We start from the raw sequence: 144179 nt of genomic DNA on the forward strand, positions 1-144179 counted from the left end.
CGCTCTTCCTCTTTGTGCGTTTGTTGCCTTTTGAGGGATCAGGTGCGCTTGGTTCCATCCCACCTGCATGCTGAGCTCTCTGTGCTCTCGGCTGGCTTTGATTGATGTGCGGCTCACATCCAGTCATGTCTGGACCCGCAGGCTGCATTTCTTCCACTGTTTACGCTGCACACACACACACACACACACACACACACGCACGCACGCACGCACGCACGCGCGCTTAGCTTGAGGAAATTACTCTGGGCTGAAAGGCTCAAATGGAGATCAAGGTGTTGTTCAGTACAAAAGAACAAAGATGCATTGCATACATCATTATATATTGAGGATTAAATAATGAGATGCAGATCTTTTGGGCTTTTTTAAAATACACTTAAACCGTTTAAGTAATTTTTTTATTATAAAATGGACGTAAAAGTCCTTTAAATCTCCCAGCAGGGGATTTACCGCTGAAATGTTCAAAGACCAATTAAAACCACAACAACCACAGGGCAGGGACATCTGAGAGAACGTCTGTGGGTTTCATGAATGGAGCTGACAGTGGTTCCTCCCCGCAGACATCGAGCCCTGCATGGACACCGAGCTCGGCGAGTTCCCCCTGCGCATGAGGGACTGGCTGAAGAACGTCCTGGTGACTCTGTACGAGCGCGACGAGGACAACAACCTGCTCAACGAGAAGCAGAAGCTCAGGGTGAGTCCAGAAAGATCATGGTGGAATGTGGCTGGAACAACACACAGCAGTGTTCTGCTTTATTCCAGATTTATAACAGTTAAACATGTGATTTTTGAACAAAAGGATGAAACGCAAGCAGAATATACGGTAAAGGGCAATAAAGGGAAAATATTAATCTTACAAGAGAAATAAATCCAATCATGTCACATATTGAGAGAGCATACCAGAGAGAAGTTATGGATCCCCTGATGGTGCAAAGTACACACTTCATTTAACTTCTGTGGATTAGAAACATTTACAAACATATGAAGACAAGCTTCAAGGTGCAGCTTTCAAAAAGCAATAGTTAAAACTGTAATTAATTAAGATAAATATATTTATATACTCCAAAGCAGCCAAAGCTTCATGTTATAAAGCTGCATTCTCTCTAGTGACCACTAGGGGCGACTGAAAATGACTCTACTTCTCACTTGATCTATTCCCTCAATAAACATTTTAAACATTATGGTCTCAACCTCTAGTTTACGCTCTTCATCAATACAGCATGATGTTCATTTAGTAAACTGTGGTCCATTTAGAGTTCAATAGATTATAGAGCAGGGTGGGCTTTAGGGCGGGGCTACACACAGACGTCACTCCTCATATAAAAAAGAACATGGCAAAGACCGTAATCCAAGATGGCGACGGTGACCTCCACTTCTTACAAACAGACTGTGCTCCATAGCCCACAGTCGATGTCTGATTCCGGGTCACTAACAGTCCTTCTCCATGTGGGTTGCGTCTGCTCGGCGGGTTCAGGTGAAGAAGATCTTCGAGAACGAGAAGAGGCTGCAGGCCGGCGCACACTCCCTGGACCTGCTGGCCCACGACTTCGAGAAGAACTACAACATGTACATCTTCCCCGTGCACTGGCAGTTCGGCCAGCTGGACCAGCACCCCGTCGACGGGTACGTACCGCGCAATGAGCCAATAGTACAACACAGAAGGCGTTTTATAATAGTGCTTGAAGTATTCCCGGCCTGATAAAACTGCTTTTCGTCAGAACTAAATAGCGGAAAACCAAAAAACAGGAAAGTCGTTGATTATTGTTTCACGTCTCTCTTTGTGGGTGCTGTGCTGTCTGCAGGTACCTGACCCACACGGAGCTCTCCCCCCTGCGCGCCCCCCTCATTCCCATGGAGCATTGCACCACCCGCTTCTTCGAGCAGTGCGACGCCGACAACGACAAGTACATCGGCCTGGAGGAGTGGGCCGCCTGCTTCGGCATCAAGGAGCGTGAGTACCGAGCTAATGGACCTCTTTTTAAAAATGTTTTAGTCCCATTTTATTTTGCACAATCAGGGAAGAAGTTTTAATAGTGTAAAACAGTAGATGTGACTTTGATGTGTTTCATCCTTCTGAGGGCGTTTTGAATTATTTCCAGTAGTTTGAGAAGTTAAGTTCAGCTCCGGGTGATTTTTGATCTGCATTATTCTGTTCATGTCGTAAAATAATGGCCGGGATGTGACATCTTCAGAGTTTTATCTATGAACAAAATAGATTTCACGTGAAAGAAATTGAAACAAAAAGCAGATTTTGCTCCCTTAAGAAAGTGTTAATAAAAACTAACTCTGTTAAATGCCCTGTTCCTTATTTTCACCCAACGGGAAACCAATGTGGAATTATTTGAAAATGTGATATCCCTAATGAGCCATTGTGCTGACGGGTGGCGTTTGTGTGTTTGCAGAGGACGTGGACAACGACCTCATCGTCTAAGCGGACAACGGACTCGTAGTCGCTGCTAACGGGACGAGGTGCTGATCCATAAGTTAAAAAAATAAAGAAATCACAGTCGCGGTGCTAATTGCAAATTCCTCATTTCGTTTTTTTTTTATAATTTCTTGCCTATACCACTAAAAAAACAAAAGAAGAAAAAAAGCTAGAAAGGAGACGTGTGCACAGCCTGTACTTCATCGCTGAATTCCCAGTAAAGAAAACTAAAGACCTCTGATGTAAACGTATGTTGTTGACAATAGTTTACGTGTGTTATGGATTTGTTCAGGAGATCAATTTGAGACGAAATGTAACGGCGAAAATAAAGTTTCTAAATAAATGCTCCCTCTGCTTGCTTTCTACCAACAACCCGCTAGTTTCTGCACTCTTTGTCTCTCGCTGTCGTTGCGTTTGCTTTTGTGGTTATTGGATCTTTTGACTGCTGCTTTAAGAGTTGTTCATTTTTATTCTCCACACAGATTCCGTGTCCCAGACGAGGACACGCGTGTACTGACATTTGAACCAATAAAGAGGATATATTGTTTGGAACCTTTCCACAAGGGGAAAAGTCTCGCAGGCTGAGTTCTTTCCCCCCCCCTCAGAATCCACATGTTTCTCCTTCTGAGACGGCCGAACTCTTCACCAGAATAAAAGACTATGAAAAGATCTACGCAGGCATTCACGTCTTTCTCCTCCGAGCTTCAGTCCACGTTTCCGCCTCTCTGTGAGAAGTTTCAGTTCAGTCGGCAGAATTTCGGCTAAATCTGAAAACTGAATTCTTGTTAATGATTAGTTTAGTTTGCTTCAGGCCGTACGCGACGTGAAGCGCGGTGCTGTGGCTCGGCCGTGTTTCTTGTGTTTCTTTACAACAATAAAGTGTGCAATCGGGCAGTGAGTGGAAGCATGTGTGTGTGAGAACGAAGGGCCCTTAAAATAAACCCTGAACACAAGACTAATTAGTCTGTGACTGAAATAAGCCGTTATAATGCTGCTCGTTGATTTGGATGTGCTTCCACGGATGCTGGAACACAGTTCGAGGTTAAACATGAAGTACACACGTGTATTTATACACTTAAGTATTGCACTTTGTGGCTTCACAAAACAAGGTTTAGATGGTAAAAATGTGCTTTTCTTCCTGACCAACCACAGGCCATGAAACAAAAAGAGGCGGCAAGAACATTTTGTTCTGAAGCTGCACTGTAAACCGTCGATTTTACAACATAACACGGCTGTGTGTGTGTGTGTGTTGAAGCCACCGGCCCCCGGCTGTGCATGGAGCCGCTCGCGGTCCCCCGGGAGACGGAGCACCCTGCTACCATCCCCACCCGGTCATCCAGACCCCGGTGTCAAGAATGTGAAACAGCAGGCCGCCGCCGCCCCCCTCTGTGGCTCCGGAGCTGTAACAGGATGCTCTTCTTCTATTGGATGTCTCTGCTGAGTTAAACCTGCTTTCATCTGCACATTTAGGCTCAAGCCAGCAGGGGGACTTTGTTTGAGCTTGTTGCACGTGTTCTAGTGGATGTCCATCGAAAAAGCATATAATTATATTTATATATATTCAATTATAAAAATAAAATAATATATATTCAATTATAAAATATATATTCAGTTATAAAAAAGCCTTGTTTTCCTGATTAGATTAAGGAGCAGTTTTCCACACAAGATTCATACAACATGTGGAACGATCTAAGATTTAAAATAATATCTCAGATTGTCTTGATAAAGCACAATTTCTGAGCTACCTAGCGAGAGAGAGAGAGAGAGAGAGAGAGAGAGAGAGAGAGAGAGAGAGAGAGAGAGAGAGAGAGAGAGAGAGAGACCACCCGTAACAACGGCCTTTTTTTAAATCAAACTCCACACAAAACACTAAATATGTTTAAAAAAAAACCTATTAACTGTTTTACCATCCAAAGAATAACATCCACTGCAGCATCTTTGAACCCCGATGCAGTGTGTCTATTCTCAATACTCATGACAGAATCAGTCATGAGGACTTAAACGTGATAAAAGTTCTATACTCATTACGAAGCTAATACAAATGGCGCAGGGCCCCAGACCATGTAAGGTTATTTTCATCTCAACCAGAGGGTTTAGGGGCATTTGGGGGGGAAATTCAATGCTTAATTTAATCACAGTATCTGTGCACCTGCAATGATGTGAGAGTTTAAGGATAGTTTTGCAACAGCACCTGTTTTCCAGAGAGCGTAATAGCGAAACCCAAACGCCACATTTTCTTCTTCTTCTTCTAAAAAAAAAAGACATTCAGGTGAGCAGTCAGCTCAGGTAGACACATCCAGAACAGAACAAGCCAATATTAAACTGTGGATTAGTTAGACGCAAACTAGACGAAACACAACTGTGATGGGGTGTAGTGCAGTACTAATCAGGGAGATGGGGGGCAGGTGAGCAGGGGAGGGGGGCTGCAGTGACGGGGAGAGATCGCGTGTGACACAGAAAACAGAGCAGGTAGCTGGATGCGTTGCATCTTTAGGGGAAATTATGACCATGAGAGCAGGCGATGCGGACTTTGCGTCCCTTTGACGCCAGTAATCCACCGAATCTAAATGTACGTCAGTTGATGAGTCATCCGCTGTGATTGATCAGTTGAAATGCCGAATGTTTTGTCGCCACTATGCGGAGAAGATGGGCCGGTGCACCGCTGGCTGCGAAGCTCCAACGACAACCGGCACGCACCGGCCAATTAAACAATCTCACCTCTGCCTGTTACTGGGATGCCATTGGCCCAATAGATACATCCCTCTCCGACCGTAGCGGCAAAGCAATTGGCTGAGTCACTTTGCTTCCATCTGATTGGTCGGGCCGCTCGTAAGAGGCGGGGTGTCAAGTTCGATTGCCGGGCTGAAACCGGTAACCGAGCACTCCAGCACGTTGTGAAGCCGCTAGCGTTTCTGGCTGCCGCCGAGGTGATCTAAATAAATCACTTGTTTCTAGATTGAGGATTTTTTTGATAGTTGACCCACAGGTAAGTTGTTTTTTGGACAAACTGTCGTTCGTCTTCCGTTAGAAAAAATGCGCAAATAAGATACTCGGATTACCGGGGTCGCTTTTCGCGGCCGCGTCTACATCCTGGTGAAGACATGGTCGCTGCTAGCATTCTAGTAGCATTAGCATGGGGATCGTGCTTCAATTAAACATCACGCGTGACTGTAACCGAGTGGAAAGCACAAACCAATGCTATTGTAATTGTCGCTGTGCTGAAACGTTGGAATATAAACCCCCGTCAGCACCGTTGGTATTTTGACTTTGAATGTCCGGGGTATACCCACCGCCCATGTGTTAGCTTACTACGATCCAGTCGTGACTCCGCTCTTCGTGTCTTTACTAAGTTAACTAATGTACGTGTGTTTGCTTTTAAAACCACAGCCTATGTCTCGCGGGTTTTGCCTCCCAGTTTAATCCACTTAACCCACCCTCGCAGGACTGGGGCAGAGTACCCGGGGCACCGGCCGGAACACGTGTTGGCGAGGGGGGGGGGGCGCTTCTACTGGAACCAGGCTACACCGCGTTAGCCGGTTTCTTCCCCAGTTATTGCGGGCCGCGCGTTACCTGCCGAGCTCTTCGGAGGATTCACGTTATATCCGCAAACTGCGCACCGTCTTGTGGAGCCGCCGGCTGGAGGCGGAGGAGGAGGGTGCTGCCGCGTGCCTACAGGCCGGTAAAGTGCACCGGGACCGCGGGCACGGCGCGGCCTTTGTCTGCCTGCCATGCGCTGCTTTTTTTTTGTGTCCTCCCACCAGCTGCTGTGATGTGGCTGCTGCGGTGTAGGCATGTTTTCATATGCACTTCATATCTTCAAATAAACATTCTAGCTTCTAACCCCCCCCCCCCCCCCCCCCCGGCACGCCGTTAGCCGGTAGCATTAGCACCGAGGACCCAGCACACCGTCTGCTACTCGTAATTGGCTCAGGCCGGTGGATCATTGATGCCCGGACAACAGATGGACGGGTGTGGGAGAAAGACCCACCAAAGATGGCACTGGTACCAGTGGGTGTGCTGGTTTTAGACTCCTTGAGAGCTGCTATTTAAACCTGAGGCACTAGATGTCCAGCTGTAGATGATCCATTAAATCATCTGTTTAACCAAGACACTTATCCTCTAAACTTGCAGTAGATCCCGTAGACCTGCTTGAACGGCCAGGCTCTTTTTTGTGGTTACTTTGGGTTGTTGACGGCAACAAACATAGAACATTGCTGCCTTTAAAAAAAAAAAAACTTTATTCCACATACCAGGCAGCCACCGCTTTAATTTCCTGCTATAAGATCAACCAGCAGAGACTTGCAGAGACCATGTGGGTGACTGCACCACAAAAACAAGCTCGCTGGACTGAAGAATGTGAAGGTGTGTTGAAGCACGCATCAGCTTTTCATGCCGCCCCCCCCACCTGGCATCACAGTGGTGAATCTGAGACATGAATCTGTTTGAAGAGCGTAAACACACACACACACATGGGGGGGCAGTGAAGGGAACAAAATGTCCTCCTTAAAGATGTGACTTCTGGGACACGTTAGGTCAGGACCGTGTGCCCAATTCCTCCGGCAGATTTAGCAACCGAGACAGACGCACAATATTGTTGCTCGTCAATCCTGCTCGCGCACAAATCGCCGTGTCCGCACGCGCAACGTCTTTGGGAACTGGGTGAAACTGCACCGCATCTTTCCGCCGGTTTCCCTCTCGCCGGTCCAGTTCTGGCGTTTTCCGTTTTCATGGACGCCGCTGACCTCGGACCACCAAAGCCAGCGTTGGTTTGTGGAGGCGTTCCGCTCCCTGTAGGGGACTTGGGGTCATCGGAGTTGAAGAAATAAAAAAATCGCCGTTTTGAAGGTCAAATGGTGACTCTTGTAGCCTCTGCAATGTGAGGCTCTATGAAGTCATTTTGTATCCACTCCGTGTGAAAACAACCTGCTGATTGTAAAAGGGGACGTCTCCTTGTGTTGTGAGCCAAAACGAGCGTGATGATGTAGGAGTCATTATTTCGTGCCTGTTGTGAAATCGACGGTCACGTTTACCTGATCCCCCTCGGAATCACTTTCTCGGACATGTTATTGGCCGCTGAGTGACGTCTGGGAACAAAGACCCCTCTTAAAAGGCCAGCCATTGTTGCTGCAGTTTCTCAAAATGGTTGCTAATGGCAACCCTGATGGTTGAGCCCTTCTCTCTCTTCCTCAGATTTCCAGCTGACCAAAGAAATGGTGATGGAGAAGCCAAGTGCCCAGCTGGTCGGGCGAGAGTTTGTCCGACAGTATTACACACTGCTGAACCAGGCCCCCGACTACCTGCACAGGTACGACCTGGACACCCGGCTTGTTGTCAGTGACCTTTAAACGGTCCTCTGGGGGGTTGACCTAACGCGTCCTTTTCTTTCCACGTCCGTCTGCGCAGGTTCTATGGAAAGAACTCGTCCTACGTGCATGGCGGCCTGGACAACAACGGCAAACCCGTGGAGGCCGTGTACGGCCAGTCGGTGAGTCATTCGCCGCAGGATGCTGGCGGTGTGGCACAGTACGAACTGCTGACCCCTGCAACTGTTTACTGCAGTCTGTGTGTAGTGGAAAGTTATTTCATCGTCAGGTTTGTCTGGTATGAACCCGATGCTAGAGAACAGGCGGTAAACCATTCTAGTGAGAGCGTCCTGATTGACCCCCCCCCCCCCTCTCGCTCTGCAGGAGATCCACAAGCGGGTGATGGCTCTGAGTTTCCGCGAATGTCACACAAAGATCCGGCACGTGGACGCCCACGCCACGCTGAACGAGGGCGTGGTGGTGCAGGTGATGGGCGAGCTGTCCAACAACATGCAGCCCATGAGGAAGTTCATGCAGACCTTCGTGCTGGCGCCTGAGGTCCGTCCGCCCGTCCCCCCCCCCACGCCCCCCCCCCCCCCATGTGTGGTTTCTTGCAGCTAACGTTATTTTATTCTTCTCCAGGGAACCGTCGCAAACAAATTCTACGTCCATAACGACGTGTTCCGCTACCAGGACGAGGTGTTCAGCGACTCTGATTCCGAGGCCCCAGAAGGTGAGACCACGTCCAGTCTCTCCTCTTCGTCCTTTGCACTGCTGCCTCTTATTGAGGAGTTAAAGATCCCTGCTGTTTGTCTAGAACGTACGAGGACATTTTAGCATGCTGTTTTTCCTCTTCAGAATCTGAGGACGAGGTGGAGGACATCGAGGAGAGGGTCCCCTCCCCCGACATCGCTCATGAGGAGTCGGCCTCCTTCTACGCCCCCACAGCCTGGTACGTAAAGCTTTAAGTGGTTCCAATGGAAACTGCACAGCCACGAGTAGAAGTGGAGGAAAAGTAACCGTATCTTCAGTTCTAAGAAGAATCAGGAGTTTCTTCTACCAGCGTTTGGGAAAACCTTTCAATCTATAAACCTGGTTGCCAATATTCCCGTCACAGGAGGCAGGTTGTTGCATAACCATCTCGTACCCCTAGTTCAGAGCCGGCGATCCCCGGGGATGACGAGGAGGAAGAGGAAGAGGAAGAAGAGGGGGAGGCGGCAGCGGCGAGTCCAGAACCCGAGCCGGAGAAGGCGCCCGCTGTCGTGGAGCTGAAACCGGAGACGCAGGCGGAGACAAACGCCTCCGACGACCAGAAGCAGAAAGGCACCACGCCCGCCGCCGCCACGCCTGCCCCTGCGTCCGCAGAGCCCGCCCCCGCCGCCCCAGAGGAAAACCGGGTAGGTCCCAACGACTGCCCTCTGACATCACTTTGTCCTTTGTAGCGTTGTCCACCGGCACTGAGTGTCTCCGCTGTCGTGTGTCTCCTCACAGCCGTTCTCCTGGGCCTCCGTCACCAGTAAGAACCTCCCTCCCAGCGGGGCGGTCCCAGTCTCAGGAATCCCCCCACACGTCGTCAAAGCCCCGCCCACAGCACCGGTAGGTTTACTGAAGGCTGATGATGGTGATTTGGGAGAGGAAGGCAGCGGGACACCAGCTTGAATCGCAGCCGCTCACATGCGTCCTCATCAAAGCGCGTTGCCTCTTTCAGCCCAGAGCCGAGGTGAAGTCAGAGTCGCAGACGGCAGCACAGAGACCCCAGAGGGACCAGAGGCCGAGGGAGCCGAGGCCCGGGGGCCCCCCGCCGGTACACAGAGGACCCCGACCAGGTACACGCCGGCTCAGCATCATCACTGGCATTACCTCACTGGCGGATGTGTGGCCTCTGAGCTGAATTGTTGTCGTTTCAGTCCGGGAAGGCGAGCAGGGGGAGCAGGAGAGTCGCCGGGCCGTCCGGTACCCCGACGCCCAGCAGCTCTTCGTGGGGAACGTCCCTCACGACGTGGACAAGACTGAGCTCAAGGAGTTCTTTGAGCGTGAGTCTGAACTTTGGCGCTTAAGAAGGCGAGGTTTTCTCTGACCATCGGAACCATGGTGCTGAACGTGTGTGTGTTCCTCAGAGTACGGCACCGTCCTGGAGCTGAGGATCAACAGTGGGGGGAAGCTGCCCAACTTTGGCTTTGTGGTGTTTGACGACTCTGAACCGGTGCAGAAGATCCTCAGCAACCGGGTGAGGATGGATGTGGCTCTTTGTTCTCTACTCGGTCAGAATTGGTTTTTAAACGCTTTCTGAAGCCGTAACGTGTTCTAATGCTTTTTTTTTTTTTTTTAATCCCTCAGCCCATTAAGTTCCGAGGCGACGTGCGGCTCAATGTGGAGGAGAAAAAGACCCGGTCGGCCCGTGAGGGCGACAGGCGGGACATCCGGCCCCGTGGCCCAGGAGGCCCCGGTGGCCCCCGGGAGCGGATCGGAGGCAGCGGTGGAGGAGGACCCCGAGGACCCCCCACCCGTGGCGGCATGGCACAGAAGCCCAGCTTTGGCTCTGGGCGGGGAGCCGGGCCCGGCGAGGGCCGCTACCCGGCCCAGCGCCAGTGAGGAGAACCAACCCAACCCCCCCCCCCTCAGAGTTAGATTAACGATCCGGATTAAACTGATGGTTTTTGGTATTTTTTTTTTAACTGCAGCAGGAACCAATTAGACAAACGTGTAATATAAGAAACCTCCTTCACGCTGCAGCTTAGGAGCAGAAACAAGTGTCAGTTTCAAGTCAGTTTGGGACGCCGCTGCTTTCTGCCCCCCCTCGGTCTCTCTTAACGTGAGCACACAAGTCTTTTAACGGGGTTTCTGTTGGTGTGAAGCAGGTTTGGTCGAGCGCACAGTCTACATGACTCCTCCTCTTCCTCACCTGCTGCTCGTTTCCCTCTGAGGAATCCAGGCTGTCACTCCTCACATTTTAATGTTTTATTTGTTTTGTTTTTAATTATCTGGTCTCCATTGAATTTTTTTGTTTTTTTTTTCTTCATGCTGAACTTGAATTTATTAAACAAAAGTCAAAGCACGCAAACGCCTGAAACAAGAAAGAAAAGGGTAAATACTACTTGAATTGGGGATTAAAACACCCAGAGGTTAGGTTTTTTTTTTTCGCGTTCTCTCCCTGTTTCTTAAAGGAACGTGTACTTTACTGCTCGGGCAATCCTGTGTATTGCTGCCACCGTTGTATCTAGCGATGGATCGGTCTTTATCTTTTTACTCTATCAGGTCAAGAGCTGAACTGTAGTTTTTATTTGAGTAATGTTTGCTTGTAACGTGCAGATTCACGGGCGCGTCTTGTACATCCAATCCTAGTCGGGCTTCTGCTACCAATGCACTTCATTCGTCATGTTTAAAAACAAATGAGCTCACCTGCCGATGAACTAAATTAAAAGTGATTTACTGTTTTAAACCTTCTGGTCTGCTTCATGTTTTTAGCGGTGTTTGTTCTGTGCTTTGTGTCTTATTGGGAACAAAAAGTCAGAACACACACAAACCATGTGACACTACAGAATTATTCAAATGTACACGAGTTCAGATTAGATTCTAGCATTTTTATTAAATTGTGAGGAACTAACTCAAGCCTTTATTCTGGTGTAAGATGTATTTCTTTACATGTTTAAATGTTTTGATACTTTTCCCACATCTCAATAGACTTCAAAGATTTTATTAAAATGCTATTTAATATTTGCTATTTAACTAATTTAAGTTTTCATGAACATATAGGAGTAAAAATGTATTTAAGGACATCAACCGTGTTCTAAATAATGCTGTAACTGAACGCATTCTAAATGCTATTTATATAATTCTCATGCAGCTCTTTCTATGTGATCACCTGAGCCGTAAAGCCACCGGCTGACCGGCGTGCGTTTGACCAGAAGAGTCTCCGGTGAGCTTGATGACCTCATGAACCACCGCGACTTCTCCAAGAAAACACTGCCGAAGTTCCATTCGGCTGCTCCCGCTTCCTGCTTTACTGGAACGCTTTAATTCATCTCAGTGCCTCGTGCCTGGTTATCATTTTTGATTCAAACGCTGGTTCACGTTGCCGTAGCAACCCCTGCTGGCACAGGTCCACATGTGACATCCAGACCTCAAAGACGTAGAACGCAGCAGTACAGGAAAATACTTGAGTTAAGTACAATTACTCAACTTTTCAGATACTGCTCAGACCTCCAGGTTTCCTACGGCGGAGCTGAACCTTCTACTCCACCCCTCCAGATTAGATCTCATCGGCCGACCTTTGACCTCTGTGTAGGCAAGTCGAGCGAATGGCGCCATTCCTCTGCAGAGGATCGACGCAGAAGAGACCGTGCCGTCCATAAATCACATAGGCCATGTTTAATGTTCCTGCTCAGGAGCGCACACACGTTCCTCCCATAAGACTCACCTGTGTGTTAACGCTGCATTCTCTTTGTTGACCAGCAGGGGGCGATTCCTCTGGTCCGAGGAGGAGGAGGAGGGAAGGAGGGAAGGCTGGAGGTGTGATGATGATTACGCTCATTACTGTGGCAGCCACCACATCTAACGACCCCAACGGACTCATCGACGCTGCCGGGCCCGTCGCGTGTCAACATATGGCCGCCCCCACCCTGTGTCGTCTGGTCTGTGAGCTGCCCCCCCCCCCCTGCTGGGAACAGACACGTTATTAGTATTTGTGGCTGCCACCATGTTGTGGTCCAGCTGGCAGCCGGACCCCCGAGTGCACACGCAGAACTTCAGGGACTCACCTGTCGACAGGAACACGCGTGTACGAGGTCACACTACATTGTTAAAATTTGTTCCTCTAGATGTAAACTAGCTCGTCAGATCAACATTGTTTGCTCATGGACATTTACATCCTGAATCCTGCCTGTTGTATTAAACAGACCAAAAATAAAGCATATTTGCAAAGCAACAGAAGCAGGAGCAGGCGGTTTGGGGGGGAGGCGGTGGGAGTTCTGTGCAGGAAGGAGTGTCGTTAAGAAGAGAGCCTCAGGCCCAATCCCAACCTCCCCCCCGAGACCCTCAAGGACTTAACTGACATCACCCGCTGAGTGGTTCAGCGTGAGGGTCTGTGAGGCCTTTGAATGGTTTAAATATGAATGGGACAGCACTTTGTTGCAACACGTCACCGTGACAACGTCAAAAAATCAGATTTATGTGGGGTATTTATTTATGTGTTATGTTTTACTCTCTGATTTGAATGTTATTCAGGCTCTTTCCTCATTTTTTTCCCGTTAAAATTGCCTCCGTGACTAAATCTTATTTTACATTACATTACAGGTAATTTAGCTGACGCTTTTTTATCCAAAGCGACCTACAGTACACTTTAAACCCATGGCTTTTACATTTTGCCCGGGGAGCAGTTAGGGGTCAGGTGTCTTGCTCAAGGACACTTCGACTTGAGACTTGGATTAGATGAATAAATATCGTCTGATTTGATGTGTATTTTTCTCCATCGTCAATCCTTGATGTTATAAATGTATACATGTTATTATGGCAGTCTGAACACACATATTTTACCTCTCCGTGGGTTCACCGGTTGTCCCGTTTTTAACGTCACATTGCAATGACTTGTGGGTAATTCACTTGGGCTGAGTCAGCATGCAATGGGTTCACGAAGGGCCCAAATGTGAGCCTGAGAGCCCTGGCGGTGAACTGTGACACGCATGTCATCCTCCAATAAACTTAACTGTGGTCTGCAGGATGTCAATCGGATAAGGACACGCAAATCGGACAGAACAAAGACATCACGGTTTTAAACGCTGAACTTCTGCACCGAGCAGACGCAGAACGAATGCTGCCTTGGACGTGTTTGTTAACAACGCAAGAAGGCAGTTAACTTATGAGGTGAAAGTCTGACGGACAGCATGAGATGTTCCTGTTGTCACCCACAGGCAATAAAGACAGCCAGGACATATTTGCAATTTTTAATACTTTTTCTTGAATGATCACACAGATCCTTGAGTCGAGTAACAGAGAGCAGAAGATTCAAGTCCAACAACCTTGACAATGTTCAAAAACAGGTAGAGAGATTTTTGTTCAGAAAACCTTTAATCGTTAATAGAATTAGTAGTAGGACATATTTCAATAAATATTTAGATATATACAGATACAGCAGAAATGGTACATTCTTTTTTTTTTCTCTTCAAATTGCTTCACTTTTTTTTTGTACAAGCCAAATATCTGCCATTGTATTTATATTCATGCAAAATATTGTTTCTCAGATTAATGAAAAATAAAAAGGATTTGCTGAACTTTTCTTTTTTTTTCTTTTTTTTGTTTCATCTTGCTTTCAGATTATAAGCATCGCAATGAGCTTCGTAAATTTTTCGCAAATGAAACGGGGTGCACTTTGTGCCAATTCACAATAGAAGCAAGTAAAGCAAAATTAAGGCCATTCCAACTTGTGCAAAATAAATAAATAAATATAATAACCGTAATAATAATAACTGTTTCCTTTAGTTCACAGCAGTTCAGAAGTCACTGTATTTTTCCTCCTCCCTCAGGGCATCGGATTGTACAATACATACAATAAAATACAAGAGAATCAAACAACCCCCCCCAAAAAACAATAGAGTCATTAATCATCGACAAATCAAACCATGCTACTTTAAAATCCAGTTCAGAAACATATATATATATATATATATATATATATATATATATATATGTCTCTCTCTCTCTCATGTTATGAACCGCTCCCTCCCTTAACCCATACAGTATAAGAATGTTTAATACAATGGTGTGAGTGCTATGACGAGGCGCTAACATGACTATGGTACACACACACAACACCCACGCCTGAGGAAAAAGGGCACCGATCATGTAGAAATGGTGGTTCGATAAATGGATGATATGCTCGCAGGTCCGCGTTCCTGTTTTTCCAGTTGCATATTGGCCCCCTCCCCTATATGGCACGAGATAAACTGTGAGCGAGAGCTCTGCTGCCGCCCGACGGGCCGCTGCACCGAAGGGATTTCGTCCCATGGCACGGAAGGAAACACCGAGTTCAGGCCGTGATCAGAGAGGAGGCTTCCGCTGGATTACGTCTGCTATTTAAATGTCAACTCAATCTAAATCTGTTTTCTTCTTCTGCGGCCATTGATTTAGGCTTTTCTCTTATATTTGTTGTTGTTTACGCAGCCCACAAAGTCTGAAATTTGTTATTTTCTTTAATCTTTTACTTGCGCATTAAAAAACAGACTAAATCACCTTTCGGGATTCTGTTGCTTTGCAGGTTCATGTATCATGAATACTGAATGAAGAACATGTTTAGTGCTACATGTAAGAAGTAAAATGTTCTTGCTTTCAAGTAAAGCAGCATGAATAAATTAAGACCAAGCTAATGCTGCTTCCCAGACTACTCAAAGGTCAGAATTCTACCAGTTGCATTTAAATTATTTTTTTTTAAACGTCTATTGCACTTTTTCTTACTGGTTGTCTGCATTAGCAGCATTAGCAGAATTAGCAGCACTAGCCGCATTAGCAGCATTAGCAGAATTAGCAGCACCAGCCGCATTAGCAGGATTAGCAGCATGTTTTTTCGGTTTCCCGCCCTCCTCACGTTAAAATCCGTTGCTTATAGGTCAGCTAGCTTCAGCGTTGCTCTCAAGATAGCAATAACATCCGTCGTTTGTTTGGAACAACAGAATACTTTTGTTGAAAGCAACATGGCGGTTGCACACAAATAACCTGTCAATGAGCTACGGAACGCATTGGCTCAATTTTCTTCCCAACTACATTTATTTTGTCGCGGAGCTTGTTTTTGTGCCGTTCAGCATGCAAACGTTGAAGTAAAGTAATTTAGGATCATTTTCAGAAGCGAATAAATGTGCCGCGAGAAGTTAAAGATTCCTCGAGAGGATCAGTCCTTTCGATAAAGACGCCGATGCTGTAAAACACACTACTGTTAAATACACACATGTCACTCGGATGGTTTGCACTCTAAATACTGAATACAGACAAATCTGCTCAGACCAAATCGTTAATAACTACAAAATATAATATTACTATAAGATAAAGCGTCCTTGGTGATCATGGCCTTCACAGCTTTTACATCTGTGTATCTGGGAATGATTTACTGGATCAAATGCACATTTATTGCATTAATCTATGGCACTTCCCCTTTAAAGTTCAAACATGTTGGAATGAGAAGAGAAGGAGGTACCTGCGTGGCATAGCCCTTCGGTTTAGTCTAACGCACTGAAGCAACTGTACTCATGAGGAGAAGTCTCCCATTTATGATTTCTTCTCTTTTAAACAGAAAGTAATCCGTCCCTCCAGAAAGTCGCAATGGGAGGTTTTACTGGTAAAAATGTTGGAAGTACTGGTAATAGGGATGAATTATCCAATAAAAGTAACCTTCCTTCCTTAAAAAATAAAAACAGGGAATTACAAGGATGTAGAGGGAAAATGTTTCATATCAAAATATGACTTTATGTATTATATATATATATATATATGTATATATATATATATATATATATATATTACAATAATAATTGTATTTATATAGCTGACGATAATCTGGCAAACCCAATAATGCATCTGGCATCACATTAAAATAGACAAACTGAATATACCACATCCTGCAACACATCTGGAACATTTGCCCCACAACAGCAGCAAAAGGCAACAATAAGAACACAAAAAAGAACATCGAAACAAAAATCTTTGGTTTTTCTTCAAAACCAAGTTGGACCAGAGCTTAAATAATTTGAAGAGGAATCCTCCTAACAAGTCAAACATTAAACACATTGATTGTAAAGTTAAATATGTAATAATCAGCCTTCGTCTTTTTTTCCACAAACATGAAACATTTTCTGAATGTCAACATAAGACATAAGACTCATGAGGTGACTCTGTACTGACAAAGCTGCTGCAGTGAAGTGGCTCATTACATCCTGCGTGAGGAGGGGAAAGGTCAACATTCTGGGAAATGTAATTATTCACTTACTCTCAGGACCTTAGCAGCGCCGAGTTATGACAACAGGGGCTGCAGCCGATTAGCTATCACCCAATTCAAAAGTTTCAAAAGTTTTGCCAAAAATTTGAAAAAAAGTGTCTCTTTTTGACCGCTTGCATTAAAACCTCTGTATATTTTATGTAAATAATACATTTACACACTTTTCTTTCACAGTTCTGACTCAGACTTTTGGCTCAATCCGTCTGCTGCTCGTCTAATACTCCATAAAGTTCCCCACACTTTTCCCCACTTCATCCTTACATCCCGTCCGTATGCCCCAAAGACTGTTTAGCAGTTAGCAGTGGGATGAGCGAGCCAGAAAAGAACTCGACTTTTGAGATGGAGTTGCTTGAGGAAAGAAAAATAAAATCATAATTGCATATACTAATTATTGCATAGAGAAGCCTGGCGCAAAGTTAAAAAGAGAACAAAAAAACATCAATCAACCCTCGTGATCAGATCCCGTCCAATGTGGCAAAAATGAATCCAGATTTACACTCCATGTGCCCGAAGATGACGCTTTTCACAAATGGCGACAGTTGGTGAGCGCGTGAATGAGATGGAAGAAGTCAATTAAGGTACAACAGGTGCTATAATCTGTATAGTTTACTACATATGTCCTCTCAGCTGGGGGCGGGTGGGGTGTCACGTTAAGGCGGGGACCAAAGCAAGGAAGCACTAATAAGATGTAAACATATCTGTGGTTCAGTCCCCTCCAGTCGACTGACACCTCGGAGGGGGGGGGAAGAACGACCCCTTAGGAGACGTCCGGCCCCCCCCTCCATCCGGACGGAGGGGGCTTGGGGGCCACAAGCGACATGTTTACTTGGCACGTAAAGTCAAGGTAGAAACCCCCCCCCCCAAAAAACAAACAACAGAGTGCGATATGGAATAAAAGCGGGGGGGGGTCTCACTGTCCTCCTCCAGTGCTTCTCGTTGGATTTTTTGTATTTTTTTTCTTCTTCTTCTTCTTCTTCTTCATCCAGTCCAGTACGATCGTCCCTCGAGTGTCTCTGCAGTTCGAGGTCTTCTGGTGGCGGGAAGGAGGAGGAGGGGGGGGTTGTTGGGGGGGTCTTGGGGTGGCGGTGAAGCGTTGAGGAGTGCTCGCGATACGTGTTTGAAGCAAATCTCGATATATAGAATGCATGATCCTTGCATCGCTTTATTTAATGGAAGCACCGATCCGCCTTCCTTTCCTTTTTTCTGGGGAGGGAGAGAAAAATCCCTCATTGTAAGATGGCCGTCCTTCTAACAAACCCCCCCCCCCCCCCCCCCCCCCTGAATGATAGATATATGACTATATTACACTGCTGTATGCTTCTCACCCCCCCCACCCGACGCTGCCCCATCCCGTCACTATATAATTAGATATCTGTCTCCACGGCAAAAACTAAAAGAAGAAGAAGGAAACCCTAAAATCGCCTCTTCTTCCCGCTCACAGTCCGCCGGGCGTCCTCGACAAAGTCTGCCTTTACTTTTGGCGATTTTCATCTTTTCATTAATATATTGCCACATTCATATATCATGCATTTTACTGCATTGCTATTGCACTGGTCCGGATTATTCGGGAGGTGTAAAGAGCCAGAATCAGTTGGGGATTTCATTTGGGGGGAGGGCGAGAGGGGGGAGAAGAGAATTAAGGGAGCAAGAAAGCAATAAATATCTCATAAACTGTCTAGTAGGGGAGAAGGGGGGAGGAGGGACTTAACCTCGACTTGTGGAGGACGAGGAAAGGAGGCCGAGGGGGGGGGCAATCATTTCTCTTGTTTTGTTTGCGCTGTGTCCCCTGGTCGCAGTGTTCCAGCCCCCCTCGTCCTCGTCCTCGTCGTCCTCCGCTCCCCCTCGACTACTGCTTGTGGACGTCCTCGCTGCGGATGATCTTGTAAATGATCCAGTAGAAAATGTTAAAAATGAGGAAGACGAGGGGGAAGGCCACGCGGGACACCGTGTCGATGCGCTTGGCCCGGCCGATGAAGAGCTTCTTCATCTCCTCGATGGTCTTCTCGGGCGCGGCCGAGGCCGGGGCGTTGTTGTTGTTGCCCTTGATGGCCATGCCGTCTTTGGCCTGCAGGCAGGCGGGGCCCATGCCGTAGCCGGGGAAGCTGAAGCGCCCCTCGCCTGTCTCGTCCTCCTGCAGCCCGGGACCAGAGAGAGAGAGAGAGAGAGAGACGTTAGAGCTGTGTGTGTGTGTGTCAGAGGTCAGGTTAGAACTGATGGCCATGCGCTGCACACAAGGCCTTTCCCTGCGTGTGTGCACAGTGTTTTTAGTTAATATTTTTCAGGCGTGTGCAGAGATATTGGAAGTCCCATCTGCACCGTCCCCCCGCCTTTTCATTACGGGAGACACAATGACTTTCTTATCTGCTTCAGAGACTCCAGCACAAACACAGCAACTGGCTGAGAGATACCGACGGTGAGTGTGTGTGTGTGTGTGTGTGTGGGAACTAACCGGAGCGCAAAGTGCCCCCCACCTCAAAACAACACCCATGAAATGAACAAATTAGCAGACGAAGGAAGACAAAGTCCGATCAGCCACCTTTTTGAAAAGATTTGATAAAAGATGATGTCATGAAATCCATGCATGAGCTTGACTTGTGTCCCCCTGTGGGGATGTCTATCAGCGGGAGGCATCTTTCCAGTGCATTGTGGGAAAGGAAAAAGGAGCTTTTATTGAAAACCACATCCCAGAAGGAGAAGGAAGTTGGAGCAGGAAGAGTGATCGGCAGCAGAAGAACTTCACGACTGAACCTCTGCAACAAATGAACTACAATTAAAACCCAAATGTCATAAAGGAGAGGGCATGTGCCCATGTGTGTGTCTGTGTGTGTGTGTGAGATAGAGCAGCAGGTAGCGATTCATTTTTAGTGCCCTGTGTCCCCGTTCTGTCCTTGCATCCACACCAAGCCATCTATTACTGTTAACACACACACACACACACACACACACACACACACACACACACACACACACACACACACACACACACACACACACACATTAGCCGCAATGCTAGCCAACCTCTGCTCGTCCTTCAGCGACGCTGCTAAACTATTACAGATGCTGAGCTTTATTCTCCCTGCCATGTGATTAATGTGGAGGGAGCGGGAGGTGACGTGAGGAGGAGGCGCAATGAGGAAGGGGGGAGAGGAGCAGAAGGGGGGAGGAGAAAAGATACATCCATGCAGCCATTCTGAAGAAACCTGATCCAGATAGTTCTGATTGATTCATGAATAATTAGTTATAGTGAATAGATGGATGGATGGATGATGAATGAATGGATGGTTGGATGGATGATGGGTGATGGATAAACAATGCGTGGATAGATGGATGGATGGATGAAAGGATCCATTCATGAAAGGGTGGACAATGAATGAATCGATGATGTATTGATGGATAAAAAATGTATGGATCGATGAATGCATGGATGGATGAAAGGATGGACAATGAATGAATGATGAATGGCTGGATTATGAATTGATGGATAAAGAATGCCTGGATGGATGGATGGACAATGAATGAATGGATGATGAGTTGATGTATAAAATGCATGGATGGATGAAAGGATGCACAATGAATGAATGGATGATGAATGGCTGGATAATGAATTGATGGATAAAGAATGCCTGGATGGATGGATGCACAATGAATGAATGGATCATGAATTGATGGATAAAGAATTCATGGATGGATGGATGCACAATGAATGGCTGGATAATGAATTGATGGATAAAGAATGCATGGTTGGATGGGTGGATGGATGAAAGGATGGATAATGAATTGATGGATAAAGAATGCATGGTTGGATGGGTGGATGGATGAATGGATGATTGCGGCTCTCTCCTCTTCTCCTTTCCTTCACTGTAGTTCCTCATCCCTCCATGATGGTCCTCCTCACTCCCACCCCCCCTCCCCCAACAACCACCCCCTTCCCCCCCAACAACCACCCTCCCCTTATTGATAAAACCTCTCAGACCTTTCCTTGGAGCACGGAAAGGGATATTTCTGCTCACGGGTCTTTTAATAAAACCAACCCGCACTCATTAATTCCGTCCCGATCGACCTGAAGAACCGTGCACACCTCATCATTTAAGGCTGGGGAGCTTTTTAGAGGCAATTAGCGATATATTGTTTTACTCAGGGTTCAGATAAAAGAGCAAATTCAATAAAAAGCTGAATTATGAAATCAAATAATGACAAAAAATGTGACATCCACGTATGAATACGCTGTTAAAAATGACCTCTGAGAACTTATTTTTAAATAGACTGCATGCGTGCAACGAGCGGAAACGGACCGGCTGGCTTTTGTAAGGAAAAGCATGAAAAAGGAGGAGTACCTTATGGTAAGATATCACATGACCGCCAAATGGGGAAACCTCGCAGGAAACCAGCTACCTCGCTAATCAACCGTTGGAGCGTTTGTAACAGAGTTCAGTCAACTGAAAAAAAGAAATTGCAGCAGAAAATCCTGCAAATAATCTGAGTAATAACGTGAGACGAGCTCATATGTCATACGTTTGGTGCCATTTGAATGAAATGTTTTCTCTGATGCCTGTGCAGTGATCCTCCCTGGTTTCATTAAAACATGGTGTGTAAATGTCTCTCGCTCATCAAGCTGCTGACCTGGAATGATTATTCACATGATCTGCTGCGGCGTCTCTGGCTCTGCTCTAGCATTTAATCTGAATAACATTTCGTGGAAGCCACGGCACCTTTAGTTTCATGCATGAAACGTGATATTTAAATCAGGTCAGTCAGGGTTAATTTCATCCTGATGTGGGGTTAGATTTAACCTTTGATGTCAGATGTCACATGATGACACAAACACACCGGTCCATGTCCATTATCAATAGTGCATCATTTAACTTATTGTATAAAACCTGTATAAAATTCCAACCTGGTGATGATATCTGGCCGTGAATGATCAGTTGTATTGAGTTAAACTAACCTAATGATGTAAAGTCAACGTGATCTTTTGTCTCACACGGGACACAAACAGCCGTCTGCATGGGGAAAGTCTTCTCTCGTGTATATGTTAACATGTTAACACAACCTTTTTGACACCTTTTTTTTAAAATTTCAAAATCCGGTTTAGGTGCTTAGAAATGTACATTTGGTCCTTGGGCCCAAAAGGTCGTTTCAATCGAGTCTTGAGAACACGGAGAGCCTGAATTCCTGTTTAAACTAATCCACCCGCTTTAAAGCGCATAATAAGGCCAGAAGGTCCAACAGGCCTAAATATGGACGTCAACTTGAAGGAAATACAGCAGTCCGTCTCCCATGAAACAGGAAGTTGTGCTTCCCGCTCGTCTGTGAGACGTCTTCTTCTTCTTCTTCTTCTTCTTCTAATCAGGACGCAGGAGGTGTGATCACTTCACAGCCGACCCGTCAATCAGGAGGCTCAGCTCAGCCGGGGAGAGATCGCTGATCGCCTCCTAATCACCTTGCTCTCTTTTCTGCTTCCTTCTCAAAGCTGCCGAACAGCGTGCGAGATCAAGACGTTTGGAGCGTACTGTCAGTTGCCCCCGCCGGAAAAACGCCAAATCACAGCTTACAGCCGATCAATCATCAGATCGGTCGGCCTAATAGGCCGCCGTCATTCCTGTGGGAGGTCCCTCGAGGCCACTCCTCCCAAAAAGAAAGATGTGCGTCCCTGTGTTTGTTTCCCCTGAGTGGTCGGGGTGAAGGAGAAGAGGTCCCCCCCCCCGGCCCCCCCGGCCCCCCACGGGCTGAATAACACTGGGACCCCGGTTGGGATTTCTGATGCATCCGACAGACGCGTCGCACCGCAGAGAATTCCCCCCCGATAATTTATTCAAATGAAACCTTTCTTGCTCGACAAAATGCAGACTCTGCATCCGGCGCCGTGGGCGCCAGTCGGCCGCTGACTGAAGTGGAGGCGAAAGGCGGCCATGTTCCCCTTTGATTCCTAAAAAGGGGGGAGAGAGAGAGGTGGAGGAGGGGGCGGGGGGGGGGTTCTCTGTCTGTCCTCTCCGGCCTGGAGAGCTCGTCTGTGTTGAACAAGCGAGCTGCTGCCAGGCGGCCCGTCCTTCAGGGATGAGTGCCGCGATTGATCTCATCGCTCCCCTGCAGTCTTCTCTCCCCCCCAGCAGGGGGAGGTGTCACTCCGCCAGGGAGCGTGGCTCCCCCTCCCTCTCACAAGGTTGCGGGTATTCGTCCATTCCATCCGTCCTTCCTAATTATAACCCCCCTCCGACCTTCTCCCTGCTTCTCCCCCGGTGTCACTGATCGATGAGGCATCGGGGCAGAAACCCCAGAAAACCTCTCATCACAAAGCCTCCACGCATTAAACGGATGCAAATTTGTCATTATTACATAAATTAAGGTTTCCTGCAGTGGTTCCTCTACCATCATATCAGCCCCCCCCCCCATAACGATGCATGACTATTTCTCCATCCCATTAAGGTCAACGGAAGGCGTCCCGGTTCTGCTATTTCCTACGGGAGCAGCAGGAGATACAACAGGAAGGAACGACGATAAAAAAAACACCAAAGATCCGTTTTGGTCTCTTATTCCGTCTCCACGTCCCCCGAAATGGATTTAAGTCACATCAAGCTCTCACAACATACAAAGCATGTTATGTGTGGGGAACGCTCAATGTGGTGAGGGGACACGGTCTCTCCTGAATGGAAATTCTGCCAATAAGACTAAAAATGCAAACGTTTGTTTCACTGGACAGTAAATCCTCCGTTGGTGGGGGGTGAACCTGACTGATGGCCCCCTGAGAGCCGTAATGGAGGTCCGTGGATCACATTAGAGTCACATTAGGACGGGCCAGAGAGCTTAATTAAGAGTCTCTCCCTCTCTCCTTCTTATTGAGGGAGGGGGGGCATTTAGGTTTATTCATTGTTGAATAAAAGTCCAGAGGTGCTGAATTCAAAACTGTTTTAGGCTTTTGAATAATCCCTACATTTGGAGCACATTATACAAACCTCTCGGCAAAATTTAAATAGCTCAAATATTCGCCTGTGTTTCCTCAGAAGTCCTCTTTCGAGAGGAAAACACCTGTTGCTCTCAAGGTCGGGAAGAGTTGAGGTTGCACGGCGAGTTTATTTGTTAAGAACGCTGTTGGGGTTGAATTCAGTTTTTCTTTACATGCCTGACCGTTTCTATCATGGATTGAACCACAGTCCAATGAGGAAGACACAAAGTCAAACATTGTAAAATCTTAAACTGCGCCAAATGTTACTTTTATTACTCTCTACATTTCATGCACATAGATAGTTCGGCTCCGCGTCGATGACGTCAAAGTGGTTTTTAATTCAAATCTAGAAGGTGTCCCACTGAAGGTTGGTTTCAATCTGACATTAATAAACAAAGTGTTCTGTGGGTCACGTTTGTTTCTGCTGCTACAGGTTGATGAGGCAGCGTATTGGTGAAAAGCCTGGAGATGTTTGTCCTCTCCGTATCTGCATCCTGTGGCGCCGCGTCCGTTTTCTCATAAAATCTTCATCTTCGGTCTTTAATTTGCACGTTTCCCGCCGTGCAGAGGGGCAGAAGTAAGTGCTTAAGTGTGAGCTCGCACACCACCGCCTCCCCGCCGCATGTTCAGGGAGAAGAACCCCTGGTGGATAAATCACACAGACAGCGGTCACCCGGACTCACCTCGGGCCTGGAAAAGCCCGTCGGTCACGTGGCGCGACCGACACTAAAACAAAAAGCTTAGCTCCTGCCCTCAATTCACGGCAGCGAAGGAAAGGAGGCAAAAAAAAAAAAGAAGCTCTCAGGTGTAAAAAAAACAACCAAAACGCTGACGTCGGCGGACCAAACGAGCTCCCTTTGACGAAACCCAGATGACGTAACGGAGCGCCGGCCTAATTTCACCTCCCAGCCTCCGTCGTGTGTAACAGGGGAAGAGAGAATAAACCGTGCAGAAGCTTGTTGGGATGTGGGTCGATCCGGAGCCCGGCGCCATCTCTGCACATTCACCTGGAAGTGCAGCGGCAGCCGGACGGCTAATCCGCCTCTTCAGCCCCATCGCGGCTCAGGGGATTACAACAACAGGATTTACGGTTTAGACTTTTTTTCATATATATATATATTTGTCTTTTTTTTTTTTTTGTGCCTCTCCCCCTCCAGGATTTTTGATCAAACCCGGCGCCACCGTCGTCTACGATTATGTCTGACGTGTCTTCTCCCAACCTAGGGGGCGGGGTCCTCTCAGGTGGTCACGAGATGAATCACAGCGGTCGCCAGGGGAAATGACAGTTTTGTTGTAGTTGCTGAGCAGGATATGCCAATAAAAACAGCAGCTATAATCAGTTTAAGCCTGCAGCTTTTCAATCACACATGTTGTTGTTTCTTTACCTTTGATCGGATGCCGTATTGTCCTTTATTATGTGGACATTTTTTAAGGAACAAAATAAATTACTGCTACTACTCTAAATTCTTATAATTACTACACGGTCTGTTTAGTGACAATTCAGAAGTTTTTGATCATGAAACATGATACTCATAAGCATAAATAGTTATGCATAATATAGTCTTTACTTATTCATTGATTTTAAATATATTTAAGGACATCCCCCCTAGTATTTGTAGACATTTCATAGAGAAGAATATAGCCACACTAAGTCAAACATACCCAGGATCCTCTCTCCATCCTTCACCCTAAACGTCCTCCCTCCACAGCAGCGCCGTCACTTTCCCGGACTTGCGAGGACACTCGATCTTCGCGATTCCAGAAACTCTCCAACGTGCTCACACGCGCTAAAACGTGTCGAATGCAATCAAGCAGCTGCAGCCGCGGCAGCACGAACACATGCCCTACAACGGCGAAATGCACGACAGCACTCACGGAGGCACTCATGCATCCTCACCGGCTGTAAGGATACGGTCTCTCCATTTCACATGCACGCACACACACACACACACACACACACACACACACACACACACACACACACACACACATACACACACACACACACACACACACACACACACACTCACACACACACACACACACACACACACACACACACACACACACACACACACACAGGACTGTACGTACTGTTCACTGCAGGCTCATTGTTACATTTCTTGTGGGTGTTTTTCTTGTCCTCTACCTTCGCACACACACAGACACACACACACACACAATCAACCATCTCTTCAACATTCCTTGCAGGCCTGACAGCTTTACTCCTTATTCAATGCAGCAGCTTCGGGCTGATGAATCCAACCAGACAAGTAGAATTGATTGATTAAATGCTTTAAAGGCAAAACAAACCAGAGAAAGCGGAGGAAGAGAGAAGAGAAGCCCTGATGCATCTCAGCGCTGCGTCTTGACGTTGTGCTTTGTCATTTTTACTAAATATATCCAAGTCAGTTTAAGGGGGAATTAAATAAACGGACATATTTCCAGGTCTCCACTTTGTCTTTGTTACATAAAAAGCGCGCTTCTCAGTGAGGAGGATGGTAAATGTGTTTTGGATCTCAAAGAGACAGAGACAGGTTGTTGGTCATCACCAAGTTTACGAGCATCAGTGCTGGATGAAGCTTTGTTTACACATTCGTACAAACAAGCATAAAGAGTGTCAATCATTTGGCATTTGCAGCTGCTGTCTTAGAGGCAGAGGCGCTCACCTTCTCGTGTCGTCGCCTCCGTCTGAAGCGCAGCAGCTCCTTGTGTTGGCGGGCGATGAAGTTGACGGCGGCGTACTCCAGCAGGGCGGAGAAGACGAACAGCAGACACACGGCCATCCAGATGTCGATGGCTTTGACGTAGGACACCTGTGAAGGAGGGAGGAGCAGGTGTGAAACAGGAAGTGACATCACAGTGACGCAGAAGTAGGGTTGCCTTCAAGTTAAAAACCATTTTTCCGACTGTCTTGATAATGATATAATAATAATAATTTATGTGAATGATTCTAAAGCCTTTATGAGGAGATTTTCATCTCCATTTTTCTCTCAACGTGTTATTACATATTATTGTTTATTACTTAGAAAAGTGACCCGAGAGGGCGGAGTTAAGTCAACCGCTAATGACATGTAATGTAACTGAACAACAAATTCTTAGGCAGGGTGGTAGAGACCTGTCAATCAGTGTGTAGCCCCGCCCCAAAGCATCCCCTGATTCATGGTATAGTAGGGACCTGTCAATCAGCGTGTAGCCCCGCCCTGAAAAATCCCTTTTGAAGAATTTACTTTACTAAATGCACATCATGCTGTATTGAAGAAGACTTGAAACTATAGATTGAGACCATAATGTAATGTTTGCAATGTTTACTGAGGGAATAAATAAGGAGAGACGCAGAGTCACTTCTTCATAGACTTCTATAGGACCCGATGACATCCCCCTGGTGGCCACTAGAGAGAATGCTGCTCTGTCATTTGAAGGCCAGTGGTTAAAACACTGTTAGAGTGGGAATGATTTACTACATGAACATGTTTTTTTCTCCATCTGTCTGCTTAACTATAGTGCGTATAGTTAAGCAGACAGATGGAGAAAAGGCAACGAATCAGCACATAAACCCGGTGGAGTGTCAGCAGCTTCCGCACACACACACACACACACACACACACACACACACACACACACACAGTGAAGTGTGGGGCTGTGCGGACAGCACGCGCTAAACGGAGTCTGCTCGGATCATCGTCTGATCGCTATCTGCCCGCCAAGTGCCATCATTCAAGTGGATTCAGCCCCGGCCTGTCACAGCAACTCGCCGCCTCCGCACGGCGTAGCACGGCGCCGCCAGAGAGGGAGGATCCCCGCTGCGATGCACGGGGAGGAGAAAGCCCACCATTGGCCGCCTCAGATCCAATTAAACTCTGACTCTGGACGTCTTTCACCGTATACGAAGCCTCTTCCCGATCCCGCCTCATCGGAGGCCTACGCGGTCGGCTGGTTCACTCGGGTTCATGGTCATCCCGCCGGAGAGAGAGTTTCCATGAAGCTATTTTATATTTTTTGTGAAAAATCCCTTTAAATTTCCCTTTTTCCTGCCTGAAAAACCATCATTCCATGAAGAAATTACTTCCTTCTCTGAAAAGCGGCTGAAAGGCATTCTGGGAAGTAAACCACTGAGTGCAGTAAACGGAGCAGGTGTGGGGAGAGCGCTACGACCAATCGTGTCTCTCATCAGTTTGGGTCCGGCTGTCCTTTCAGTTTTACAGTCAATGATTAACTGGAGAACTTCTCCCCGTTTCAGTCGGTATTGCTCCTCTTTACGATTTGGATTTGATGCTTGAAAATATCATCAAAGTGAAAACCGAATAAAAAAAATACTTTGTACCAACAGAAGTTGGTCGATCTTTGATCTGCGAGTGTGGGCGGGACTTGAAAGTGGGATTAATAGATGAAGATTTAAATGATATTGGTGCCGGTTTGAGATTAAGAGCAAAAAACGCAGCGGCGCCCCCAGCGGTGCTTTTACTTTGAGGGACGCTCATCTGGAGGATCAGAAGCTGTTTTCAGGCTGATGTTGTGTAATTCAGTCTTTCAGAGCTTTTCGTGTGGCAGCTCTCCTGCTGCGCTAAAACACATCACACTCCTCTCCTCTCCTTCCTCACCTCCTTTCCTCATTGCCTTTGGCCTGACGTGGTTCATCCTTCCTTTGAGAGGCGTGAGAGACGAGCCGTGTTTCTGTGTGTGCGTCTTCTATCAATCACACACACTCGGATGTACTTGTGTGTGTGTGTGTTTGCAGTATGCCCACCTAAGCTCAGCTGTGCTGTGTGATCATTATTGTGACAGCTGAACTGCGGAGGAATCACGGTTCACTTGTTCAATTTTTGGAGCGCATGAAACACCTAATGTCAACAAATACAGTGTGTGTGTGTGTGTGTGTGTGTGTGTATGTGTGTGTGTGTGTGTGTGTGTTGGGGATTACAGCTTCCCTCGACATAATTATACAATCCCTGCTCACGCGAGGTCTGGCCATTTTTTTTTCTTTTTTCTTCCTTTAATCTGAAAATCCCTCAGGGGAAAAGATTTCTCTTAGTTTTTTCCCCTGAATTTCCTCTCTTTTTTCATCCTTTCCCTAAATTATTTTATTCTTTTGTTTTTAAACCACCGAGAAAAGAAACCGGAAACTTTGTTTATTTACATGTAGGAATTATTCTCCTGCCTCACTTTATTCTCTCTTTATTCTTTTGCCTTCCATTCACAAAAATACATTTAATCTGAAAAGCGATTTTTATTCAAAAACTGATTTCAAGGACACTTCATTTTTTTAAAGTTACGGGACCTGGACCTGGGAGACGATTAGCCTAGCTTAGCATAAAGACAGGGCGCGGGGGGGGGGGGGGGGTAACGGCTGGTCTGGCTCTGTGCGAAACACAACAAACATCCTACAACACCTTCAACAATTAACAAGTTTGTTTAAACTGGGAAAGCAGTGATTACAATAATGAAATCCAGGCTGTAACTGTTACAGGACAAGCGGGAGCAGCGAGTCACGTCGGACACAGCGAACAGGGAAAGGTGCGTTTGATTCGTCCTCACCTTGGGCAGCGAGGCTCTGGAGCCGGAGCTCTGCGTGGTCATGGTCAGCACGGTGGTGATGCCCAGGCCCACCCGGGCGGGCGCGGCGTCCATGTTGATCCAGAAGGAAACCCAGGACAGGATGACGATGAGCAGCGAGGGGATGTACATCTGGATCAGGTAGTAGCCCATCTGACGCTCCAGGTGGAAACGGGCCTCGATGCAGGTGAATTTACCTGGGGGGGGGTTGGGGTAACTAAATTAAACAAGTATGACCACGTATCCTTCTAAAGCGGTTTGTATGATATCTTACTAGAGGTAACTCCTCATTTATGATGTTCATTTCACCCAGTGCATTGATGTATAGAGGTTATATACAGGAAACAACTTAAAAGTTTGGTTTACACAATAAATCAATTTGATTAGTTAAGACTGTAAAACGACTTAAGTTAGATTTAGATAATAAAACTACTTAGTCAGGTTTTGGAAAATATTCTGGTTTGAGAATATGAGAAAAAGGAAAGTAAAAATCCATAAACTCTTCGCATGGTGAACACACTTTGGTTGACACTGGTTAACATCCTCAATCCTCTCTGAGGACTAAGAACAAACATCCTCAGATACCACACACACACTCCCCCACACACACACACACACACCCACACACACACAAACTACACAACCAATTTAGTGACTTCCCTCCAGGCCGCAGACAGAGGTCATTTCTATTCAAGACCAAGCGGCCATGTTAAGCTTTAATGCTCCATCTATCAGACTCGTTAATGCCCGAGTTAACGTGGACGCTTGACCCTTTCTCATTATTTATTAATGGACGTTTTTTTAAACACACCAAACCCCGTTGGTGAACATTTTTGAACATCAAATGTGTGAAATAGGCCAAAAAGAAGAGTATACTTTAGGGCGGGGGGGGGGGGGCTTACAGTGATTGACATCTTACAGCGTTGTTCCTTTCACAGTGATTTCTTGCGCCATGAGAGTTAATCGTTAACGTTTCGTCACCTATATATCTGTACCTTGCTTCACCCTCTCGTGTGACTGCTGGTTGCAAACAGCCAGACAATGAGGAGGTGATGTGATGATCAGATATCCCAGTGCCTCAGCCGGCTCATGGCCGTGCTTGCAAATGAGACGTTTTTTGGCAATTTGCATCGAAAAGGTCTAATTTTGGACCAAATGTCTGCTCATTACCCAATTTGAATACGTAGCTCCGAAGCCCTTTGAGGCGCTTTGAGAATTACACGGATTCCTCATGTCTCGTGATTGCCGGTTTAGCGACTTCAGAATCCCTTTGTGACGCCGCTCTGTTGCAACGTGACCCGCGGGCACTTTACATTCTACGAGCGTACGCGGAGATTCACGTCGACGAGACTCAAGAAACATGAAGAAAACATTTGGTGCTAAAAGCACGTCACAGTACTGACCCATTCACACGCACTCGGCTCCCTCAGGAGGCCTCAGATTCAGATCCACACGACCCCCACGCCCCCTTTTCAGAAGACTCACACAAATCCCTAAGAGCCGGATTGGTCATAATTTGATTGGAACCGCCCCCCCCTCTCAGTGAGCCACTTTCCACAGCACGGCGGCCCCTCGGCGGCCCCTCGGCGGCCGTTCGGCTGCCTGTCGTGTTCCGCCAGAAGCGGCGTTCGTCCTTGTGTGGCCGCGGCGGGGAAAGCAACAGAGGCTGTTTACGCTCGCAGCGCCGGCGCAGATTAGGAGGAATGTGCTCCTCTAATCCCTCCGCGCAGGTGAAAACGGTTTTGTGATTTTTACGTCCATCTGTGCCGCTTTGCCGTCATTCGCTCTGTGTTTCTGGACCTCGCGGCCGTCAGTTTTAACCCCAAACGGCAACATGAGAGAAAAAGAAGGGTCAACGTGCTTTGTGTATTAAGCTGTTTAACATGTTTATAACCTCACATGTTCACACATTAAGTCGATCACAGCTTCTCTAGCTGCTCTGAGGAGTTTTTATCTTTTTTTTCGACAGAATCCGGTCAAAGCGACGATGTCGACGATCCGACATGCAGAGTAAAATGTTTCCGACGAAAGGCTGCTTCTGGTGATCTGAGCGTCTGTCGAGTATTGAGCCACAATAAGTGGCATGGTCTGTACAAAAATCTGCCACACGGATAATTAAATCAACACACTGCAGAGGTTTTATTTACATTGCAGATGTGCCTCTCTGTCTTGCTGTAATGTAATGAGCGCGCCGCCGCCCGTAACAAACCGCGAAGAGAGCTGGAGAGCAAGATGGCCGACGATCCATTTAATCAAGGAGATCGATGGAAGGCGGCCTCATCAATTATAGTTAACCCTAAACGACTGGGGAGGAGAGGAGGAGGAAGAAAGGGGAGTGGGGAAAGCCGCAGAGAGGAGTCAATGTGACGTTGGGGGACTTGATTCATAGCTGTGATACACTTCAGAGCTTTTAAGTGCTGTCCATATTTTCCACCTGAAATGAAGATTGAATTTATTCTCTCGGGGTTCTATCTCACTGTGGAGTGTGTGTGTGTGTGTGTGTTCAGTGCTGCACACTTTGTCATGTACAGAATGGATTCCAGTTGTGTGTGTGTGTGTGTTACTAGTAGGCACACGTTAGCTAACTAGGTGTTCACCTTATAGCCGCCGGTTCCTGCTAACCATCGGTATGACGTCATCGTCACAGCGTTCACACCGGCGTTAGCGCGTAGCTAACGGCCCCGCTGTTTAACGGGCCCTTTGATTGACAGGAGATGTTTTTTTTCACGCCTCGTTGTGTCGTTTCAGATAATAAAATATAATCTAGGAAGTCTTGAGTTAAATTCATTTAAAAACAAACCCAATAGAAATAGCTTCCACCCGTTTTCTCTCTGTAGCGGGGCGTTAGCTTTAACAAATGTTAGCTTTAACAAACGTTAGCTTTAATAGCTCCATAGTGGACCTGAGCCACGGGACCGTAAATCATTGCGTCACCATGGAGACGCTGACACTGCATTAAGAAATAGACCCGACTGAGAGTCGAATTTAATACGAACATTTTCTTTTTTTATGTGTTGAAAATGCCTCAAGAACCCAAACATACTTAAAAACGTACATCACTATAAGAGGCCTGCAATGCAGCAGAAACAGTCATTAGTATTTCCAACGGAGCTCTTTCTTTCAGTCTGTGTGTGTGTGTGTGTGTGTGTGTGTGTGTGTGTGTGTGGATGAAGGGATGGAAAGAAATAAATAAAGACAGCAGTCAGTGGGAGGGAGGGAGGAGGATGAGGATGAGGAAGAGGAAAGAGAGAGAGAGAGAGAGAGAGAGCAGGTAAATGCTCCCTTTCTCCCTCTCAGAGTCACAATCGACTGCAGCTAATAAATCTGAGTAGAAACGACACCTTAATTCTCTCTTAATGCTTGATTGGGAAGCAGCGAGGCGTGTGCACACGCTAACACGCGCACACACACACACACACACACACACACACACACACACACACACAGACCAGCAAGAGATGTAAAGGAGAACTGATGTGATGAAGAGAAAGAGAAGATCCGGTTTAACTTGATGAAGTGGGATGGTAGAAGTCAAAGGTTTTTTCCTCACGGTAAATTTACGGTTCAGCCCCGTCTTTTAAAAATAAAACTTTAAAATGAAAAGCTTTTATACGTATTTGATGAGTCCCTCGTTGTGATGTAACTGTGGGACGAGGAATCACACGTGTCGACTGGGAGAAAACAGACTTTATGTAACAAAGGAGAGGATTATCAGCCAATTGTCTCTACCATGTGTGTGTGTGTGTGTGTGTGTGTGTGTGTGTGTGTGTGTGCGCGTGCTGCCTCGGGTCAAGGCCTTTGTCTGGATGTAGATCGTTCGTCTCCTCAGCGGCGACAGCAGACGTCAACCTCTGTGTGAGTGATGGCTCGGAATCTGAACTAATCTGTCCGCTGTGCACACGCACACACACACACACACACACACGCACACACACACACACACACACACACACACACACGCACACACACACACACACGCACACACACACACACACGCACACGCGCACACACACGCACACACCCACTGAGGAGGGAGTTTTGGAGATGGTCTTCACCACGACCTGTCAGTATTGTATTTTTGTGAGATGAAGAATTATTTTTTCTCTGGTTTTATATTTGAGGTTTGTTGATCGGAAAAATTGTTTCACAGTTAAATAGAGAATAATAACTGTTTTTGTTTATTCTGTAAATATCAGATATAATTCTGATTGCTTTAATCCCTAATAAGCAATGTGCAAATGATTTTTGAACATTTTTCATGAACCGGATTGACATATGTTGAAATGTTAGACATGACACATTATTTTGTGGCTTCGGGGGCCCAGATCACACACAACATGGTGGTTTCCCACCGTGTCTTTATGCAGAAACACATTTAATGATGTTCTACTATCCCTCCCAAATGTCCTCCGTCTGCTCTGGTCCAACTACATCTCAAACATCTCGTACATCTCGTTCATGCTGTTCTTTCTCTGGAGGGAAAGGACTGTGGACGGAGGTGGACTGGACAGATGCTTTTCTACCACACCTGTAGCACCTGGGTGGAGACTCCCCCCCGCCCCCCCCGCCCCTCCCCCCCGTCCTCCATAGTGAAATTTAGCTGGTTCTAAAATATTAAATTTGAATGTTTAATGTTTGATATAAAAAAGTAAACTTGTAAAACTTTGAAAGTTAAAATAATTATTACAGTTATATTTGGAGATTGTGGCTTAAACAAACTTTCCTCTCTGAGTCACACTCAAACTAAAAAGAAGAGAAGATTGAAATATTTGGGGGAATAACGTTCAGTATTCTTCCGTTAATTCCAAACTACAAATAAAAAACGACATTCTGCCTGTGATTCATGCAGCATCTCAGTGCTCAGTCCTGTCAGCATTTCAAAGGTGTGATTCTGAATTTAGATCTTCTCTCATTCGTTAGACAGAACCTTCTGCTTCACTCTTCCTCTGCTCCTCTACACACATCTTCTCTCTCTCTCCTTCTCATCTTTGCTTCCACAAAGTCAATCCTGCAAATAGAAAGCAAAGAGAACGAAGGGAGGGAAACGTGTCGACTGGGAGGAGAGAGAGCGATGAAGAGGAAGTTGGAGGAGCGTTGGTCCTTTTCATCCCAGACAAACTCTCACGTCGACAACGTTCACACTCGCCTCCTTTTCGACGGATAAAACGAGCCGACGTGTTCCGCCGAAAGCGGAGCAGTCAAGACAAGGCGCGCTCCTCTCCCTGCCGCGTATGTATATCAAGCGCACCCTTTTTGGTTTGGGCTGCCGATGCTGGGGGGGGGGGGGGGTTGTGGCGGCGTGAGGAGGAGGACGGGCACCACCCACCTGTGTTGTAGTGCTTGGTGCAGTAGCGCAGGTCCTTCTCCTCCTTGAGGATGAACTGAGGTAGCGTCAGGCCGTCGTGCACCTGCACGGCTCCCTTCTCATCCCACTCGAATATGAGGTCGTTCATGGTGTAGCCGACTGGAGGAGAGAGAGCGAGGAGCACGAGGTGAGACTGCTGTGTGGGTCACTTGTGATGTGCCCCCCCCGAGGAGGAAGATGATCTTTCTGACCAGTTCAACACAAGCTGATGTGATGCTAAGAGCGCTCTAACCTTTCAGCGCATCATTCACATGAGTGAAGTGTGTTTGAGTATCCAAGGCGCTTTATGGATTTATGTTTTTGTCAATCTTGTTGTATTTGCCTCAAAGTGCTTTTTACAATCTGTAATGACGTCCACTGTCCTTGGACCCTTGAAATAAACAGGAATAAATATAAATACGAAGGAGATAAGAAATGGAGAATTGAATAAGTAAAAGAAGATGGATGGAGACAAAAAACTCAAATAAGTGAGTAAAGAAATTAGGAGGTTAAGACAGTTTGAAATACAGGAAGGAAGAAAATAAATGAAACATGAAACATGAAACAGGAAATGAAACAAAACGCAATATAGACTTCATTGTCGGACTTTACTACAGTTTCAAATGTACTTATTTTAGATTATAAATATACTTTTTTATAAGAAAATCCCACCGTCTCTTTCTCCATCTCAGTTGGTTTGTGCAGCGGCGACCTGATGAAAAAACGCCGCAGCCGGTGGTGCTTAAGTGAGGTGCTGCACTAAGTGATGCAGAGTGTGTGTGAGTGTGTGTGTGTGTGTGTGTGTGTGTGTGTGTGTGTGTGTGTGTGCGTGTGCGTGTGATGACTCACAGCTCTCCAGCTGCATGATGCAGGTCTGGACGTCCATCGGGAAGTTCTTCAGATCCATGGGACAGGCCAGGATCAGGGTTATTCTGCAAACACACACACACACACACTCAGCATCAGTCGGAGCTGAGAGGATTATCCGGAGCGGTATCGGTGTCGCTCATCCGGGCCGCCTCGCTGAGCAGCGACGGATCAGCACCTGTTTGAAATTGATAGGAATTAAACGTGTGTTTTTGGGGGATTAAAAAAAAACAAAAAAACAATGAGGTGTTGCCTTTGCCGTTTTTAAGACAACAATAACTGAAATGAAAATGTCACTAGCAGCCATTTATGAACATATAATTCTATGCTGAGGCATAGAGGCATTTCAGAAGATAAATGAGTGTAAATACATTACTCAGAAAAAAATGATCACACATCACAGATTTGAGGGATGAATTAAATCCCGATGACAACTTGATGAAAGCAGAAACCTTTTTCTCATTAAAAAACCCCAATTAAATCGCATCGAAACAGTCATTGATTAAATAATTCAACAATAGAAATACATTATTTTTAAGTTGTTAGCGAGTGAGGACACGGAAAGACACAAGCAGCGAGTACAAACGCACACACACAGACACACACACACAGCAGTTCTGCTGACACTCCCCAGAGCACCACATGTGGAGGGATTCGAGTTTCCGGAGCGAATCCCTAAACGCCGTTTGATCCCAACAGGAAGCAGCTTCTTCTTCTCTGGTGGAGGACCAACGGGATCAGAACCTGCACACGTGGGAATGACTCTTGTTTCACGCGGCGCTGATCCGTGAAACTCTGAAAAAAAGAAAATAAAAAACGTTCCCGAGCCGGCCGGTCACGCGTCGTCGCCGTGGCAACTCGTTACGCTTCTGAGTCTCAGGCGGAGAAATTAATTACTGCTGTCACGTGGATGGAATGTGTCAAAAAAAGTCAACTCATCCCAGAAACTAATGGGAAAAAAAACGTGATAACCGATTCGTTGCATTGGCGGAATTAAAGGCTTTCATTTTGAAACGAGATATCTGCACATTGGAAACTGTGAGACAGTATTTCTGCTCGTCTGCACCCAACAGGCGCAGTATTTGATTCTTTCTAAATTAGGAATGTAATCATCTGTGTTTTTAAGTTAAATTAAACCAATTAGAGTACCAAAACATGTTTGAATAAAGGAATAAGTTATTTTTAATTTAATCCATAAATTGGAAAGTCGCTAAATTTAAATAATGATATTATAAAAAAGCTAAGTTGGTTTTAACGCAGCTAATTTATTCAACTGAAAATAATTGATAGTTACACTATATTATAATTAATTCAGCAATAATATCCGTAACAGCTTTGCATTTCAGTTTGATTTCCCCAAAACTTACAACAAAACTAAATTAGAGAAAATAAGAACCATTTAGTAGCTTTCAATCACTACACTGGTCTTAAAGCTGTGGAAAGAAATGATGAAATTCGGCTTATAAGTCAACGTGATTGACTAATGACACTTCAAGCATTCAAACATAAAAATACTTATTACATAATTTCATTCAATAAACTTGTATTCGTATTTTTACTGTTAATTCTTATAGTTATATATGCAATATGTGTGTAATTCCAATTGTTTAGATGTCATGACAAATGCAGCCGTTACGCATAATCAAATACAAAGAAATGGTAGAATAAGCTGCTTTTACCGTCCTTTCATTGCTAAAAACCCGTGTTGCGATCCTGTATTCTACAACACGTACGTCAAAAAGCAATTTTAAATTCAATATAAAGAAAACAATAAAAATCGAGATCTTACTGGACATTTGCGCAACTGACGTCACTACGCCAGCTATGTTGTAAGCGGAATCCCCGTCAAAATAACGTCTGTGTTCGCCGATATTACGGATCTGAGACGAGTTTACAACGCCGTGATCGGCGTGTTCATGAGGAAAGAGCAGGCGGATGGATTTTATGTACAAATAATCGACCAATCGGTGAGTCAGAAACTATTTCGGGCGTAATATTGAATTGATAAGTGTGGTGGAAGCCATTTGCCTTCATATTCAGCACTGCGTGTTTTCGTTGATGCTGACTGACATAATTGGCCGCTGTGCAATAATTAAGCAAAAAGGTCAGAGAGGCCGGACTTTGTCATCAATAATGTTACAATGCTTGTGAAAGCAAATGTTAGCACTGCCCCAAACGGACCCAGTTCTGGTCTTTTTTTTCCGGCTCATTGGAAATTTCTTGATATTGATCGCTCGCATGCGCGAGCGTGTGTGTGTGTGTGTGTGTGTGTGTAACATTTACCGTTTTGACGTGTTAGCCTAACGACAAACAGACAGTGCCCGCCCTCTTACTGACATCACAGCACGTCACTGATCGCTTGATTATTATCGTTCTTATATTCACCCTTTTGTAACAGGTCATTTATAATTGGATGAATCAGGTTCCCATGATGCATTGCTTTGCCTCCTTTGTGATGTGTTGGTTTAATCAGGCAGCTCGTTATCTGTCAAATCACTTTGTGGCTGAATCTAAAATTTAACAAGTTATTTAACGTCGGCCATCATCCATCGTCCATCATCCATCATCCATCATCCATCGCGATCTCTGCGTCACTAAATATTAAGAAAGAAGCTAAATGTAATAATAACAAAAAAAGGCAGCTCCCGGTTTCCGCAGTCGCCAGCAGGTTGTCATGACGAGCAGGAGGTGATGTGACCGCACACACTCTGCTCCAACAGGACACCCGCTGCTACCGCGCGCGCACACACACACACACACACACACACGGATCCAGTCGGCCTGATGTGCGATACTCTGCCACGTCTGCACATTGTTGGTCCCTGACAGGATGCTGAATATGTATCACACACACACACACACACACACACACACACACACACACACACACACACACACACACACACAGCTGTCCCACTGCTCTGTGGTTTCCATTTCCTCCGCATTAAGACACAATGCTGCCCCCCCTCACCCCTAAAGAAGTGTCACGCTTTGGAGTCCAGCTGGATCCCATTTGTCAGCTAAACTAAATAATCTTTAATGAAAGAATCTGTCAGTCAGTCTTTAGACCTTTTACATTCGGTCAAATTGAATAAAAGTACGAAATTAGCCGGCAGCACCTTCTGTTTGCAGCGGCATCAAAGAGGTGCCGACAATTATCACTTCAACACTTTGACACGAGTGAAGTTGAGGGACTTCAGGGACGTAATGTGAATCCCAGGGAATTTAAGAAGATCTGACAACACAAACAGTTATGAATTGTGATGCAAATTGTGTCCAAAAAATCAATTACCTCTGTTTGCTGAGCTGCGTGTCAAAGCTGAACCAACTTCCCATCCTCAAATACTGACATTATACTACAGGACACATTCCAAATGGATTAGAAGCAAAAATCTGCAGAAAGACGTCACGATTTATCACCATGTTATGTTGCTTTTGTCTGTTTTTGCCGAGAAAAGATACTTTTTTTCTGTCCTGACGTACAGAACCCCCCCCCCCCTCCCCATCCCCATCCCCATCCCCCCGCCCAGCGACAAACAAACAAAGTAAAGTAAAACCAATTCCTCCATCTTCCCTCCGGACGTATTAACATCACCTTTTCTCTCTGACAATATCTACAAAGCGACAAACCCGCCCGCCTCCTGCCGGACGCCGAGGAGGGAGACGAGGCCGCTAACGGATTGGACTCGCCGCTGGAATACTAACAGGCCGAGTAGATTACCATGGCTGCTGCGTCTCTTTCTCATTCGCCCCTGAGCGGAGGCAATAAAAGCGAGGACGAGGAGGAGGAGGAGGAGGAGGAAGAGCAGCCACCGGAGGACTAAAAGGTTTTGTCGGCTGAAGGCGGCTATAACTCTGAGAGCCTTGAATGGGATGTCTCGGAGATGGAAAGAGAGAAGGAGGGAGGGAGGAAGTGGAGCTCCGGAGGAAATAAAAACCTCCAACTTCGACGCAGCCGAGGACCAAGGTCTCTGCAATGCAACAAACAGGAAGTCGCGGCAGTCGCCTTCCTTCTTCCGTCATAGTTGCATAACGGATTGTTTCAATACAACCTCCAGACTCATAACCTTTCTCCGTCCTCCTCTCCTGTTAAATCTCTTTTTAAATGATCATTGCACAGTTACAGCCGGGTTTCCCCCGGGGTCCCTGAGCGCTTCACAGTTAACGGAGCGGCCCGCCTGACGGTCCCGCCTCTTCCCTCCACTCACCGTATGCTGTACAGCACGTTGCCGTTTTTGGAGATGCGCAGCAGCTTGTTGTCGGTGGTCACCTCGTGGAAGTTGGCCCCCTTTTCGTTGGCGAAAAACAAATCGGGCTTCCAGATGGAGTCCAGCATAGAGGGGTCCAGGTCCAGCGAGTCGTCGGGGTACTCGCTGTAGGCCAGGCGGGGGTCGTTCCACTGCTGCCTCAGGAAGATGTTCACCCGGTAGTCCTGAGGAGGAGACAGAGAGGACGGAGCAGCCGTGAGAATCAGACATGTCACTGTTGCAGAGAAAGGGAGAAACCGGAACGGGAATCACATGCGCGCCGAGTCGTGGGGCGAGTGAAAGGCTGACACGGTAATGTGGATTTACCTGTGATGTCACTCCACATCGTCTTAGTTAGAATATCCTACTTTCTCCAGCTACACACTGTTTGCTGAACGCTGGGTGTGAAGAGAGGACTTGGTGACTCATATTCAATATGAATCAGAATCTTTTGATCCCAACACGCTTTGCAAGGCCACACTGACTTCTGCTCGTTATTTTAAACTCGTCCGCCCTTCGGTTTGATCGTGGCTCTAAACTACGACAAACCAGCAGCAAGTCACAGAAACACCTGGAACGCCAGCGGGGAGATGCTGCTTTTAAAACGGAGGAGGGATGTTGGAGGGTCACTGCACCGCTGACTCGAGATGCTGCAGCTCCTCGCGGTGGGGTCGGAGGGTCGGGCGGGACGGATGAGCAGCTGGTTCCTGTGTCTTCCTCCATATGTCACTTTCTCAGACTTTACCGATCAGGCCGAGTTGTGGCCGTGAGCCACTTCTTATTTTCTTATGATCCTCCTCGGCCTTTCATTCCTCTGATCTCACGTCTGAACTCCGTCCCGGCGGCTCGTGTCCGCTGCGGTTTGATCGGATGAAGCGCTTTTTAAGGTTGGGTTATTTTTACGGTAAAAAGCAGAGGCAAAAAAAAAAGGTGGTGGTGGACACGTGGACGGATGCGAGGAGAGTCTGGAGGGCGGCTGAAGGTCATCGGGCCGCTGCTCCCTCTTTAGTCTTAACAAGGCGGGATGGAGAGACACGGTGGGAGGGGGAAGATAAACAGGGGGAAGGTTTTCAAAGACGCTCGCAGAGCCTTCAGTTGTTTTTGCAATAAAGTGGGCGGATTTCTGGGAACAAAAGATGTATTTTTTTGAGCAACCCACAGTCGGCTGTGTCTGTCTATTTCATGTGCTTCCTCATTGATAAACACAATTTTACTTCTAGCAACCCGTGGTTTAATATACCACATACAGTATATACAGAGTATATTTCTAAGGCCGTAAATATCACCAGAAGACGTTTTTATTGAAGTTTAGTTAGTAAATCTTTTCATGGTTTCTTTTTTCAAACCCTACACAGCGTTAAATTCACAACCAACAGAATGTCCTGTTCAAATAAGACGCCCGTCGAATGTTTGACTTTAATGATCCAGAGGCCCAGAGTTCAGTGTGGGATTTACAAGGTTTCATCCAGCAGGAATGTGAGTCGATGGAGGTTAAATCCAAACTGCAGCGCGCTTCTAAAAGTTCCTGCCTCTGCTGTTTAACTGGAAGATCAATATGTCCGCTGCAATCTGATGAGTAGCAGGTTGCTGGTGGACTCGTCCCCCCTGCAGGAGTCATGTGTTTCTGGGGAGGGGCTCAGGAGGAAGGCCTGAAGGAGAAGGGCTGGGATTCATTCGGTTGGATACTATCGATGGATACTACGATAAATCTCCACCCAAAGACTTGGATGTGTCCGGTACATTTCAATTGCTGACAGTTTTTCAATGTAATTTTACAGTAAAAGGTGTTAAAAGTGGTCAAAGTTGCATACAAAGGTTGCTTTAAGGGTCAAAGTTTCATCACATATAGAAAATATGACCTACCGCTCACTTTTGAGCTTTGTTGTAAAAAATCTGCAGCCCGACCCCTATTGCCCCGCTCCACAACCTGAGTGTCTTTATTTGGCAAAGGAGGTGGCTATTAGCTCGCCCATCCGCCCCCGTACTTGTCAATTATTCTCAGAATATGGAGCTCGGACACTCCGGCCAGGCCGGAGCATCATTAACCCGCATGGCGTAACAGAAGAGCATCGCCAGGACGACCCACGGCCGCGCCGGCAGCCCCAGCGGGTGGCATTTAGACGAGCCATCAGCCACAGGGCTGCACGTGTGTGTGTGAAACACTGTCACATGTCACGTGTTCGTCCGAATACCTTACAGGAAACAAATAAGCTCGACCGTTTTGGGGATCAACATGAGGGAGAAACTGAAACGGAGGGGCGGACCATCCGTCGATAGCAGAGAAATACGGACAATCAGAGGAGAGGAGAGGAACGCCATCTAATGCCATCGCCGGTCACGCGTGGTGTTGACATGATTCCAAAGTCAGACAAGCTAATTAATGTGGCATTACTGAAGTCTTCAGCGGTTCTTTATGTTGAAGAGACTTCTAGTTGAAGAGCTACACCTGACTAAGGTCACGACGTAGCTCCACGGCGTAGCTCCACGGCGTAGCTCCACGGCGTAGCGTAATATGCGTCTTGGTTCCAGGCGGTACACTAACAGCGGCCTCCTGGGAAGCCCAGTTTGTTTGACATATAAGTCCCAGCTACTCTTTCGTGCTCGTCATAACACGGGTAAAAAGGTAAAAACATGTCCTAGTTTGTTTTTAAATGACATCACGAAGGTCGTGAATCAACAGATTGTTTCAAGGAAAAAACTGCTCATCTGGCGGATGTCATCCGGCCTGTCGAATGTCAGCTTCATGGGTCGATGGCTCCTCGTGGCTGCAGACGGCTGCACATCCAGAGCAATAAAGTGAGAGGGCCGCCGGACGGGGCACTCAGATTCAAATGAGGGGAGAGTAATCTGCGGGTGCAGATGAATGATATCAGGAGAGATGTAGGGTCGCGAATGGACGGACATATTGACGACGAGGCGGCTGCGGGCCGAACATTTGCTGCGTCGGGGCGTCGAGTTTAAAAGGGAAATATCTGGAGGTTCACGCCAGCGGTTTAATATCCTGACATCAGGCCGTTGGACCGTGAGACACTGCCCTGGAATTTTCCCGACCCACCACCGCCACGCTGCTACGAAACCATTAACAGAGGAAACGCTGTACTTACACAACGCCGCACTCATTTCGCCGTGCATTAAACTCGGGCAGTAAACCGCGCATGGGAGACTGCAATCTCACTCCCCCTTCTTCCTCTTGGTCGTCTTCCCCCCCCAAAAACAACAACAACAACAACAAGCAAAACCACATGAGCAGCAGCGGCCGCGTTCCGGTCTCAGGCCCGTCACGACATCCCGCCGGCTCCCAGGGCGCCGCTCAGGTGGGGAGGAGATGGTGGGAGGTTACGGAGGCGTGCGCATTATGGCGCCACATCTGCTCAGCTCAGACAAACACTCGAGGGGGAGAGAAAGGTGTCTCCTTCCCGCCGCGTGGCCTCGGAATGAGGCACCGCGGGACGTCACATCGATTCACAAAAAAACAGCCAAAGATTAAAAAGTGGCTTGAGCTATTTGATGCTTAGGCCAGAATTGTGAGACTGAAGCAGTTTGCAGATATAATAGAGCCCGTGCTTACTTTCAAATAAAGGTCACATTATAGAATTATCCACACTGACCTTGTAAAACATTTTCAATTTCTTTTCCTTCTGTCAGATTTCTTTTTGACTTGAACGACCACTAAAGCTGCAAACATACAGCTGTTGTTATTGATTCGGGTGACATTAACGCAAGGTTTATATAAAGAAGAAGGTCAGGAAGGTTTTAGTGAGTTTTAGCCCGATGAAAACAACCTGCATGAGGTCAGATTGAGCTGACTGATCACTTCATTTTTCATACAAACAAGGGCTGACGTCTTTGCAACGTCTGATTGGAGGTGAATACGCTACAAAGTCAGATCAGGATTTACAGGCTATTGTCAATATACACATTGGGCTGGTGGGTCCAACTGCGCTAGATCTCAATCTTTTCCAGGGGGTCTTCAGCATATCAATAACAATAAATATGAACATCAAATCAATCCAAAGATCTAAGTGGGATGAGAACTATTACATTTTCTTCCTTCTTTTTCTTATTATTAATCTTTGATGTCTTTCGTATTCCGTATGAATAATGCTACACCGGGTGTAAATGTCTTGGTACTGTCACTTTGATCCACAAGTGATACTTGATGTGTGCGTGTGTGTGTGTGTGTGTGTGTGTGTGTGTGTGTGTGTGTGTGTGTGCGTGAGTGAAGAAAGTGAAGCAGAATTCTGCGTTTCATGTTCAAGTGTGGGATTAACAGCCGATGTGAGGACAAGCTCGTTCCTACAAGGAGAGGATGAGGGGGGAGAAAACGAGTGGAGGAGAGGGATGAAGAAGCAGAGGAAGGGGTTGCGTGAGTGTGTGTGTCTGTGTGCGTCTGTATGTGTGTGTGTGTGTGAGGAAGGGAGAGAAAGAGGGAGCGAGCGAGGGGACAGGGAGAGCGCTGAAACAGGAATAAAGCCGGGTACCGCCGGGACTTGAACGCGCACTGCGCCATTCTACCGACTCCATCTATCACTGGGCTCCAGCAGCACTGTGTGCGAGTGTGTGTGTGTGCGTGTGTGTGCGAGTGTGTGTGTGAGGATGGAGGGATGCTGTAGTCCGAGTGTGAAGCGAGAGCCACATACTGCACGGACAAATGGCGCTCTCGGCCTCCGGAGCTTTAAAATGGATTTTCCGGTTTGATGAAAACGCGATGAATCCAATTACGTCGGAACTTTCTAATCCGCCGTTTGAGAGATCGGAGCCGTCTCCAGCCTCGGCATCACCGAGGGGTTCAACGTCAGCGATGTGTCGCCGTGTCTGACAGACGGCGAGGCCTCGTGGACGCGTAGGATGCCCGAGCCATCCGAGTTGTGACAGCTTCTCTTTGCTCTTCCCCCGGAGGTGAAGGGTCGGTGCGTCGGAAATAAATCCTCTAAGATCAGGACGAGGGAAGTTCCAGAGAGAAATGAGAACATTCCTTTAGGGCAAAATGAAAGGGGCACTAATGGTAAGACAATAGAAGTCCCCCAACAAAAGACAGCCCTCCGTAAGAGGCCCCCTAGTGGTCACAAAGGGGCCGAGGGACGGGGAACCGCGAATATCTGCCCTGGGTTGAGAGAGAAGTTTGGATCCGGAGTTTGTGCTGCGTGACGAGGATCTGCAGCAGGCAGCACTTTCAGTGTGTGTGCGTGTGTGTGTGTGTGTGTGTGTGTGCACTGGGGTGGTTGAGCTCAGGATATTCCTCCCTTCCTCTGGATGTTTCTATATTATTTTTATTATTTACGATAACGGACGAGATCACGTAGATGTGAAGGGACATTTCAATAACTAAATTTACCGTAAACCCTTTATTATAAAATCTACCTGGTGTGTTATTCTGTGTATAACATGAGATCCCAACTGCAGAAGGTTTAAACAGATCCCAATTAACATGTTGTATGTAAACTAGAGTGTTTAGCGTGTTCGCATTATGGCAACATTAATGGACGCAATGGCTGATGAGATCACCTGCTGACACACACGCACGCACACACACACACACACACACACACACACACACGGACACACACACCATAGTTCAGTGCCACCATGTCTGCTCTGTGAGGCTGATGGTTCAGTTATATTAAACACTAATGGCTTTTCTGTGTAATGAATGAGCGTAAATTTCCCCTGGTTGCTCGCAAAGGAGCACGACTGCAGCAGCGTTGTTATGCAAATGGCCGCCGCAGTGACGCTCTTCTTCAAATGAAGTGTTCGAAATGGGAGACGAGCTCAATGAGGCGAAGGCAATTCCAAACACTCAGCGGGCAGAAGGCTTTTCATTTTTTTCCCATGGAAATGAAAAATTAAAGTGCGTGGCGTGTAAATAACATCCAAAATCTACACGTGTAGATGTATGACGAGGTCATTTTAACGATGATTGAGCTTACCATTGTCGTTTCAGCGATGGACCCAAAACTGTTGATAAAAATGTTGCAGGTTACGTTCACCGGCGGACCTGCAGAGAGGGAAAAGAGCGGGAAAGAGAGGGAGAAGAGCGGGAAAGAGAGGGAGAAGAGCGGGAAAGAGGGAAAGAGACGGACGAGTGAGACTTCAGCAGAAAGTATTTTTTGTGTGCTGGCAAACAGTTGCCTGATTACACGTCCATTTCCACGGAGCAACATTAGAGACAGATGTTCACCCATTTGCCTGCAAATTACAGTCTAATACAACTAAATAAAATATTGTGGTCACATCGTGGAGCGGAGGGACGCACGTTGGAAGTAGAAAGATGTCTTATTTTTCGTAGCTGAGCGGAGAGGAAGAATTCATCTCTGGCTCCTTTCATATCACATCATGTTCGGCTGATATGAAGATACTGATTAGTGCGGCTCTGAGATTTATTGCTTCATCAATCTCATCCATGCCCTTTGCCTTGACATTTGTTTTCAGGCTTTAACATCATTTTACAAAACTTTGATATCCTTGAAAAAAGGCGTCTTCAACCCACGGTGCTGCTTGAATCGCTGAAAAAAACAAGAAAACCAGCTTCTAGAAATCCTTCTTTCTTGTGTGACGTGAAGTAGTTTTTGTTTTTTTATGTGAGTAACCAAGTGAAGGAAAGTGACTCGGAGCTGGACTTGAGCACCAGCCGGTCGTTGTGAACGTCTCGTTAACACTTGAGAAAACGAGAGAGAAGAAACTAAAGTCAGTTTCGAAACTTGAAGCGATTTAAATAGAGAGTTTAATTTCAAAAGGAATTCACAATGTCAAACAAACAGTCCCCGTCTCACTCAGCGTGTCAGAGATGACGCGTCCGCCTCCAAGGTGGTTTCTCAGACGAGTCACAGTGGAAGTAAATAGCGTTCGGGACCTTTTGCGGCCGCTCTATCGATTCACCGCATTACCACGTTGTACAAACACAAATGCGATTACTTGGCGGCGGCGGAGGAGAGGCCTCCGTCAGCCAGCGGACATCGTATTGACTTTAAATTCAATCGAGTTACACCTTAGCGCCTCTCATCCAGGTGGTTAGATGATGACAGAGACCACCGATACTCCGGGCTCACTTCTCTTACAGCGTTAACGAGGAGCTCAGAGGAGAACCTCAGAGCAGAACCTCAGAGGGGAACCTCAGAGGAGAACCTCAGAGGAGAACCTCAGAGGAGAACCTCAGAGCAGAACCTCAGAGCGGGGAGAGAACTGAAGACAAACGTCTTTTGAGAACGCCTTTTTTGCTAAATTAGTCCAAAGGTTTTAAAGCTAAAGGCATTAGAAATGTCCCCATAATATGTATATATATATATATATATAAATAACTGTCAGGACTTGTGGGTGTTGCTTTCCGTCCTTTTCACCACTTATCTGGATGTAAAAGCGGCACAATGAGGTCTCAGAAAGCGCTTTTCTCATCCACGTAAACACACTTAATCCCGTTTGCAAAGATCCCTTATTGCTTCACCATAATAACTCACATACAAACAGGGCAGTCCTGAAATGCAAGTCTGCACTTTCTTGTATGTAAAATGAAATAGCGATGTGCAACCATCGGGTCGCTGCTTGACGTTGTTTGCTAACTTTCTGCGGCGTGATCCTCGTTTAACGCAATCAGACACATCGTGTTACCAAACGCTATTTTCAGCTGGATCACAGAGTGTACTGCTTGAAAGGTGAAGAGGCCGCATCGCTGTCGTATTCTCATACGTGTTCGCGTAAGTTAAGGTCCAACACACGCACGCACACAACTTGGACACAGAGGTTGCGTTTAATGTCCCTGGTTGAATTCAGTGTCTAATTCGGCTCGCCGGCGGCGAGCAAGGGAATGAAGAAAGGGGTCTGGATTACTTTGATGGCCAATTACTCTCCCTGTCACTGTCTGAGGACGGCCGGAGGCCACTGGGGAGGAATATTATCTGAGAGTAATTCTCACACACACACACACACACACTCACGAGCACGCAGCTGTGGTTAAGCCATAGAGGAGAATCATAGGGTTGAAGATGCTCGGCCGAGAGGGAAAAATCATTAAAAGTAGCCGGAGGCGGGCGCTCCGCCTACGTGACTTACATCTACAGCTTCTAATTAAAAAACAAACAAATTAGATTACTCACAGGACTCGCTCAGGAAATTAAGATAGAAGCGGAGAACAAAAGTTCAGATATTCAATCGGCCAGGTTTGCTTACAGATGAGAGAGAGAGAGCAGTACTTTGTTTCCTGTGGCCTGATGAACAGAGAGAGACCGTTAAACTGCCAGGAAACATAACTGATGCTTTAACCGAACAATGGAACCCTGATAGACATTATGAAGAGAACGCGTAGATCTTTCATGTCCTATAACTGCCAGCGTCGACAATGGCTGCCGAACGCAGCGAACGAAGCCCTGAAAAGTCCGTCTGAAAGAGTCTTAATACCGGTGAAGTGTTTCAGAGGGAGACAAAAGTTCTAACTAAAAGGCTTTGTTTAACGTACATGCGCTTATTTTTCTTTAAAAGGGCTCATGTTCTCTGAGGGAATAAGTCATTTTCTCACAGACTTCAGTAGGACCGGAGGAGTCGCCCCCTGGTGGTCACTAGAGGGACAGCGGCTTCGAGGCCCTGCGGCTTCAGCTTCACTTCCCAGATGGACGTTGTCTCCCGGTGGAGAAACACCAGAAGACGAAGGTGCTGTGGAAGCTTCTTGGAAAAATGATCGCTTCACAAAACCTACTGCGTCGGCCCGATGTACACGGGCCCTGATGTGTCGTCAGAGGGTTTATCCATAAACCAGCCGGCGCTACATTACCACCGCGTTGCCCCCCCCCCCCTTCATTCCTCTCAGAACGGCTTTTGGGGCCTAACTCAAGTCCTCTGACACATTTCTCCTGCATACTCGCTTTGTTCGGAATCCTCCCTTCAGAGTGTCTCTGGCTGGAGGGAGGCGAGCGGAGGGATATCATCATTCGTCTTCGTCTGACGTCTCGCGCGGCACGTGATGCGAAGAAAAAAGACTTAGGAGGAGGAGGTATTACTCCCCCCCCGCCCTCCCCCCCTCCTCCATGTAAACCTCCCTCTGCTCTGCCACAGCGGTTCGTTTAATAACCACCCAGAGAAGGACAGAGACGGTCTCGCTTTATAGCTTTCCAATAAAGACGGAGACGGGGGTGAAGCAGGAAAAGACGGAACGGAGGACGAGGGGACAGCTCATTAACTGTCGTAGAGGACAGGCTGGCAGTGTGACTCGCGGGCTACTGAAACTACACACTGATGTTTGTCTGAACAGACACACAGACGCACGCACACCGCTGTACTTCTATACAGTCCTTTAAGGACACTCGGTGACATAATGCATTCCTTAGCCGGTCGGACAATGAGGGACACTCACCAAAACCCTGTTTGCAATGACGGAGGTTTAGTTTTCATGATGTAATTACGCACACACTATTCACATGCGCACAAAGGAGTCCTCGAACAACACACACAGAGGAGGAAGTGACAAACACGCAGCGTCTAACTATGTCACACAGACAGGCCTTGTGGCCGCTGAGCGCCGTGCACGGAGTCCCCGCGGAGGGACACCGGACATCAAACTGGACCGGACTGTGAGTTCCAGACTGCTAACTCAAATCTGATCACCTTTCATCCTCGCAAAGAGGCGAGGGTTTCAAATGTGACGTGCAGAATGAGCGTGAATTATTTAGGCCACTGTGAGAATGTTCTGGTGAGATTAATTCCTTCCCTGCAGCCCTTTGGCGTGCGGACTTAAAAAGTTACATTTACTGAACAAACACACGCTATCCAACAAAAACACACACACACACACACACAGAGGCGGCCTGCTGAGGTGCCCCCCCCCCCCCCCCCTTCTTCTGCTCCACTTTCATTAAAAACAAGTGACAACAGCGATAAAGCAGGATGGAAGGACCGGCCGGGCTCGGCCTCTCAGCACTTCTGCTAACTGCAGCCTCTTACTGGAGGAAAGCTCTAAACACTCCCTGAGCTCCGTGCGTTTGATTTCCGCGCCAGATAGCGCCCAAAACATCAGCTTCAGGGACAAATTGTACCAGTCGGTTTCATTAAAATACACAGAGGGGCCCCCGAAACTGGCTGCATTTCAGAATAAAACGTCCTCTGTGGGAGGCTCAACCACTCTGTATTCTGCACGTACCAGGGCCCTTCCTTTGGTATATTTACGCACTGTAGCCCTTTAAAAACGTTTTCTTTAATTGTGATCATTTTTCATGAAAGGGATGAACGAAATATAGTTTTCATATCACAGGGACATAACTGGGTCTCATTGAAGCAGTCTAAACAGAGAGAAATACTTACTGATTAATCCGGGACACAAACAGCGTTCTCCTGTGTGTGAAACAGAATGTTTCACTGCAATAGAAACGGCCCAATCCAAGCATAGTATATTTGGTGTGATGTAATAAAATACTGCACCGGTCCTCATCATCTGCTTATTGTTCAGCTGAGAGTTGGTAGTTATCTGGTCAGTAGATGTGTCTGAATAGATCAAACGCTTTTATTCTCCGTTCGATCTCCAGTCGACAGTGATGTCTAATAAACAAACCCCAAAAGAGCCGACTCTTCATTCATTATTAAGTCGGGAGAAGAGCACCGTCTCCTCCAGTTTTAATAAAAATGACATCACACCAAAGGGACCAATCACATCCAGACGTACGACGGTCAAGGAGTCACGGTGACGCTCTCAACCAATTGTAGCTTCCTCCAAAGCAGTATCCCTTCCTGTCTTTCAAAATCCTCTGGACCCCACTTTGGTTTAGACTTCTGCCAGTAGATCAATGACGCAACGTGTCACTCGAATGCAGCGAAACGAAAGAAGATCCAGCATTCGGGCCTCCCCAGCGACCCCCGGTGAGGCTCAGAGAGGCTCACAGGTCTCATCAGCATCAATCCGGAGCTTCGCCGCGGCCTTCGCCCGGCCTGTGGTGGAGCCTGGATCTGCATCTCCCAACAATGACTCAGCCGACAATAGCCGGCGGACTTCCTCGCCAACAGAGCTCGCCCGAGCCTCCGTCCGCAGCAGGAAGCGAGCTGTGCGTGTCTGAGGAGCAGATTTAACTTTTGATGAGCTCAGGAAGCCAGGCTGCCAGATGTCGTTAGTGGAGGAAAAATCGTTTGGACAAGTTCATTCTGGACTCTTTGAATGAATTTATGTTTTAATAAGAACAGCAGGCAAATTTCACCGGCAAAGTTTTAGCAACATCTGCAATATTACAGTATTTAGCAGCTTTGATGAGATGAATAACTGATGAGGGGAGGACGGGATGAACTAACACCCATAGCTTATGTGATGTCACAATCATAGTCAGTGGAAGCCAAACCACCAAATTCCCGACCGAGTCAATTTGTAGCCTGAACCTCAACAGTAACCAACGTCAACCAACATGGTGGTCGAATGAACTCAGTCACCTAGAAACCAGAAGAGCGCTCCATACTTCTACAGACAAAATGCCATATTTCTGTTTTCCGAACCATAATCATTAGTATTAGTAGTAAAAAAAAACAGCACATAAGCAGACATTTGTTCGTCATTGTCACTGGTCGTTGGGCTCAGCTAACACAAGAAGAAAGCGGGTGGGTGATCCGCCTCAGAGCGGCTGCAGAACGCAGGTATCTGGGGGACCACACGGGATTCACACAACTCTCAGCGGTGGGGCCTAATTCATCAACAAATGGCACACAGCTAAACAGAGAAAAGAGAGCAAAGGGGCTACAAATGACAAGAATTGTAATGTGAATTATACGCAGGACGGCCTCCTTTTGCAATACAGCTGGCTTCAGCCAAAAACCCTGGAATGGCCGCGACGCATTAAATATTTATAGTGCGTCATCTGCAGGCTATACGGTCAGAGGAAAGCAGTTTTATTTTTTATTGCACTAATATATATCACCCACACATGCTCATTTTACAAGCAGGATGGGCGAGCGAGTTTGACAGATAAAGAGAAAAGAGAGAGAGCGAAGTGGAGGTTTTTTTTCTGTTCCCGATTGCTGTTTTTCCTCCATTATGTCCGGACACGACAGCCGATGAGGTGTTCATTCTATCCTCCGCGCATAAACATCAGAGCCCAAATGCCAGCAAGAGAAAAGAGAAAAATAAAAAAAAGTCCCCCTGGGAACTTTAAAGCATCATAAATCTCCGGCCCGGATGGTGAAACAGTGAAATAATGAACATTTTATCAAACGCTGAGAGGTTTATTTTCCATGAAGTTGCTCTGCTCGACTTTGGCGAAAAGTTTGCTGAAAGTCATAAAACCAATTCTCCACCATACTGCTGAAAAAGCAAGTGTGCTGCTTGTTTTGGTGGAATATGAACTCTTTACTCGCGTCGTTTGAACATTCTGGTTGGGTGGTCAGGTCACTTCATCTCGTCAAGGGGGACGGGCAAGACCAGTCCAGCCCATTACTGGTTAGGTATGTTAGTGGTGGTAAGAAATACAACCACTTGAAGACGTTACTGCAAACCTCGTGTAAGTTGAATGTTAAAAGTTTCTGGACCGAAACTATCAAAAAGGTCCACGGATAATCCAAGCTCGAAGGACATTAAAGCGCCGTCCTTCTATCGACTCGACGATGAAGCACTACGGAAACAAGGCGGCCTTCATTTCTTTAAACCTCTTTCTTAATACCTTCGCTCCCTTTACCTTCTGCCTTTATTCCCATTAGTTTCTGTCCTGGTTCTTGTTAGTTTCGGCCTTCATTCCTGTTACTTTGTCTTAATTTCTGTTAGTTTCAGCCTTCGCTCCCTTGTGTCTCAAAGAGACGGCTCTCATCATGCTCACGCGTGTGCAGACTTTACCTGGCTCCTCCTATAGAGGCTTAAAGCAAGGAGGTAAACAGTGTTGTTGATCAGCGGCCGGGTGGGGGGAGGGGACGGGGACTGGAGGGGGGGGGGGGGTACTTCCTGTCACATTTTAATTGGAGCAGCGAGATGAGGAATAGCAGTTTCTCCCGCCGACATGTTCAGCCATCCATCATCGCCTCCTCGTGGGGGGGAACTTTAGAAAGAGAAAAAAGTTTTCCCAGCCAGGGAGGAGAAATGTCATTATGACAAGTCTTACTCCTCCTCCTCCTCCTCCTCTTCCATGAATCCATTTATATCTCTTCGGCTTATTTATTCTGCCTCATCGTCACTCTGCCGCTTCTTCCCCTTTCTCTCATTCGTATTCTCTCCTTCAGCCACAGGGTGCTCAAGTTTCATTATGAGATGAAATGTATTCAAAGTGGGAGGCAGGAGAGGATGGCGAGACGGATGGATGCACGCCAGCCTGGTCAGAAATCACCTGAGGCTGTGTGCACGCGTGTGCACGCGTGTGCACGTGTGTGTATCTTTGCATATTTGTTTAAAATTGCCATTCGTGCCCGGGAGCTTTTTTTTTGACGTTGTGTGTTTGCGTGTGTGTTTGTCTGTCAACATGTGGTTCCATGTGTGCGTTTCCTCTCTCACATTTTCCCTCTGTTCATACATGTTATGTTATCTGGCACGCACACGATGAGACTACACACACTAACACACACACACAGTCTAATCACGTGTCAGCCTGTCCGCCCTCATCTAACCTGCTCTCTCAATTTAAAACAGAGTGTATATATATACATATATATTTACATATATTTATGTAAATGAATACATAACAAACAAAAACGCAACTAAAAAGCCTGGATTTGAGAGAAACAAAAATCTTTCCACCCTTTTAGTCACATTCACATCAGATGATGTGAAATGTGTCTTTTCACACGTGACGTTCGGTCACGTCAGCTGGTGTCGACACTTTCAGGCCCCTTAAATCCAACACGGGTCCCTTCGCTTACCCAACACATCGACGTGACGGCTGCCTGACAGAAATCAATAGGCGGAGACTCTGTTCTCTGTGGATTACTGAGGTAGTGATGCTCTGTGTGTGTGTGTGTGTGTGTGTGTGTGTGTGTGTGTGTGTGTGTGTGTGTGATAAAGATCAACAGAATAAAGGGAAAATGAGAGCTGTGTAGTGTTTGCATTGTCGCTGTAGTCCTGTGTGTGTGTGTGTGTGTGTGTGAACATGTGTTTGCTTGAGCGTTGAGCGTTAGCCTGTTCCGATAGTGTTTGCGCAGATGGACTGTGTGTGTGTGTGTGTGTGTGTGTGTGTGTGTGTGTGTGTGTGAGAGAGAGAATTTACGATGATCTACGTGCTTTAATCGTTTTGCGAGGAGGGTGGATAGTCCCTGATTTTAGCGCAGTCCACCTCCTCACCTCGTGCGCTGCGTCTCTCAGCCCTGCACTCCCTGCACTCTTGTAATACATTAAAATCCTCTTAATACGAGTGATGAGCTGTTAAGTTTAAAATTTATATCTTCTCATTTTTTCCCCCTCTTCCCCTGCAGTGTCTTCAACATGTCGGCCATGGGACCAAACATCTCCTTCAGGAGCTCTTACGAATGTAAGAGTTCCTGAAGGAGATGTTTGGTCTCTCTGGATTCTGGAGGATCTACAGAGGGGTTTGTTCGCGCCTCGTTACCCGAATCAGTTACACTGGAAGTGTACGGAAATTAGAACTTATTCAATACTTTGGATATTTGAACGTTTGTCCCGTGTGTGTCTCCGTGAACAGGACATGAATTCCTTTAGCCGCAGGCGTGTGGTGCACTAACTAGGCATCAGGGATCCTTCATATCCGCCGGGCGTGACGGAGGACCCGTTGCGTCGCGTTAATACGAGCGCGTGTTTATCTCTCCCCCGGCGGAGGGAAGCCCCGCCATCGCGCCCGAGCGGCTCCTTCCGCCAGCGGCGAGCCGCCATGTTGGATGGGCATTTCAGGAGAGGAGGGGGGGGGGGGGGATATCCTGCTTTACATTCTCCAGAAGCACACTCGGTGCTCCAGCCCGCAGTCATCATTTTGCAGTGTTAGCTTTCTGCACCGCCGTGCAATCACATTGCAAAAGGTGCTCTACACGAGACAGCCCACTTGGATAAGCACGGGACGAGACGGACGGAATCCTCGCGGCCTCTTGCGAGGTGGGGGAGGGGGGCGGGAACTGTTGGCGGACAAATATCCGGTGGCCTAACAGTAATCTGCATAAGGCGGCGGCGGCGTAAGAAGGTGAGTTGTGTGTAATGTGTGCTTAACATCCCACAACAGAAGGAGCCTCCTCATCAGGGAGGAGGGCAGCGCTCGGGGCGCCGACCCGCCGACTGGATTCAGCTGAACATGCTGTGAAGAGAGAGAGAGAGAGAGAGAGATCCTTCCTCCCACGTCTCCCCCTCGCTGATGGCTTCCTCTGCCTGTCGAGTGTGTGTTGTGTGCTCCGCTCCTGGTTTCTTTGACTCATCCATTCATTATCTGCTCTGCGGTTGCTCTCTTTGTCTTTTCCCTTCACTCCTTATTGGTATTGTTGTTTTTATGTTCTATCCATCTCATTTCCTCTGCTCTTACGTGTTCCTTCTTTCACTGTCCTTTCTTTAACATTACTCTCTCTTATTTCCCTTTTATGTTCCCATCTGTCCCTTGATGCACAAGTTCATTTATCGATTATTCTGTTCCCTTTTGTTTCTCTCTACATAATTACCTTTTCTCTCATTTCTCCTTCTCCATCAAGCCTTTTCTTTGGTAGATTCTTTGTCCTTTTCTTTCCTTTGCACTCGCCTTCTTGCATATGACGCATTACCTCCCTCCCTGCTACTTTGACCTAATCCTCATCCCGTCCCCTCGGCCGTCCTCCCCTCTCCTAAAATTGACATTTTCACCAAAGTTATCCAAAGCCGACCGGTTCTGCAGATTTAGGAGAATAATGATCGTTACCGTGTGCGGCCGTGAAACTACTTTAAACACCATCACAGGTAAAAGGTTCTCGCTGAGGATTGTGAAGGGAAATAAGATGCCTTTTTATTGCTTGCTGTGCAAAGTGAGAAGCGGGATCAGAACAAATCGCTGAGCTTTAATCTGCGTCATGCCGACTTCTTCCGGATAAGTTGAGACAAGAGAGAACTACCAGGTGATTTAGCTCCGCACCGGAGGGACGTGTCGGAGCTCAAGTTCTGTTTGTTACTAACAGAGATGGAGGGTTCCTGAAAGTAACCATGGTCCTGAACCAGCCTCAGTTTAGTCCTGATCCTCTACGTGAACCAGCCTCAGTTTAGTCCTGATCCTCTACGTGAACCAGCCTCAGTTTAGTCCTGATCCTCTACGTGAACAAGCCTCAGTTTAGTCCTGATCCTCTACGTGAACAAGCCTCAGTTTAGTCCTGATCCTCTACGTGAACAAGCCTCAGTTTAGTCCTGATCCTCTACGTGAACAAGCCTCAGTTTAGTCCATATCCTCTATCGGAACCAGTCTTAGTTTAGTCCCGATGCGCAACTAGACCTCTATCTGTAAAAAAGACCGTCAGAGAGAGGATTGTTCAGAGACCAGTTGGCCCTCCAGCAATGACCAGTCCACCAGGGACAGACCCAGATCCTCCAGCAGGGACTAGTCCACCAGGGACAGGCCCGGATCCTCCAGCAGGGACTAGTCCATCAGGGACAGACCCGGATCCTCCAGCAGGGACTAGTCCACCAGGGACAGGCCCGGATCCTCCAGCAGGGACTAGTCCACCAGGGACAGACCTGGATCCTCCAGCAGGGACTAGTCCACCAGGGACAGACTCGGATCCTCCAGCAGGGACTAGGCCATCAGGGACAGACCTGGATCCTCCAGCAGGGACTAGTAGGACTAGTCCATCAGGGACAGACCCGGATCCTCCAGCAATGACCGGTCCACCAGGGACAGACCCGGATCCTCCAGCAGGGACTAGTCCACCAGGGACAGGCCCAGATCCTCCAGCAGGGACTAGTCCACCAGGGACAGGCCCGGATCCTCCAGCAGGGACTAGTCCATCAGGGACAGACCCGGATCCTCCAGCAGGGACTAGTCCACCAGGGACAGGCCCGGATCCTCCAGCAGGGACTAGTCCACCAGGGACAGACTCGGATCCTCCAGCAGGGACTAGTCCATCAGGGACAGACCCGGATCCTCCAGCAGGGACTAGTCCACCAGGGACAGACCCAGATCCTCCAGCAATGACCGGTCCACCAGGGACAGACCCGGATCCTCCAGCAGGGACTAGTCCACCAGGGACAGGCCCAGATCCTCCAGCAGGGACCAGTTGACCAGGGACAGACCCGGATCCTCCAGCCACTGCTGGAAGATCCAGTCCACCAGAGACAGGCCCAGATCCTCCAGCAGGGACTAGTCCACCAGGGACAGGCCCAGATCCTCCAGCAGCAACATTTATTGCAGAGTGGAATGTCCTGCAGACCTTCAAATCTGCTACAGAATGAGGTTCTTCATCTGCACATTATATTTCCGCTTGTTATTACAATCAGCAAACCAACACATTTTATTCCATGGTGGTGATTTAAATATTTGTATTCTGATGCCGTTTTCTCCAGGAAGCCTCAAGCCACCACTTCAAATATTGTCTCACGAAATGAAGAAGAACATCGTCTCCCTCACAAAGCACATCACTGAACTCCTCACGATTCTCCCCATGCTATTTGAACGTTAAAATGAGAAATTATTTCTTATTAGCTCATCCATTTTTTTCATCTTTTCCTCCCCCTCGAGCGCCGGCGGGTAAGTTATGCGTCGCAGCAGCCTGCAGGCAGACGGGCCGCTAATATAAAACGCTGCCTCCTGTGAAGCCGACAGCATCGGCCAGTGGAATAAGCTGAGGAGGTAATTGGGATCTTTAGTCTGCAGACCGACGGAGTCTCTCTCAATAGCATTAGTCACCCAAAGTAATCAGACACAATAGGATCATATCTGCGATGCTGCGCATAAAGACGCTGCTGAAGTTGAATTTTTTTGTTTTAATCTTCTTAAGCCGGCGCGGCCTCCAGTTCCCTTTGTGAGCGCTGGGACCTCCAGAGTTTCCTCAGCGTTCATTGTTGCTGTAATTACAGAAAGGAGCAGAAATGAGCTCGTCTGGCTGCAGCGCCTATAAAGATCGACCCGAGCGTCACCTCCGCTTTTCACTCCATCACCAGCAGTAATTGTCTGGAAAGTCCTGCAGCACCAAATGCAGAATGCAGAATAACGCGGATATGTGTGTGTGTGTAAATGGCGGTGGGGGGGGATTCCTCTCTGTGCATGTGAATTAGGGCCACATATACATTAGTCACGAGTCACTGGAGCCACTGTTGAACGGGCTCGCTGTGCTACCAGCATTAGCATGTTAAGCTAACGAGCCAAATGGGCCGAAAGAGGTTCTTCAACACGGAACATTACTGTACTGTACCATGTACTCTACTGTACCATGTACCCTATTAAACTACACTATACCATACTGTCCTACAACAATATAAAACGTGTATAAATACACTGTATGATGTAAAGTACTTCTACTATCCTTTACATATTACACGGAAGTGTTTTATGTAATACTTTTCTCCCCTATGATATGCATACAGTTCTACTGTACTACACTGTACTTGAATAATACTGCTATCATCATACTTTATACTGGTTCTAATGAAGTGCCTCCCGAGAGTCTGAAGATGTTCTCCACAAGCTCTGTGGAACATAACAATGACTTTAACACAGGTTGGGCTAATTTGGGCTAATACATTTGAACGTATCAAGCAAAAAAAGAGTACAATACCACACACACACACACACACACACACACTTATATTATTATTATTATTATATTTCACTAGAGCTCACCAGCAGTCGACAAGTATGCTGCAATCGTTACTGAGATGTGTCTTTCAGACCCTCGTTTGGCCGGACTCCGTTTCAGCTCGGCATCGAAGGGAGCACTCGCATGTAACAGCTGTGAGACTATGCACAGATGTTGCCAGGTGTCATACATGCACACAGTACAATAACGGGCTTGTTGCAAAAGCCCAAAGTCTTCTGACCAGCAGAACTACGCGTGGTGAGGATACAAAAAATAAAGTTGTGCGTCCATATCTGTTCATTTGCCAGAGAGAACTGAATGTCTTATGGAAACCGCGCTGAATTCTTTCATACTGAGCACGTTCTGCCATTAAACAATTGTGCGCGGCATTAATGCTCATGATTGTCACACCTTTCAAACCTACACAATATAGACTGTATATTTGGACCATGTCAACAAACATGGCTACAACATTACATTTTTTTGCTGAAAAAACAAAAAGGCATTTTAGTTTTCTCCACAAAATGCCTCTTCATCGCATGGGCGGTTGTTCACAAACACACAACCTTGGTCAGGGAAGAAGAGAAGAAGAAAAAAGGGCGGGAAAAAAGAAAAGGAAAGTACCTTTCTTGTGAGTAGCTTCACTTTTGGAGCCTTTGGGGTCTAATAAAAAAAAGATCAGAATTAAACACAGCATATTCTAACAACACGTCAGCAACTGTATCGTTGTTTGTCCTCGTTAAGGAAAACAACCGCTTACTCTATCAAGGAGCCAACAAGACAGCAAGGCTGGATTATCTAAGGCGTCGCACTGCTGCCAACACTCAGCGGGGGAGGTGGAGGGTGGGAGGGGGGGCAGTGTGTGGCAGTGGGGGGAGACTCGGGGGGGGGGAGAGGGGTCAGGGGTGGAGAAGAGGCGGGGAGGCAACATACTGTGAAGGCAATAGCGGGAAGGAGGGATGCACGCGTCTGCGTAGAGGAACAGTCGTACTGCCATACTGCAGGAGAGGAGCGGCGATGCACTGAGATGAGGAGGAGGGTTGCAATGCAGTTCCCGGTCGAGAGGAGCTTAAGTCAGTACTAGCAAAATGCACTACAGGAGATGCAAGAGGCCAGAGGAAGAGAGAGGAGGAAGAGGAGGGCGAGGAGAACGCAAAGACTACATGTCAAACTGGCTTCGTTTGGAAATTCTTTGCCTCATTTCGTCCCTTAAGGAAATTACACTTTATTTGTCTTTTTGGGCAACAAGTTGTTGGAGGTGAGTTGTTTGTTTCAGAACGACTCAACTGACTGAATGAAATCGATTCCTCCTCCCAAGTGACCCCCGGATGCTGAAACCCCCCTCCAACCGTAGGAATGACTGAACTATCTCCAAGGCCGAAAAAGTAAATGATAGCCTACTTCTCTCTTCAAATGGGCACCATTACTTTTGAAAGTAAGAATCGAAACGACAAAATATTCCAAGACCCCCTCTGAAATGTAAAACTACAACAACGTCTGCATGGGCTTCATAATACAACGCATGTTGACCCAAACAAACTTCTAATATCAAGGAACTGAAAGTCAAAGACTTTTGAGGAGAAGTTGTTTGTGGGATTATTCTAGAAAGAAAGGACATGTTTAACTGTCCACTGATTGGCAGATACTCGACCAACCCTACAACACTCACACTGTGTTTATAACAAAGCATCTCAGACACTTAGAATTAAAAGTCCTATCTGGGCTCCTGTAAGAACCTCTGGTGCTGCAAAGGTCGGCCGGTGTTCAGCTCATTCTGACCTTCAAATGTTAATAATGATCACATCTCTGTGTTTAACTGCTAATGTATTTCCCTGTAATCAATTCTCAGCAGAAGTAAGAAATGTCAGCAGGCGGCCTTTTGATCCCCATCCAAAGGTACATCAAAAGGTACAGCTTCATCGTCCGCCCATTACCCTCGACTCTGATGCGAGGCCAAACAAATGTCCTGCCACTACATACGGGGGACTTTTTTTTTGCCTCCGCACCGCCTTGAACTGAGTGAACCGTGCCCGGCCTGCTTTGCTGTACTTGACATCTGCCATTGTGAGGGATGGCGACTACGCCGCGTGGAAGTCTGGGAGCGATATTGTAATCTGTCATTGTCAGCCGGGGGGTGGGGGGGGAGAAAAGAAGGTTGCAAACGGCTCCTAAGATAGATGGAAAGTATTCGTCGTGAGCATGAACTGTTGTAGACAGGTGACTTAAACTCTATAATCTCTCTGAATCCATGAAAGGCAATTTTTCCTCCCCCTTCCCCCTCTCTCCGCGTCGAGGCTAAGCCCGGGCTTAGCCTGGTGCCCGGGCGGCCTGTCGAACATCTGAGCACCTGACTCCGCCATTAAAACACGCACACACAGTCTCGAACACACACCTTTGGTGGGGGAGCTTCGCCTTTGTGTCGTTGGATTGGTGATTTTCTCAGATTTTTGTTTGGCGCCAGCAAACAAGACGCTTTACACGGGTTCTCCCGTGTGGAGCGTGACAACAGCGGCTCACCGTCTTCGCGTCGGTGTCACCAACAACTACACGTCGACCTCCCCCCGGCCGGCCCTTCACTCTCACAAGGAGGGTTTACGCCCTTTTGCTCTCCTCGAGCTGGTTACTACCGGGGAAATGCGGCGGGTAAGAGGGAGTAATGTAGCCGTCAACAATCCCCAGATCGGCTGTGCATCAGAAGAGATTCAGCGCTTTATGGCAGCTGCCTGTCGATCAAGGAGGAGCGATACTGACGTGATGTATTTGGCTCGGGAAAGCTCCTTGTTTCCTGCCCCCCCCCCCCCCCCGTCTCTTTTTGAGGGCCCTCGTACATTCGTCTGCATTTAAAAGCCACTCTTCAATATTCCTCTCCCCGCTGCCCTTGCCGTGGCACCTCCTCCCGCTAGATGCCGGAGAGTGATCAATATTTTTTATCATAACTCAGGAGAGAGTCACCTCTGCAGTGACATTAAAGTTCCTCGCTCTGTGCAATATACCCCCCCCCCCCCCCTCCTCCCCCCTCCCATCTGAATTTCCTGGCTTGGAAAGGAGAGGGCCATTACCTAGAATACTAAAAAGCGCTACCGGGCCGTCCTTTGGGTGAGGATGTCCCCTCGCTCCAGCAGATCTCCGTGTTCGCAATCTCAGCAGAGAGTAGCTCTCGAAAAGAAATTAAAAAAAGAATATGAGGAGGGAGGGGGTGGATATTACAGTTTGTATCTCAGAGCTGCTTATTCATGCTGCAAGTGTTATACATAACGGAGCGATACTGCAGCCCACTGGGAACTGTGTTAGCATCAATATCCCGCCGCTAAGCTAGTGGAAACATATTCTGTGCTTGCAGTGTGAGAGCCTGGATTGCACTTTTGCCATCTGCAGCCCCCTTCCCCCCCCAATCTCCTGTCGTGAGCAAATCCCTTCGAGTCGGTTCGCCATTTGCAATTTCTTTTGCACCTTCCCTTCATTCCTTGCTGCACCTCTCCCATTTCTCTCTCTCTCTCTCTCTCTCTCTCTCTCCCCCTCCACGACCCATCCGCTTTCTATTCCTTCCTGCCTGCAGCCATTCCTCCAACCCACGCTCATTACCGTATGCACATTAATCCCATTAAGTAGCCATTAAACAAGTGCTGATAACACCAAATGAACGCCGGGCTCCGACAGCTAATAACCGCGTTCCCCCCCCACGGCACGCTCGACCCTGGCAAGGAGAAAGGGAGCAGTCGAGGGTGAAACACCGGTTAGGTAGTGTTGACGGAGAGGATGGAAGCCAAACACGCTGTGCGTCGTACGCTCACACAGTCGTCCGGCTCGTTGGGTCGAAGTGCAGAGCGACAACGGTGGGGGGGAAAAATTAAAGTTAAAGGATCCCGTCCCAAGGAGCAAAGCCGAGATGAAGCCGCCAGGTGGAGAAAAGCTGGCGAGCTACACGTGCGTGCGGCGATCCCCCATCCTGCAGGGGAGTCTGAGGTGGCGGTATCAGATAGCCGGCTCACTAGCTAGCCCGGCTCTGGCTGAGCGTGAAACCAGACGCTCCGTTGCGGACGTCGTCCTCTTTGCGTCTCGGGCTTGAGTGATGAGGGAGGACAAGGTTATGACGGAGAGGGGAGGCGCAGCTGTAGCCGGTGCAATTCATCAAGCGCGCACGCGCACACTTCGGCACCGCACACACTCTCACGCGTGTCAACACACCGTTCCCTCGCCCGCCGTTATCTCTGTGAGGCTGCTGTCGGCCTCCCGCTCATACACGTAAATCTGAGTGTCCGGTCATTAAGAAAAAAAAAGCCTCGTTCCGATGAGGAGACCAGCGCGTCTTTCCTCCTTGTGACTGGCTGCCCGGTCAAAGGAGTCCAATTTGTGAAACAAATGAGCGGGTTCGCTAAACAAGGCCTCGAATAATGAGGAGGGGGGGGGGGGGGGGGGGGGTCACAGTGGAGAGTTGATGTAGGGGTGATGAAGCAAGAAAAAATAGGAGGAAGGAAGGAAGGAAGAGATAGGAAACTGAGGAGGTGACAAAACTCGGAGTGGGTCCGTGAGCGAGGGAAGGGAAGAAGGAGCCAAGGAGGCAAAGGGAGGAAAGGGAGGAATTAAATAAAAGGATGAGGAGGCAGGGAGGGAGAAAGGAAGAACAGATGAAGTCATGGATTATAAATGGCTCGTCCCGAATGTGTCAGGAGCGTTTGCTCCGATGGAGGAACCTGCTAAATCAATCGGAAGCACCCCCCCCCGCCGCCCCCCCTCACAGCCGCCCCCCGGTCACGATCAGTGTAATTTCCTCTCATGCTGGCACATTTGTGGCTTGCAGCAAATCTCATCTCATCTCTTCTACCCGAAGTCAAGCCCCACCCTCCCCTCCCCTCCACCCGCCTGCCATCCAAAATTAGTGGGGCTGGTGCTAATTTGATGGGGTGCGTGGGCGGAGGAGAACAACTAGCTGCACCATCATGCTCTCTCCATTTAGAGGTGCAGAGCGGGGTGAGACCCCCCCCCCGAAGTCTCCTCGCTGGAGAACATCAGGAGAAGAAGCTTTAAGTGATTTAATTGTTATCAGAGGTTAAAATAATAATATGGACACACAATAGCTATATTAATTTATACCACTGTGCATTATATCAACTTTTAATATTCCTGTTTAAACTTCGGTTGTTCCCATTTAATTCTGTAATTCTGCAAAAAGCCCCCGCTGATAGAGCTAACAAATCCAGATCTAGTATTTATTTGATTTTCTTTTTGCTCTCAATATATTTTATTTAATGAGGGAACAAGACATTTGAAGGTTCAGGTCAATGTTGTAATGTGTAGAATGATCCTTCAAATTGTTCTAAATGAATTTTTGTTTTTTGACTAAGAAACAAGAACAGTCTTCCATTTGCCCCTCCTCCCCCCGACACCCTCCTCCCTCCCTCCCTCGACGACGCTGTGTGAGTTTATGATCCTTTAGTCCGTTTCCCCCCGCCAGAGTTTATTAAGGAGCAAAGCTGTCAAGCTGTTCATTTCATAAATGTGATGCTGGTTATGCAGGGGCATAGCTGGTAGGACACATGTGCACACATGTGCACACATGTGCGTGCACACACACACACACACACACGCTCGCGCACACACACTGACACACTGCATCACGCTACGCCACTCCGTCGACCTGACAGCCATGACAGCGTCTGGAGATCCACATCGAGCTGCCTGCTAACAATCGGCCCTCTGACGCAATTAGCTGCGCAGATCACGTAAAAGATGAGCTCCTCCTCCTCCTCCTCCTCCTCAGGACATCTTCATCACAGACGTCAACCCCTAAAAGGGGAGTTACCACTCATTTGAGTTATTTTCCGGTTGTGATGTCGGACGAGGGGGGGGGGGGTTCTGAAAGCTTGCTGACGTCAGCGGGTGGGTGTTTATGGCCATCCAACACGCCGCCAAGGCGTACTTTCATCTGCATTTCCCTCTTTATTGCATCACATTAGAAGAATGAAAAAAAAAAAATCATAAAAGCCATAAAATTCGAATAACTGTCACGTCGGCTCGTTTGAATCCTGATTTGTGAAAGGTCAGTGCGGCACTAGTCTCGGCGAATCACCACCGGGGAATGTTGCCGTGGCGCAGCGGAGGGGAAATAAAATCTTAAAATGCAGAGAAGGAACTCCGCAGTGGATTCACCGCGAGGCCCCGCAACGCGACCCCCGAGCGAAGCCTCGGCAGGCCGGGAAGGACGAGCCGCTTCCTCTGCAGCCGCGGCAGGTTTAATAATACAGACCCCCCCCACCGACGACCTCCCCCCATCCCCTCAATTCTATTGTGCATGAGATGCGATATCTCATTCACAAAGATTATGCCATTATGGGCTCAGCAAAAAAAAAAAAAAGAATTGAAGGAATAAAAGAAGGCAAAGCTCCATGGCAGCATTCATAAAAATAAGCTGTGGTTCACTGCTGCACATTCTCGCAGTCTGCTGCTCGGTGTTCTCAGTGTACACATCGTGAGGACGCCCTTTTATTCCACCTGTTAAAAGATCCTCTGTGACCTTTAACCCCTTCCTTGTCGGGACGAAAGCAAAGGAGAGCATCCGGGATCCTGCAGACTAAATGGAATGAGCTAAAACGAAGCTCACGATATTTAAATGTCATTGCCTTTATTCACGGGACAACAGAAGATCCTCTTCCTGCTAATGGAGCTCATTTCCAGAGCTACTTCAAATGATTAGTGAGCTTATTAGTGAGCTTTACGTATTGAAATGTAGCTGCTGGGGAGTTATGAAATAACTGATAAAGGGACGGTGGAATATCACAAGGGTGCTAATGTTGCGTACACTCAGAACACAGATGACCTGCCCAACTAAATATACAGAAATTACTCACATCCACTCTGCAGAACTAAGATATGTCGGTATTTAACATGCAACAAGGCTCAAGTGTCACATTTTATTGCCATAAATCAGTTCATGTTGGAAAAACACAAAGAGAAAATCAGGCCAATAATTCCAGTTGTGTTCACATAAATTTGTGTCTCTTGCGATCACTTCAAAATGTTTTTTTTTTTGTTTTATTCATAGACCAAATGAATATGGAGAGTTGCGCCAGTTCTTTTCTAATGTCATACAAACGTATTCATGTCCGGACCGTGTTCCCATTGTGAGCTCGTTTTAATGTAGAAACCTCTGACATGTGTCTTCATGGGGGAGGTGGGGGGGGGGGGGGGGGCTTCCATTCAGGGACAGGTCACCACATCTTATACCTCATCACCAGCGTCGTCATCATCATCATCATCATCATCATCATGAAATCATATCTAGCAGCAGACTTGTGGGGGCGCGGCACATTACCTTGACCACCAAGACACCAACAGTGGGGACGCTGTGTGGATAGCAAGGAATGTAGCCACCTAGCACCACTACAGATCTGCATGTATGTAGAGTGTGACCGGGGCTCGGAGGGATAGGGGGGGGGGGGGTGGAGCCTGATCTATATTTAACAGGTGGCGCAATGGGTAGAATTACCTTTGTGGAGCACTGCAAAGGGCGAATGAAAGAGATCGACAGATTGAGAACAACCAAAAATGATTAGACACAAAGCAACAGAATTTTAATACAAGTCTCTATGTTCATTTCTTTTTCTTTTCATGATAAAACAAGTGAATACAAACCTGACTCGGCGACGACCTTGACTAAACCCTTGAAAGAGGCGTTTAGAGGAGGTCGTGAAATGCAGAAACAACCCGCCGACGGGCTCTTTGTTTAGCTACAGTCTTTATCCGACCGAGACTCGGGGGCAACTCCTACCTTTGAAATTCGGTCGGATTCTGGCGTCGTAGCCCGAGACTTTGCCCATGAGTTTGTCCAGGAACTCGGACGGCGGCATCGGGGTGGCGGCCTTCCTCGCCGCAGCTTCTTTCGACGCTGCCAGGCTGGAAGACAAGAAGGGTGAGAAATTGTGTTCAGAGGGAGCGACGAAGGGAAGCGAACCGGACCTCCGTCGTGGCGCGTTAACATCCTCCGCAGCGGTGGAGTTCCTCACAACCGAAGCAGTTGCTCATCGACGGCGGGAGCCTGGCAGTGATGCACGCACCCCGGGAGGGGTGAAAGGTTAAATGGACACAGTAGCCGCGTCAATAGACGGATCGTACAAAGTGTCCTCCCCGGATCAACCAAGGCATTGAGACAACGTGGATTCACATGCTCATGCTGCCGGCTTTCTTTTAACAATCCTTTATTTTGGCGGGAAGCTTTCTCAAGGTCAACGAAAAAGTGTCAAGCAATGAAGTTGCGCGATACGACCATTCACGTGCGCTAGTGTCCAAAGACCTCAAGCTTTTTCACTCTACCGTGACAAAGGCAGCAGATCCACATCCCCCGAAAGTACAGCCAATAAGGGGAAATTATAGTATTTCATGGAGGCCCATTAAATATCCCTTGATTAAGAATAAAAATGGTGCGTCAGGGTGGATGGATGGGAGACTGAACCAGGTAAAGCAGGGTAGTGTCCAAGTTTACAGAAACGCAATTAATCAACGGTGGTCGATGCGCGAGCTGAAAGCAAATCGTTTTAGTGATAAAACCTAAAAAATCGAGTCACTATCAATGGCACAAACATTCAACATAAAGTGAACTTTTACAGTGCGTGCGGACAGGAGTACAGTGCATTAGTGCTTATTACACACGCGTCCTTACTTAGAGTACCTATTTCAACCGATGCTCTAATCCATTTAACCAGCTCCGTCTCCGCTGAGTGCCACATTGATTTTACAATCAGGCACAGTTCACTTCTTTACCTTCCTTCCATTATGAGGCCTGTTCTCTCTGCACGGACTGTGTGACGGATCCCCGGTCCGGCCTTCAGCCCACGGACGCACAATGACTCGAGCCTCAGCAGTCAATAACACACACAGATGATGGATCGAGCTAAAAATAATCCAAACAACCTGTTTACTTAAATTATTCCCGGTGAGTCACTTTGAAGGGATAGAACAATGGAAAGAAGCAGGGAGAAAGCTCACTAATTAGCTCCCTGGTTACCGCAATAATCAATATTTGTGTTTTGTACGCGAGGATCTTCAGGGACCAACCGATTCCTCCAACAAAAGCTCATTTTACCCGTAGCGCGAAAAACCCAAGGTCTTATTCATCACCTTACTCTCTGTAATTGCCCCGACTCTACAAACGTTTGGTAATTTTGCTAAAAAATAAAGAATAATGTCCTGACTTTCTCAGAAATGTCTTGCTAAGTGCTATGCACATGAACACAGAGTACGCGATTCTGCTGCGCGTTGCTCTCGGTCGGAATCGGATGCGAAGGGGGAGGCCCGCCGGCACTGGTTTTAATCGGTAATCAAAATGCATTTGTTCTTACACAGTTCACAGTTAGTTGCATCCTATTGTTATCAACATTAATAAGAACGTTCTTGCAGAGTTTTTTTTGTGATACAATCACTCATTGTAAAAAGGTTGTTGTTTGTTGCAGGATTTCCAGTTGTTTCACTTGCATCGACGTATTGTCTTTAAACCCACCAGTTTCCAGTGTATTGGAAAACGTCAGGCTGCATTTTGTGACATATGAAATATTCTCGATGCCTCGTGCATCATTTATACCGTTTTATGAGTGCAGCCCGAAAAAAAATGAATATTTCATTTAATCTAAATATCTTAGCTTCTGTATCGGAGTATGCAGCCAGACGAGATAAAACACCTGAGGAGAAATGTAGAAGTCAATAAATGAATCTATATGACACTAAAATGTTATATTTAAAAGAATGAAACAAACAACGTGTCGCTTATTTAAATTAACTTGCTGACATCTGATCAAAATCCTCCATGAACACCGCTCATAAAAATGCATCAATATGTATGAAAAATGGATTTGAAGCCCGATGGATTTCTTTCTGATATAAATGTTTTACTTTGGTTCCAGCGGAGACAAACTTTCACTGAGCGGAGAGGAAGTTACGGCCCGTGTTTATGAGGAATTATTCATCCCGGAGATGGAACATTTTCACTTTGCAGCACTCAGACGTGAGCAGCCGAGTCCCCCCCCCCCCCCCCCCTTCCATCACCGCCTCCATCACCGCCTCCATCACCCCCCCACCCCTGAACTCCACGTATCAATCATTGAAAACACACTTGATTATGTCCCCGAAAGTTGAGTTGAGGCCACAGAGCGAAGCAATAGCAGCCGGATTCGACTCCTCATTTCTGAATCATAAAGTCCACGTAGCAAAACATCTGACCTTCATCGACCCTGTGGCGAGACACGTTTCCATAGCAACACGGAGAGTTGGAAGTGGTAAAAGTGACAATTACTCACTGCTAGGGTGCAGGGGGGGGGGGGGCATCGGTGCATTAATCTCTCATAAATTAAAATGACCGATGATACAGTCGATCGCGCTGGAATCCGCCGCCTAGATGTAAAACCGGCCAACCGTGACTTTCAATATGTTAAATCGTGACGCGCGGCGTGATGAATGGCGCCATTAGCAATTCATAAACACGCAGCGTCGCTTTATCAGGAAAGTGCTGATCGGAATCAAAGTCCCACGGATCCCTTGTTAGCTCCCGTCTCACAATGTGAACAATCTTAAAAGCGCACACACACACACACACACACACACACTTTAATCAGGTACCCACAATCGGATACAATCTCACTCTTCTCCTTCTGCAGAAAATCATCACACACTCCTCTCTCACACACACACACACACACTCACGAGAAACATTGGAAAACAAATCATGCAGGGGCACCCAGGAGGCCGCTGGTAAGGGAGGATTGTGTGTGTGTGTGTGTGCGTGTGTGTGTTTGTTTGTGCGTGTGAGGGAGAGGAAGAGAAGGAGAGTAACAGATGAAGTTTAGCTGCTGTCTCACCGCTCGGGTCACCCTGCCTGTCAGGTCGCTGGCCAAGTTGCCTGCAGAGTCACGTGACCTCCTCCTCAAACGCACACACACACACACACACACACGCAGGAGGCGGCTTCCAGTGACGGCCCGAGCCGCGAAGCCTCCGTCTGTCTGCGGCTTCATAATGATGATGTTATGAACGAGAATGAATCATCACGCTGGTAACGACATTATAACGATCATAACGGAGGTAATTGATGACGCCGCCGAAGAAAGGAAGTTGAATAACACCAACAGCACTTTGCGAATGATAATGACAGCGTTACTCCGTCCCGGCCTCCGCCTACGTGAACTAACACACCGCAATTAACAGAGGCAAACAGACGTGGTCCTCCTGACCCCGAGGTCAGTTTCCTGAGTCGCCATACTGAATAACGCAGGCAATGAATGGACGTTTCCATAATTAGAACGCGGTGGAGCGCCGGTAACGTAATTTTAGCCTTTTTTTGCAAGTGCATTTTACTATTTTGTATTGCAAACGAAGGAGGAACACAAGCGCTTTGAACGTGCACATGAAGGTCCTTCTTCGGAATAACAACACTGTTTGTGCATATTTCAGCTGGCGTCTGACGGAGCTGACGGAGCTGACGGATGAGGCCCTCGCTCGTCCGCGGAGCGATGGCGGCGCTGCTCATGATGTTGTTGTGATTGTAAATCATAACAAACATAATTTAATTATTGCCGTCGTGAGTGATGATGTGTAAGATCCCGGCAAAACACCAATCGTTGATAGGAGCATAAATCAGATCGTGGTGGTTTCGGTGACTGTCTCAACGTGTTCATTTGTTAACCATGTGACCTTTGTTAGCGTGTAGCATGCTAAATGACAAGCTATTTCTTTATGAATATACACGTTCTTGCGATTTTGGGCTATACAAAATAAAATGAATTGAATTGAGTTCTTGCTCTGGATTCCTGCAACTATTGTTGTGACGTTGCAAATGTACCCGTTTCACTAAAGTTTACTTTGTTCTTATTTATAAAACATATTCCGACATCTTGTATTTTTTCTTTCTATATTCGGTAAAGCTAGCTGTGCTCATTTAGCCGGTGCTACACCTACAAAGATTGTTTGATGTTATTGATAGATTTCAAATTCAATAAATAATGATGTAATGATAAATCTAAAAGTATAAAAGGCCAACAGGTTAGTAAAACAAACCTCTGACCTCCACCTTCAGCTTAACCAACTAACCTTGTTGCCTAAAGATGATATTGTACGATGATATTTTATCAAGCACTGAAACTTTTAGCTTCATCCAGCCGAACATCGACATGTCGCCTGTGTGTTCCTGTGTGAGGTGAAGCTCAGCTTTCCTGTTGAATGACTCCAGCAGGTCACGCAGGGGACAAACGCATTTTGAGGGACTGAAGTGACAAACACGGCCCAAGTGTGCGGGGGGGGGGGGGGGGGGGGGTTCTGACTCATTCTGCCGACTCGTGATTCAGTCCGAGTCCTCTGGAAAAAAGGATGAATCCGGAGCACATCGCCGCGCCGATGGAGGCGCACTTCAGGCCAATCAGGAGCCAGCACGCGTCAAGGTTTTGTGTAACATACGGCGCCTTTCAAAGTCGGGAGCGTTGACCTTTAGCTGTTGAACTCACACTTGGGGAGGGCATCTTCAAATGCCAGCGCATCATTTGTCACACCTCGACGTTTTGTCGAAGTCAGAGGTGTCGGAGGCGTCACATGGGAGACGACGGCGCTCGACTGAGGTCCTAAAAGCGCTTTCAGAGATCGAAACAAACGCTCCCGACGCCATCGCCGTGGTGCCTTCGAGAAGAGGACTCCGAACACGCGATTGTCAAAGGAGAAGAGAAAAAAAAATGGTGACTAGCGAGAGCCGAGGTTCCGCTGAGGCGAAGAGCGAGCCTCCATCTTTCTCTCTCGGACATCATTATGACAAGCTGAGCTGCACTTATTCGCACTCGCGGCCTGCGTGACCTCAAGGATTTGCGCTGATATCAGGACGTGACATTTGCAGCACATTTCCTCGGAGACTCCTGTGTGTCCTCGGCCGACTTCCCTCGCCGCGCAAGTCGAATGTCTGCAGGCCGACGCTACAACGAGAGCCTGATATCGGCCGAGTCTCTTGCCCTCTCGTGTGACCTGATGTTTGGGACTGAAAAGAAAAAGCTAAATGTCTTTTCCAGCTGTGTTCTCATCTACTATGTTACATTAAACATATTGGGAGGAATTTAACAGGCAGTGACTAGAATTTACCTTGAATGAGCCCAGTTTATTTATTTGGTTGGGGAGAGAATTTCTTCACGTTAACAAGTCGGCGATGTCATCTGGACGTTGCAGCGTTTAGTCGATGTCCACTAACGCACTACGGTTTCTGTTCATAATACTTCTCGCGTAGCAAATCGACCGCAACGATCATAAATTATCCTGGAATCATTAAATCAAAAATAAATCTCTCTCCTTAAACCTCGATGTTCAGATGCCTCTTCACGCGCAATTGAACAAAGTCACTGTTTGCTTTTCTTGCTTTTTTAGTAACGGTATCGGTAGAGGAGACTGGTAACACACGTGGTCACTGCTGAGACGACAAATCACAGGTTTACGGGCCCAATCCGGCCGGCGGGCTCCACTTCTCTCGGTCCCGCGCTCTCTCTAAATTCAAATAGGAGCTCTGAAGTGTCCTGAAGCCTTTTCACCGGCAACAACTCAGCTCTCACACTGATGGGCCTCTCGTGTTGCGCTCATTGTTGTGTCGTTGTGACACCGTCACAAACAGCAGCCTACCGGACAACGGAGCCTCGTGGAGTGGACGACCTGGAGTGGGGAACCATCTCCTCCGAACCACCAAGCGATGAAATAGCGGACCTCTCCCGATAACCGGGGGGGGGGGGGCTAATTAGGTGGATCGGAGAGTATCTCAGCACCAAGAATTCCTGCCCTGACGTGACCAATCTAAGCTTGATCCTCTTTATGAGGACGGCAACTGACACGAATCCCCCCTCCCCCCCCAGCCCCACCAGCCCCACCAGCCCCAATTATTTTTGGGCACAGAGCTCGCCGGAGAGACGATACAACGGAACGTAAAACCCATGTGAAATTAGCTCTAATGACACAATGAGCAGATCAGATTAGTCACAGACCGGGATTACACAAAGATAAATGGGGGGGACAACGTGGGGGGGGGGGGTACTTATTATTAGAAAAGAAGGTTATGGTTTGTGTTGAAATAACAACGTCAAAATGTAACAGTAACTATTGAACTAAATATATAAATGTTTTGTCGTAAAAACAGCTTGAATTCAACAAAAGTACTTGGTTAAGGTGAGAAATGATCCATAACGTCACGTTTCATGATGTGCAGGACCAACGTTACGTAACCAATAAATACAAAGTTTGCTTCTGTTTTTCTCATAAGACACAAACCGAGGTCTCCTGGGTGAAAGTTGTGTGTTTGTCGGACCGACCCACCACACCTCCTCGCTGCTGACTGGATTTTCCAGATGTCAGACTCGTTATTAAACCACAGTAGAGCAGCTCTGTTACTTGCGCTTCTTCTCTGACACTGATCTCAGGTTTAGCAAAAACTGAAATAAAATCTCTCTCTGACAACCACACGTGACTGCAGGTCATAAACGCCCGTACGGGTTGTAATATTAAACACAAACAGTAATTTCCACCTACGTTTCCTCGGTTCCATAAAATATACATTCACGGGTCACAGAGACAAACGTCTGCCGGGTGTTTGTACCATTTTCAGAGACCGTGGGTTTACGGATCAAATTGTTCCTTTTTTTCCTGTCACGAATAAGCCAGTTAACACGGCGATCCGCCTCCCACTCCGACGGACCGACTGGTTTTAATATATGCGGATCTAACGTTCGAAACACAACCGTAGTATTAAGGGTGGCACTCAAATGAAATCGAAGCCCCCGCGCTGCAGTTTGTGTTTCCTCCTCTGCTGGTTCTTTCTTTCCCCTCTGAGTGTGTGTCTCCCAGAGGTCCAGATACAATGACACGCCGGCGACTCCCCAGCGGCTTCCGTCAGAGGCCGGAATGAGCCGACGGAGCACTTTGCAACGGCACTGTGAAAAAGCACAAGTGTGGCTAATGACGCTAACAATGAGCAAACCACGGCTCCAGCAGCCCAGCAGGCCTGCACCACGAACAAATCAACACAATGGAGACACCCGCTTTTTTGTCGTGGGATTCGCCTAAAATCTTTGCAAGAGCTCACAGGTTGGATGAAGACGCCGGCATTCACACACAAAAAAAAGAGAAGCTTTAAGAAAATACGTTGTTGTCGACACCTGGAAACAGCACGTAGCCAAATAAGACCATTTCCAACGGAGGATTAAAACACAAAAAGAGCAGATATTTCTTTGCTATGGGAAGCTCTCTGATTTGGCACAAATCCAGATATCTTAAAGGGGTAAAGCAATTAATTAATTAATTAAGATTAGCACGTCAGCAGAGGGGTAACAGCGTAGGAAATGAATCCAACTTTTAGCTTGAATCCACATTAATATGTTATCGTTTTAACACGGTTGAACTAATTTGGCATTTTTCAACCCCTCTAAGGGAGACGGTGTTAGATTGAAGTCATGGTGACATTACCTACTGGTTTAAGGACTACACCGTGAGCAGGTATCATTTATTTTGGTTCATATGTTGTTTGGCCCTGAAACAGGCTTTTCAATTGGTGTGTTTTTCGCAGTGCCTTCAATGACGTATAAACACACACACACACGCGCACTTTAACAGACTGGAACAGGGCCACTGTGGATGCTCACAACTCGATCAAAAGCCGTTCGAGGCCTTTCCTTCTGCTTTCGTTGATAATCTTACCCCTGAGCGTCCTGTTCTCCCGCTTACTCTGATCAAAGTTCGGATTTGCTTTCATTATTTCAGATCAATGCTGGCCACAGCTACTTTGGAGACACGTGGGCCAACGCTGAGGAGGCGAAGAAGAAGAAGAAGAAGAAGAAGAAAAAAAATCGCTGAGTTGTCGTGAGCCAAGGTCTAATATGCCCACAGCGGGGAAGAGGGGGGAAAAGCCAGAGCGGGGTGTGGGCTAATGCGAGGCTCCAATCATTAGCCTTAAGTGTTCCTCATTATGTTCCTAAAGCCTCTGAAGACCTGGATCCCTAATTGATCTCATCCTGGCATTTAGCAACACTCAGGAAAGCAGAGGGCTGCTCGCTTCCCTGGCACGAACAGAGAGCGTTAACACCCGCTGCAAACAAAGGCGTCACACTGCGTCTCACACACACACACACACACACACAAAAGGTCGCACTCTCACATTCACGAGGCAACGAGTCAAACTCCTTCGCTTGATTTCTATGGAGGAGTTTGAGTCCATTCAGGAGCAGAATAGTTCCAGAGAAGATGTGGTGAACTCTCAGTTGGGCCTCCCTAAAGCGTCCCCCGCTTTATGGTCTGTTTGACCCTTAAATGGACCATCATTTACTAAATGGACATCATGCGGTAGTGAAGAGGCTTTAGGAACTTAAGATCGAGACCATAAACTCACGTTAAACTCACATTTGATCATCTTGGAGGCAGAATTCCACCGGGTGGAACATGTTGAACTAGCAACTCTTCCAGCTAGCTTAGCCTAGCAGCTAACACGGCATAAAGGCGGTTTAAGTCGTCCGTTTGCCACTCAGCCCCCTTCGGTTTGACCTACGGAGGAATTCCTCTGCACAGTTCTCCGCTGTGTGTCGCGCCTTTGTTTGTTTCACTTCCAATGCAAAAATGCCCAAATCTGAATTTCTCCGATGTAACTGACTGCAGCTAGCGGCCCTTTCCGCTCCGCGGTCAATTCACGGAAGAAAACAAAGGTACATTAACTCCGTTAAAATGTTTTGTCGTATTAATCTGGGCCACATTAATCGTATAGATTAACGCGTTAGTTAAAATACATTTGTTATGCAAATGAAATGACATACATACGTACTCTGAGTAGCACAAGCGGTTTCCTGGGGTGAAAGTCCTGTGTTTGTTTATGGACCTGCTTGCTTAAGGATGCATGTGGTCTTGGAGCTGGGAGGCCCTCTGGGTACTCGGGAGTCCACCAACTTTCCCAAGTTTCATGTGATATTAAAGCTTCCGAAATGAAAAAGCTTTGAAGGCATTCAGCGCAATTTGAAGTCTATATTTAAAATACCAAATGTGCAGAGTTTCGGTCCCAGAAGGCTGCACAATATTCCTCAGCAGGGTTCATATTTAATCATCTATTTATGAAAATAAACACACATTTCATAATATATATATATATATATATATATATATATATATATATATATATATATATATATATATATATATATATATATATACATACACATTTGTAAGAGTGTAAAGGTATTTGCTAATATGTACAAAGATAAATAGGCTGTTTCAGGTAACTTTTTGGAAGGAAGGAAGTTTTGTGTCTTATATAGTATATATATAATGAATAATTTCTAAAATACATAGTTTTCCCTTTTTATACTGTGAATAATGGCATTATTATAAATTGTAGGATTAAAGGGATTCCTAAGATGAAATCATTTTGATGCACAGTCTCAATGAAACGTAACCGCATGGACCGTATTACATTTGACAGGATTACCATGACGATTATCATTAAGCTGCTTGTCCGTTAATAAATACTAACCCCAAAACCTTCCCCTCTCTCTTTGTCTCTATCTAATCAGCTTAGAAGCAACAACACAACTGTATCTACACATCTGTCTCCTGTTGCTGTCCAACTCCACTTCAATTACAAACATTTCCAGGAATTCACCTTCTGTCCAACTGAGTTACATTTCTGAGGGGGCATTGATAATATACTCTTGTTATTTATGGTGCACATCTGTCTCCGTCTGCTAATCAATAATGTATTATCATACATCAAGTTTTGGAAATGAACCTGCCGAGAAGTTAATTATTGTAGGGACGGTAGCGAACTCCACCGGAGCAGTCAATGGTTTCTCATTTGGGGACTTGTGAGATTGATCTCAGAAGAAAATAGAATATATGTGTGTGTGTGTGTGTGTAATAGGATTTTTTCTGATGGGAGATGTGGGTGATAAATATGGTCCGGGCACCTACAGAACAAATAAAACCGAGCTGAGAGCAGGTTCATAAATAACACAGTGGCTTTATTTTGGCCGGATCAGGAGCGTATGCTTGACTGACAGCGGGTGATCTCCGAGGGGGCCAGTGGGCGGAGCAGTGGGCGGAGCTTTACACCTTTCTGCGGGGTCCTTGAGCAACGCTATAAAACCCAGCCGGCTCCATCTTCTCCCAATCTACCAACTCTGACCCCCGGCTTTCATTTCCTGCCGTGTTCCTTTCCTCTCAGGGATCAGAAGATTGAGTTAATTCAAAGGCTCCTCTTATCGGGCCGCTATCCTCGATCTGCGCTGCTCAATGCATTCTAAAATATATCATCTGATACCAAGAGCGATTGTTTTTACAGCATCGTGAAATGCTGCCATTTCAAGAAAAAGCAGCATGAAATTCAGCTACATTTTAAGACACACGTGACTCAACGTGTCTCGGGCTGCCTTTCGTTCTGGTATTTCAGGGTCAGCTGACAGTACTTAAAAAAAAAAGTTTTGGTCATATTTGAGTAGATAAACAGTTTTGTGACTAGAACCTGACTCACAATAACTCTGATATGATATAAAAGCATCCAGAGTGCTTCATGTCAACCTGTGAAAACATGTTCACAAAAAACAACCCTGAACAGAACCTTTTCTTTTCATCACCTTCTGACTACCGGCTCCAACTTTCCGCCGAAAATAAGCCTGCGATGATGACGGCCATCACTTATCCAGTATAATGAACCCCACATCTGGAAATGTTACAGATGTGGCTGAAGGTCAAGCCGCCTGTCACAGGCCTGTTTTCGGGACCGTCTACGTTGAGCCTGACCTTTTATTTAATGAACAAACCTCAGGGACCTTCAGTCTTTTGTTAGTCACTCTGTTCCCTGTAAAAGTAATTTCTGTGCCGGTTTCAATCCTGCCCGTTCAGGATGAGGACTTTTGTTTAATATCAACAGTCTGCCAGGGCTTCCCCACTTGAAATAATTTGGCAGAAACGGCGAATGACCTTCTCTAAATCGCCAAATTTCAACATGAATTTATTTCACGAGCTGGTCAAGTCGGATTTAATTTACCCTGCGATGTGATGAAGCTGTGTGTGTGTTTGTAGGTCCAGTGGTTTGTAGAGAACCCCACATGCGGCCGCGTTTTCACAGCCTCATGGTCATCTCAAGGTTACCTTCCAGCAGCAGGCAGTATTGGCCCTGCTAATAGAAACTACAGATTACATCGTCCTTATAGATCGTACGTTTTCCCCTCCGACAGCTACTTGGCGGCGCTGCACCAACCGAATCAGCCCCCGTATGTTTGGATCCTGTGCTTCTATGGACTCCTCGCTGTTTCCACTCGAGAGAGTAAAGGAGTTTTATTGAATATAGAAATCCATCGAGGAAAAGGTCGGCCTTTATTGTCTGGGTGGAGATGAATAGTTTTCATACTGAGGGACGGTCGCATGCTCGTGTTCACAGTAACGATCAGCCTGAGCAGGGGCGATCAATCTGCGTTATCGCGGCGAGGCGGACGTGGAAGGAGCAGAGCGCCACATCCGAGGAGGCAGAGGGGCGCTCCTTTCCCCCCCCCCCGGAGCCCCTGGGAAGATTCTTTTTATTTGTTGCGGTTGCACTGCGACAAAACGGAGCCGCGTGAACACGCGGAGCCTCGGACGTAAATCACCTCCGGCGCCTGATTAAAAAGAGAAACGAAGCACTTCTCCGCCGCCGAACCGAGACACTATCACTGCGTAGATGTATCGAAATCAGTTAAACACAAATTTCCCTCGAGAGGATTTGGCCCTGAACGTCTAGAAACTATCCAAGCCAAACATGAAGCAGTTCCCACCTCTTGTTTCTGACGAGCGCCTTCACCGCTTCCTGTGCTGACTCACAGAGAGGTTCTGATGCCTGATGGGACAGCCAGGCTGTCAATCATCCTCACCAACTGATCCCCTGACGCTAAAGGTATGAGCTGCGGCGACCTGGGAGCGTTTGATCACGTGCCGCCATGACGGACAACGGCGTGGCGTTCTGAGCCCGTCAGCAAGGGGGTGAGCGCTTCATCGCGGATGTGTTTGGTCAGCTCGTTAGCCGCGTAGCCGCTTGCCCGGTTGGCTCACGATCAATCTGGTGTCCAAAAGGAGCTCATGGTTCACTCATCCGCTGCTTCTTTAAGATGTAGAAAGCTGCCCTGTAATGTGTGTGTCCATCTCAGGCAGAGCATGAACCGTGGGATGTTAGCTGGATGTAACGCTCAGCCAGTGGACCACTACTTTTTATGAGTAGAGATCTACTTTGATTTAAAGCCCAAGCGTACCTAAACATGCAATGCATTTCCCGTTACTTTAAATTAAAGTAGAGCAGTAGGCATTGATCCTTTTGAACAAGCAGCAATTTAACAGAAGATTCTGTCCAATACGGTTTTCCAAGGACAAGATGTCTCGGGCTGAATTGAGTTATCACCCAGGAGGAAGCAGGGTGTGTCCCCCGTGAAACCCGGGTTGCCTAAACTTAACCAGGTGCTTCTGTTGCGTTTTTTTGCTTCGAAGGTGTCGGCATTGAACAAACTCATCAATATGTGTATAGCAAATCATTATATAATGTTTAACACACAGTACCAGTCAAAAGTTTGGACACATTTCCTCATTCAGTTCAATGAGACGGTGAGTCCAAACCTTTGACGGGTACTGTACATCTCATTATGTTTTCTTCAGGTAAGGAGAACAGAATGAATCCAACAGACCAATAAACAGGCATGAAAATCCCTCACCTTTAGGTGACATGTGAATTGTGTATATTCAATGAGTTTTTTGGGGGGGGGGGGTAGGATATTCATATTCAGTGAATTGCGAACCGGGTGAGTGATGGTTTTAATATTTTCTGGTATATCTAAGTTAAGTTACCCGGGAGCTTTGTTGACATAGACTTAGCTAACGTTAGCTACAGCTTGATGAGTTGAGTCATTTAACACAGCGGGAGAGAACGCGACGTTGGCCAACTAGCTAAAGCTGCGGTGGGAAATTATTAGCTAACGCCACCGTTTTCGAGGAGGTAGATTTTGAGGTGAGAGGACTGACGAGGCAGAAGGTAAAGTGCTCCACCGTTCTATCCATAAGCAGACCTGCCAACCTGATACTAAAATTATCTTTAGACTAGTTGACTAATGCAATATAATACATGACGAGTATTTAATGACTTGTCCCCTATTACTTGTTGTCAATTCCCATCCCCCCCTCGTCAGTACGCAAAAAATGATCCCTGGGACAAAACCAGTAGAAAACCCTAGAGGGGTAATATCCTTCTCACCTTTTTCACCCTTGACCCGTTTTCATGCCTGAATAAAGTAAAGAGGTGAAGGGTTTAGTTTCGTTGGTGTTCCTCAATCTGGTGACGGTGATTCATAAAACATTTCTTCATTTTGTTCAAAAGGTTCCAACTTCAGTAAATAGAAGAGGAGACGTGCTGGCTAAAGGGGGAATCTACTCAAGGTCCAATCTCTAAATCTAAATTATCTCCCCTCCGGCCTCTTTGATGAAAAATGGGAGCAGGGAGAGAGAGAGAGAGGAGGGGGGGGAGTATGTGCAAGTTTTAAATGTGTGTTCATCAGGTCCTGTCCAGGCCATTGACAAGCTGATCAATGTTTAGTAATAAGGCTGAATGTGGAATGAGGCTGGGTGGGGGGGGCACTCTGGGTCCGGTAGAGGAATGGAAAGAGATATCAATTAAAAGGAGGGAACTGAGTCCTGGCCCGAGGAGCTGAGACGGCAAAATACCCCAACTCTGGTTCATTAACTAAACTGTGTGCTGAATGCAAAGAAACCGTCACCCCCCCCCCCCCACACTTTCAACCCGCCCCCGTCTGTGAAGGGCCGGCGTACTCGATGGGAGATGAGGGAGGCGCTGTAGCAGGTAGGAAAACGCCTGTGAAAGTTCACATTAAGAAAAGCCTGTGAGGTTCCTGGCGCTCGATGTGATGAAGCGAAAACACGCCGCGGGCACGCGGGTCAGAAATGCAAAGCAGGACGCGCACACGTCACCGAGTTGTGGTGCGAGACATTTGCATCCAATGTGCATTCAGTGTAAATTGGGAGGAAGAGTTGGGGGAAGGTAAATGGGTCCCAGTTTTTAATCTGCAGAAAACGTGAAAACAAGCAGAAAATGATGAGTTTGATGTGGATTTGTGGCATTTCTTCATACCTCTGCTGCTACACATCTCTAATGGGAACAATGCGCTTTTTGTAATACCAATGTTCGGTGCTCAGTTTCAAGATAACTGTTTTTCAAGATAATAGCGCCTTTTTACTTTCATCATGTTAAGTTCCTCCTATGATTTACAACTTGCTTTTTAAACAAAGTGTACATTGCTGCACTGAACTTAACGCATTACTTGAAATGCTTAGGTATTCTTTTAGTACTTCATGTCGGGTCATGAAAGCATGATTTGGTCTTAGGTTTGCAAACTTGCAATTGAGAGAAAAGAAAGTAAACAACCATAGAAGTCTATGAGAAAATGACTCTTACTTACTTACTTTTCTCTTGACTTATTCCCCAGTAAACATCGTAAACATGAGTTTATGGTCTCAATCTCTCGTTTAAATTCTTCTTCAATGCAGCATGATGTTCATTTAGTAAATTATGCTCCAGTTTGACTCAAACAGACTTTAAAGCAGGGAATGCTTTAGGGCGGGACTACACGATGATTGACAGGTCTCTATCATCGTGTAGTCCCGATATAGCCCCTAATATAGTAACTTTTTTCATTGGTTGCAAAAAAACAACAACACAGCGTCCGGCATAATCCAAGATGGTGGCTATGAAATAGGTGAACTCGAGGCCTGATTAGTGATGTCACCATAAGGACGCCCACTCATCAACAGTCCATTGATTTCCCATCATGCATCACAATCTATTACACTGTCTTTTTTGTAATTTGTTCAAACTCTCAAACGACTGGTTATTAACAGCTTGAGCATTAAAGGGTTATCGTTCGGATCATTAAAGATATAAAAAAAATCTCTAAAACGGCCATCCTCGCACGTCTTCAAAGTTTAACTCAATTGAAGGTAGTTTGTTCATCACTTGGTACCAATAATCGCACAGAAATAGAAGTTTCTATTGAGACAAAGCCCAAACGTGCTGCTATTACTGGTGAGCCCAGAATTCACCTTGTTGATGATGCATCAGGCGTCCCACAGCCAAATACCTCTGGAATCCAACTTCCTCTCTACTGACCCATCCACTACACCCCTCACAAACCTCACGTGTCCTCCGTCGTTTTTGACTATTCCTCTCTAGTGTCTTTATTTGTTAAAAAAAGAGAAGGTTTCCCATCAGGGTGAGCTTGACCGCTGGATGCGCATTTTGAAAAGGCATCTCTATGAGTAGATGTTGCTTCCAGCACAATGGAAGTATGGAACATCAGGTCTAGTTTGTGGCTGCCGGCCAAAGAGCTCCACTCACGATGAGGCAGCAACGAAAACAAAAACACATATTTGAATTCTGAGAGTAAAAAAAAGAAAAGCATGTTTGGCTTGTTGTTGACAGCGTTCAGCTCGAAGTACGACCGGTGCGACTGGCATAAACTCCACACGCTTCCACACCAGAGTGTGTGTGTGTGTGTGTGTGTGCGTGGACAAATGTAGCACCATGTAAATGCCACATGTCGGCGGCCTGAGTCTCTCCTTACATGCCTGTTGACGCTCAGGAGGAGCACGTGGTGAACGCTAGTGGTCGCTGTTTGCCCCCCCCCTTTTCCCACCCTCCACAAAACCCTGTACGGATTCGCTGTGACTTGATTCAATCCCGTGCGGGTTGACGTGCACGTGAGCATCAACGCTCGAGACAACTTTCACAGGAATTCCGCTGGATCCCCCCCCCCCTGTGGGGCCTTCTAAAGGGACCTCTGGTCTCCGTGCACGTCGCAAAGCAATAAAAATGCAAATTCCAACGTTATCAAAATCCACAGCATGTTACACACACATCATCATTACGGGAAGTCCATCTCATGCCTCTGCTTACCTGAAAAACACAACCGTTTCCCACAAATAGATCCACAGCGCGTTTAGTCGGCACATTTTTGCCAGTCTCATTTTGTTTGGAGGGGACGTGGGGGTTATGGGGGGAGGGGGGGTGCAGGTGTTGCTGAAAAAGAGGGGAGGGGGGTCACGCTTGAGAGGATGAATCCCTCTCCAAAAAAACCCCCCAAAAAATCCTTTAGTGTTGGAAAAGGAGAAGGAAGAGGAGGAGAGGGGAGGGGGGGTTGTGGTTGTGGTTTATGACCTCCAAGGTGAGCCGGAAAATGTTTGTGTGTGTGAGTGTGTGTGTGTGTGTTTCAAATCCCAGAGTCGCCGGTGCTGAGCCGCGGGATGCTCATGACCTCACCGGCCATGAAATCATGCTCGTGTCCGCTTCTTCGCGCCTCCAGCCGCCGCCAACGTGAAGCCGGCGGGAGAAAAAAAAAGAAAAGAGAAAAATCTTCGAAATCCAACCCCAGAGATTGTGTTCAGGACCACGGACAGAGGCAGCCGCTCACAGGCTGCTGCTAATTGAGACGCAATTAAAACCAATTACTCTTAAGTCCAGTCTGTGCGACCCACAGCGGTTACAGAGGAAATAAGACATATTCCTTCAGCAGGCGGAGAGAAGAGCGGCCGAAAGAGAAAAAGAATCACGGGCTGCTGCTGCTGCTGTCTCGGCCAGCCAAGCTGTGCACGCGTTATATTCCACACAGCGGGGAGCTTTTTCTCAGATCTGCAGGTGTGTCTCTCGCGCGCATCCCACAGGCTGCCGGAGCGTGGCTCTGGATCCGCGCGTATCGGCCGCCGTTGCGCGAGTCCCGCCGCTCGGAGAGGCAGGTGTGCCTCCTTTTCCTCTTCTCCCTCTCCTCCTTCTTTACCCCTTCCCGCTGCTGCTCGCTCTCCTCCTCGCAAGTGTCTCCCTGGGGCGAGTAGTAGTAGTAGTAGTAGTAGTAGAAGTAGTGGTGGTACTTGGCGCTGAGGCAGCACGGCTCAGCTACTCCCATTGTCTGCTGGTGCTCAAGTTGGAGACGCACCGGCGGCCGCTGCTGCGCTGCGCACCCGCTCCCATCCGGGCACCGCTTCCGTTGGAAAAGGGAACAACAGAAAATAGAAAGGAAGGAAAAGAAGGATCGTGTGCGGACCCTCTCCTCCGGGGGACGAGTGACAGTGTTATAAAAACGTAGCGAGCTGCGTGTCGGACCGACGTGGACCGTCTTCCATGGCAGGAGCGCGGCAGTGACACTGGACCCTTACACCGTCGCACGCACGCACGCACGCACGCTCGCACGCACGCACTCTCACGCGCGGAGGTTCGCCGTAGACGGAGCAGCGAGCCTCGGTGATGCTCCGACACTGAGTTTTCTTGCTGCAGTCATTTAGCAAACTCCGAAAAAACGCACCTCGCAGCCGACAGGACACGCCCACCTGGACGCTGCCATTGGCCAGCGCGGCCACCAGAGCGCGTCGCCGATTGGCCGGCGGAGGTGTCACTGGCCGAACGCGAGCTCTGCCTCTCACGCGTCGATCCCCTCGGGAGAAAAGACAGTAATGCGAAGTTATTGTTGAGTTTACACCGACTGCACAGACACGTCGTGTTCTCAGAGAGAGATTTGATATAAAAGGGATTGTCTTATGCTCAGAGAAAGGAGGGTTTGTTTTCTCTGGGGAAGAAGGTAGGATCAATAGGGGATTAAAGAGAGCAGAAGAAAACCCACTGAAGTTATATTAGAAATTAATTGCTTGAAACTTATCAAAAATAAAGAAAAAATAAGTAATATAAAATAACGTGGGATATTAAAAGTTCAATTTGTAGTTTTATTTTGAGCTATGGAGTAAAATTGTTGTTCCTTTTGATTCCATCTGAGTCAGCGGGAAAAAAAAACTGAAACAGAAAAGCTTCTTGCTTTTCAACGGGACACTTTTATTTTATATAATTCAGTGTGTAGAGCAAAGTGGAATTCCAGGAAAGATGAATATTTAAACCTTCACACGGCCATTATAGCTCTTTATGTAAATTCAGGCTAAAGTGCTGTGGTGATTATTTATAGTGGCAACAGGTGGGCTTCAGTCATCGCTTGGAGTGGTGCCCCCCTCCCCCAGTAGGAAGGGGTAAACCCTGTTTACCTGATTACTGCGGGTGGGGCGACTCCAACCAACAGCTGCAAGGCCTGAAGGTGATGGTTCAATTCCCTGAAGTGGGGAAAAACTCCCAACATGCAACGTGAGCGAGCGTCATCCCCGTGTTGTGCCTGAGCCCCTTCGGGCAGACGGGGCTCGGGGAGGTTACGTCCCAGCTGGAGGCGGACATGAATCCCCTCTGAGCAGTCGCCTTTCCGTGTCGTAGGGGGGGGGGGGGACGAGAGTCAATAGTGTTTAAAATGCATCTCCAGCCTTTCGGATGGCAGACGGTGGTTTGTCAGCCTGAGCTACACGACACAAGGCAACGTGCTGTAGAGAGTGAGGGGAGATTAGCTTAGCCTTCTGCTAACCTCGTCAGTCACGGCTGCTGGTGGCAGAGCTGGAGAGAAAAGACGTGTGTCTTTTGTTGCTTTGTTTTGTGTGCAGCGGTTGACAGTGCTGCAATAGAAGCACTTACTGCAGGAGAATGGAGGCATCCAAAGACTTACACGCCCCCCCGTTAGACTCCACCTGTCACGCTTGGCCACTCGATCCAGTGTGAAAGCATCTGGTCTTTGAGTCAGTCAGCTCTCGTTGCTCAAAATGTAGTTTCACAGAGGGCAACAGCCCATAATACTCGGACCTCTTCAGCAATTTTTATGGCCTTTTCTACCATTTTGGGCTCTTTTCTACGAGAGGGGAACAAAGAGCGTCATAGTTTGAAGCACATTGCTGACCAAGCTGCATTATGTGAAGCATTTGAGTGATGACGTGTATATATGGGCTGCTGACTCACCTTTTCACCATTTCTTATTAACAAACTGTATTTCTGTAATCAAGCCCATTGATTTCTTAATTGAGCATCTTAGAGCGTGGGTGCACGATACCATCGGTCTCTGATAGTTTTCAATGGGAAGCTTTGTAGATGTCCGGAAGGGCGTTTCGTTCCCTTTGCTCTCCTGGAACTGAGATCAGTTTTAGAAATTTGCCGTCACATTTTATTCGTCATCAGATGTCTCATGAGATGAGAAATGAATGAAAGCACGAAGGTAAAATGGTACGATAGAAGGACAATCCACTAAGTGCGGATGGGATCGGGGGTGTAGGTCAAACGAAGATGACTCTCAGTAAGGAGCGCGCTGTACGTGTCCTGTGCAAAAGCAAAATTAACGTTGACCTGTTACGTTGAAAGTTGGTACGAATGCTACGAAGGCTAGATCGTTTGAAAACGATAGAAGGCATCTTGTGGTCAGAGCTAAAAGAGCCCTGCAGCATAATGTTTAAACTGATCTCCTGGAGAGGTGAGTACCTCTGGTTGAGTCCAGAGAACAATATGTAAGTCTCTCCGTGCGGAAGGTTCACAGTCGACTGCTCCGATCGAGTCCAGGAGGCCGAGAGCAGCAGCGCGATACTTCTGTTCCGTACCTGCTCTGTGTTTATTTCCTCTCTTTCTTTATGTTCATCGCGTGAATCTCCTTCCGCTCCGTGGAATCATCTCATGCACACAAGCGGGTCGTGGCTCATCGCTTCAACGGTTCGGTCCGCCGCGTGCGCTCCGGGGGAGGACGGCGTTCAGCAGCAGGCCCTGGTAACATTTATCCATCACTAAAGGTCATCACGTCGTCTCGCAGCGGCGTCAGAGGAGGACACGAGGAGAGGACTGAACTTGAGCATTTTTCATATCGGAGCAGATAATCGATGGCTGCTGGCAGGAGGCACCGCTGTCGCCGTCGCAACGGGGCGGTGGGTATCTGAAATGGATCCGAGGTAGTGAGATGATATAACTGGAAGCACAACGACCACACCTCTCTTTCTAGCATCTCTCCGTCGCACAGTTTTCTGTTCTCCATCTCTACCGGTTCAGCCACTGATCCCACCCCAAGCTGTGGCCCAGGGGGAGCAGCTACGCTCTGTGTGCAGAGGGGCTTCTCGCACAGGGTCACGGCCGGCGTAAATAATAGAGTTAATGAAGGCTGAATTCCATTTAGCTTAGCGGTACGACGCTGGCTGATGCCTTACCGGGACACTTGAAAAGAGCAGAACCGTTGCTAATCGTATCAGTAACACCTGTGCTTTTCCTGCTCTAAGTCAGCCTGTGAAGAAAAGGCCTGTGAGAGTGAGGGTTAAGTCCTCCTGAAACATGTTCAACAAAACGTAGGAAAGAGAGAGAAATGACGACCGTGTTCTGTCTGCACGGGGGGGGGGGGGGGGAGGGGGGTATATGGCATTGTTCTGATGACCCGTTATTTCTCAGTGCAAATAGAGCATTTCACAGTTGGCAACACCCCAGTTGCGTTGCTGTTTATTTCTCTATGCAGTGGATGTGGGTGAAATGAGCTGACAGGAAGTAACGGCGGGCCCCCTGCTGGTACCCGGCAGTAAAGAAACGTCCCTTCGGATTGAAAAGCCGACGGTTATGTTGAGAACTGATGCACGTTGCTGTGATGGCCCAGGACATAAAACACGGCTAATCATCATTCTCGTGCAAAATGTAAGCATCACCTGCCCGACTCCTACTTACCCAAAGACAATTCTTTACATGGCCAATGGAAATTCCTAGTTCCTTTGAGCGTGTGTGTGTGTTTGTGTCCATCTTTTAGGGGAGGCTTTTTGGAAGCACGGTGGTCGTAAAACCTCCTCGGGTTGAACTAAGCAGTGTTTTCCTCACTGAACATTCGAGGATCCGCTCGGCGCTCCTCATTAAACGCCGCTGCTCTCTTTCCTCGCGGTCAGCGACAGTCTGAGCTGCTTTTATTTATTCAGCAATTCAGTTTTTGTCTGAACACTCACAACACGGGGCCTCCTCCAGCTTTCCCTTTTACGAATGTCCCAATTACTTTAAGCTCCTATGAGGTAATTGTTCAAAGAGAGAACCGCCCTAAAATTAGCACTTTAATAAGCAGCCATCAGCGCACCCAGTTGATTGTGTTAATAGAGTTATTTGACTTCCTGGGGATAATTGGCTAAATACATATACATTAAAAGGCTGGAGATGCATTTGCAGATAGACGGAAACACATTTGTTTGCGTTCTGAAGTTATTGAGAATGTCTGTGAAGTTGTAAACAATCCTGCACACGATGGACAGGCTGGAAAACGCTATTTCTGAAAGCCTTAACGCTGACAAATATGGATTGGAGCAGAATATTTTGCCCAGGACTTTATTGGAAATGTTTTGATCACAGCCACCGCTGGAATCCTTTATTCCAGTACAGTAGAAACAATGTCAGCGTAGCCTGCTCTTTACCTGCGCCTGAGCACGAGTACCAGGTATTAACTCGTGTTTGTAATTCCAAAGCCAACGTAATGAATGAATCCTAAAGGGTGCACGTTACAAATAATAAGGCTTTGACCTTTAAATTGAAGCCAAGACTAATTTTCAAAAAACGTGTTACAAAATAAATAAAAAAACACTACAAAACTACTCCAGTAGGTTTGGGAAGAAGGACTACGGTTTGGCTTCCAAACAAAGATATTGTTTACGTAACTGATAAAGAGCAGCCGGTTCTCTGGGGAAACCACAGACAGTCTCCTGGGTTCAAGCCCTGAACGGGGGAAAGTCTTCCTATGCTCCCCCCTTCGGTGTGAACACCCCTTAGGACTCAGCAGGGCCGGCTAGCAGAGATAGCCGCTAGCTCGGCTAGCTCAGCTGGCACGGCTAGCTCTGCTCTGCATGCGACACGGCGAAGCGGCTGACCGGCTCTCCTTGATGCTCGTCTGGCATCGTCACATTGTAAATGTCCTCCTGCAACCCACACACAAACACACACACACACACACACACACACACACACACACACACACACACACACACACACACACACACACACACACACACACAAACACACACAGTGGCATCACCCAACCTCAACCTTGAGTTACAGCCGCTGGCAATCACATTAAGAGGGACATTTCTTCGTATTCACACGGGGGACCACGAAGGGCAATCTGCTTAATTTAGCCAGACTGACGAATAGTTCTGTGGCGCCCTCTCTCCCTCCTCACTCTCGCCCTGCCTCTCTCCGCCCCCTCCTCGCTATCCCCCGTCACTGAGTCTCCCCTTTCGCCGTCCCGGTGGGTCCGTCCCTCCGATCTAACGGAGACGTTTATGTTATGACAGCTAGAATATTTTATCCATCATTTTAACAACTCTGAAGTCAGCAAAGGTCAAAGGTTCTAAATGTGAACCCTTTATTTAATTCATTTGCATGAACATACACAGTTCAAATGATAAAGAAATGAAAGGTTGCTTTCAAATGGTGTCCATTGAGCTCTGAAGTCTCTTGTCTCTGAAACGATTGACACGCGTGGATGTTTGTCCCTCTTCATCGGAGTCGCTGGAGTCCAAAAAAAGTTGAAAGGAAAGAAGGAGACGTGTTGATGAAGACTTCAACACGCGCTGAGGAGCAGTGGAAACCCGCCGGTCCTTTTCTCAGTAAAACAGGAAGTGAACTCGCTCCCACGTCTCCCTGCGTGTGTCCTCTGAAGCTTTATCGTTGCATATTCAGGACGCCAGCTGCCATGAAGAGTTTAGTATACAAATACAACCAAAAGAGGAAGGAGAGTGTTGATGGAACCACCATGATGATGACGTTGGACTTTTAGCCGCTGACCTGTAGCGAAGCTTCTCATCACTGGCGAGCTGCACCTGTGAGCTGCTGCTGCTGCAAATCACCTCTGCTTCTGCGTCTCCCTCTCGAGTCCTGCTGAGTGTCACACAAGCAAACGCTTCTCATTCAAAGTCTCGTCTCAAGTCCACGCTTCATTCTGGAGATGCGCTGCACATTTGCTCTGTTTGAAAAGTCCCCTCAGGTGAAAATGTGACCTCAATATCAAATAGTAAAAGTGCAAAAGTAAATTAATAATCAATAAACCCCAGAAGGTCCTCTGGAGTGGACGAAAGACAAAGGCTCATTCTCAGGAGGACAGAATAATGTGGTCCTAGCGAGTAACATTACAGACCAACCGGTGACAACACATCAAGGGACCTTTTCAACTTCACACTAAAACGTGATTCTGGATTCAGTCGAGGGTTCTTCTCCTCAGAGGCGACGTGCACACACACACACACAGCTGGAGACGGGGGCGACTCTTCGGTTTTCGACGTCCATCGATATCAACACTGTAGCCGTGGTTACGGTTCCTGAACTGCTCTCCATGCTGCAGCTCCACCACAAGTCATTTCCGGCAGAAACGTCATTCCTTCACATCCGCATTGCTCACATCTCACCATCCTCAGACATGTCAACAAAGGAGCGCATGTAACCTTTCGAAATAGCTCACCCAGTATGACCTTTTCTTTTCATTCTTAATTCTTGTTTAAACCCACCCTCCACTTCTCAGATCCTCCTTCTCACTCGCAGCGGGAAACAATCCGTTCGTTTGCAGATCAGTCAGATTATTCCCAGCGGCCCGCGGCACTTTATTCCTCAGCAGAAAAATGCAGTTGTCGGTCGACATAATTGCGCCCTCATGGCGCATGAGGGCCCGCTGAGTTATTGAGAGCTCCGCCAGGAAAATCATGATCGACGAGCGGCGGGGGGGCCTGACATCGCACTCCTCACAGGGAGGAAAACAGCAGCATCATGAGATGAGCGGATGGAGTGCTGACACCTTCGTTATGTCTAACGGTGATTCCTCTGATAGCTCTGTCACCATTTCAATGTCCAAAGGTTAATACCGTATATTGTCATTACATGCGGCCGATCAGATCACAAATCACTGCTCTCTGGCTTCTCCAGGAATTGTTTTTTTCATCTGCGGTGATTGATTGTGTTGCATTTCAGAATTTAATGTATCAGGAAGATGCCAACATTCCTCTAAAGTTGTTCCTGCAACATCGACTTTTGGCAACTCAATTATAAAGGCAACCCAGTGTCATGACAGGTCACGAAATAGTTCCCAAATCTGATCCATTGGTTTTCTAGAGACTTTTCCTTCTGCAGTGAGACTGACGCTGAGAAGTACAAGCTGCATCCTGTCGGGACCCCGAGCCGGGATTTAGGCTTCTTTGGTCTCGGTGGTTTAGTGAAGGACTGATCCTCTCAAAACTGTTTGCGTGTCTGCTGAGATCAAGAGTCACACTTGAACTGTTTGAATAATTTATCGCGGCTCGTGTTCAAATCGGAGACGCCGCATGAAACCCGGCTGCCTTGAAGGTTTGAGCGGCTGGAGTAACGTGCAGGTGTCCCCTCGAGCGCTGCGCGGTGCGTGTCCTGCTTTTACCCTTCAGTCCCGACGGAGAAACTAGCACAGCACTCGCCGCTGGGGGAGATGTTTGTGTGAGTGTTAGATACAGAAAATATAAAAAAGCAAGACAACTGAAGCACAAGGGGAGCGACGTGCAGAGCAGCCATGTTTGATTCTATGTTTCTTTTGGGAAAGAATGACCTCATCTGTTATTACCTTAACCTAACAAACATTATGACAAAGTTCTGAAACAGTTAATGACAATTCTTTGGCCTTTTTCCCCACTAAAGACTCCCTTGGAGCGGACTTGTCTCCGCCCTTGTGTTCCTCGCTGACCAGGTGGGGTTGAACTTCCCGATGACCACCGCAGCTTTCCATTTGTGTCCAGATTAAAAAATATATATATATATGGAACGCACGGATAAAACCTCCTGAGCATCTATCTTTGATCGCTGTGCGCATCGGGCCAGACGGGACGGATCAGCAGAACAGAGACCCGATGGCGCTCCGACGGGACTCGGGTCACAGCGCCATCTGCTTCCAGGTGCACCGATCTCCAAGTTGATGCAACAAACAGAGACACATGCACACATGCACTTACTGTACATGTACACACGGAAGTACAAGGACCACACGCGTGCATCTTGTGGAGAAGGAACACACCGTGACCTCTAATTTCAAAAATCCACCTCTCCATGTTAGGCAGCATGAATAATAATGAGGAGCAGAATCCCGTCACGTTTCAACTGCACTGAAATAAAGTCCAAAAAGAAAGAAGAAAATAAAGAAATGTGGGGTTTATGTCTGGACGTTGTTCTGTAATCGCGTGGCCCAAAGATAAGAGTTAATTAAATCAGATTGGAAGTTTCCATTGTGTTCTCCACGGATTTGAATGTCTCGGAGCGGTTTTGGAGCCCTGTGACCACGAAGAATCTGATTTCAAGTGGCCTCTCCTGTGGAAGTCTTACACCTGAAATACCTTTTTCTTTCGAGGTAATGGTTCTTTGTTGGAGTAAAAAATAATCAAGTAAACCTTTCGACTTGATATCATGTTTTTTTATTGGACAAATACGGGCCCACATTCATCATCGCTGAAGTAGATTACTCGTCGGTCGATGTGGTCTAAAGCTTTTTAAGCTTTGATGCAAATCGTCCGGTAACTTTTTCTCACTTAAACTCAAGAACCAATAAAACTCCACTCTGCATTTATGCACCTTTACCTACTATTGTAAAAATACATCTAAAACTAACACGTGGATCATAGTTTATACAGCAGATATTGTGGTTTATATAAAGGCAGCACAAGAACATTCATCCACACTTTGTGATTCGCCCAATACGTACATGAATAACATTTCCTCATCTGTACAAGAGATTGTGTGTGTGTGTGTGTGTGTGTGCGTGTGCGCCTGTAAACACAAATATGCTAATGCTAATTAATAGAACATAAACATGATTACTAGCAGACAAGCTTGAATAAACAACGCCTTCTCACACACAATGGGACCAGGCGGATTAAAGATATTATTATTACTCTTTATCCGTCCTTGAATGTGACAGGACGCCGTTTCTTCTTTTCGTCCGTCATCAGTTTGCTCTTTGGAGTCTGCGGTGCCGAACGCGACCTTGGCGGGTCGTTGTCAGATATCACTGTAGCGTAACTGTTGTTGTCAGCCAGTAATACTGCAGATACTAGTAAACTCCCTTCATTCAGCACTCAAGAAGCAGAAAAATAGACACGGAAATCCGCCGCGGGAACCAAACTGAAAGTATTTCATTCTCTGGATGGAAAATGATGACAAACGACAGAACAATGTGAAATGAACTCTGACCTTGTCAGAATGTGTACACTAACTTCCTGCCGAGGGGCTGCATGCGAACCTGCTCGAGCTCAATGTTACTCACAGGACACAGAGGGAGCAAACGGCACTAAGTATGTGAGTCACATGGAATCTATCCACATGTGCGTGTACGTATACACTCCATATGAAAAGAAATCGCTTTTTGGATGATCTGTTTTGGCAAAAAAACTCCAGATGAACGATGAACAATGCTGGTGATGTCATCTGATGAGCCCTGTAGATGTTACCTTCAGCCCGGCTCTAAGGCTGCAGCACAAATAAACTTATGAAAAGAATACCGATCACCACACAATACCATCGCCGAGACCCCCGACTGTAGACGGCTGAGCATTTAACAACTCATCCCCACACGTCGTCCGAGGCAACTCGTCTGTTTCTTTCAGAATATAGGGCAGGTTTTCTTCCTGGAGGCTGGTCCAAAATAGCACGGCGGGGAGTCGTGGATCTGGAGCACGAGCCCCGGCTGGGGGCCAATGAAGGCCCCTGGATGGCGTAGCGGCGGATCTGGAGCCTCCAGCGTCGGGACAACAGACTGTTCACAAGAGGTGGAGGCAGTCGGTGATACCAACACGACAACACACTCGAGAGCCACTCGACAGGGACGGGGTGGATTATCACTGCACTGAAGTTGGGCTTCTTGGCCGTCGCCATCTCTGATTACGTATGTTTCGCACTCAACGAACGGAAGGGACCATAGTATATGTCCCTGGTAGAGACCTGTCAATCACCATGTTGTCCCGCCCTAAAGCATCCCCTGCTTTACAGTCTATTAGAGACCTGTCAATCACCATGGACCCCTGCGCTAAAGGATAACCTGCTTCATGGTCTGTTAGAGACCTGTCAATCAGTGTGTGGCCCCGCCCTAAATCTTCCCCTGCTTTATGGTCTGTTTCACTCTAACTGGACCATAATTTACTAAATGAACATCATGCCGTATTGAAGAAGGCTTGACTGTTTGTAATGTTGTAATGTACTGAGGGAATGAATGAATCATAACAATCATTTCTTCATAGACTCCTATGGGACCAGAGGAGTCGCCCCCTGGTGGTCACTTAGTCCTGATGGTTTTTCGGTGTGACTTAATCTTCTGTCCCTTTAAGTGATCAAACCTTTAACCATTGAACTACACACTCTGTAAAAACGTGTCCTTAAACGTTCGTATTGTCTCAGTGTGCAGAAAGGAAGCTGAAGCTGAAGGATACAAGTTAATCTCGTTACCAGTGGAGGCTCATCACGAGGTGACGTTTGTGCTTCGAGCTGCACTCCAGTAGCAAAAAATGAGTTATATATATGGAAAAGACAGCCTTGCACATAACGCCAACACTTCCCAGTCACTTTATTCGTCGTGAATGTATTTGATTGAACTTGAAATCTAACATCTCAGACAGACGCGTCTTCAAATGTTGCAAACGAAGGCGATGCTTTTGACGACGGATGTGAGGATCAGATTGATCGCGGCTCACTTCAGTTCTCCGTCCAGCTGACAGGTGCTGATGTCAGACACACTGCAGCCCGTCGGATGTCGTCATCGATCGGTTCATGCACGGCTGCTGACCTCAGGTGTAACACGGGCCGCGTGCAACCGCTTCCCCTCTCCTCAGCTAACCCGTGTGCAAAGCCCCGGGGTCCATCTCATCCTGGTTCATTCATTCCTCGGCCTGGAACCGGCTCTAAATGCATTAAACATTTTTGTTATTTTGGAACTCAAACTGTGTGCGCTACACAGCACCGCAGATGCGACTGGACGTTTGTAATTCTGCTTTGCTTGGTTATAATTGTCCAGTTACTTCTGGTTTTCTGGGTCAAACCTGCCCCCCTCTCCCCTCCCCCTCCTCCCTCCCTTTCTTCTCTTGGTTAGAATAACAGCAGTGAACCGGGGGTTGATCCAGGCAAACATCTGCACAGCAAAGGATCCGTCCGGCCCCGTGGTGTATTCATCTAAATTACAACAACATTAGACCACTGACTTCTGGGACTGTGTGTGCAAGACATGTGGGGCTTATGAAAGCAGAAAAGATTCTGCCTCTCTCTCATTCATCCCCCGCCCCGCTCTCCCGTCTCCTCCCTATTGTCCCGTGAAGGCCGAAGCCCAGCTGTACTCCCGTGGGGCAGAGCGAACAGATGTAGCCGACGTAGAGGAGGAGGCCGAGATGAGCAACCGGAGCCCGGCTGCCTCCTGCAGATTTGACTCTCAAATGTTGGGAGGAAAAAAAAAAAAAAAACACTATGTGAGTCATACGGATAAAATACGCCTCCCCTCCTCCTCTCCTTCATGCTTCACAGGACATTTTGTACGTTTTAATATTCGGTTTCATATGTTATCTGTCCGCGGCTACGACGGCGTTTTCCTCCGGGGAGATGAAGCGCGCGCTCTCTCTTGGTAATTCAGAAGTATTTTGTATTTCGTTATGTTTAATGTAGAAATGTTAATATTAATTTGACCAGGGGCATTCCGTCTTCGTCGTGGCTTTACTTTGTAATATATGGAAAAGCTGCAGTGCTGATAAATAATATATCAACACACTTTATTGTATGAGACGTGAATAAAATGTCCACCAGCTTACGGGCACGTGGGCGGTTTGTATGCAGCACGCTAATGTACCCACACCAGTGCACACTGTGAATTACTACAATATTGTTGTGTGTGCATTATTGCTCACAAACTGATTCACCAACGAGTGTAGACAGAATTAACACTTTTTAAACACTTTTGTTTTGCAAATAAATATCCTCCATATCTAAATGTGGCTAACATGGACTGCGTTTTAAATGGTACGATGAGTACAAGCGGGGTCAACTCATGACTCCTCGACCTTTGACCCTCCGGCTGTTAGATCTGCTGCGCAAAGGCGTTAGGTCACCGCGGAGAGGTTCAACGTTTAAAGTGTCCTTAGTGTCAAGCTTAGGTCATCGACGACGTTTCCATTTGACTTCGTTTTCCAATCAAAAGATTTTCAACAGAAGCCGAGCGAGTCAATGTTGCAAGAATTATTGCACGTTTTTTCACTCATTGAAAATAATCACAAAACCAGGAGGATGGAGCCTTCCAGGAGGTTTCGTTACTCACAACGAGGACACCCGACTGATTCTCTACCCAGCAGGCACCTCTTCAAACCACAGATCACAATAGTTAATATCATATATTTAAATCAACAGCCGTTGGAGCCCCGATCATCACTCGCTCTCCGCGACGCGTCTTTGGTTCATTCCACTGCCGCGTTGTCCAATCGGGGACAGGTGTGGTGTCACATGACAGCTCATTTACCCGCCTGGCAAAGGTGAAGCTAAATGTGTAATCCGTGGACGGGGTTGTAGTGCAGGAAGGACGCTCAGACGGTTGATGCAGTGCAGCAGACGGCAAACAGGAAGTGACTTTGGACGCAGCTGTTACTTTATTTTTGGTTAAAATGACAAACTGCTCTGAGCCACTCTGGAGTAAATGATGTCACGTTGTGTGTGTGTGTGTGTGTGTATGTGTGCGTTTGAGCAAATTTCCGTGCGTGAGTGTGTGTCCTCAAAGATTCAGGCGCACAATACATGCGCGCCTGTGTGTGTGTGTGTGTGTGTCTAATTATAGTGAGTGCTTTGTGGAGCATCTCAGTGTGATCGCTCCTCACCGGGTCTGACAATCACATCAATAGGAGCTTGACGATGATGGATTCCCCTCCGCTACGGCGCCAGAACACGCACACACACGCAGGCACACACACACACACGCACACACACGCACACACACGCACACACACGCACACACTTGCCAATGCACTCTGCACATGTGCATCTGCACTATCCTTCATTCTAAATCTGTCAGTTACTCACTCACTCACAAGCAAATATGCACATTTTGTTTGTGTGCGCAGGGAAAAGCCTTTTCTCGTTTCCGCCTTCCTCCCTCCGTCACGCACACGTCCACAAGCACGCATCGCCCTCATTAGGATTCGGTGCCGTTGCTGCACGGACGGCGGCTGGTGACTGCTTAACGGTTAGGGAGGAAAACAGGGGAGTCAGTGCAACATGCACACACACACACACACACACACAGCATGTGTACAGTTGAATGGATGAATTACTGGCAGAAACGTTTTCCTTTCAGGTGCGTGTGCTTCTCCGTCCCGATTCATCAGCTTGTTTTGTCTCAATGATCTTGATGAATCACCGGAGGACATATTGGACATCAGTCTTCCCCTAAGACGTGGGAGCAGTTCAATATGCTCCATTAAAACAACGTCACGCTGCACACAAACGATAAAACCTTTGTCTCTGGCATCGTCGTTGCATTTTTCTTCTGCATGGCAGAGCTGCTTTGATGGACAGACGAAGACGGTGTCTCTGCCGCGCTCCTCGGCCCAAATGTGGAGTGACTTCTGTTCTCTGGTTGCGAAAAGGCCAAGATGGCCAAATTCAACGTTTCATTACGTCCATACAAAAAAAAACGATGGGTGACGTCGCCGCGGCTAATCACATTCCTAAATGCATCTATTGCTATTGCTTTAGTTAAACTTTAAATAGAACGTATGAAAAAAGAAGAAGGCAACTGTTCAATAAATGATCTGTTGTATATGTAGCGTACTGACCTGCTTTTCTTATTAATTAATTAATTAAAGTCCTTCTTTTGAATAAAGTAGGCAGGTCACCTGCCAATTTGTTCAGGAGTGTAAGACACACGGCTGATGTCGTTTTAATAAAAGCGTCGAGCTCGTCATTCTCTCAACGTGCAGATCCAAGACACGTCTTGTATTTGTCCTCCTGCAGCGCTCCTGCTCCGCGGACATCGCTCCTCAAGAGGAGGCCTTCACCGCTGACACAACCGGGTCTGAAGGACGGCCGAGAGCCGTTTGTTAGCACAAATGATTAAATCCACTCAGCTTGTTAAGTACGGCTGGCCGGGGGGGGGGGCAAAAGTCGGGACGCGCAGCGGCTTCTTATATCTGCTTGGTAAATATGTCCCTCCTGTGCGGACGGCGTTGTGAATGTAAAACGAAATAAAACACGCGTGGAAACAGTGAGTAAACCTGTTATGTAATCCCTGCTGTCCACTCGGCTCAAGCAGAGGAAGGCTTTGACTAATGGCCATATGTTGCTCGGAGGACGATGAGAAACGCACCCTGCGGCTCTCGTGGCCGCCGAGACCACAGAAAGCTGTCCGTCACGCGTTGGTCATCACGAAAAGGTAGAGAAGGGTGCTGCGTGACGCGGCCGGTGACACGTGGCGCGGATGAGGTGGACGCTCATTAAACGCCGCTGCCGAGGTTCCCCCCCAGCAGCGCGCGCCAGTCTCGTGGAGCCGCGTTTCCACGGAGGCCTCAGAAGGACACGTGCAGACGGAGATCGCCCTTCGGAGGCCGACAAAGAGCCTCGTCTGTCCGGTCGCGTGCGAGCGCCGCGTGTCACCGTCAAGGAGCAGAATGTAATGTAGCTGTTTGAAAGCTTCGGCCTCCTTCAGCTCGCTTGCATTATAGTGCCTCATTAGGAGTCATCGGTAAGGATTTTAACAGTATGCTGAATCTTAAGAGGCATGTTCACCATAAAAAAAGCAGTTGTCTCAAACAACTTGATGCAACCGTAACGTGTCCATCCAGCTGGAGGAAACTTAAGAGGTCAAAGTCCTGCAAGTTGTTGTCAAGAGGAGCAACAGATAAAGATAAAGAGAGAGAACCTTATTGGTATTGTTGTGTTCAAAAATGAAGAAACGCCGGACGGACAGAGGGCATCGCAGATCGAAAGGTTAAAATCAAATGTATTTAATAAAAGAGATGGTGTTGTGGTAAAAAGAACATCTCAGCTGAGGAGCCGCTGGTCGTTGCATCCCTAGCATTCGCTGGTGGAGGCAGCAGACGGGCTTAAAGGTGTGAAAGTTAGTGTCCACTCCTCTGGGAGTCTTCTGGTGAGTTCAATGCAACTCGGATTTCGAAAGTCAATATCAGTTGTTGTGCAAGTATTACATGCATGCATTCCAGTTGATTACATTACATTAAATACAATCATAACTGCACATTGGTTTTATTCTATTACAGTTGGAGAATTACAGTGGTTTTTACAATATTGTCATTACTTTATTGACACAGTTTCAGAATCATGGCTGTATTCTGGTGTACACTAAATGCATTTTATTAATTTTATGAACCGTGCTGTCAGTTTATTTTCTAATATTCTACAGTATCTACTGGGAATCTGGGATACTGGTGAGGAGAGGTGCCTGCAGAGTAAAATATTGACTAAAGTTAAGTTACTTTCATCAGTTTAGTGGAAGATGCGTATTCTCTCTCTGCTCCCAGGAGCTGAGGCGAGCTTTATTTAAACATTCCTGGCGATGCTACATTTATGGAGCTTGTTCCTTAAACTGACCATTCGGGAAGCATTTAATGTCTACGTCAGTGTGTGAAACTCCCACTGGAGACCAGCCGGGGAGGAAAGTCAGACAGCTCGGTATGTTTCATAGAAGATACTGGGCACCAATCCAGACCAATGACGAGACACTTTCATTTATAAGGTGGACATAAATAGACCAAAAATCAATGCTACTATTTCTCTGAGTCTGCTAAGCAGGGAAACTTTATTTGCTCTTTCTTTGCACCCAAAAGGCCCCCAAATAAAATATCAGTGACCACAGGTACCGGGACTGGAGGACAAGTAAAGGACGAAGCCAGAGGAGCTGATTTAGAGGAAGGAAAGGTGTGAGTGAAAGGTGTGAGTTACAGCGCTCTGGCGGCCGTCTGCAAGGAAAAGGCTAGAGTTTGGCCTCCGAGAGAGACGTGGAGACGAGGCCGCTTCCTCCTTATCGGTGAAACCCAGCCGAGGAGAGAGGGATCAGAGCGCAACTGAAGCTGAGAGGCACACGTCTAATTCATGAAAAATGATGCTAGAAAAATGCTAATTGAATCAAGCAGGCTGAGCACAACTGCTGGGGAGGAATTTGTTTTAGTTATTAGTAAACACAAAGCGTCTCCCCGAGCAGGGAAATAACGCCTTGCCGGGTTTGTCATGAATGATAGATGTGTGCAGAAGTCCCTCCGCAGCTTCGGTGGCATATTCATGAGATTAGGAGGCTCGAGCCAGTCGAAGGAATCCACGTACAACGGCTGTTGTATCAAGCGAAAGGCTCAGTCGAAGACGGCGACGCGTGTCTATTGCCGCTCGTTTGATTAATAGAAAACTCGGGTTTAAGCTTAAGTTAAGTTTGAGGACAAACCGTATCTGAGGCGTTGCTCAAATCCCCGGCTTCTCGTTTGACGCAAGGAACAAAGATGGCGGTTCCGTTGGACCCAAGCACCTTCCCTCCCGACCCTGTGTGCTGTTAACCGATCTTCATTCCTCCTGGTTCATGCTTAAAATACAAGAAAATCCAGTGGGAAGCGCTCTTCATTTCTATATTGCTACGGATGCTGCACGGTCCTCTGTGCACACACCCTGCTGCACGGGCAGAGCAAACAGAAGCGCACTCCTTGTCTCCTGAAATACGACAATCAAAGCACGAGCATGGCCAACAGGAGACAACGACAAACCAAACGCAACCCCGCTGAGCTCATTCCTAAATACGAGCCGATCAGAACGTGACATGTTACAGTGGCATGAATTGGTGAAGTCAGACTTGAACCACCGCGGCAGATGCAGAAGGTCTGGAGCTCCCGAGGCTGACGAGTCATCGGTGAGCGGTTTGGACAGCCGTCCGTCACGCGGGAAGCAGGCAAACCGCCCGGGCTCCTCTGGTGAAGGCTTCGTCTCAAAGGTCAGGCAGTCCGGTGATGTGATCGCACTGACAGGCCCTCCTCTCCACGAGTGATGTCACCCTCCTCCTCCTCTTCTTCTTCTTCTTCTTGTTCTCCTCCTGCTGCCGTCCGTCCACTCGCTGCATCGGGGACTTTCTCTAAAAGACCTCGGCTGCCCGCCGGCGGGACTCAATCAGCTTTATTAATCCTCTGTGGTCATGAACTCCTCACTCTCACTCGCTTCGCATCGCATCCTCCCGCTTTCAGCCTCCATTTCTTTTTCTTTCGCTCAACTTTTTCTTGCTGTTTTTTATAAGGTCATTCTATCCATGAAACATATTCTGGCAGTAAAGAAATGAAAGAAAGTCGATTATTTTTTCCTAAATTGTCAATACACTTAAAAAAGAAATAAAGAGGCTCACATCGTTCATAAATACCTTCAGCATCCTGGCAAAGGCTCAAAGGAGGTCAACTCTTCATTTATGACGGAACACTGTGTCGGCGGATGTGATTTCTTGGATCATCTGCGTCACCCAGGAAGTGTGTTCCTTCTGTTTGATGTGAGCATTGTTCAGAAAATAGAAAACCCGGGATCCTGGAAGAGGTGACAGCACCAAACTGCTTTTTGTATCTTTAGTCGTCTCTCAGGATATTAAAAAGCTTCCTCAGATAACAAAATGAAGAGAGGAAAAACTGGAATGTTGGTAAAGTGTATTTAACTGTAAGAACGTGTTGATGATGGTGTTGAGAGTTATGTGGCGACATAAAAATGGAAGCTGGTCTTAACAGGAAGTTCGGCACTAATGAGGTTTTCATGCATTAATAAGAATTCATCTTCATAAGAATATATCACAGCTTGTGACAAGTCTTGAGGAATGTAGGAACTTCCGCGCGTCGTGTCTTTAAAAAAGCGTGAAAGGTGTCTTTTTTCTCGGGCAGCAGGTGGTCTTTCCTCTTCCTGCTTTGACTACAGCTGTAATTGGACTGAATATTAAAGTGACCCCGGCAGGTGTTGTTGTCACATCACAACAATAATCCTCTGAAAGGATTATTATTGTCATTAAATACAATGAGTATGATAATAAGGAATAACTCATACACACTCACGTTTAATCAGTCGACTTCAACACGACATGAACGGCGGCCTTGCAGGTGAAAGTCTGGCCTTAGCGAATGCGGCACACAATATAGTGTGATATCAAAACCATTGAAGTCAAGTGTGCAGCGAGGCTGTCAGACCGCTGCTCTGCGTGCACGTATATACATATGCACTCCACGCGCACTCCACGTGCACTTCATGTGCACTTCATATGCACTCCTCGTGCACTTCATATGCACTCCACGCGCACTCCACACGCACTCCACACGCACTCCACACGCACTCCACGCGCACTCCACGTGCACTCCACACGCACTCCACACGCACTCCACGCGCACTTCGTATGCACTCCACACGCACTCCACGCGCACTCCACGTGCACTCCACACGCACTCCACGCGCACTTCGTATGCACTCCACACGCACTCCACGTGCACTTCGTATGCACTCCACATGCACTCCACATGCACTCCACGTGCACTTCATATGCACTCCTCACGCACTCCACATGCACTCCACGTGCACTTCATATGCACTCCAAGTGCACTCCACATGCACTCCTCACGCACTCCACACGCACTTCACAAGCCGTGCTGGGAATATAATTGCCTTTCAGCAAAAGTGTCAAGGTGCCGGGGCCGTGGCGTAGCATACGGCCCCGGCGTTGGTATCACTCGTTCTTGTGGGCTGAGGCAGAGTGGAGGCTAAGCGCTTTAGGCGGTGGAGTGTGAGAAGAGGGTGTGTGTGAGGGTGTGTGTGTGTGTGTGTGTGTGTGTGTGTGCGTGTGACTATGTAGCTTTACTTTAAATTATTCTGGTCGTTAAGCTGCATCAGCGCTCGCATGTCACAGCTTCCTACCCCTCAGTGTGTAAGTGGTTTGTGTGTTTTCTAACCAAATTAATATTTATGGATATGTGTTCATGTGCGTATGAATAGTTGTGTGTACATCCATGGCTAGGTATTGATATGCGTGTGTGTGTTAGTGAGCATATGTGCTGGTGTGTGATGTTTTCGTGAGTGCACTCTGCATTATGCATTTTATGTGGTCTTATACCTGCGTGTCTAAAAGGCACATTTCAGTGTAAGCATGGATTAATGTGTGTGTGTCCATAGGTATACACTCGGTGTGTGTTTGCGTGTTATAATCTGAGACTAACAGAGTAAGTAAACCTCAGAATTTGTGTCTCAAAATTTACATTTCTGGGGAGAAAAAAGCCAAAGAGAAAATGAAGAAAACATTTATTCACTTCTTCAATTTTTTGGAAAATTGTGAACATTCAATAGTTGATCATTCGCAATAATTCTCTGGCCTAACAGATGTTAAAGTATCCCGTATTCTGATCAGGTTCCTTCAGGGGGGCACATTCCCAGGTAGGTCTAACCTGTAAGAGGCCCGGTGGGCAGAACCAGAACCCGCAGAGCAACCGTGCATCTCGGCTGACTTGGGAACGCCTCGAGGTCTGCAGTGTTAATTTTGGCAGCTATTTTTGATTTAGTCTTAGTCTTTAGACGAAAAATGCATGTTAGTTTTAGTCACATTTAGTCATTTTAATCCTTCTTAGTTTTAGTCTAGTTTTCGTCGACGAAAACCCAGAACATTTAGTCTAGTTTTAGTCGACGAAAACTAGACTAAAATGCAATTAGTTTTAGTCTAGTTTTAGTCACATTTAATAGCCATATTAAACTCCTTTTCTTCCCTTCTCAGGCCCAGGGACCCCCTGTGTTGTGTCTACAGCTGCATAATAGTCTAGCTTGCAGTACTTGGTTGTTATTTTAACAAATAGCAAATCATTTATTTGCAAGGCAATTTAACAAATTGGCAAACAACTTCATGAGGACCAGGGACCTAAACGCAACACTTTGTTGTCTTTGTCTGTTTACTTGGAATGCTTTTGACACTTCATGGTCCCTTATTGTTTCCACTGTCCCAACAAAAGAGCCCTTAACGTCCTACAATCGCTGCAATACATTATTTTCTTGGCTTCAGAACCTGCAATGAGTTTATTACGTTAGACGCGTTGGTAATGGAGCGTCTCATCCAGCCGAGGAAATGCTGCCTGCCGTCGCCAGAGAACAGAGCAGAAAGGTCCGACACTCTTTAAACGTATCTTCGTGTTTCTGTGAAGCAGCGCGGCTTCAGCCTGCTGACAGTCAGCTAACCAGAGACAGCCGAGCTAAACTAACGAAGCCACATTCAAACTCGCCGAAGCTAAAATAGTCGTCGCGGTCCGTAGTCGGTGCACAAGGATGACGTCATCATAACGCGTTAATGTCCGCCGTACTTTGCCTGTCTGTTGTCTGTCAGCTCCGTGTGCGAATTTAGGGGGAAAAGTATCGTGACTTTGTCAACCACCAACATGTTCGTCTCGTCTCGTTAACGAAAGTTAGAATAGATTTAGTCATAGTTTTTTATTTTTTAAGATTGTTTTCGTCTGGTCTTAGTCTCGTCTTAGTCATGGAAAAAAGGTTCGTTAACAAAAAAAATTCGGCATAGTTTTCGTCGACGAAATGAACACTGGAGGTCTGGAATCCCCGGGCCAGCCTGCTGCCTCTGCAACTCAGAGGTAGAAGAAGATAAGGTCAAGTTCAGGGTCAAATGTGGTTCCTACAAGTTGGTAAAATAGCGTTGTGTGTGCGTGTGTGTGTGTGTGTGTGTGCTATTGGATTCTGCACACTGCTGTTATTCGCCCAATGAGAGGTGAGCATTAGCAGGCAAACGGAGGATGGGGGGGGTTGTTATTCTGCTCCCGTCTGTCATCTCGCAGAAGGAAGCTGGGATGCAGGAACATTTTATTAAAAACATGACAAGCACTTACAGGAGCGGGAGGGAGGTGTGGCGAGGCAAAGCCCACAGGATGCAATACTTACGTTTCTGTTGGGTCCGTGGAGCAGCTGCTGCTGTTGAGCCTCCACTCTGCTGAAGTATTGGAAAATGGGGGCGACGGAGGTGACGAGGGATGGGGGGGGAAAGCCTCGCTGATTCAGTGAGGGTTTTATATAATAAATATGTACATAAACAATAAGTCACGTATTGGTCAAAAACATGAATATGAAGTTCATACTTCTGGTACGAAAGATGAACTTTACTCTTCTCCTGCTCCCTGAGAGTCTTTGTATTTCTGCCTCCACACCCACCTATCGATGGTGAACGTAGTTCTCTTTTCTCATGCAAGCGGCATGAAATTTGTTTGTCAACATTTCGTGGAACCGTTTTGCCCGCCCTTGCTCTCCCCTTCGCCTTGATCTCCTTCAGTCTTTCATTATTCAACGATTCACCTTCAGCACCTCTTCTTCCCGCACTGAATCTAGTTTGAGACTTTATTGTCCTTGAAATTAGGTTTGCGGCAAAGCTCGCCTGTACACATGAGAGACGAACCGTACCTCAGGAATCAGGAACATTTATTGCCAAAATATGTTTGACATACAAGGAATTTGACATGGCGGTAGTTGCATTGGACAGTAAGACAATATATGTACTGTGTACTGAAACATATGAGAGACAGAATGTGTCGGAACATAAAGTGCACAACATAGAGGGAAGGCCTGGCTCTCATTTCACTGGCCCATTAAGTAAGCAAAAATGAGTAAATCCATCCCTTAAATATGGTAATGAGCTTTGAGTTGTGACTGAAAGGTTTCAAAAAAACACCATGAAGCCGATGGCAGAATCTGTGTGTGGGACTCTGTGATCCTCTCCTCTCGAGTGAAAACAACCAGAGGTGTCCGTCCAAATCCAAACGATGAAATCAAATTACATCTTCAGTTGGAACAGACCTGATGTTTTTTTAAAATTCTGTTTTGATTTCCAACTTTATTCTTCTTCCAAAGCTTTACCGTTTCAGCATTTCATACCTTTGTCTTTCTCACTCTCTCGCAATCTAATCTAAATTAGGAAAAGTCCATTAGATCACGGATCACGGAGTGCGTGCAGACACACACACACACACACACACACACACACCTGATGAGGACCATAAATCGTGGTCTCCATTATAGTTCTGCCAATAGCACCTCCATGCTGGCTGCACAGCGTCTTTATAGCGCCGCTATGTGGTTTTTGGACTGGGTCGGGCGGGGCGAGCAACAGAATAGGGTTTGGAAATGAGCGAGGGGGGTGGAGGGGGGGGGGGGGGGGGGGGGGGGCTCCAAGAGGAAACGTGTGGGAACACCAATTGGAAGTGGTTGTACAGGGGGAGGAAGCTGTCCTACAGGAAGAGGAGGTGGTCCTACAGGAGGAGGAAGTTGTCTTAAAGGGGGAGGAAGCTGTCCTACAGGAAGAGGAAGTGGTCGTACAGGAGGAGGAAGTGGTCCAACAGGAGGAGGAAGTTGTCTTACAGGAAGAGGAAGTGGTCCTACAGGAGGAGGAAGTGGTCGTACAGGAGGAGGAAGTGGTCCAACAGGAGGAGGAAGTTGTCTTACAGGAGGAGGAAGCTGTCATACAGGAGGAGAAAGCTGTCATACAGGGAGAGGAAGGTGTCATACAGGAGAAGGAAGTGGTCGTACAGGAGGAGGAAGTTGTCGTACTGGAAGAGGAAGTTGTCTTACAGGAGGAGGAAGCTGTCATACAGGGGGAGGAATCTGTCTTACAGGAGGAGGCAGTGGTCCTACAGGTGGAGGTTGTAGTCGTACATGTGAAGGAAGGAGGAGGAAGTGGTCAAACAGGAGGAGGAAGTTGTCTTACAGGAGGAGGAAGTGGTCGTACAGGAAGAGGAAATGGTCGTACAGAAGAAGAAAGTGGTCCTACAGGTGGTAGCAGTGATCGTAAAGGATGAGGAAGTAGTCCAACAGAAAGAGGAAGGAGTTGTAATGGAGGAGACAGGGGTCCTACGGGAGAAGGAAGTAGTCGTAAAGGAAGAGGACTTATTGTACGTCGCTTTGGATAAAAGCGTCAGCTAAATGACATGTAATGTAATGTAATGAAGAGGAAGTGGTTTTACAGGAGGAGAAATTTGTTCTAGAGGTGGACGTAGTTGTAGTTCAGGAAGCGGAAGCAGAGTGTGTATTTATATATAACTCTGACTTACTTGTCCTGCACAATAATCTAACATGTTATTTATTTACAGGTACCTTTATTTACGGGTACCTGTGCAAATAAATCACATAATATTGCTTTTCATTAAGGATCATACCTGCAGCCAACATATTGTATTCCATCATTTTATACTGCTGACTCAACTGACTCTGTATATGATTATTTTTCACGTTTGGTGTCTCCACAACATTTTGTCCCCCGTTGTTCCATTATGTTTACGATGCAGAATGTTTGGGACATACTGTATAGTTAGTATCAGACTTGAATGTAATACTGACTCCCCAACAGTGTCATGATCTACATTCACAAGCTCGTTCCCTTTGGGGAGGAAACCAGAGGAAGAGGCCCCAATTAGTGAGACATGGATATGGCGCCAGAGGGCGGAGCATCAGCAGCCGCCATGACAAGTCTGACCTTAAGTATAATGATTCATCATTTTAATCAACTTGTAATGTAAAAGAAATCCAGACCGACCTAATTAATTTCTGTAGTTACAATAGCAGCCTTTCTTTTGGTGCCTACTAACTGTATGTCTGTAATTTGGTCTACTTAGGGTGAGGGGGCCTAATCAGTACACATTGTCAAAAATTCCACCTTCTCGAGAACAACATAATGAACAGATTTCCAATATTTCTAGCGCCCCCTGTGGACTAGTACTGGTCCCGTTAGTGGACCTCTCATTTGAGCGGAGTCCTGGTTGTGCTTCTCCCGGGCCTCCCTTGCCTCCAGCGGGTCCAGCACCACGTCCTGAGTCTCCAGCGGCGTGGCGCCGATGTTAGCTCCCAGAGAGGAGCGCGGCGACGATTAACGCCTCGTCCGCTGCGACGGGGCTGATTCTTTTAGTAAGTAACATGTGCATCACAGACAGCAGAGGGATGTTTGTGCGGGAGCTACCATCAGTAACATCTCTGCCAGAGAGCTCGTCTCCCCGTGGCCTGTCTGGGAGCTCCAAGCGCAATGGCTGCTGTAGTGTGTGTGTGTGTGTGTGTGTGTGTGTGTGTGTAGCTGCTGCAGTACTGTCAATAAGTTCTTGATGGCCAAGTCTCTCTCTCTCTCTCTCTCTCTCTCTCTCCTTCAGGTCATACATTTGTTTTAGACCACGGCTGATTCTGACATTTCAGTAGGAGGTGTTTCCAGAGCAGCATAAGTCATTGACGTAGTCGCTGTGATGCATCTGGGTCCAGAGAACATTTCGACATCAGGGCAGCACGAGAGAAGCCAACAGCATTTGTCAACCGCTGCCGAGGCGCTACGCGACGTTCATTTGTAGGCGAGGAGATCGAAACTGAGTGCATCTCGTTAGCAACCTCAGGCCTGAGATGTTTTACAGTAAACCTTCGGCCTCTTCACACTTCCTCTGATTTCCTGGATCCCAAATATGCAACTTAATTATACAATGTTGCGCCATGATTGAATAAAAAGGCATCTGGCTTGTGGGTCTGGTGGGAGTTTAAATACTAAGAGCACAGATCTAAGCGTCTACTGTCTAGTTTGGGCTTCGGTTCAGAAAATTTGAAGTTTGAGCGAAACAAAGCAGACGGTCTCCTGTGAGGTCTGAAGAGCTAATCAGCTGTTTGAGCCGACTCTCTCAGAGTATAAATATTGTATTGTCGTGTTGTCTGTGAGCAGCAGAGCTTTAGCTCTTTATAGCTCTGCTCTTTCTTTCTGCAGCTTCGGGTCGAACACAGACACACAGACAGCTTTCTTGTTGTGGGATTGAATATAGATTTCCTCCTTCACTAGACAACGACAAAAAGAAAGATGAACACATCCTCAATTGGTCACGTGGAGGGGTTGTCCTGACGACAAAGCGCTTTAAAAGGTGCAACGTGAGTAACGTCACAACAAATAGGGTAGTCAACATTTCACCTGCACCTGGACCTCCTGCGGTGCCCTTTGCTTCGCTCCAGCTCCATCACTTTCACGATTCTTCCGGGGGATTCGTCTTCGGTGGCCACTTATGAACCAGCAGTGAGACGAAGAGAGCGAGACAGAGGACACAACAGAGGAGGACGCTGAGCCGAGTCTCCAGATGGAAGTTTTCTAGCGGCTTTGATCAGCCATTTGTCTGCGGAGCGGCTCGTCTGCGGCGTGGGCGTGAGAGCAACGTCAGCTCCGAGTGATTAATGTCTCAAAATGTTTTCCTAATGTGGTGAGGAACGGAGCTGGTGGGTAATTTAGAATGTGCTTTCGGATTGTAAACGAGGTTGGTTAGATCCCCAGGCGGACGCGAGCAATTTGTATCCCACGAGGTCGAAGCTGCAGCGAGGTAACGGCGGCAGAAATCACAAGCAACAAAGAGCACGAAGCAACTTTGTTGCCGATGAATAAAGCCATTTATTTAAATGATTTCAATTTGTTGATGAGTAAAAGTTCCCTGGTTTGGGTTCAGGAGATTATCGGAGTGGTTTTCAGCTGCAGGTAGATTTCTTCATGAGTTCACATGTAATAAGAGAGTAATAAGTGTGCAAATAAGGCCCCAAAAAAAACATCTTTATGAGGTTTTCAAAATGCGTTTAAAGCTGTTCAGAGAAATGAATATCTTTACTATAACAAAAGCCAATCTAACGGTAAAAAGAGGTTTTTATCAATAAAAATAATTTTGTACCAATTGATGAAAGGTTGAACATTGGTAAAAATAGTGGAAGGTTGCTATGGTTACTATGCAAAGCCGCGTTGACGGGCAATATTTTTACAACCGGCTAGAAGAAGCTTTAAGGTTGATTAGTTTATTGAGTCTTGCATACGTTACATGCGGCCCTGATCCGCCCGTCGGGTGGTTCATCCAGTAGTTTGTCTGCCAGCTTGCTGAAAAAAGAAAGAACGTCCATTTATGCGACTGACCGTAGAGACGGATCTCACAGCAAGTCCATTGAACCTTTTCTTACAAATAATAAGCTGCAGAAGAGATATAAGTTACATGCTGTTATCCTTGAAACGTAATGTGATACAATCATGTTGAAGACGTGTTCAACGGTTCTGCCGAGCGCAGAGCCCTCCGGTACCTGGCAGAACCTTGTTGTTTTTGTTGTTAATTATGTTTCCTGCTCCTTCCGTTTCCTGGCTCCATCATCACCCAGGACCTCAAGTGGGAGCTGAACATCAGCTCCATCACAAAGAAGGCTCAGCAGAGGTTGTTCTTCCTGAGGCAGCTGAAGAAATTCAACCTGCCAAAGTCTATGATGATCCACTTCTACACGGCCATCATGGAGTCCATCCTCTGCTCCTCCATCACCGTCTGGTACGCTGAGAGGGTGATTGGCTGCAATCTGCCGTCCCTGCAGGACTTGTTCGTGGTCACTTTACTGTTATTTTTCACTTTGTCGTCACTCGTCACTTTGTCACTTGTTCGCTAGTGCACTTTTTAAAACTTTTTTATTATTTTAAATTTTTAATTCTAACTTCATTCTCTTGTTTTATACTAACCCATAGCCTTATTCTACTAACCCATTGCATTAGCATTTCATTTTACTTTATTTTATTACTTGTGCACTGCTGTCTTGTTGTCTATTGTTACACTGTCTACTGTCACGCACCAAACGCCAAAACAAATTCCTTGTATGTTTGACATATTTTGGCAATAAATGTTTCCTGATTCCTTTTAGCGTCTTGAAGGAAGCAAAGTGGAAGACACGGAAGCGTCCACACGAAGAACAGAATTTAGAACATTTAGAATCTTTAAAAAGCCCACTTTTAACCAGCAATCGTTGCTGGACACAGAATCTTGTACCACTTGGAAATACAAAAGAGCGCGAGAAAAAAAAATAAAAATCAAATGGCCAAAAGTCTCTGAAAGCGGAAGAAAATAAAAGTGAAGATTAAGTCGACCAGGTTGTTCTGAGCTGGTTCCCAATTGGGTCATTCATCCTGTGACATCGGCGGGTCCTCCCCCACTGACCCCGGACGGGAGAGGGAGGGGGGGAGGAGCCGTGTAAAGGTGATTTATACGCTGCGCAGGATGCAGATGGCGGCATGATGGCAGAGGCAAGGGCAGAGGAGGAGGGGCAGTGAGAAGGAGCAGAAGGTAGAGAAGGAGAAGGAGAGAGGAACAGAAAGAAGTCAAAAGAGAGGACAACAGAAGTAAGAAGCATGGAATAATTAGAGTGTAGTGTAGGCGAGGCAAGACCACGGTTAGAATCCTTACTTTATTATTACAATCTGAAAGTCACATAATCCAAGTGTCACAATATATATGCTGTGATGTCACCGTGAGAAGATGGAACAACAGAGTTGTGTTTGTTTGTGATTTATGGTGCGGCTGCAGTGGACGTCGATAACACTGCATGTAGGAAAGTAAACACTTTGAAGTGAAACTTCCAGAACATTGGATGCGATTTCTGACTTTTAGGAAGCATTTGCTTGGGTGAGAGTGAGTCCTGTATATATGTCATTCTTCAACGTAAACAAACTGTTATTATTCTCCATTGCAGCCTAATCTATTGGTATATTTTATTGTTTACAACTTACTACACGGTTACTGTTCACCAGAGGCGAGATGCTGCTGTCGGATCTCCTGGTTACTGAAGCAGAGCTGACAGGAGTCATCAGGGCATTTCTCCAGCGGTGAATCGCCCTCCCCCCCCCCACCCCCAAACCCAGGAGCCAGGGAGGTCCATCCTCGGCCAATAAGCTACTTCCCAAAGCAACGGGTCTGGTTTAAGCCTCTAAGATGTTCTGATTTAGTTCAAGAGACAGAAATGAATGTTGGGTTTAGATGATAACAACATCCTGGTGTGTGTTCAGATTATAGCGTTACGCAGCCAGTGATTGACATGAAACATGTTTTAACCTCATGGGAGGGAAATCCTCAAAAGTGGAGCTTTGAAGTGAACAAACATAAATATCCGGTACCTGGGAATATTTGGTGAATAGTTCACTTTTAAACAAAGTCCAATAATTCTGGAGAGGATGAGCGAGCGTGAGCAAAGAGGAAGGTGCCACAATGCGACCAATCAATCCTAAGGACAGAGTCTTTGATTTTTGTCTGCTTTATCCCTTTCTGTTTCTCGCAGGTGCCAAAAAAATCAATATCAAATGATTTATAACTTTTAACAGAAGGGGAATGCGTCTCCACATATTGCCTCGTCATCATCACAGCGAAAGTTCAGAAAACTATTACGTGACATTAATGAACTGCGAAGCGGCATTAATACGGCAGAAAAGTAACCCCTGTGCTGCTGCCTTCCCAGAGAGCCCATTAGGACTACACACCGATGGTTACCGATGGTTACCGATGGAAGCTGGATGTCAGCGGATCTCACGTTTCAGGAAAGCACAAACAGTTTCAGGCAGAGAAAAAGGCTTTTAAAAATGAAGTTGCAGTATGTGCACATGAACGCAAACATGCAGTCAAACTATAGGCATCCATTTCCCCACACAACTGCTCATGCACACACACGCGCACACACACGCACACACACACACACACACACACACTCTCTCTCTCTGATGCAGGCATTCTGTATAAATGTCTGCGGTCCAAGTGAGTTTCATGTCAGCACAGGAGGTGACCAGTGTATTTCTGGCCTGCTCTATATACAGTTTGACATTGCATGTAATATTTAGCATTCTACTCTCCACAAACGGCACAATCTCCTCTGTGGGAGCGTCCCGTCTTCCCTGGGGGGTAAAAAAAAATCACCACTGCAAGCGTCTGCCGCTATAACAGAATATTAAAGAGAAGCTCTTATCTTCAATCGGTGATTTGTGTACGGCTGTTTGGAAGCTTTCATTTTTTAGGAGTTTTGGGCTGTTGGCGTTACGTTTTTAGGCAAAGAGAGGAGACACTAAAAGGTGGAGGAGCCAAGTATGTCCTAATGCGTTACTCAAAGGCATCTGTAGTGTTATAATTAACCTTCATGAAGTAAAAACCATCTGTGAAATTGTGCCTTTCAATGGACTATATACATTTCTTAAATTAACATCATGTTGTGTTGAAAAAGAATTGAAAACAGAGAGTTTAAAGGGGGAAATCAAGAGAGAAGTCATTTTCTCGTTGACTTAGGGGACCAGAGGAGTCGCCCCCTGGTGGTCACCAGAGAGGATGCAGCTTTAACAAACTCGTTTCAGAATAATAATAACAGTTACCTGGATACATCTCGATAATAAGTAGTCAGTCATGTAAGTAAGTACTCCTTACACACTATGGATCCACTGAGGAGACGACAACACAACAACACTGACGTCTCCCCCTCTGGTTTGTCCTGCTGCTGGAGGGACGCGGCTCATCACGGCACCGCGAGATTGAATTCCAGACAAACACTTGACGGCGTGGAGCCGTGATGGAATCTGACCAGAGGCGCCGTTGTCCCGCGGGTTCCTCCGGGCCGGGGCGGCTAGAGAGGCGTAACCTGCAATATGCAATACGTTGAAGCCACTTTAAAACAAAGCCAATGGATTGTTGGTTCAGAGCTCCAGCTGGCTGCAAAGAGGTAGTTTAGCCCCAAACGAAACCACTTCTGACAGGTGAAATTGTGAGAGGGTTCGTCTGCCTCGCCGCACAAGCGTTTATTGAGTGTGGAATGAGTTCTTGCACGGGTGTGTGTGTGTGTGTGTGTGTATGACCTCTGGTTGCAGATTAAGGTCTTAGGCTCTCTGTCAGGCCGCGCCAGATGAGTAATGTTTTCAAGTGAAGTCCTCCGTGCTTCTGTGGCCAGTCTGAGGCAGGAGATCCCCATCACTTGACCTTGGACTGGAGCTGGATTTTCTGCCTTGAGAAAGTATAACCCAACTACAGAAACATGTAACTAGAAATACGCGTCTGCATTATCGCTATAATGCATGTGAAATTTTCTATGTTAAAGAAGGAAAAGTAGGCCAAGGTCAAAGGTTAGCATGTGTCACTCTTTCTGTTAATGTGTTTCCATTGACACCCCAAATTGTCTCAATGTAACACTGGGACAGAATAAACAAAAGCCCCTGTAATAATATCCAGTGTTAAACGCGTACGATCTCTTTTCATTCAGTGAAACGAGCATCGAGGTAAAATGAAAACCAGCTTCTACTGCACAGTTTGTACTGAAATAAACAGAATTTTTTCATTAACCCAGTACAGTATCGTGTATTTTCCCGAGGCGATGAGCTCTGTTTCCGTCCCGTCTCTTGATTGCAGGCGCTGCTTTGCGTCAGATGACCAACGTCTGCCCTCAGGAAGCCGTGGAGTCACAGACCCGATGAGCGGAGATGGACCTCTCGTGACGGTCGGCAGGTCGCAGGTCGCTCCGGGGCGATTCCATTTGTCATTTTCAAGCTTTTCAGTTGGGAACCAAATGAGAAATCTGGTCTTCACCCTGAGAGAAGACATTCAGCTGCGCCGAGGGCCTCAGCTTCATGAGAACATGTTATCGCTTTTATATCATCTGGAGAGTCGCGGCAGACAGTTCACTTCCTCTCCTACATTTATTTTTCATTTCTTTTACAAATTTGATGGAGTACAAGTTATCTGCCTCCATCAAACCTCACAAAAAACGTTTCTTTTCAGCTGACGGGTGAGTTGTGTTAAATTACTTGGACTTAAGCCGGGCCCCGTATCCCATTAATAGAATAAAATCCGCCGTGAGCTCGGCAGGAAGGTGAAATGAGGCACTTCCCTCCTCCAAGCAGCCTTCTAAAAGCTAAAGGTTCTCTCAAGCAAAAAATTCGCCCTTCGACGTTTTTTGTATTTTTTATTTCAAGTGCTTCAGTTAAATGATAAAAAAATGCAGCATAGATTAATGCACTAACAGCTCCCCTCCGCTTTGTTTCCCTCCGTTTGAAGCCCCCCCGCCCTGACGGGCACGCGGGGCAGCAGCGCCCGCAGCCTCGCCGGGCGGGAGCCTGCAATGCAGAGGCTGTCCGGACCCACATTGATTTGTAGCTATTGAGACAACACTGATACGTTACTGAGAGCACCGACGTCAGCAATCGCCTTCCCACATTTAAGTGTCTGTGTGTGTGTGTGTGTGTGTGTGTCCCCCACGCGCACACACACACAGACACAAGGCGAGAGAGTTTTTAATGCCTCCTCCGTGCCGTCTTCTTCTTCTCTCTTTTCGGTCCAGCATGCCAAGCGCCGGCTGAGAATCTCATCTGTTATCGCGGCGCCATTCTTCACTGCCTCTGAGAAATGACTCCGTGGAAGAAGAGCGCCCGGTGTGAATTTCAACCAGCTGAGGAGCGCGACAAACAAACGCTGCGCTGTTTTCCATTATCCTTCCATCAAATCTCAAGACTCTGTTGGTGTTGTAAACAGAAGAAGGGCGAAGCCGACGGGTTTCGAGGGCTTATGTGGCGGCTGTGGGGGCTGAGCTCGGCTGCCCAATGCAATCAGCGGTAAAAGCTTTATTTTCAAGGTAATGAACCCTCCTCGGGGTTTGCGTGATTTATGCTCCCTATTCAAACCACTTTGAATCCCGCAGAACTGCCTCTGATTTAGTCCTGACCTTAAAATACCTTTCTGCTCCTGTTAGCAGCACAAAGAGATTCTTCAGTTCTCACCTCCGGTTTCTGTCTGGGATAAAAACAAGAAGACCTCCTCCATTTTGAACATCCTGTTCTGTACAAATGCTCCAAAACGTTTCACATTTGGTGTCATCAAGTATTTGGAGAAACCCAAATCCTTCAGCCAGTACAAAGAATATTTGAACCTTAACCTTACAAAGTTGCTCATCTTAAAATAGGCCGTTTGAATGCAAAGTGTTGCTGGCTTTTGTAGGAAATTTCACCAAAAAAAGGAGCAGCCTTCAGTCAGCTGTCATCGCCTCACCGGGGATGTGTTGCCTTCTTTCATCAGCCGAGAAAACGATGCACACAAATAATCATTATCCACGAGACGTGTTCCCATTTCCTCTGTCTGAACGGCTGTCGCTTTAAGCCAGGAAATACATTGAGGATGAGCGCGAGACAACGCGCTGTGAGACGCCATGTCTCGCGGGCCTCGCATCTACACCAACGTCGCCGCGGTTTGAAATCTAATCAGTTTCACTTCACCGGAGGATTGCGGGGATTTACCCCCCCTGTCACGCGGCGCATGTGGGGGCGCTGCAGGTTCCCATATGTCTCACCTGGGAGGGGACACACACCTGACAGCTGAGCCACTGCGCTGCCCACAAACAACGTTAACGTGAGCGAAAATGTGCTTAGTTCCTCGTTCCGTTTTGTGTCTGAAAATCTCTTTTTCTTACCGTGGGGAAATAAAATGGTGCGATCACTCCGTCACTCTTTTGTTGGCGCACAGGTTCATTGGTGGACGTCACGGAAAACAATCTCCTCCAGGGTTGGAAGAAATACCGGGTCGCGGTTGGGGAACATGGTGGTCATGGTTAAAATGGCGGTCGGGGATTGAACAGCAGCGTCCCGTGTCCGACCCTTCATGCACTTCCTTCCTGACGGACGCGGCTGATGATTCACACGGACGGCCTTGATGGATAAACATACGTAGGTCATGAGCAGGTCAAGTACTTCCACCTGACTCCATTATGATGCCGTCAAGAGGATTTTCATCTCAAGCGCTTGACAGGCGCTTTCCTTGTTCTCCCGCGAGGGCAGGCTGCCACGCCTCGCACGGCACCTGGATCCAATCCGTCCTGCCCGGCATGAAGAAGAGCGCCTACGTGGTTCCAACAGAAATGTGCAATGAGCGCAGACCTGTATTAAAGACAGTTTACTAATTGAACGTCCTGCTGCGCTCAGATTCTGGCGCGGTTTTAAACCCGGGTTGTCAAAGTTACATTTGAATTAGGTATAAGAGGTCCAGGCTGAGATTGCTCTTTAAGACGAGGCTAGGCTGGGAGCTCACTGTGTCAAATAAACACCAACGAACTCTCGCAGCCTCTGTTTAGTTTCTCTCCTCGGGCGTTATGTGACTCAAAACTGCAAAAAAAGGGTCCAGAATGTTATTTTCCGGGCCGCGGTTGGCTCCAGATTTGACACTAACTTGGAAGACATTGCGTTTCTGCACTCAGAGCTGAGCTCGCACTCCAGCCAGACCTCTGTCAGCGGGTAACCAAAGGAAAGAGATGAAAAAACAGGGAAAGTCGCCTGCAATTACTAGTTTCTAACTTCCAGCACGGCCATTAATCAAAACTCTGCGCTCCGTCTACATGCCGCACCGTTGATGGATACTGGCATTGCAGGTATAGGTAGATGTTTCCTGGAGAGATAGAGAGAGAGATGAAAAAAGGCTGAGATGATGAGCAGCCGTGACAGCTTCAGAGAGTCCGTCCTCCTCCCCCTAATTAATGTCAGATCTGCAGCTCAGCTCCACCTGCGGCCGCTGGGCTCGCCAGAAAATAACTCCGTCACCAGCTTGATGTAGGTCAAATCCTCCATTTGGCGCGCGTCCTTCCACCGACAATATTTTTCATAACGTGCCAGTGTTCCAATTAGCCTCGTACTTAGCGGGTTCGGAGCTTTGCAGGCACAGCACGCTGTGGCCTGACAGACACAATGCGTGTCCTGATCACCTGAGATATTGACTTATGACTGCACTGCAGGTATGTGTCCACATGCAGCTAGCGTAGCTTTAGGGCCTATCACACCATGCACCGCATGAAAAGAACATGATATCTTATTCTGCAGTGATAGTAGCTTGTATTCTCCAAGGACAACGGCTGGACACATGGACTTTGTTGCAATTAAATTCAAACACAAAACATCCTCAGGAGAGAGAGAAACCTTCAGGAGAGCAACAGAGTAAGAAGAAATCTCTCAGAATAGACAGAAGTGCAATAGATACAGAATGATATTACATATACCGTTTGTCATTCATCTTCTACGACGCTAATCCTTAGAGGGTCGCAGGGCGGCCGGAGTCAATTCCAGCTAGATAGAGACAGACAATCAATCGCTCTCCCATTTATGCATACCGGCAAGTTTAGAGTCTATCTTGCATGTCTTTGGACCGTGAAAGGAAGAGAACTCACGCTGCCGTGCTGGGCGGGTTGAACCCGCAGCCCAGGCAACAGTGCTGACCACCACGGCAATATGTCGCCCTTACTGAGAAAAGTATTTTCACTAATTATAGCAGAGTGATATAAGAAAACGGATTACTAATAATTACAGCAGCAGGACGTCCCACAGCTGCCGCTGTTTGAAAAGCGCTTCCTTCCACCGACTAGGGGCTGGTCCAAGGCCAACCTGAGCCAGCCCGAGCTGCATTTAACATGACCTATTCCTTTTTTACTTTGTTTTCCATGATGTTGTTCGACCTAACATATTTACACTTTTTTTTCCAAACATTCTTCAACCACATTTTTAAACTTTTTTTCTCGATTAAAAAAAAAAACACATTTTTTTGACGTTAACATTATTTGACTTTCTTTCCCTGACATTTCTCCATATAATGTATGTAGACATTTTTTCAGAACATCTTTTGTAGTAATGATATTTTTTGAATTTCTTTTCGTTAAAATTTTTAGACCCAATATTAATATTAACTTTTTTCTTGACGTTTTTTTACGCAAAATATTTTGACTTTTGAAAACAATTGACACAATTTCTTTGTCCTTTCTTTTTTTCAACATAATAAATATATTTACATTTTTTTGACCTAATACATTTTGACTTTCTCAATCCATATCATTTTTTGACAGAACATATTTCCATACCTTTTTTTTTTGTCATAACAGGTTTTGAGTTTTTAAACCTTTCTTAGAAACGTCCTTTTCCTCTCACTACTCAAAAGCAAACAACCGTAGCTCATAAAACTCCTGCTTTAGCTCATAGAGCCATTTTGTCTCGCCGAAAGCCTCCTGCAGTCTAACCGAGCATGCGGCTGCCACGGTCATTCAGGTGATTTATCCATCAGCCGTCCTCGGGACTCCCTCCACCGCTGCTCCACAAATTAACCCTGAGGTATGATGAAAACCGTTATTATGGTACAGGTACAGGCGCTCGTGCAACAACCTTTCCAAAGACACGATGCCCTGACAAGGGTTCTGCATCGGCTAGGGAAATATGTAAAAATGTTAATTATGTGGTGGTGAACGGTCAAGGGTAGTTAGGCATGTGGTTAAGTGAGGCGCCTCGTCTACATTATGTGGGATATTTTAAGATTCAGGGCAGGGTGTCATTTCTGCTTTCTCGACTTACTTAAAGCCAAATTCAAGCTTCAGCTATAATTATTTTTTTAATGCTGGGAAACAGCTATTCAGATGAGCTTTTTTAACATGAGTGTAGAATACAGACGGGGCAGGCAGTGTGGTCGTACCGTGGCCCTTGTGTGAGGTGGCCGTGGCTATTAAGAGAAATGTGTAAACCATAATTCCTCCTTTTAGTGAGAACTGGTGCTTGATCCAAAAATACACCAACCCTACCACACCTCTTAACCACAGATCCGACCCCTTTCGTTTAGTTTTAAAAACCACATCGCAGCCACTCGGTTGCGATCCTTATTTCTATTCCAGCATTCTGAATGCCGCAAGAGAGGAATTCATCCCACATAGTGTTGGAACACAGTGAGAGTTCTTTTAAAGAGCAGCTGCTAAGCTGCTGAAAGAGAGACTGAGCCTCAGGATCCGCTAAATGTTTCAGAGGCTTTTCCACCTTGACAAGAACACAATTATTTTATGGGAAAGTGTGAGCGATGTAAATGGCACGAAGTCAAGGAAATGGTCAAGTATTGAATTTTGGCATATTGTAGGAAAAGATATCTGCAGGGGAGGGTAAGAAAACATGTGAACCTTTTTTGAGAACTTTTCTTTTCAGCAGTTTCTCTCCCCGGAGGGTGAAAGGTGTTTTTCCTTCCGCTCAGATCCTCATCTGGTGTCGCACACGATCCCTGACTCATCTATCCAACATCTGGATTGCACCGGTCATATAACCGGTGGCGGAGCACAGCTGCATCAACTGCATGAGGCTCTTGTCGGCCCCTGAGGGCCAATCAGGTGCTTTCTACAGTATGAACCATGAACATTTGAGAAGGTGGGAAAAGATAATAAAAAAATATAAAACTGGATTGTCACTAATTATAAAAAATATACCGAAATAAGCCAGCATTTAAAAAGGTACATCTGAGAACAGCCTCTCGCAGTGAAAGATGGACAATTGTGTGCTGAATTGAGTTTGCACTTCTTTCTTATTACTGTGGGTGAAGTTTCATGGTTCTAGGATCACCCAGAGTTCCCTCCAATATTACTTTTCCATCTGGATAACTGACTTAAATGGGCCAGTGTTTGTGTGGAAAATCAAATTACCTCCCGTCCCCTGGTTACACTAACGCCGCTCACAGCGGCCCGAAGGCTGGTGATAAACCTCGGGCAACATAAATTGGAAATGATCCTTGCAACAGGCAGCAAAACAAGCCGTGGGCCTCCTGAAAAACAGACTCTGAAACCGTCAGTAAATACAATGTTCCAAAACGACTGTCCTCCCCTGGTGTGGCCATCCAGAAAGAGCTATCCCTATATCACATTTATATATATATTATATATATATATATATATACCTCTCCGTGTTTTCACATCCGACGAGACCCGAGGAAGATGCTCTGCTTCAACACGCCCGGTTCAAAAGAGGTCACGCAGGCAAAGTGAAGAACATCCAACCTGGAGGGAGACAATGAGCGGGGGGGGGGGATCGAATCGTGCATCATCGCGCCAAACGATGAAGTTAATTAAAGTATCAGCGGCTTAGCGAGGGCGTAATCCAAACGCACAAGTAAACAGCTGTGTTGCAGATGTGTTTCCTCACCACCATCCAACAGAGAAGCGTGTGGGAGACGCCGATGCTTTAATATGTCTCCTGCGTTCCATGCAGCCGGTGGGGAACCTCGTCTCAACCTTCAGCCCGTCACCGAATGACAGGCGCTCGCCGGCCCGTGGGAGTCTGTTCTCATGCATTTCTGCACTAACTGGCGGATTAGCACCTACTTTTTTCTTCTCAAACCTCAATAAAGTTCCCCATTCGACATTCAGAGGATTAATGAACAACTATCATCCATGTAAAGAAATCGGCCAGTATTGTAAATCAGAAGCTCTCTCTGCGTATTTGGTTATCAGCTTCTTCATGCTTGGGATCAAGTAGTTCCCCCTAAAGCGCATCAGTCCTGTTATCCTTCTTTGACATGAAACTTCTCATGTATTTTGGTGCAATTTTTGGAGTGACTTCAGCTACATCAAAGTTGTATTGAGTCTCAAGAGGAATAAACGTTATAGTGAGACGAATGCTATAATCTGAGTAAAAAAGGACTATAGAGATGTTATTACTTCTTTGTAGATTCATTTTGTATCAAACAGGATGTTTTGCTCTATTACCAAGAAAAGAAAATGAGTGGAACTTCAATGTGTCTTTGGAAATATTACATTGGAGGATGAATCTCAATATCTGGGAAGGAAGACAGAACAAATCCAGACGCTTCCACGCGGTACAAGAAGGATGTCTGAATGGTTCAATATATGACAATCATATAAATCTGGTCTATATGCAAAATATAAAATTAATTAATACATATATCAGTTTTGGAAAGTTAGCGGATAGTTAATTATCCACATGTCTCGTTTGCTTATATAAACAGAACAGATCTAGTCATGTCTTTCCTTAGAGTAACATTAGCATAAGTTATGTATATACTGCAATTCAGTAGTCAATCCATGCGACGGCCAAAAGATGAACCCAGAACACTGACCTCGTCACTGCCGGTGTTTCTATAAATCATAAATCACAGTTGAACTTTGGACCATGAAGGACCAGGATAATGAAACAAAAAGATATATTCCCGGATCAGATGTGGGTTTGCATTGCGACGAGCAGCGGTCCTCCGGAGCTCACCCATCGGGGGAAAAAAGAATTCCCTGGGGAGTCCATGAAAACCAATTTAGCCTCCACTTGATGAATTCACAGAGGTCTCTGCAGAGGGCCGGACAGACAGCATTTATCTCCCATTGGAGACCTCCATGAAAGCCCGATAAATTACCCCCCGCTGCATGAATTAGTAAGCACAGTAATCTATACGGAGGACATTAACACAGCGAGCCCTCGAGTCCGTCTCCTCACACGGCTAAATCTCCAGGCAGCATAAGTCAGCAGCGGTGGGTTCATTTATTCATGAAGGGGGCCTGATGTTATCAACAGCAGTGGTCCGTTGTAGCACACTCTGCATTACGGACTACATCCTGCCCGCCAATGAGTGTGTGACTCACGTCCAAAGACAGATGTTTGCCACTTCTCACGGGAAGACACGTGCAGACACGCAGACCGTCTTTTCAAAATAAACTACGGCCTCCGAGGGAACTGAGGATCACTGACTATAGAAATGGAGATGTCATTTAAATTTTTTAGTGAAAAGAACGTCGCCTTTTACCAGTGACTCCAAACAATATGTCTGACCCGAAGTGCTCTTTCACGTTGAAAGTTATTCTGGAAACGTCACACTCAGAACACGGTGGATTACAGAGTCCTTCTACTTTCAGACGGCCGACAGCTCTTCCAGGAAGACTAGGAGGGCGTATCTGTAGCACGGGAGGAAGAGGGATGGGATGAGGGGGGGGTTGAGTGTTGCCAAGTCTCTGAGCCTCTCGAAAACTGCCTCGTTGTCTTGACAACAGGAGAAAAAGTCTGAAGAAACTTGTCAGTGTGTACAGTGATGCTCCCGCTGCAGGATTATGTATTCATTGCTTAACTTCCAAATAATAAAAAGTTGTCGCAGTGGACGTTTCCCTCCTATGGGGTTGCTATGACAACACAAATACTCATAGTTCTATAGTTGTGTGACAGAGTGAAGTTTACATTTATTAGTTGTAATTATATAATAATTCTAAGCATAATTTCTGAATAAAATATTTTCTTCTGGGAGAAATCCAGCGCTGTTTTTCCTTTTAGCAAAACATCTGCACCTGGACACGCACGGGTCAGGCCTTTCATGTAAAGAGGGTCATTATGATGGAGAGAAAAATCTGAATTTGTTTCCTTAGTTTTAGATGAGAAGGTAATACGATCACAGAATGAGGACTGCAGGTTCCGAGAGAAAACTACGGGACGCAGCCTGTGGCCCCTACGCGATGACCTCGGCCATTAACGACACCATCGGTGCAGCGGCTCCTCCCTTTCATCAAGTGATTGACGGGCAGCGTCCTGCAGCTGTTGCCATGTCCCCTCATACGGCATCACGCCAATGGGAGGGACCTTGTTTTTACGAGGCGACCAATGAGATCACTTGGAGCCAGAGGAGAGAACCAAAAATAAATTGACGTATATAAAAACTGCGAAATGGGCTCGTAAAAAACAAAAAGTCCCAGGACATCACTTCTGCAGAGGGCGCCGAGGACAATGCGCTCTTCATAAAACACAAACAGTAAAAACATGGAAATGAAGTTACGGAAGTTAAACGGAGTGAGGAAGAGGTGGAGGTGTTCAGCAGCTCCCTCGCTGCCGGGACGAGACCATTAGCACCTGAACCACTGGATTAGGGGACACAGAGGGGGGGGGGGGGACACATCAACGTACACACCGCATTCACGCCACTAACTATCAATATGGACATGGACTTCCAAACAGTTAACAATGACGCGACAAGTGACAACAGACACACACGGCTTAAATACACTAGGGAGGTGCAGGTGATTGGACACAGCTGGGAACAATCATGACATGACAGATAATCACAGGGGAGGACAGGACCAGGCAGGAAGTGACATGACCCAGGAAGAACAGAGGCAAGAAACTACAAAATAAAACCAGACATGAACCCAAACCGTGACAATTTGCCAGTTGTTGCTTTAATGAGAATTTCAGAATTCTTTCTTTGGAAATAACTAAATATTACTATATAATATGAAATACCTAAATATTACTATATAATACGAAATACCTAAATATTACTATATAATAATACTTTCTAGATGATGAAATAATTAGAAAGTAATGTTCATTTGTCAACTAATCATCTTCAATCAATTCAGTTTGATCACCTCTTCCAAGAAGTTTTCTTTGGTTGAACATTGATACTTATATACTAAATACTTATACTTCACTTTCCTTTAATTGACCCAGGAGCTGGAACTAATAACATCTGACTAATGGGAGGTTTACGACATTAAAGTCAACACAAATCTTTGTAAAAGAGAAATGAATCCACACATGCCGATGTCAATAACGTCAATAACTCCGGACGATTTTCTGCAAACATTTTCCCAAATGATTTGTGCTTCGAGGTCGTTTTGGAAGCGGTCGCATGTTTGGAAGCTAATAGCGGCAAAGCTAATGGGCGTATTGATTGCTTTTCAACTGGCAAGCCAGCCGCCTCACAAATTAGATTTGAACACATCACGCCTCTGAAGATTTGGAAATACGTTAGATGGTGGTTTAAAACGGCCCAATGCGACGTCTGTGCCCCAAACACAAACGTCACACAGGAAGCGTTAGTTGTTGAGCGCTGATCCGTAATATATTTTGTCAATGGGCGTCGTTGTGATATCTACAGTTGCTTCAAGAAGAACTTTAATCGGACCCTCCTCCCCTTTTAAATGCACCCTGATTGAGCCGCTGCTCCAGATATCTCAGACTGAGTAATCACCTGATCCATACATGGCGCCGTCTCACTCATCAAGATTAAGTCTGTAATTATATTCCGAGTCATTTTTACATAGAATTTGGTAATTAAGAGCGCGATGAATCGTGAATAACGCAGGCGGGTCGGTTCCCTCGCCGCTCGCGTTTCGATGATTAGGGAGCAGGATCGTCATTACCGGACGACATTAATCCCTGGAACTCCTTGAACCTTTTCTGCAACGGCAGAGGTCAAAGTTCAGAAACCGAATTCAGGTTTAAGAAAAGAGTTTTAGTGAGTTTGGATAGTTTCTGTTCTGTTCTGCAGCATTATAACAATCACCAAACTTAAAATATGTATTATATCACTTTTCTGTCCATGGAGCCTTGTGGGTTTGAGGAGTGGACATTAAACCTTTTTTTGTAGATAAAATGTCTTAATCGTTCATAAAACCTGAATCCCCGCTGACCTGTGTTGGGAAAATGTCAAATCCTTTTTTCTTTCTTTAAGCCTCTGGGTCTATTTCTACTTTAAAAAAGGTGTCCCACATTTGCCATCTCGTGATAAAGAGTGAAAATATTATCTGGCAAATATTTCTCCCGTGTTTTCCTCCTCAGAAGCAGCCGGACGTGGGCCAACGTTCAAAGCTCCACTGCTGTGCAGACAATACAAATAAGACACGTGTTCTGGAACAGGACACCTGACCGACATGCGAGATGCGAGTCTGAGGCGTCCGGAGGGGAAGGAACAGCAATTACGTTTCCCCCGTTTATCAGCGTGTTCGTCAGAAACATCTGGGCTGGAATTCAGAGCGCCAGAGGTACGACGAGAGGACGAGAAGTGTTGCTTTTTTTGTGGGTAGGTAAGACCACCCCCTCCCTCCTTCCCCAGCTAGATCTACTGGTGAGTTGGACCACCATTGTTCTTTCATGTGTCAGGTTGTGTAGCGTTATCCTGCTGCGAGTCCACGTCGGCGCCTCGCATTCTGGCTGCAGGCCGGAGATGTTGCGAAGGAAAGGTCATCAAACTGATGCTCGCTGTCAAAATGCCAAACGCGGTGAGGAGAAGCGCCTCGGCCTCTCGCGGCCCATCTCTCCAGGCTGAGCCGCCGGAAAGCGTTGGAGGTGATGATGACCCGACAATCATGTGCCACGGCTTTAATGGTTGTTACACCGAGAGGGCGGCACTCTGCTTCAGCCTTTTTGCTACTTTTCAAACAAGCAAGTGAGACCTTTTTTTCTTTTAAAGCTGCAGGGTGATCTCAAATGAATAGAAGATCTTTCTTTAATTCCTTGCACATCAATGGATTCGCTTACCTGTGATTATTATGAAGGGAATGCAATGAAAGCGGTTACAAAAAGCTAACGCGACGAGCGCTAAACAGAAGCTGCTCCAAGCCGACTAAAGCCGCTCTTATTGGTAACAACATGAAAAGATGATGATACAACAAGTACTGTAGCCAGATGTCGTCTTCCTCTGAGCCATTGAGCTCCATCCAAACACATAAATGAGCCTCACTGATCCTTCATCACTGTGAAAACACACTGTAGTTTTCTGAAAACCATGAAATTGTGAGATTTAAACTTGTTTCATTGTCTCAGATTTATACTGACTTTTTTTACCTCAAATGTTACTGACAAAATGTAAGCGATTTAGAACATTGCCAAAATTCAATATGCAGTTAGCATTTTAAGTAGTTATTCTGCCCAAAGTGTCTTCAGAAACATTTAGATTTCCTTGGGAATTTTAGAAGAGCAACATTTGTGCTTTTTGGAGTATTTGACTGGCCTTTGTCACATGGCATCTGGGACTTTATCTAATGGGACACGGAAGGCTTCCAGCTGGGAGCTTTTGACCCCCCCCCCCCTTTTTTTTTTCTTCCTAAAAAAACTCTTCAGCTGTCTGATCCAAACAGAACAAATATACAACACAGAGAGGGTCTCTGCAAAGAGCAAAGAGGCCCAAACTTTCATTTCCAAATTGAAGCAGAGCGGATCAAGTCTCCCCACAGATTTATTTGGCATCGCAGCACCTCCACCCTGAACTGGAGCCTCTCCAACGCGTCTGCTCGTCGCTCCAGGCTGAGTGAGAGGTGGAATCTGAGGACGTTTTCTCTGTATCATACAGCTGCATTTTCCAAGGTAGGCCTCCTGGTTACACACTGGTTAGCCGTTTTTTAAGTGCATTTCACACAGTAGCTAATCGGACCCTTGGGTGAGCAAGTAGTGTGAACTCTAAACCCTTTATCTGTCCCCGACACACCTGAGTGTGTGTGGCGCTGAAAGACATGCAGACTGTGTGGGTTGGATGAAAAAATGACGTTTTGTGCTTTCAAGAAAATCATATCGGTTCAGAAAAGCTAACGCAGTGCTGTTAATGAGGTGGTGAAGCTGCATTCTCCCTAATGGCCACCAGGGGGCGACTTCTCTCATCCTTTGGGTGTATATGAGAAAATGACTACTTCTCCCTTGATTTATTCCGTCAGTGAACAGCGCAGGCCGCTGTGAAGGCTTCAGGGCCACAGGCCACCAAATGCATTACTCAACACGCATTGGGCTCATTAAATTCTAATAACTTTGATCCCTCAAAGAATCATCTGGCAGCAACAAAATACACATCGTCCGACTTTAACTTTCATTTTCATCAAATACCTGTAAAGCTAATGACAAATCCCTTTTGCTTCAGTGCTGCATTTCAAACCTTTCCGGAGCGTGCTTAACGCGGTGAACACACCTGCTTTCCATCAGCAGGTTCTCAACATCCAAGTCGGATGTGTGTCTCACCTCTCGAAGGCCCGCTAAGACCTAGAAAGTGTGCGATGTGCCTCTGCGGCTGTCCACAGCGGCGCGGTGATGGGAGTGGACGCCAGCCTGTGATTAATGGTGGTGGTAATGGTTTAGTCAGCGCGGCATATGAGTCCAGCTAGCAGCTCGGCTCAGTGCTGCAATCGAAGCTGACAGGAAGGTCCCTTCCACGACCTCTGACACGGTGTTCCTCCACCGCGCACGCACACACACACACACACACACACGGTTTGTATTCTGATAGTTTGCCAATTGCCGTCAGGGTAACCTTCCTTTCTTGCTTCCTGTCTTCCGTTTGGAATGAGCACAGCAGTTTGTTTCCATTGGTCATCGCTGACGTCTCGGATGAAGAACAGCTGTTTGAAAACGGATCAATTTAATAGTAATCTATGAAATGAAGTTTTTCGAGCAAAGTGGATAGTGGTAAACAAACAACAAATGTTGAATGTGTTTTGTGCTCCCACAGAGGGCACAAAGTAGATCAAATCTTCCCTCATATCTGCTTCGTTGGCTTGTTGGATGGCCGATAACAGTCGTGGAGCCTTTACTGACATCTCATGACCAAACGACTTCTGTACACTAGTGTGTTTGCTCCAAAACCAGTTTACAGATACTTTGCATGTAAGTGATGGTTGATAACCCGTTCACTGCTCCTCGGGGTAACTTTTAACTCGTGCTTCACTTTCAACGTCCACGCTCCTTCAATGATTGCTTCTGCCTCAGACTGTTCATTGTCTCCTTCTTTCCCCGTTAGTCGTGTCCGAGTGGACTCAGTGCCTTCAAGTTAAACTGCTGCCTTTCTCATTTCACTCCGTGGACTCGGCTCCCTCTTTTGTGATTGCCTGCAGCTTCAATTGATTTCCTTTCTATGGATGCAGATTTCTTTTCCCCCTTCACCTGCAGCTTATCTTTTGGGGAATTGTATTTGTATTATTTAAGTGTTCTCCTTTTTATTCAAGCACACATCTGGCGGTATTGTTAACAGTCCATTCATCTGTGGTTTCCACCGATGGCTGCAGCTGTCGGTTGTTTGTGCTTCAGCTGCAGCGGCGCGCTTTCTGCTCTGTGTTTGTTGTGGAAATTACAAAAGCGTCGGAAACCAACTAACTTACAGGAGTTCAGTTTGTACGAATCCGCCGCTCGCCGGAGACACACAAAGTGTGTTCACGCTTTGGCAGGAGGACGGCGGCGGTGACGAGCGGAGCATCTCAACGCCGATTGGCCTTCGCAGGACCGCGTTGAACCAAAGGTTGAAATATTTCACTTTGTTATTGTTTGTCCATGGTACTGGATTTCAATGTCTATTTGACCGTTGACCTTTTTTTAGAACATTTCTCCTTTTATAGAGGACTATAGACTCCAAAGAAAGGATGAGGGAGAAGGAAATAAGGACTTAGGATGTAGTGAAAAAAATCAAGGAATTTTGTTTTCCGACATGTCTCTACAAAGCAAAACCACACACACACACACGCGTACGTATATCATTGCACAAGCTTTGACAAAATAGATTAATTCGCTTTTCACAGTAAACATATACATTACAACTAAATCCCCAAACCGCATTCAAACCTGAAGAAATCCTCGGAAACTGACCGATAGCTGCACACACACACACACACACACACACACACACACACACACACACACACACACACACACACACACACACAATTCACTCCACCGAACCGTCGTTTGTGTTTTCTGTGATGAAGAAAACAGTAAAGAGTTTTCAGCAGACTAATTAAAGCTGCTGTAATGAAACTGCAGGACGATGGATCGGGAACAATGATCTTTTTATTTTTGCTTTTGATTGGCAGCTCGTGGTGCCTCCAGAGTTATTAGGGCTTCTGTGTTTAGACAGCTGTTGGTGAACGCTGCGTTGTTTCCGTCTCCGTGTGAGTCAGGAAGTCAAACACAGAAGGATGGTTTCACCCCGCGGCTTGTTTTATGACGGCAATTTTCTTATTATGGTTGGTAGAAGAGTCAAGAGGAATCCGCCGCTTAATAAAACTGCCAATGTAGGTTGTTTTTATATTACAAGAATTATTAGGCATCGTATGATAAAATAGCATGACCGAAGGGCTTTATGAACGTTATCCACACCTCATTTCAAAGCAAAGATAACAAATGTTATTTTGTCTTTCAAAGTAAAGATAACTATGACATTTATGTAAACTAAGCGGTTAAAACATGTAATAATAAACTGGTTTCTCGAGGTTACAGTTTAACATCAGTTGACCCGATGGCGGCCCTGGAGGAAAAAGGGGGACTGAAGTTGTTTTGTGTCATCTGGAGACCATGAATGTCTCGGTGGAGGTGGACAACCTGACTGACGGCTCTCTCGTGATGGCGTCCTCATTATAAAGTTTGTGCTTGTTTATATATATTAATTTTAGACCTGCTCAGCTGCTGCAGCCAGCGACAGTCAGCGAGCCGGGCAGAAGATGGGGACGGTGTCTGCAGGGTTCCAGCGATGATTGACAGCTGGCGGTACTGCGAGTGGGCGGCCAGCTGGACGCACGCTCAGGACGGGATTTAACAGATGAGCTGGTGTGTGTGTGCAGGAGTGATACACACACACAGATGCTTAGACATATGTCTGTGTATATTGCGTATTTCCCATTGTGGGTAAAAAATAAAGAAATGAAATGTTATAAAGAAGTTGCTTGAATATCAACATTACTGTTCAATGTTCTCTGCTTGTGTGACTGATGACACACAATAACGACGGGTCGAAGGCGTCCTCTGCTCAGCGGAGAGTAAACCATCGTCAGTTAATTGGTTTTCTCCAGGGAGCCGAATCACACAGCTTCCTCCTCCCTGGCTGTTACTTGCTCTTATGTAAAGTGGGAAACTCAAACGCCACCAAACTGCCCCAGAGGACGGCGAGCCGAGGAAAAACCAGCTGGATGAAAGCAGCGGGCGGTCGATGACTGTTGAGCCCGCATCCTCACGGAGACCCGGATCCATCATTCATGCCGGACGGGAAGACGGAGGTTCAGGGAGCCGGACTCCGGTGGGACGAGCGGAGGTTGAGTCGTGATGCTCGCCACTCAAACAGTCAGAGCTGAATTTTTTTATGTGAAGATGTCGGCCGTATTATCTGCTCGGAGACGCAGCGAGAGATTTTTGTTGCTCTAGTTAACATTCTTTATGATGCAAATTCCAAAAAATGCCATGCAGCTGCTTTTATTTGTGCATCCTTGTGCTGCATATTGACCATAAACTATCCTTGGATCATGTTCCAGGCGCGTTTGCAACGTGTATCCGACTTAACATGTTTGTGTGTGTGTGTGGTGGTTTAATGCGAATGCAAATCTGTGTTTACAACACGTGTCACCCGACACACGCTGAACTATGGATGTTATTTAACAGTCGCTGAGAGTGAGGAGCACAGTTCGGGGGGGCCGGATGGCTTGTTTCCTACGCGCCGCTAGCTCACTTAATGTCAGAGCTGTAGTTAGTGATTTGCATATCCAGATGTTTCATATTACAGCCTTCTCTCAGCCGGAATAAGATGCTCATGATGAACGATCATTCCCTCAGAGGAATACTTCATGTCAGGAAAGTGCAGCTTCTGAGACAGCTTGGGAGATTAAGCACTTCAGAGTGTGAAGAAAATATAACTTTATTAAACATAAGCTGTGAAACAGACAGAAAGAAGTTCATATTAAAACTTTAACATGTCGAACAGCAGCTCACAAGCCCTGAGGAGATAAAGGAAACTTCAATCTAAGAGTCATCGAATGAATATTCGATATTTAGAACAAAAGACAGAACCCACGAGATCCTCCAGGTGTGTTTGGGATTCCGTCCTGCTTTCTTTCTCAGAGTGCCGTGTGTCTGCTGTGACGCGGCAAACAAAAAAGCTGAGAAAGACCATCTCTGACTCCCTCGTTGGTCTGCTGAAGGGTGAAACAGCTCGACGGGCAACGTTGGCGAAGGTTTCAGCTCATGTCAGCCAGCTGTCTCACAGCTGTCACCCAGTAACGCTACCAAAGCCCAGAAGATGTGTTTGCCAAACAGTTGCGCTGTGTGTTGACTGAGTGTAACGCTTTGCGAGTTGATGCTGCTGCTTTCTGCACACTGACTCGACAGTGTGAAGGTGTGACCAGTTGAAAATCAACAGGCAAAAAGCTTACGAGTGAAAAATAATGAAATGATCATTTTTCAGCCTGGCAGCGAAGACCAATTATCCCGATAGCTTTTCCAAACGGCACTGGAGTTTTTTGGGGGGAGGAGAGACTTTGTTCCTCCTGAACTCCTCCAAATATACAAGACGACCACGGCCCATCGACGTTTAGCCCGTCATTTGAAATAAACGGTACTTCCGCCTGTTTTCTTTGCGCAGACAGCGTCTGGCTTTGTTTGCGTGATGGCAGCACTGTGTCTCGTTCTGCGTCGACACCAACCTTTCATGCATTTCTTTGAGTGCGGTGATTTGTAATTCATTTGTAAAACAGCTGTCCAGAGCTTGATTGTGATAATGCTAATTGGAAGGTTACCTTGGTTTGAAGCAAGTACGTGTGATTGGTAAATTTGGGGAGGGGCATCGATGAGAGCTAGCGCCTATAGATCCCGACACATTTGCCCTCCTTTAATATTTAATGCAGGTGATTCATTCTGGATTATTCTTTTCCCTGTGCTGATCATATTCCCATTGACACACAGGGCATATTTGAACGACGCGTCGGGTATCCGTCCTGCCGGCGCATTGTTGTCGCTCCTGCTTCAACGTCAAACCGGCTCCGTGTTTCCATGTTTCCCCAAAATCCACGCGAGCCTTCATCGCGTTGATAAGAGCGTCCTTGCTCCTCTGGATTAAATCCCCCCGTCGCTCTACATTCTCCCTCAGCACGTTTGCCCTTGACTCAGTCAGTCTGCACGGGCCATGAATGAGAATGGCGTCCCATTTGTATGGATGAGAGCAAAAGGTGAGACTCGGCGCTGGCAGGCAGCTGCACGGAGGCCATTATATTATGTAACATAGAAGTGTCAAATGCTATTGTCACCTGATACTCGCTCCCTCTTTACCACACTCCCAACATCTCAAACACTGACGTTTGGTCAGTGAAAACACTGCTTTCCTTCCTAAACTAGGTTTTATCCTTTAAACATGGAAGTTTATTTTCAAAAAGGGCTGTATGAACGTAACGAGCTGCCGGACTGTCCCAGGAAATGTTGTATGAGAATGGTGATATATTTATATGAATTACTCGCCGTTCCAAACATCCAGAGCTGAAGTTGGAGGGGAACGTAGAGCGTCATAGTTTGGTGTTACCGACCAGGCGTCTCGTTTTGGGAGTGAGAATGTGTTGAAGGGGTAAACCGGCTTGAATAGGAAAGAATGCGTGTGACAATTAACCAAGCTACTCCAAACCGTTTCACTGTTGTCCTTCTCTTGTGTGGTTGTTATGTTACAGCCGCGTCCCCTTGAGCAACACATACAGGATGGAAACACACAAGGTGCTGACACATCCGTGTTGGGTCGTCACTATCACGCTTCATCCATTTAACCGGTGCAATATAAGTCATTATATCACCACCGGACTCAATGATAATTATAATGTGTCAGCTTCTCCCAGCATAAAGGGCCCCTCAGTGTGCAGCCAGCTGACGACTGAGTATTTCACTTATTATAAAGGGTGCTGTCTGTGCTGATAAAAGCCGCCACCACTCAGCGGGCCTGTTCCATCGAGCTGAGTGAGTTCTGGGAAACCTTGAAGTTATGCTCAAGGCAAACGCTGCAGTGGATCCACACCCCTCGTGCTCGCGGGGTCATTTTGATCTGATATAGCGCTCATATTATGCCACGTCAAGGCAAGTGGAGGGTGGCGGTATCGTGAATAGATCATAGGTGATGGATCACGTATGCATCTGCGTTTTCTGTAAAGATCTTTTTTTTTGCAAGAGTTCAGAAAGTGCGTTGGGTTACATACAAATACATATATACATATTTTTTTATTTAAAGCCAGAAATCAAAAGCCATCCCGTTTTTGGGGAAAACGGTGCATCCTGCATCCCCAACAGAAAACCCATCACAATAATACAAGCCTGAGGGGGCCAAGGTTGTCGGATATAAACTGAGCAGGTTAAGCAAAAAAGTACACACACACACACACACACACGGACGCACACTGAGCGTGTTAACTAGGTTAGGGAGGTCTTCATTCCGCTCCTGCAGACACACAGCAGCCCACACACAGAAACATGTGCTGGAGTCTGGAGTCATACATTTATTGACTGAATTAACAGGGGAAGTAAAAATACAATGCTGGTTGTTCAGAAATGGATGATTGGTTAATGGATGATTGATGAACGCTTGATGGATGAATTGATGGATGGAAACAAAAATAAAACAGTTATTTAATGGTTTCTCAGTGTTTTTATTTTTGTTCGGATGGATTAGAAATGTCAGTTGGCGCAGACATGCATGGTCTTTCTGATTGTAATAATCCAATAACACTTTGCTCATCTAGCAACATAATCAGGTCAAAAGTTTGATTCGCCCAATATTTTTCGTTTTTTAGTTCAGTAAACGTTCTTTCCTGTTTAGTTAATACCTTATTTGTTATGCCTATGTGTCTGCCTGTATGATGTATAACGGTGTCATTAGTATGCTGTGTTGGATGGATGGTTGGATTCATTGATGGATTCATTGATGGGCGGATGGATCAGTGTCAGCAGGGGGGCGGGGTGACACAGAAGCACAGATGGCGGTGGAGGTCATCGCATTGCTGCGTCTGCTGTTCCTGCTCATAGACACAGGTAGATGGTTCAGACACACACACACACACACACACACACACACACACACACACACACACACACACACACTCGGCTGGAGATTATTACAGAAGGAAAAAGCACAGCTTAGAAATAATATAATTCTGTTCATAATTTAAATGGACACCAGAGAAGTAGTTTTGATTTCACAATTACCAAATGTTCACGTAAAGAGAATGAACAAAATAATGGATAAATATATTATGCCAAAACATCTTTTTTTTTAATAAAGTCCAGATATGTGAGATTGAAAAAATCTAAAAATGTCATGGAGAAAAAAATGTCAAAAATATTAAGTTGAAATAAATTACAAAAATTAGGTCACAAACTATTTTCGATAAAAAAGTCAAATGTGTAAGGTGGAAAGATGTAATGGAAAAAAAAGTTTAAAAATAGTTTGAAAAAAAACAGTTTTTAAAGAGAAAGTAAAAATATGCAATGTCAAAAAATGTTTTTAAAAAACAGTTGAAATACTATGAAATGTCCTGAAAAAAGTTTGGTTGAAAAGGTTTTGAAAAAGCAAATCAGATCATGTTGACAAATGTGAAAAAAGGTACAAAAATGTTTTGACAATATGTACAATATACTTTACCGGAGTGATCTCTAATATATTTGTCAAATTATTATTCCAGTATCATATAAACCATTATTCCATTAAAATTCAAAAAGTCAAATTTAGTGTATAAGAAAAAATATTTTAACCTTTTTACTTCTCTGTTTTTAGTTGACTCTCAGTCTTTATCATTTTTAACACCATTTTGGGAAAGTACGGGCTGTTGGACAAGAAATACCCCCACACATACAACTGTGTACAAACATGCATGTGTTTGAACATGTATTCATGTATAAAATACATTTTGACGGCAGCTGGTTTATAACTTTGACTTGAAAAGCTGCACGGACGTTAAGCATTTCTGTCACGTTCTTTTGAGGCTACGAAGTCACTCGCACAGCTTCTCGCACTCGCTGCTAATCAACATGGCCGCCGGAGGGGCTGTCACATCACCTGAAAACTCTGCGCTTCCTGGAAGACTCCTTCTCAAGTGCCGTCTAAGGGGAACATCTGAGCACAATTTAAGCCCCTCACAGGCTTCATGTGGCGTGAAGGCTCATTTCAGAGCGTTTTGCCAGTGAATGTCGACCGGATTGGAGCAGCAGACCGACGATCCTGTTTCCAGGTCTGTGCACACGGACCGAAGTAATTGACCTGAGTGCATTCACGTCAGCTGAATGGATGCATGTGGATGAATAGTTCAAAGATCCCAGGTTTATTTATGTGCAGTAGCATAACTCATACTTGAAATTTGAATGCATGCTTCACAGTCATGAAAATAATTTGCTCCAACATGAGCTGAATGGGGATTGCTAAGATTATGAATATTTTCAAACTATGTTTTCGTCTTTTCCTTTGAATCTCTTTAATGTCTTTATCCGCAGGGGAAATCACTACATGACTAACTCCGGAACCTTTTGTTGTTATTTAACTTGAACCGCCCACTTCAAATAAAAGCAAATAAAGCTAAATAAAGAAGAGCCCCGAGGCGTAGAAGCAGTGCGTGGCCACAGAGGCTAAAAGCAGCTTCACTCTGGGTCTTTGTCCTCATTCTATGCAGAACAGACAAACGAGACGAGGCTCCAGAAAAGACGTAGTTTTAAGTTACATACAATGGGGCATCTTTTAAAATGCTTTTTGTATGCGTTTGTTAGACAAAGGTGTGAGGCTGCAAATGCTGCTTAAGTCTTGCACATCATTTGTATAGAAGAAGTGGACAAAGTCACCGTGACATCACCCGTTGGCTATTGGACTGTGGTACTAAAGTCGTTTCTTTGGGGGGGGTTGCAGTCAGAAATTAAATGAGGAGTGGTAAAGACCTGTCAATCACGGTAAATCAGAGAAGAGGAAGTACCAGGTTAAGTTTTCCAGGTTTATACTATTATAATAAAATAAAATAAATGACAATTTGGAGACTACTGAAGAAAACGAGAGGTTTCAAGAGTAAAGCGGATTAAACGATACTTTTACCTCAGAATTAGTCTGAAATGAACCTTCTGGTGTTGAGCGTTGGGTTTGCTCCGCTGCAGAAAGTGTTTTGTCACACGGTTCTGACGTGCTCGGTCGTTACCTGGAGCTGCTGCCGCCTTTCTGGGTCGTCAGGCGGCGGAGGCCGAGTGGAGTGACGGGCGGGTCAGATGTTTGAGTGATGTGTGTTCACATGGACTGAGGGGTTGATGGATGGATCGGTGGCTTGTGGAAAAATGGGATGAAGACGAAATTCGCCCGGAGCCGAACTGACTGGCGACCTGAGTGGCACCCAATGAAATGCAATTTTTGAGTGGCACCTCGGGGATTCGTGTCGTGTTGGACTCTGTTTGTTTTTGAGTGTTTTCCTTGTGACTAAAAGGGTTTACAAAGTGTTACTCTTTGTAATTGAGCGGGTTGGAAAAGTACATTTCAAACCTGGTGCCAGGGATGCGTGGGGAAGGCAGGACTCAAATGCAGAGTTTAACGCAAAAACGACTTTAATAGTCAAAAAGGAAGCTAAGCAAAGGCCAACGGGCAAAAACCCACACAGGAACTGAGGGGGTAAAAAGGCAGGCAGGAACGAGAGACATCCAGGACGATTGACAATGACGCGTCAAGTGACAGGAGACACACACAGCTTAAATACACTAGGGGGGTGCAGGTGATTGGACACAGGTGGAAACAATCAGACAATCACAGGGGATGACAGGACAAGGCAGGAAGTGAAGTTACCCAGGGAGACAAGAAGCAGAAAACTACAAAATAAGACAGGAAATAAAACCACACCGTGACACGTGGATGAATCTCCCAATGTACTCAGTGCGTTTCTATTTGTCTCATTGTAGTCATTGTTTTTCCTGTCGTACTCTGGGTATTATGTTTACGTGAAACTTTAATCTAAATACAAGATTACAACGCTTCCAGGTATCTGATCTGGTCACTGCCCATTGACTGTTCTGATGTGTCATAGTCCAACTGATTCCTCATGTTTCCCCCATTTCACTCTTTCAGAATAAAAGCTTGTTTTAGCTGCTTTCTACATAGCCACGTAAGATGAATAATGGGTCAAAAGTAGGAATACGAGTGATTTACAAGTAGAAAAGTTCGTTGGAAACTGAAGTATCACTTTCTTTGATGTATAGCTCTAAAAAGGTGCAATTTCACAAACATGCAGCTGTGCGGTTCAGTGTTTTTGTCCAAAATGGCAGGAACCTTTTCTTTTGTAGGAAATGCTTCTCACAAATCAGCTTTAGAAGGAAAAAGCAGAAATGTAGCCATTCATATTTAATTAAGTATTTATTAAAGTCAACTCAAGGGAGCGTAAAGCACTGCAATCAGAAGTAAGTAAGGACATTTAATTAGTCATGTTGCTTTCTTTCTTCTTTGAAGTTTTATATATATAGTTTGCCTCATTCATGACACATGTGTCCATGTAAATCCATTTTAATCTCTGCTTGTGTTGACATTGTCACTAAGTGCAACACAACTATTCAACAAATTAACTTCAATGGAATGAGATATTTCCAAGAAGTTAAATGGTAATATATGCTTATCTCTGCGGTGTAAGTACATTAAGTAACATGATAGCTAATGTTGCCACAGGTCCTATGATCCGCTTCCTGTGCATCGCGTGTATTTCGGTCTCAGCAGGCTTTTCTGCAGTGAGCCTCGTTAGTCTGGATCGACTGCGTTTTTGTTTTCTCCTCATTGATTCAGAATCTGATTTCACGAGTCTTGCTTTGAATGCGTCTTGCTGTTTGTGTCCCTGAGGTCGTCGCATTGTGTTGGCGGCCTTGGAAACACACGTTTCTGGCTCTTGATCGTCGGTACGGGAGGAATCGATGCGCTGCATTGTAGCGCCGTCCTCCGAGGCCTCGTGCAACGGGGCGATTCTCTTCAATCGATCTTCATCCTCACTGCTTATTGTTCTCAGAATGGACTTCTGCTCATCTTTGAACAATACGTCTGTTCAATTAAGAGCTTTTATTTTGTGTTCTACACAGCCGAAGAAAAAGGTATGCGTAACAAAACTGTGAACTTTTAAACAAACCCGGACCACCTGGACCAATAAATTCAGCAAATTATGAGGAATTTAAGACTTTTAAGTTTTCCTAATTTACTTCATACACCTGGAAAACATCCCTGCGCTACCATCTAGGTTCAGCTCATCGGCTTCGTTTTACAGCACATTTAAGTGTTGAACACCTTTTTATTGCAATTCTGTTGCCATGGCAACAACTTTCCCCCCGTCAGCTACAGGAATTGAAATGTGGCCCAATTGAAAGTGTAGGAAAGGTCTTCTATACAACGCTAATTCAGTAGATTTTGTTCGGCTTTGCAGCGTATTTCTAAGCAATTTCATGATTTTGTTTTTATTAATTATTAATTATGCAAATCGACTAAACCGAAACCACCTTCACCTCAAAGCGCAGAAATAAACCAGAAGAAGTGAGAAGGTCACACTCACAAAACACACATGGTGCCTGGACGGCACCCTGAGCTTATGCAACAGAGAGAGACACACACAACCAACACGTTGACACAGACCCACACAACTACTCACCTTGAATAATCATCAAAAACTAGGAAAAAGTAAACTCATGAGAACAAAAATGTGGTTTATATGTGTGTGTGTGTGTGTGTGTCTTTGTGTGTGTACACCTGTAATCAAAGCCCCCACAGCAGATCTGAACTGACAGTCGAGCCTCGCAGCGGCGGCTTCAGTCTCACGACAAACTGAGAATGAAAGGCTAATATGTTAAACACACACACACACACACACTGTGACCCGGGTCGGTTGATTGGAGGACAGAAGCCACCCCCCCACACACACACCCTCCCTCTCCCCCACCCCACACAAACAAACTGACACATTCAGATATTATTAATGAATTGGAGTTTCTCATAGAAATAATTCAGGCTTTTGGAAGTATGATGCGTAACAAAGCTCTTTTTTAGTGACATCACACACCAGCGACATCACGCACGGACACAACAGCCACACATTGTGTCGATGCTCCAGAAGGAATATTAGGTGTTATTTTGCCTTGTCGTGTTTGGAGGTCATGATTAAGATTTGAGTAAAGAAATACTCACATCCGTGAAGGTGGAGAAGACGTCATTGTAGAGAATGAAGAAGCAGCGTGAGCGCTGTCCGTGGTGCTGAACTCCACGAACTGAGAAGATGAGCTTGAAGTTTATTTTGAAAAGACGGTAATGTACTTTGATCAATAGAGCCTCAGACCATGAGTCGGTAAAACGTGCGGAATAACCCGTCTCTTGTATCTTTTAATCTCTGCATATTAGTTTAAATGTCTTACATTTACAAAAAAAGAGGAAGAGATTTTTAACCATCAACCCTTTTAAAGATGCACATCTTTAGCATGATTAACTAAGATCGAGCGATAGATTATTCAATACTCGTTGTTAAAAGTTTAAACTCTGTTGACCCTCCTTAATACAAGAGGAAAAACATCCCCATTAGCAGCCGCCAGCTGTAAAATACCAACGCAGCTACACCCCTTTTCCTCCACCTCCGTGCTTATTATTAGGCATAGAGTAAAGAACAGCCTCTCTTTCAGCTGTGTGTGTGTGTGTGTGTGTGTGTGTGTGTGTGTGAGAGATATCTGGGCAGCTAGGAAATCAGTGTGTAATCGGTTTCTCACTCCACTATCAGCTGTATACGTGGAGGTTAATGGAGTTATCAAGAAAGATACGGATATCAAATTAATTCACTTTGCCTTCGCGTCTCCAAAACACAGACACACACACACATACGTAGCCTTCTCATTATTCACTTATCCTGTTACCGTAGATCAAAGAAATATTACATTATTGTTTCACTTTCCAAAGTATCTTAATGTTGCAACGATTTGGTGTCCCAACCTCTTTGTGTACCATCTGCATTCTCTCTGGTGACCACCAGGGGGCGACTCCTCTGGTCCTATAGAAGTCTATGAGGAAATTACTCCCTCAGGAAACATTGTAAACATGATTTATTATTCACTATAAATATTATGTATTTATGTTCCGAATATCTAGTCACAAGTTCTTGAATAGAGGAGGATGATGATGATCATGGTGAATATATATATATAGCAGGGGATGCTATTTGGGCGGGGCTACACTCTGATTGACAGGTCTCTACCATGTTGTTTTGCAGCGTGATAGTTTGCTCTGTTTCAGTTTAACTTTCTAAATGTGTCATATTCACGTCTAAAGGTCACCTCGAGTCCTCGGTTTCAAGGACGCACACTCAGCAGTGCGACCTCACCTTCGGTTGTGATGCATGCGTTGTCTTTCCTTCTAACCGGGTCGCACACACACTCAACATCTGATTCCCCTCCACCTCCCTCCACCTTTACACATTCGTCAATGCTCAAGGCTTTTAAATGGCCGATAGGTCACGTTGTACAAAATGGCCGCGGCGTAGCTACGGGCCCGATGGGGTTGTTGATCGATGCCGGTGACTCAGCAGTTGCTCCGCACGCTGCTCAGGTTTCTGCCCCTTCAACGTTCACTCGCTCTGTAACTTGAAAGCGTTTCCAACAATGTCAGAGGCTGCGATTAACGCACGCAGGTTTGGAGGCTACGAAGGCCTATTTTGTGTTTCTCCCACGTTAACGACGGCGCTCTCTTGAGCTCTGACAGAAATAGCTCACGTCTCCCAGACACACACAAACACACACGTACAAACAAATCATTTACCCTCCCTCCCTCCCCAGATTTATTTTTCAATTATTCTCCTGTCAGAACTGTTAGATATAAAAAACTGTTTAGGGTTCACAAAATGCCAAACTGAACGGAAAGTTCATTTCAGACAAACATTGAGTCTGGAACACTTTTGCACTTAAATAATCAGAGATACACATCGTCATCTGTGGCCACAGCTCTCTATTCTCCAAATCCAGCCGATTCCGACTGTCGACAGGAACCCCCCCCCCCCCCCCCCCCCGCGCTCCTCCATTCAGCACTTATCTGCGTCGCTCAGGAGCCTCTGCAAACACAGATGAAGTGAACGCCGTTGATCTCCACGGGACAATTTGGGTCATTGTGGCGGCAGGAAATGGCGGAGGATGATGGAGAGCAAAGAGCAAAGCAGATTCTAAGCGGTACAAAGAAAGATAAATCAAAGAGGCCGCATCCGTGAGGGGAGACGGACCTAAATTGAATTTGCGGAGTGACGACCGCTCACATGTGAACCCATTACGGAAAGCCCGCAGTTACGGGGTAACAAATACCGCGGTGTCAGCAGCCGTTGGGGGAGGTATAGGTGCACTTACAAGTCTGCGACGTGGAGCCGGAGTGTGTGAAGGCTTCATTTGCCGCTCCTCCCTCACAGAGAAACACAATGGATGTGTGTTGTTGTGGTGGCGCTGAGGGAGAAGATGGCTCATAGGAAAACTGGTTACACTCCGACGCAGGGTGTAATTTCTCCCCATCTGTCACTTCCCCTCTGCTGCTGTGATTTCTGGGTATTTGTGATGGTTTTCCTCCGTCTTCTACATCCTTTTTATCTCCCCCTGCTCCCTGTCCTCGCTGCTCCTTTGCCGCACACAAACAATAAAGGGCCCTCTGCAGACCCTCGCATACGGGCCCATTTGTACAGGACACGAATTAGATATTGAGCCACAGAGAAGGGGGGGAGCGAAAGGGGGAGTGCGGAGGGGTGAGGGAGGGAGTCGAGGAGCCGAGGGACATCAGCCAAGTGTGACAGCGGAGTCGTATTTCTTTCCCCGGCCGTCCGCTGTGGACTCTGAGCTGAATACTGAGTGCGCCCACTGCAGAGCCCCGAGGACAGACTCCGCCTCCGGAGAGAGGAAAGGCCACCACCCCCCCCCACCCCCACCCCCGCATCGGCCCGAGGACCAGATGAACCCGCACCGGCTCCAGAATCTGCTCCCGATACCGATTAATGATGCAGAGGCAACGTTAGAATTAGCAACTGAGGTGCTGTTAACGGTTTCCATGACAACAACCATCTCCACTTCCTCCTTCATTCTCGTGGCTTATCTAGGTACAAAACAACGTCAGAATCGGGTCCGGTAGCGTGACGCCAATGTAGAAAACGCCTCAAGACTCGCGTTCTCTCTAATGTCCATCAGGGGGCGACACCTCCGGATGATAAAAGACGTGCGCTATACGCGAAGCCATTCGGTTCCCCGGAGTTTATAGTTCATATTAGAAATATAGGAGAGTTATAATAAAACGTGAAGGTGTATATATTTATAGTGTGTAACAAATATGTAGAATATTAATCTGTGTGATGAAACCGTACATGCCAGAACAGCAAAGTGTCTTCCGGTCTCCTCTCACCGGACTTTCCAGCAGCCGCATCGCTTTGTCTTAATTAACCAGAAAAGAGATTTTGAGACAAACTATATGAGAGGAATTCCAAATCATCCTGCTTGGCAACGGCATCCCCAGAAACTGCGATGCCCAGACTCACAGATGCTCCCTAATGGAACTGGCAAAACATCCTTACCGGACATCGGCCCGGTCCAACCAAACGAATGAACCAAAGCTGCACTACTTCAGGGAAATTAGTGCACGGATGCTTGCACGATGGCACAGAAACTACAGATTACATTTTATGTTCATGTTCTTCTTCCCCAAAATTCAGCAATCCTTCCCCGTTTGTATGATTCAGTGACTAAGACACGCCGGCTTTGACCTGAACCCTCCGACTGAGAGAAATAACTGATCTTATTCTTTACTTGATACAATTACCATTGAGTTTAGTCATTATCTTCACTTTAATGACAACCTCATGTTCCGTGACTATTGTGTTACGTTGTTGTGTTCTATGCTTACGATACAGTCGTGTTCAGAAGAAGTTAAACTGTTACTGTATTCTGTGGTGGTGTATTTTACTGATCATTGTTTTGTTTAAGATATTTTAGCACTTTTGGCTGTTAGAAAAATCTCATATGGTATAATATCTACTTGTCCGCGAGAAATAGAAAGCACCAATCAAATGGCGAGCTGTGAGCACAAACAACACACATGTTCGTGGTCATTCGTGGGATCATTTTTGGGGGCGGGGCTTTGGAAAGCAGCTGGCGACACTTGGTTGCTCTCTAAATCCAGCTTACCGCTGCTACATTTTGAATTTGAAATTCTCGTACAAAACGAGGAGGTCGTGCTTTACATCCACATCGCTCGTCGTTAGACGCCCAAAATAAAAACTAAAGTTAGATCAGAGGAAAGTAAGAATCAACAGTGGAGGTGATTATGCCGTGACTCTCCCAATGATGAACAGACAGCAGATGCGTCTCTCTCGTGTTCACAGGGTAAATACCGCGGGACGCAGAAAGTTCACTGGATTAGCGGCTCGCTCATTCATGGGCCGCGCTGCCGAAACCTTATCGCTGACAGGGATCAAGGCTTGCTGCCAGCTTAATTGCAGAGGGAGGTCGCTGGGGGGGGAGTACATACAAAGTTAATTAAAAAACTACCCCCCCTTTTTGCTAAGCCACGGAAGTCTTAATCTCTAAATATGAAAAAAAGACAACATGAACTCAGTTGATTTTCTTGATGGGTCTATTAGAGTATCAGCTGAATCTTCACATTAAAAGCTCCCCCGCCTGCCAATAAAAAACAAACCAGGATCCAATCTCTACGCCTCCTAATTGCAGGGCCGGTGCCCCGCCCACCGTTTGTGATGCGTAACATTCTGCATAATTAATTGGGCAGCTTTTGATAGTAATAGAATAGCCAGCGGCCATGACACACACCATTAAAATGCAAATGGAGCCCAGCGATTGAAAAAACTGAGATCTGTGTCGGCATGCAGACCGAGAGAGAGAGATGAACACTGAATCACATTGCCCTCCCCCCTCCCCACAGCCCCCCCGCTTTCAGAACCGCGTTCGGCCCGGAACGCTGGACCAGCTCGAGCAATCTATCTCCCAGAGTTATATCAATGAAATCCGCAAAGGAGCAATAAGTCTCAGCGTTTCACCACCGGTCTGTTCAATAAGCTGACGTTGCCACGCAACTAAAACCTAGTCAGCCATTGGGGAGCGCGGTTAGCAGGGAGGATGATGGGAAATGTTGCACCAGGGGCTGAGAGCAGCGCTCGCTAATGCAAGACGTAATTTGTTTTTAGTTTCCAAATTGCCGTTGTAATATGTAGATGAGATCCCATTTAAGGTTTCATTGTTCTCACTAAATCATTTATTGTTTTTTGATGATGGAGTTTCTCCTCCGGCTGTGTGCGCTCAACACATACAGACACACGGTGCAAAATAGATCTTTAGGGCTCGTGCATTCACATATTACAGCTCATATGAAAAGGCAATTACAGAAGTTATTAGAGTCCCGAATGCCATCGTCCCGTAACATCACATTTACAAATGTTTTCAAAAGTTTCCTTTTTAAACTGACCAAAGCAATTAAACTGACAATGTGAGATGTAATATCAATAACACCAAAGTCATACACAGGGATGACATCAAAATGATTTTATGTGACAGAGGTTTAAAGGATGGCAAACATGAAGACGTAAAGAGAGGGCAGGCAGTGAGTTTAGTGGATCGCTCAGTGCTTCAAGTTCACTTAAAGTCGTTTAGTGGAAATAATAACCAGTTAAACAAAGTTTCACTGCGGCAGGAACTCAAACTTTTGTGCCTTTGGATACATTCCTCATCGATTCAAAGCCAAGTAAATATTTATTATTCATTTGAAACTAACTCTGTTCTTGCCTGTTATTTAAGACTGAGAGACTTCCAGGTTTATAGGCTTACTGGTAAATAAATAAGTCTGTGTCCACTCAACTATCCTAATTATCTTAACAATTCTTTCATGAAAATGATTAAAAACTATGTATGACCTAATCTAGTGTACTAAATGAGTCATGATTAATATTCTAGCATTTAA

The 144179-nt window shown here is 46.4% G+C and overlaps 3 protein-coding genes across 6 annotated transcripts in view; 2 read left to right on the forward strand and 1 right to left on the reverse strand.

Moving 5' to 3' along the window:
• sparc (secreted protein, acidic, cysteine-rich (osteonectin)) overlaps window positions 1-2993 on the forward strand; it is an 11818-nt gene extending 8825 nt beyond the window's left edge. For 2 of the 3 annotated variants that reach the window (XM_040174495.2, XM_078101976.1), the window contains exons 7-11: window positions 558-691; window positions 1472-1620; window positions 1800-1948; window positions 2400-2466; window positions 2905-2993. In XM_040174495.2, coding sequence (XP_040030429.2) covers window positions 558-691; window positions 1472-1620; window positions 1800-1948; window positions 2400-2428 — 461 coding nt within the window. In that variant the 3' untranslated portion in view covers window positions 2429-2466; window positions 2905-2993. Of the gene's footprint in view, window positions 1-557; window positions 692-1471; window positions 1621-1799; window positions 1949-2399 lie in introns of all 3 variants that reach the window. The other variant, XM_078101975.1, reaches the window with a different exon arrangement.
• A 2078-nt stretch (window positions 2994-5071) lies between these two features.
• Window positions 5072-11164, forward strand: g3bp1 (GTPase activating protein (SH3 domain) binding protein 1). The gene is made up of 12 exons (XM_040174767.2): window positions 5072-5408; window positions 7613-7727; window positions 7826-7907; window positions 8110-8283; window positions 8368-8458; window positions 8584-8677; window positions 8879-9122; window positions 9217-9321; window positions 9434-9551; window positions 9633-9758; window positions 9843-9952; window positions 10063-11164. Exons 2-12 carry the CDS (start codon window positions 7633-7635, stop codon window positions 10315-10317), a joined length of 1494 nt encoding a protein of 497 aa, XP_040030701.2. The 5' UTR covers window positions 5072-5408; window positions 7613-7632; the 3' UTR covers window positions 10318-11164.
• A 6519-nt stretch (window positions 11165-17683) lies between these two features.
• On the reverse strand, window positions 17684-83621 carry glra1 (glycine receptor, alpha 1). Of its 2 annotated transcripts, XM_040174385.2 has the most exons (9): window positions 82222-83621; window positions 66037-66161; window positions 45581-45648; window positions 39615-39838; window positions 35389-35471; window positions 34522-34659; window positions 29178-29392; window positions 26312-26458; window positions 17684-18833 (listed from the first exon to the last, which is right to left on the reverse strand). In XM_040174385.2, the coding sequence occupies exons 1-9, from the start codon at window positions 82290-82292 to the stop codon at window positions 18549-18551; spliced, it is 1356 nt and encodes a 451-aa protein (XP_040030319.1). In that variant the 5' UTR covers window positions 82293-83621; the 3' UTR covers window positions 17684-18548. The 2 variants fall into 2 exon arrangements, with proteins under 2 accessions (XP_040030319.1, XP_077958104.1); XM_078101978.1 differs by lacking the exons at window positions 66037-66161; window positions 82222-83621 and adding an exon at window positions 58896-59072.
• Window positions 83622-144179: the final 60558 nt, after the last annotated feature.

The sequence above is a fragment of the Gasterosteus aculeatus genome, chromosome 4 (genome assembly GCF_964276395.1).
Source record: "Gasterosteus aculeatus chromosome 4, fGasAcu3.hap1.1, whole genome shotgun sequence".
In the NCBI taxonomy this organism is placed as follows: Eukaryota; Metazoa; Chordata; class Actinopteri; order Perciformes; family Gasterosteidae; genus Gasterosteus; species Gasterosteus aculeatus.

What these genes read in the sequence shown, in the direction of transcription:
- g3bp1 (XM_040174767.2), top strand. Translation starts at nt 7,633, where the DNA reads ATGGTGATGGAGAAGCCAAGTGCCCAGCTGGTCGGGCGAGAGTTTGTC. An exon ending in TGATTCCGAGGCCCCAGAAG is followed by an intron (nt 8,459 to 8,583) that starts GTGAGACCACGT and finishes TTTCCTCTTCAG; the next exon opens with AATCTGAGGACGAGGTGGAG. An exon ending in ACACAGAGGACCCCGACCAG is followed by an intron (nt 9,552 to 9,632) that starts GTACACGCCGGC and finishes TTGTCGTTTCAG; the next exon opens with TCCGGGAAGGCGAGCAGGGG.
- glra1 (XM_040174385.2), bottom strand. Translation starts at nt 82,292, where the DNA reads ATGAGACTGGCAAAAATGTGCCGACTAAACGCGCTGTGGATCTATTTG. An exon ending in GAAACGGTTGTGTTTTTCAG is followed by an intron (nt 66,162 to 82,221) that starts GTAAGCAGAGGC and finishes CTTGTCTTCCAG; the next exon opens with CCTGGCAGCGTCGAAAGAAG. An exon ending in CATCATGCAGCTGGAGAGCT is followed by an intron (nt 34,660 to 35,388) that starts GTGAGTCATCAC and finishes TCTCTCCTCCAG; the next exon opens with TCGGCTACACCATGAACGAC.